The 111,687-nt window shown below is 40.1% G+C and overlaps 1 protein-coding gene across 14 annotated transcripts; it reads right to left on the reverse strand.

Moving 5' to 3' along the window:
* Window positions 1-3,641: 3,641 nt before the first annotated feature.
* Window positions 3,642-89,120, reverse strand: CDC42SE2 (CDC42 small effector 2). Of its 14 annotated transcripts, XM_082337467.1 has the most exons (9): window positions 88,727-89,120; window positions 87,790-87,847; window positions 73,442-73,514; window positions 54,843-54,927; window positions 39,824-39,864; window positions 37,852-38,172; window positions 10,679-10,780; window positions 6,044-6,161; window positions 3,642-5,601 (listed from the first exon to the last, which is right to left on the reverse strand). In XM_082337467.1, exons 6-8 carry the CDS (start codon window positions 37,903-37,905, stop codon window positions 6,063-6,065), a joined length of 255 nt encoding a protein of 84 aa, XP_082193593.1. In that variant the 5' UTR covers window positions 37,906-38,172; window positions 39,824-39,864; window positions 54,843-54,927; window positions 73,442-73,514; window positions 87,790-87,847; window positions 88,727-89,120; the 3' UTR covers window positions 3,642-5,601; window positions 6,044-6,062. The 14 variants fall into 14 exon arrangements, with proteins under 14 accessions (XP_082193593.1, XP_082193591.1, XP_082193595.1 ...); XM_082337465.1 differs by lacking the exon at window positions 54,843-54,927; XM_082337469.1 differs by lacking the exons at window positions 39,824-39,864; window positions 54,843-54,927 and adding an exon at window positions 46,108-46,210.
* Window positions 89,121-111,687: the final 22,567 nt, after the last annotated feature.

The raw sequence follows: 111,687 nt of genomic DNA on the forward strand, positions 1-111,687 counted from the left end.
CCAAAAGTGAAGCATCCACTTCACTTTAAAGAACTGATAAACCAAATGTAACACTCTATTTTCTGCTAATAGGCTCTGTTAGTATCTTGCGTCTAAAAACAGATCATCAAATTTTAAGAAAAAAAGATAAATTTGGCTGTAGACAATCCATGCCATGAAAAATTTCCAGAAATGCTTAGATAGCTATCTTATAACAAATGAATGCGCCTTTTGCATGATAGCTTAATCATTCATAAATGTGGTTATAACATTCTGCATCATATTTAAGTAAGCAAGCTTGGTATTCAGCAAATTATTGCCAACTGCACCAGCACTCTGTGTTTTCTGGGCTTAGTAGGAAACCTGCTTGAAGTCTGAACTCATCGTTTCTATTAGCCTGTGTGAAGGCAGAAAGTCACGTCCTGTGTAGTGGTGATAGATGGAATTAGCACTGATGGCAGAAATGAATCATATTGCCTGAGGCTGGCTGACTCTTGGTGATGATGTAGTTGACCATTTGGCAATATGTTCAACATGCTCTGCACCCCCAAACCAAACAGAATAACCTTGGCAAATCTGGTCAGCCCAACACATGGAAACAGAGCTCCCAAAAAAGTGGAAGTAGCTTTTCAGTAGATGTATTCACAGCCCCAGCTGTGGCTAAGCTTTGTCACTAGGCTGAATGTTCTGTGTTTTTTTTTTCTTAATTCAGAAAGCTTCGTGCTTTTCTAGAGCCAGGTTAAGCTGTCAGTGTTCCCCATAACAGATTATTTCTGATCCCATACCACTCACTCCCATGCTTACCCTGGATAAGCATTAAGAAACCGATCCAGCACGGATTGTGAGAGTAAGTAGATGGGACCAGTTCCAATCAGTTTTACTGGTATGCCTTTCAAGTGCTTCTATCAATCATTGGCAGAGCCAGGACATCATTTTCAGTAAGCTTTAATGTCACAGTCACTGTATATGGATCTACAGTTAGGACTACATCATTATTATTTGGGATGCTAAATACAATTAAATATTTGTCAGTTTATTTATTGAGTAGTGCATGTTTTTAAATGATTTATAGCTGATTTAATAATTTTAAGTTATGAGGTGCACATGTATGAACACTTTGCTTCATACCATGAATACAATGAAAGTAAATGGGTTTTCTTCTTCTGAAATACTGAAGAGCACATGCAATTCTTCTCCACTACATAAACTTCTAAAATATGCTCACCCAAATACCGTTTTAGTATCTGCCAATATTGCATAAGGTAGGACATCCATCAAGAGTGAGAAGGATGTTTTACTGTGTTTTGTCTGGTCACATGTTTTGTTGACTTTCAAGGAATCTAGCCAGAGCTATACATTCACAGTAATGATTCAATAAATATGGCTTGCACTTAGAGGGCGTTATTTGCTCAAGTTTACAATAACTTCCACTTATGGTGGCTTATGTCTATGCACAGAGATCACTCCTAATCACCTAACAAAAAACATCGAAACAACCATCTAAAATTTACTTATTGCTACTTTGATGCACAGTTTTGCCAGAAGGAAATGGTTAAATTTCCATTATGTCTCATTTTGGGGAATCTTGCTCAGTGCTTGGTAATTCCCTCACTCAGTATCTTTTAGCTTCCCAGTGGCACGTGTTGCATGTGCCATCAGTCTTGGGCAGGTGAACTTCTTCAGAAATAAGGTAGTACTATGCTGACTATCATTTTTACATCTTCTTACCGTTAGTAGAATAGTTTTATAGGAAAGTTGTAGCCTGTGGCTGGAATCAGAAGTTTTCATAAACTTGATGCAAAAGGAGTCTCAAACTCTCACCCCAAATAATGAGCCTGTAATGTCTTTTACTCTGAAAGTGTTTTGTGTCCTGATGTAGCTGTTTGTGCTCATGGAATTGCATTATACCACTAAATCTGCAATCTAGTCCAGATTTCATCATTCTATCATGTTAACTGTTTTTAAGGAATAAGAAAATGTTAAAGAGTAAATAGCGCATAATATAACAATATCCATAATTGTGCATAGTCTTCTGTGATGAGCTGTCATCATAAAAAAAAGGGATATGGAATAAGAAACAGGAATTTTACTGTTGAAATTCAAATAAATGCAATATTCCCAAGCTGCAAAATCCAGGATCACAATCACTGTGAAAACCTCACCAAAAGCATTTGATCTGTGGGAACGTGTACTACGCAGGCCTCTTCCATTAAACTGTTTTTACAAATATAAAAATCTAATAAACTTTCTTCGGTAAACCCTATACTGCTTCCTACTAGTTTCAGAAGGGGACATAGTACTTTTTTTATTTTTTTAAGGCATATGAAGAGAAAAAGTACAGTCAGTTCATGAAATCTTTTGAGTGGCATGCACAGAGATCTTCATAGAAGATGGAGATCAGGAAATACAATAAAAGTGCTGAAGAGCTATAGAATCCTTATGAAGCTCAAAAATCACTTTCCATTCTCTAAAAAGGGGCCCTATTCATATGCATACACACAAAATAGGAATAGCTTTAAAAATTAGACTTTGAAAATCAATATTGTATTTAACTGACTCTTCCCTCCCCGCTCCCCCTCACCCCCCAAAGGAGACAAGGAATACTGAAATTAGAATAATTGTGTTGTGATGAAACATGTATTGAACTTGGTAAGAATCTACCATTATGTAGACAGGGCAAGATTTCCTAACAACTTCCTTTTCTGGATCTAAAGGGCGGGGTTTTTTGGTATATCAAATCATGGCAAAGTACAGAGCTACTTGGGACCAAGACTACGTGCACTTCTCACTTAAGAATTTAAAAAGGCACAAAAGGGATGAATTGACTCAAACAACTGCTTTAGACAGCTAAACAGAGTAAAGACTAAGTGTAAACAGGCTGGCTCCTTCTTTAAGTGGTCAAAACCCTTTATAGATGGTTATATTAAAAGATCTGCTCAAGACACACCTTTGTAGACAGTACTAAGCTTCTAGAACCTCAACAATTAAATAAAAGAACCCTCTAGTTGATTGATGTCTCATGGCTTTATCTTGACCTTTCTTTCCCTTTACAACTATTTTTATTCCTCAACTGGCAATTTCAAGAACTGCCATGAGCTAAAGAATTCATTATCAGTCTTTAAAACAATTTAGCGTGAAGTTTAAAGTAGTAAATTTGTGCCTAAGGAATTAACTTTGAGAGTGTCAAATATAAAAATTAATTGAGCCAAATACAAAGTAGACTATTGTGCCTTGCAGTTACATTTAATGCAGATGTGTATATTACCATGATTAGTTGTACAATTAAGTCTTCTACTGCTCACCACAGTAATCTGCATCACAATCAAGAAAGTAACACACATACCAGTTGCAGTCAAAAGGAAAGAAATCCTGTATATGAAGGCTTCCAATGTATTTTTTAAAAAACCTTCCACTGAAGATCCATTGCAGAAGCCCCTGGTAGACATGCTAGATCAATGCAACAAAACTGCCAATAAAATTATGGTTTAATCCACTTGGCAACAAAAGGGTCAAGTGGCATGAAAAAAACCTCAAGCCTGCAAATTACTTATTGACACTAATGGGTTACTTTTCAGAGAATTTTCACCACAAATTTGTCCATAGGCTGCAAGTGTTTTTCTAATGCAAATGTAACTTATGAAAAAGAAAAAGGGTAGGCCACCAACTCAAAGAAAACATTTATTGAATCAAAGTCAATACTTTCCTTTTAATATCTACAAGCCAACACTGAACTGACTTTATTCAAGAATGAACACAATGTACAAAAAAAGTATGTCTGTTATAAAAATATGTCAAATTTTTTTTCCTGGCTATTGAGCTGAAAACATTTTGACAAGTGCAAGATAGGTTTGGCAAGCAAATTTAAACCACTATTACCAATGACAAAGTTCAAATAATTTTGTAATCATAGTATATTTAAGACTCATTGATAAAGTGGCCCTGGAAATGGTGACTCCTAAAATAAAATATATCACTGCACTGCCATGTGCTTATGCACCCAGACAATTGAATATCTTGATCTTCTGTCATCACGAATCAGTACCTTTATCAGTGAAGACTACCCAACCTAATTTGAACTATTCAACCAGGTAACTGACACCTACCACTGGAATACAACTTAGGGAAGGCAAACTACCTCCACGGCCCTGTATTTTGTGTGTTGTTTGCAAACTGAGAGAGAAGAATATGTAGGTTCATACATGTTTCAATCAACCTGACAGCTGTTGCAATGTGAAATCAGGGAAAGGATGGAAAAAGAATGAAAAATCATTTATGACAGCAATCTATATTTATGAACATATGCGTGTTTATGTATAAAAATGGATCTGACTAGGCTCAGTTATGTCTTATTTGTTTGGATGTTTTTGTTTGGTTTTTTTTTTCACATAAGAATTTAACTCAACCAGGACTCAGATCATTGACTTCTCTCAAACCACCAACAAGGAGGAAAAAAAAGGGACCATTTACAGAGATAATCTGAAAACAGTGCAATATTAAAATACAATTTCACAACGCGTGAAAGAAACATGCTTTGGAACCTGAGCAAAAGGCGTTTTACTGACTTCGTAAAAAGTCACCCTGTATGTTGTTTTCATTGGCATCTGTTCTGCCAGATTAGTATGTTGCTCTTAGCAACTTCCATGGCCCCTAAATATTTAGTACACAGAAACTGCCAACTACTTAGAGAGGTCTACTAAACTTTTCAGCTAATCTCGCAGGCAGTCTGACATGCTGCTACTGGAATTGACCATACAGCCTAAAATTAAGAAAAACTGTAAAGAAGCAGCCAAACATGATGCTTTTCTTTTTTAAATAGACTAAAGCGCTTCCACAACACTTAAGATACGGTACTACACTGGTTTACAGTCTCAAGGTCAGCTCTTTCAAAATAAATATACCGAACATTTACAACAAATGCCTCATGAATGCAAGCTCTCTCTTTATTATTTCAAGACCAGCTGGATAAAAACTAAAATAAAGACATAACTCTGAAGCAGCTAAGTTACAAGTCCTTTTTCAGAAACAGGCATGACTTGGTGCCACAGCAAAATCTTCCACCGGTCCGCAGTAAGCATTTTTATTTTTTCTTCTAGCACCAAGCAGGCCACCATACAAAGCAACCTCACAAAGCATGCGGTCATCTACTCTGCTGATTTTGTAGGAAATAATCATTTGTGCTTGCAGGTCCTAGACCTTTCAAAAATGGGTATGAACAATAGATGATTGAAGACGTTAATGGAAACTCATTCATTTCTAAATTACTTGAGTGGAGAAAAAATGTAAAGACTAAAAAGCAACAGAATGTTGCGCATTAGTATTTGTGAGGGATGAGGGAAGCTAAGGTTGGTGCTTTAATTTGCCTTAAAACAAACAAAAAGCTAAAACCAATCCTAAACAGCTCTATGTCCATGATACTGGTAGAGGCCAATGTGTGCATGCCACTGAAAGGCACAGTTGGACCAATCTGATAAATGGCATCATCAGAGCAGAACAGCAACTTTTCACTGAAGTAATCACAAAGGGTGAACAATGAGCCATCACTTCTCTCGTCATGAGCACAGAAAGCAGTCACCAAGGCAAAAGAGGGGACACAGGAAAGAAGATACAGGAACTCACATAAATCTGGAAGACAGAAAACACACGTTAAACTGAGTTTTGAACATTCTGAATGCCCACTTTCCTATTGTAACATTGCTATTCATTGATTTAACACCATACACGTTATGCTCAAATGGATGGAACTGTTGCAAAAATGGCACCCTAATCATATCACAAAATTCTTCTGAAATTTGGTATACAACTAATTTCACTTGCAAAGATTTGCCTTCAATATCATCTTAGGTATAAAACAGGCTTATGAACAGACTGATGCAGTCAGGACAATCTCCTGTTCATTGTGTAAGATATTAACGTGCTTACAGAATATTTAATTTTTTACTCACAAATGCGTTTTAAAATCGGGCATCATAAAGACACAGCTATTTGTAGGAAGCTACTTATGAATTAGTATGGATGTTCTTCCTACTACTTTAGTAGTGCCTGAAAAGAAAAGTGCAATACTTACTGGAAAAGTTTCCCCAACGTTATCCTGCCTTTGTATCTACAAGCTGCATCTGAACATTTGCAGACATGCCACCTCCATAGCCTCCCTTGGACTGCATTTGGTTCTGAATTGAGCTGACCTGGAGCCAGAAGGGAAAGGCGGGGCAGAGAAAACAAGAAAGGCAGTTAGTGAGCTATAGCATCTTCTTGCTTCCAATTTTATTTCTAGTTTAGGTTTGGTTTTCAAGTGCTCCTTTACCATTAAAGCTACATTGCTTTTGCATGAGGACATGTGCAGCGTAGGCTTGTTGGAATTTTCACTTCTGCAGGCAGCTCAGCAGGAGAGATCTAAGAATTGGTGCTGAGGCAGAAGTTTTTCCTCTCTCCCAAGGAAAACTGGCTGATTCAGGCTTTCACTGACCCGCTTGATTACTCAAAAAAAATTAATCAAATCTCTTACTGGTATCCAAGTCCACTCCATCTGACAAGCTATAATTTAACTTGTTATATGGAAAATGTTCTTTGCCAAGTATGATAAACCAGAGAAGCTGACACCATTACGTTAAAAAGTATCTGCACTGTATGGCTAACTTCAGAAAATTAAAAAAGGACTTTCTAAACCAAAAAGGAGCTTTTGGTTTGTGGAAGGTTTTTTATTTATCTATTTACGTAACAGCATACACTGCTTTCCTTAATTGCTACTATTCCTTTAAATGGCAGCGTATTTATTGTTTAAATCACACTCAATCTATCAACTTCCCTGGGAACAGCTTATTTGAAGGTATTTTTAGCCCGATGCAAATAAATACAAAAAGAACCCTGCCACACACAAAGACATGCACGTCCCTCTGTGGCTTTGATTGCCTTTATCAACAAAAAGGAAGGGAATCCATAGTTCTTTCCTGCTTGTGTTACATGAGTCAAAACAATCATCTCCAAGTGCCTGTGGGAAGACAACTCCAACCTTAAAGGTTTGGCCTTTTTCTCTCCACACCCCAGAGTGTGCGTAACAAGTACACAATGAGCACAAAATAACATACTCATTCAGGCTACAGCTTCTGAAATTGAACTTGCAGCAAAACCTATGCCTGCAGGGCACCACTTGCAATTATTACATGTGTGCTCCTTCACAGAGACCCCCAAGCATCACTAGAAAGCTGTATTAGAACAGCACTGGCAAAAGATTTCCAAGTAGCTTGCACAATATTTTCCCTGTCTGCAAAGACAAAAGAATTATATTCTTTTCCACAGCAAAGCAAAACACGTGTGCGCACACACAAAATGAATCATCACAACTCCTTATACACAGTTTCTCAAACCAATGTGGAAAAAAAGAACCTGTTTTAGCATCTCTGTCTTCAACAGCATGGCATTTTGCAGTGCTGTGCAAAAGATCTGAATTTTATGTCTTTAAGCAGCGCAATGTGAAACCATTTTCTACCTTGGCACTTTGCTCAAGTAAGTGATACAGCTGCAGCAAAGCAATGTTATATTCACATTTTTCTTCAGGGAAAAGTGTTCAGAGCCAATACCCTAGTAGGTCTGACATCAGAGACTACAAACTCCGTAAGGAAGTGTGGAGAAGTGCAACCACATTCATGGGGTGGTGTTTAAGAACTTTCACATTTCACCAAGCTGGTTATCTTCTTCACCAAGCATCTTCTGTTGCTCATTGGAACAAAAGGAGTTTGAATCTAATTTTTTTTTTTTTCCTCATAAAATACTTAATCTCCATGTAAATGTATTCACAAGAATGACTTGAGGATGGCATTAATTTTATTTGAATGAACCCCGCCTCTGTGAAAAAGAGCTAAAAAAACATCTCCAGGCCATGCCGCCTTCCAGCCTGACAACTTGCCTACATGACTTTAAAATTTTGGAGAACAGTAAATCAACACAAATTGCAAGGCTAAAGTGTAAATTTTTCACGAGTACTTCTTCTCAAGGTTAGAATAATTTCTCTGGTACTTGAGTCACACATACAGATGTTTGTGTTAGTGGGTAATGAAGTATCAGTCTAGAATGCAGAGGCTGTTACACCTAAAGCAAAGAGAATGCAGCAAATTAAACTTGACTGCATTAACAGTTCAGTGGCTATTTTGTATGTGAAAACTTATATAGGACACATCCAATGTTATAAATACTGAGCAAAAAGCAGGTCTAACAATTGTACACTTGTAAGGTGGTATTCCTTCTGAAGCATCCTCCTTTTGAGGCAGCCTGAGCTATAAGAACAAGCACCATGAAATGTAATTTTTTTTTTTCTTTCCCAAAGATGCCATTGCCTTCCTTTGATGATACATAACAGCAAGGTTTTTCTCTCTTATGTTTAATTTAGCTAGAGTAAGTGTTTAAAGATTTTGGAAGGGGAAGAGAATTGCACCAATTAAAGATCATACAATCTGTTGTGCTGCTTATCTACCTCATTAATTTCCTTCTTTCCTTTTCTTTCCCTCTCTTTTAGAATCAGGAAATAGCACAGATGGTCCTTGAGAAAGAAAACAAGGGAAAAATAAGAAAAGGATGGAACACATGAAGTCAAAGACTGAGGAATATGAAGCAGAATAAGAAAGTGAGAGGTTTCACCATGGAACATGAAGGTGAAATAAGAAAGAAAGTGATGGGAACGCGAAAGAAACAGTGCACAGAGGGGTCCTACTGTTTAAGCAGACCTTTGACAAAGGAGCAAGGTGCTCTACAGAGAAGGCAAACAAAAAAGCAGTCTTTCAGTAGTCAGAAAACTACTGTACTCAGAGTCATAAGGATATGTAATGAAGAACAATGCTGATGAAAAAAGGCACAGAGCAGATAGCGGATGAAGAACCAAATTTATATGGGAAAAGCTAATGAAATTGCAGGAGGTATTCCTAAGGTATTCGGAAGAGAGAAAGCAAAAGAAGGTTCATGAAGGAATATAATGTCCATACTATACAGGAAATTAAGCAGCAGAAAAACATATGGAGGTTAACACCGTAATCTTGGAATTTACACTGCGAAGAATGAACAAGGAGACTGGATGCAATATTACCACAGTAAGTCACCACAGAATAGGCACGAAAATAAGCAGTGTGAAAAAGCAGAAATTGGGGGGGGGGGGGGGGGGGGGGGGGGCGGGGGAGGATCCCCCCCCCCCCCCCCCCCCCCCCCCGCCCCAATCCTTTCTATCTGGGATCAGAAAAATCAGTCTGGCCACTGATGCAGCACATGATCCAAATGAAAAGAAGCGAGAGAAAGAGATAGCCAGTTATGAGCATTCAAAATGAAACAGTCGATGTAGAGAAACAACAATGATTACCCACTATCTTGAGATTAATTGGATATTATGCAAGGCAAAGGCAAGGGCAAGCAGGGGGAAAGTCTGAGGTGAAAGTGCAAAGCTTCAGGCAATCACCAGAAACCTCACATGAGGCTGCTCAGCTGTGAGAAAAAGGAAGGTTCTCACAGGAGGGACAACAAACCCTGCTCACTTTATCACTTTATTATTTCAATTTATAATAGCTTTAAAATAGTAATGTACTATATTGCATTAAATAAGTAATTAGCTTTAACTGAATTTTATCAAGTTGAAGCTGTGTTTGTCCATTTAACTTGCTTACAGATGTTTTAGTACAAGTCAATTCCAATCCATTATGTTGTTTCTGGGAAAATGTAGTATGTTGTCATGTCAGATTTTCTGGTTTTGCCCTTCCCCAATACGTACTGAGTTACAAAAGTTTTCATCTGATCTCAATAAGCTGTAAACAAGTTGAAGCTACAAATGACCTCACTTGCCTACTTTAAAACCATCTCTCTCCTTTACAGCTCTGCTCTCTATTCTGATACCTCTGACAGAACTCTTTCTTCTCCTTTGTCAAGAAGTATTTTTCACTATTTTCATCTCACAACATCTTTTTTTTTTTTCCTTTAAAGAGGATTATTAAGGTCAAGAAGTATTTTTCATCATTATCTACATATAACCCTTTTCTAGATTGCATATTACTGACCTTAAAAACAGATTGACATTTCACATAAATATGAAGCTGTACAAGAGAAATTTATCTTAGCCTCTGCTTTTGACTTTCAGAGAGATAAAAATATTTATTGCTCCTATCATTTACAGGGAGCCACAAATCCTTGCCTGTGACACTGTTGCTTGCTCTGGAAATAATTCACACTGCAAATAGGGCTACAGAGTATAGAAAAACCTCAACAAGGACACCCAAAAATATTTGTCTGCACCATAAACCAAGGTAAGTTAGGGTTTTACATGAACTATATTTCAAATAGCTTAAAGCATTTAAAGTGAAAAATCTAGTCAATTATAAGACACTTTAAAAAGTTTTCTCTAAAATACGTGAGTATATTTTCAAATATACCTCTATTTCATTTCATACATGCCATCAGAACAATTTTTTAAAAAGTATTCTACACACAACCTGTACAATTTATGCAGCTTCTACTATATATTGTCAATAAATATAAGAATTGTAAAAATTATATTCCATAATCTTGAATGCAAGTGTTTAGGACTTTGAATTAAGATGCTAGCAGGTTGTTCTTCTGTTTTATAGAGATTCTTTCTTATAGTTGAAAGACTTGTTGCTTCAGCCACAATATACATATACAGCGTTCCTGTATTCTGTCTAAGATGAAATATTCTTCATCCACTCATGCTTACCGAATTCATTCCACTGAATAGGTCTCCTGATCCTACATGAGCTGTGTGAACAAAGTTTGTTGGCTCGCCAATCATGCTTCGGTCAATCCGCCGTCGTCTTTTCTGAAAGGAAGGTAAAGAAACCATCTGAGAGTCATTGGAAAGGCAAAAACAATGGGCGTCACAAATGTAAAAGTTAACTGTCCATAGGATACTTCATACACTGTAAGATATTTTCATAAAGTCAAAAAGCAGAGTCCAGATTCCCAGGTTAGCCAAGACATTGGTAATACTGTCCTTTGTTTTCACTTGGAGAATCTATAGCAGATCAGCACTGGTACCACTCCTAACATTTAGGCCAACAAAACATTTGTAAATAACCTTACTACATTCCACGGTTTATTAAGCAATATTTGCAATGGTTCATACAGTTACTTCTGCCTATATTTGTATTTAAATGATGACATGACAGATCAAATTTGAGGTTTAGTAATTCGAAACAAGAATTAAGGATCAAAGAGCATTAGTAGTCTATGAAACTGCTAACTTATAGAATTTCTCATTTGCATGCCATGGGAACTTATGTCACTATTTGTAATATACTTCATGGCGATGTTCAGAACAATGCCTTGAGTTTGATCAGGGTTAGTCACAGACATATCTTTACTGAACCCCATATCCTCAGATAACTTCCAGTCTGTGTGGTTGTAGAGTATGCACTGGAGGGGTGCAGTGTGATAGTAAGGCAGGATGCCAGATTAGGGACTCAGATTCCTGTGCCGTGAGACAGAAAGCAAGAATTCCCTAACCTCCGTCTCCACTTTCTCAGAGTCACAGCTTTATTTCTTATTAATGTAATAACACGCAAATGAAAAATTGGAGGCAGTAAGGACTTCCTCTAATTCAAGCTGCTTTAGTTGCCTGCCTCTAGCTAAGCATTACATCTAAAGGAATAAAACAAGAAAACCCTATCCTCATTTCTTAGGGCAGAGTGAGGGAGCTTACACAGAGCAAACCATGCAGTGTGCAGTCACCATATGCCCATATCCTGTATTCGGGGGGGGGGGGGGGGGGGGAAGCCATGAAGCACAGTATGAATATCTCAATTTAACGTGTGTCATACAAAATACAGTGTAATAGCTAAGAAACTACATGAGCTCAATTAAAAGCTTCCCATCATCTTAAAGTCCACTCAGTCTCATTTTTAAAGGGATCTCCGTTTCTAATCTGCGATGAGATCGTAACACCACTCAGACTCGAGACACGAAGGTACATGCCTCACGAGTGGCCTAGCTGCTATTGAAACACAGCTACAGATTAAATCATTATGAATCAGAGCCCACAACTCTGAAAATACATCATGGTGTTTAGCCAGCAAGTATAAAACACATTTAATCCTTTCCTGTACCTTTCCCCTATTGCTAAAACCAGATTTCAGTAGGTTTCAGTACCGGACTGCATCATATTAATAGCTGGGGTGAGGAGAAACACATAAAACACTCCTATAGAAATAACAAAACAAAACAACCTGATCTATGCCAAAACTATTAGCGAATTCTCTAGTCCCAACAAATTTGACAAGATCAACCAAATAAAATAATCATAGCTATAAAAACATGTTCATGTAGTTTGAGGGCTGTCACACAGAAAATGTTTGTGGAAATTAACCAAGATGTCTCCATTCCAGTAACACATTAGTAGAGTTCATAGAGCCATAAGCAGCCACAACAGAACCTATTACCATGTCCCACCAATGCATTAATATTTCAATCTGGAAGTCAAGCTCACTTATACATACAACAAACAATTTCTTAAGTTATGCATGACATCAGCTAGTAAAGCATACGTGACTAACTTGGGGGGAGAGACCCCACACCAGGTTTATGCTTCCACTGGATGAGAACTGCTTAACTGATATGTTCAGGACAAGGAGCATCTCCACCAGGTGCGATGATTATTTTAAAGGCACATTCCTGTATTTACACAATATAGTACTGTAATATGCTGTGACTCTGACACAGAAAGAAGCTCTAGAGAGCTGTATGAAACACACTGCTCCAATTAAAACACTTAAAATTGTTCCAGGTCTGCAGTAGTTGTCCCTCTCCTCCTTTTAAAAAAAAAAACAAAAACCAACAGCCAGAGTCAGATTAATTTATATGCCTAAACAATACACCCGTGATTTCTTAAGTTTTGAAATGCAGGGTTTTGATGCAGAGAAAATGTAGACAATCTCAAAGCTTTTGGAATTTTTTGTGTATTTGTTTTGCAAATAACCAAATGCTTTCTTTGGGCAACTCAACTTACTTTCCTCCTTTACTTATTGCTAGGATCACGGGCATGCCAGTAACAGAATTAGAGCGCTGGATCTTGTGAACAACTGTAAATGATTCTCTGCCAATCATCAGCTAGTCAACCAGTAACCACTAGTTACAGTGAATCAGCCATCAAACCCTCTTTCTTATCTTAAGCCAGCTTCTTATCAGAGGTCATCAGCCAGTTACACCCCGGCATGTGCCTACTGATGTGATCTCCTTGAAGGAATCGAACAGTATTTAAATGCTCTGCTATATTAAGACCACAAAGTAGTCCACTCTGAAAGCAAATCAAATGTTTTTTTGCTGCAGGAGCACTCAGTTTACATTTACATTACTGTTTTAGCTTGGATCACAAGCATGCTTTTGAAGCAACTTTGCCAGTCCCCATTTACCATGTTTCAATTTTAATTTCAGAGTAATCTTGGAGTGTACAAATGAAACTTCTTTTGGGTGAAGCTGAACTGGAAGACTAGCTGACGCACTCTCATTGCTAATGGACACTGAGGCCAACGATTAGGTGAGCCAGTCTGCAGCAGACCACAAAAGACATCTAATGTGCATCATGGTTCCCCAACACCAACTGTTCTGCTCTATTACATAGCTGCGCCTACTAGGGTGTGCCATTTCTGTAGATGCCGCCTCAGCCAGAACCGAAATGACCAATTAGCATGGGTGAAGGGACATGGGGAGCACCGTAAAAAGTCACCTCTTTTCAAGGAACGTAACACAGAAGACAGGAGTACGGAAGCATGCCTGGAAAGGTTACAAAGCTTTTACAGAGGACACCTTAAACATCAGCTTTGTCAGGATTTTATTGTGAAGTTGTATTTTCTGAGGCCCTGTGCCTGCAAGAATACATGCAATACCATTTTTCTATAAACAATAAGAATTAACACACAGATTGAGTCTTCAGTAAATTTAGTATATTTAATTTGAAAGAAGCTGAGAAGCAGCACATTCATCTCTTAAGAAGAAATGATTTGTACAGTTACGCTCCTTTCCCTCTGGGTATCACTTGTGCCTTTCCATGCTTGTTCCTAGTGCAAGTCATGTGCCTGAGCTGACAGAGCCCAGTGAAAATTAATTCCCACGAGTCTTTACCCATGCCCCAAACTCTGCTTGATAACATACCATAAGTAATTAGCTTTAGAATATATATGCACCACCAACCATTGTAGTAGTCAGATCTGACTACAAAGGTGATCTAGAAAACAACCGCGTGTTTATGATGCTAGCGCAAAGGACTTCAACATACACATGCCTGAATATTTGTATCATCTAAAGGTTTGTTTTAAAGATGTATCGGACAGAACGCATGTATGTCCCAACTCTGGCAGCCTAAGTGCAGTGAGACCCTATGTCCTGTATCTGTGCTTATTGTGGATGTTTTCTTAGCAGGGGGGAAGTAGAAGAAAGCTCCTATTATGATTAGCTAACTTGTGTGTTATCTTTCTTGTTAGTTTGGGTCAAATTACTGAAACATTTGGTATCAACAGGCAAAAAAAGTTTAAAATCTGAATTGTAGTATTTGACTTCCTTTTCCCGCCCTTGCCTTGTCTTGAGGCACTTCCCCCTTTACTAAGGGGGGGAGGGATGGCAAGGAGCACGACAGAGGTGAGATGAGAGAAAAAAAGACCTGTAAAAGGTTCCTGGAAGTGGAATATGAAATGTCATCATTTAATGGCTTTACTCATTTTGTTCCCTTGACAAAAATCTGCAGAATTTGGATTGCCAAGCACACACCAGGTAATCTTTACACCACAAAAAGAATAAATAATCTTTAAACAGAAGTAGCAGAGATGCAGGTTTGTATGTTAAATGTTTGAGAGGAATGGAAGCAGTCTGAAGACCCATCTCAGAAGCTTTGCTTTAAACATATACTAGATGCAAGGAAACTGGATCACATTTCAGTTACCATAGTAATGAAGGAAAGAATTGCTGTCTCTTCTATTCTTAATCTGCAAGTGATGCTTTGCACCCACACAGGGTAGCATATCTTTCAAAGTATAAGATCAGAATTCAGAAAGTCACCAACAGTTGCATCATACAGAAACTATTTTAACCCTGCAAGTTTCTTGAAACTTTTGATAGTTTTAAACTTGTTTAAAAAAATTAAACTAATTATACCATGTATTCAACCTTCCCTTCAGCAAAGCCACAAGCATTTTACTGAAACACTGTTTTCACAGTTCAAAAAACCTACTTATTGCAAGAAATTAAAAACTGTAATTTCTTTCTTTAAACAAAGAATTGCTACTGATAGATCCAGAGGCATGTAAAATTTCCCTTTTCATTCCCCTCTATTTTTGACTTGCAGGGAAGAAGTGATCTTTTTTGACTATCTCCAAATTTTATCCAGAGGTTGGGCTGCACTTCTCTAGCTCAAGCCACTTCATAGTGACGGCAACACTTCTGAATGAGACAAGTTCTCTGTCTGTATACATACATATAAAAAAGGAAAAAGTTTTGGAAATTTTTCTCCTTTGCACTGTTATGCATCCCTCTCTGCCCTTCATGACAGGCCTTCATCAAAAAGAGAAAAAAGACAAGACATGCAGAGTTACGTCAAGGTCTCAAATATATCAGAAAATATTTGAGCTGTGTCACTTAGATCCTAGCAGGCCGATAATTATTTTTCTGGAAGCAGCTAAAAGCAGAAGTCACAAGTGAAGTCAAACAGAATATCATACAAAGGTATCCCAAAGTCAAGTACCAACCTACATATGCTGGGGTTCAAAAGCAAAGAGATCTCTTCTGTTTAGCTGGCAGAAAAGCATGGTCTGCTAAATCTACACCAGATTTTTGGAGACAGCTGCTAGACAGATATCCCAAATTCAAGTCTGAGTAGAACATTGGTGACACACAGCACTTCAAAGGACGCTGCAACACAAAAGCCTGTGTGGATTTGACCTGCAGAAGGCTCCATTTCAGCCCCAGTCAGCCCTCAAATGGAAGTGTCATTGTGGGTGCAGATGAGGAACGTGCTTCCTAAGCATAAAGCGGTGGAAACTGAAGAAATTCAGAGTGGATGATAAGTTATTGCCATATTGTGAACATGTAGAGTTTCTGGAAACAATGCTTCTTTATTAAAATTCCCGCATACGGCACTTTTCTTGTATCACCTAATATTTAATTTACCTCTGCTTTACACACAAGAAAAACTGCCAACTCTTTTCCCCACACAGCAATGCTCTTCACCCAGCTGTATGTTCTCATGGCTTTTTACATCTTAGGATCTCAGTCAAGTAAACTGTGAGAAACCAGGCAACAGAATACCCACTGCCCTCAGTGCAAGCCTACCATAGGGAACAAACTGAGCATGTCTACACTAGCAACAAATTAGTGGCAGTGGCAGACTGGAACTTTGCACCTCACCTTAAGAATAACAAATTTTAGTATTTAAGTCACAAATAGTAATACTTTGTTTTGATCATTCTTCTCTAAAACTAACATAGATACAGTTGCTTTTCTATTGAGGAGAACATTTTATTATTACTTATGCATATCATCAAGCTACCACAAGGCAAGGATAACACTTTCCTACTGCAAACTTTGTAACATTTACCAAAACGTTGTAAGTGCCATTTTTCATGACTGTGCTTCCATATATATATATAGTTTTGTCTTATTTTATATGCAGTAAAAATATATTACACATAATATAGTTACGCATCACATAACAATATATATTAATCTCATATACTGCATTTCAAGGCATTTTTCTGTCACTTCATATTTATCTGTGTTCCAAAAAACGTAGGGCACAGTAAACTAAATTAGAAAGAAAATAGCACGCTGATCTGATCTATCTAGTCTAATCTTGTGCAATATGTTTCCAACCAGATCCAAATCAATATGTAGTGATCCATACATAAAATGGCATGTGATGCACCGTCCTTTTTGACACAGTTTTGTCTTTCATTCTAACTAGCTGTAGAAGGGCAACTTTGGTTCAAATTTGCCATCATTTCTCCTTATTCCACAAGACTATCTCTATTATTTTTCATGACATGTTATTTTGGCTTCTCTGTTATTTCAATACAAAATTTGTAAGCTTGCCACAAAGACTCACATGCAGAAAATCTAAGAAGTGACATTTATTGAGGCATAATCCCTGTGCTTTATAATTTCCCTTTCTGAATAAAATTATGAGAAACATCTATTGTATTTTAACTTCAAAACTGCCTTGATACATAATCAGGAAAAAACAAAACAAAACACCATGCTTTGGCACCTCATCTGATGCAGAGTAAAAGCATCAACTTCCTGAGATTCGTTTTCCAGTCTTGTATTGGTCTCTCCTCTAATTTCAGACTATTTTTTAAAAAAATTAGTTCTTCAAAGGAACGTAGATTGTGTAAACCAAGGTATTTGTAATAGTCCACATTAGAGTGGGCTATCACAGCAGCATTTGAGGCTTCATTGGGCCCCACTCACCTGCCAGGATTACCTTTGAGTCAGCAATGCTTACTGCTGGCTTGCACGCTCAATAACCTAGCTAAGATAAAAAATAGTTTTTCCCTTTTCTTAAATGATTACTGTCATAAAACAAGCTTATCTCTCTTGGCAAGAAGTTAACTGAAGACCATTTAATTCCTCTCTGAAGCCTGGTTCAAGACTTAATAAATTTACTTGCTAACTCCCTACTGGGAAACTCTCCCTGGTGAACAGAGAAGTGAACAATCCATCTGGACACTATAAAGAGTTGCTTTGCAAAAGGAGTTTCTGTGGTCAGAGAATGACCACTTACATTTATGACCTCCAAGAATTTTGCTCTTTTCAAAGCAGAAAGATGACTGTGAATTCATAAACAATAGAAAGTTACACAGCTTTTAAACTGTCTCCACAACGTGAGGGTCAGTTTTTCAGACTGCTCGGTCACTGCTATCTCAGTCATTACAATGGCATCAAATACAGTAAGAAGCAATTCACTCTCTATGACAGCTCTTTGCAAGCTTGACTTTTAAATAACAGCAGGGTAATTTGAACATAATGAAGTATAATAACTTTTAACCACATCATCTAATCCTTTGCCACACTAAGACATCTAGAGTTAATACATCTTTCCATGCAAAAACAATCCAAATCCCAAACTCGCCTGAAATAAAATAAATCCCAGTAGAGCCACCACAACCGCTGTTCTTATGGTAGGTAGGACAAATGCAAACAAGGAATACACTCCTGGTTCTCCTCTGTACTTGCCTCGTGCATTTGTTGTCAGATTAGGAGCTAGTCTGCCCATATATCCAATACTGTATGGATGCACTGTCAAGACAATGATAGGTAAGTATGTGATTTGCCTTTTTTTTTTTTTTTTTTTTTTTTTTTAAAATAGGAACTATCAGATTTATATGGAGGCTCACAGCTATTGTATTTGACCTTCTTTCACAAATAACCCTCAAACAGCAACCCTTTTTTGGAGAACTTGTTACCATGAATTCTAGTGTTAATTTCAAGCTAAGCCAATGCAAAAAGCAAGCTCTTTTAATCTGTTAATTTACTCTCTGGGATCTTTGCCACCAATCAAGATAGGTGTTTCGTAACTTTTCCCTGAGGACAAAGTGATCTATTAAACTTTTCAATGATATAACTCTCTGTTGAAATAGAGCTGTTTGCTAGCTTTGTATTCAAGAACTCAGCTGAAACTTCAAAAGCAGTTCAGGCCAAAGATAAAACTAAAATAGAAATCTAAGGAAAGGATTTAATCAAAGACAAGATAGTCAACCATTTCAAGATGGGGGATTTGGATGGTTACATGAGCAACTGAAAGCGAAAAAACTCCCTTCATTTTACATTCCTTCTTTGATCTCTCCTACTTTTTACATGTGCTCTGAAAAGAGCACCAGCAGCAAAGGAGTCCCTGTCCTGTGCCCACCCAGCTCATCCTCCACACGCTAACACAGAGGAAGAGCTAGGTACTTGCTCAGAATAAGAAGTATCAGATCACCCTGTAGAGGTAGCTTTCTGTCCTCCCACGTACACACTGTTCTACTCCCAAAATAGTCTGATGTGCACAGGATGACTGACTATCTCCCAAGACAAGCTGTGCTCTGAGTGACATGTCTGGGTTGCCAATATTGACCCATCAAAATTACCTAAAAAGGTCTTACAGAGTGTCTTTCATCAAACCCTACATCAAGGGGCTGCAGGGGCAAGGGTGTCCCTTGTATTTGTTTTTGCACATTTTGTGTTTAACATGCATTTCTCCACACTTTCCTCCCTAATTAGGAACCTAGAGATTCATATTAAAAATGACAAAAAGCATGTACATGTATAAAGCTGGAATGCTAATGCAATCCCATCTCCAGCAACTAGATCATTATGTAGCAAATAGTACTGTGAAACCAATGGCTGGATGTATAGGATCATCATATAGCCAGTATGACATTTTTGAAGAAGAAAAGGCTGCACAGCTCCTAAACATTTCCATGAATATTGCAGTACTTTCCATTTTTTTCAGCTTTTTAAACCCATGTTCTTGCACTGCCAATTCCAACATTTATACTATCTGCAAGTACTATATGAAAGTTGATGAAATTAAAGAGATACCATCCACAGTAATGTTAAAATTTCAGTCAGGCACTAGCATATGTTTAAAGTTTTGACATCTAATTTAATTTTTGAACCATAAAGTGACACTGGCTATACTGAACTGCAGGAGACCACATACTCTCTGAAGAAGCAAGGATGAAGAACTAGATCTTTAAGTTTCAAATGCCTTATGTCAAGAGGTCTACCATACAGAAGAAATATAGAGAAGCACAACTAAGATAATACGCAAGGTAAATTAAAATGCTAGCCACTCCTTCCAAACCACCACATTTCAGTGACAGATTTTTCTAAAGCAGTAACGTGGTATTCAAGCTCAGTGTGACGATGCTCTGACCAGCACTGTGATCTTCATCAACTGTGAAACACCAATGCTGCTATCATTACTAACACATTTTTCTCAGTCCCTTACATGGGCAATTTCTAGCAGATTACTTAAAGAATCTTGATTGCTTATGGATTTTACAAACTATGGCTTCATCAGAACAGAAGCAGGAGGAAACCAGCACAGGTTTTCATGCCAGCTCCTAAGCAACAGAGATAAGTAGCAGGCCTCCAGCACACTCTGCTTTCATCAAGTTTTCCAAAAATCCAGGATGCTACCTGACTTCTCTAGCTAAAGAAGTTAGGAAATTGAGACAAAGGATTGAAAAGACTTAAGTTTTTAAATAGTGTAAGCTGTTATAATTAGCATCTAATAAATTGCTTATCAAATGTACACTGGATTTAGCCTTTAAGCAAAAATCACCTGACTGACTGTAATGACTGACTCAAGTCGCAAAAGAAGAATGAGCGAATCTGATCGCTTTCTGAACTCCCAAGCAAAGGAATTAGCAGTTCCGTTCGTATTTAGAAAAGACAAAAGGGAAAATAAGAGACTCTAAAATGGCAGAGAAGCTGACTTTATCAAATCTTCCAGCATGACTTTAAGAACAACTTCACATCAAATTAATCTATTTTGTAAATGAGTACCTCAAACTGGACTGCATATTGTTATCTCAAACAGCTCCCTTGCTTTTAGCAAATTCAGCACCTTTTTGAATCTTTTGAAGTGTACACTTTTTGATCTGTTTACACAATATTCCATTATATTATGATGGTGTTAGTCATCACATGACAAAACTGGCAATTGTAGCCTATGTTTTCTAAATAAACAGGAAAATTTGCCAGATGAGGTCAAATGACTCTGCAAGACAATAGGTCTTTTAAGAAATGTGTTTAGCTCACACATTAAAGGGAACTTGTTTCATTCCAGATGCTTAAACCACATAGTCACATAGTAAATCAGAATCCATTCCTTAGTAGAGCTAGTAAGTACTGTCCTTTTCAAAATAACAAATTAGCACAATTTTAAGACGACATTTACAACTTGTAGCTTGGCTGTCACATTATACCACAAACTAACTTCTCTTTCCAATAAGTTTATTTTCATTACTTTTGGTGATTAATGCCTCTTTAACATAATTTAAAAAACAAAACAGTCATCTAAGATAATAATACTGGTTTTTTACTATAGCAACTATACTTTAATGTCTTTAGACAGACTAGGCGGTAACAGGTAAATCATCAATGACAAGAACAGCAGGGTGTGATGAAAGGAACAAGTCTGGGGTACTGGCTTGGGGTATCTCAGCAAAAATCAGAACTTGGAATTTAACATATATTCTTTTCTTACAGTTGCCAAGCTGTGTAACTTCCAACATTTTAGGTGTTGCTTGGAACAAGCGCTTATTACTAGCTGCACAGCTGGAAACAAAGTTTATCACTGCACCTTTTGGAGTGAATCCAGAGCTGTGACACAGGTAAGGGACAAAAACTCTGCGGCACGTGGTATAGAAGGACAGACTGAAAGAGTGGGTGTGTTCACCCTTAGGAAAAGAAGAGACATCTGCTTGTGGTCTTAATGGTCTTCCACTACCTAGCAGGAGGATACAGAAGACAGACAGACTTGGAAGTGCACAGTGGTAGTATGAGAAGCCAGAACCTTAGCTTGCAACATAGACAATACTGATTAAATAAAAGAAAAAAAAAAAAATTGTTATGTAGGCAGTCAAACAGTGGACCAAGAACCCAATGAATCTGAACGTCCACCCTTGGAGGTCCCCAGAACACAACTGGACAGGGCCTGGCGAAAGCATGTCTCGTTGGTTCTGCTTTGAGTAGACGCAGTGCAATAGATGGCATCCAGAGGCCTCCTGTCACCTAGATTATTTTCCAAGTCTCTAACTTCAGCTGGTGATGAAGAGACAGAACGTAGAGCAGACTGGAATTGACTTTGCTGTAACACCGATGCAGTATATTCTCCCCAGTGATCAAAATCATAATGTTAAAAGACACACATTAAACAAATAATGTAAAGATACACCACAATACAAACTTTCTCGAAATTTCTAATAGCTTCTTAAAAAAAAGCAAATCCCAAAGTCCTGGTAACAACATGCTGCAACCTGCATCATGGTGAACTCTCCTTCCTTTCACTCGCTGACCTTTTCCAGCAAGAACACAGGAAATATTTGAAAGGTCATCTGGCATGACGAGAGCTGTAGTTCTCCAGGGGACCTGTGTCAGGATTACAACATGTAGACCCTCCTGCTCAGCCAAATGAATGCCACCCTCCCCAGCTACAACACAAACAAAAGCTTCGGGTGTCCTTAAGTACACTATGTATTGAAATTCTTTTTTAAGAAATTATATTTCATGCTCTCAAATCCTGTAGTAAGACTTCCTAGAGCCATCTGGCTAACAAACACATTTGTTATGTCCTGCATATGCATCTATATGGAAACATACATGTTGCATAAGATACATGACATACAAGCCTTCTGTACTTCTATGTACACTCTGTATAATCTTGTAAACCAGAATGATATGGACATACCAAACTCCATTACAGAAAAGTATAAGAACAAAAAGTAAACTGAAATATTACCTCTGAAGAGGTAATAGTCACTGCCAGATACAGGATCCTCAGTCACACCCACCATACAAAACTAATCACTTAAGTCTAACACTTTTTCTGGACCAGCTAGTTAAAACATCTACTGCTCTGAAGATAATAGCTCTAAACACATTGTCATATGTGCTCGCAAGCAGCAGTTTTGGTACTGCACATTGTGATTCACCTTCGAGTGACAACAAATCAGGGCACACATGGTACTTTCAGAAAACCTACACCATTCCCTTACTGGGAGAAGATGGATCTTCAGGAGTTACGGCGCTCATTTTTTTTTAGCAGTAGGATTCATGGGTGGAAGCTCTAGTACTTGTGCAATAGGCAAAAACAAAGCCACATTATTTAACAGTAATATCCTCAAGAGTCAACAAACATGGACACAGTTAATTAATCAATTTTTAAATACCCCTGTGAATGTCATCTTAGAAGCTTGACATTAGTTTGCCCAAATAGCAGCAGCTTCTTCTTTGTTTATATACATATGCAATGAACTACCTGAATATTAACATGGTTTTCTAGTGGTGTACTGTACTACATCCTTCTCAGTGAAGTTTTATCAAAAATGAATTTGCTCTGAATGAAGATACTTTTTTTTTTTTGTACAAATCCTTTTTTAAGGGAAGTAATCCCATTACAGTTTTGTGTGTGTCTGGTCCATGAGACACACTCGTGACTGCTGACTTTTCTGGCGATCTTCCCATTGGCATTTCCTTGCTAAGTTATTTGTCACTTGTGTGAACTCATCATTATCTCTGGGTTCTCCTTGCTGCTCCAAAGGCATCCTGACCAGTTACCTCATCAGCATATGAGTGCTGTTACATGGCCTTGGGTACCCTGTTTTGCAGTGGGGAGAAGCATTCATAAACATGGGATCACAAATTTGCTTCAGTGGCCATCCCACTTCTTACTCCTGTGAGGACTTCCGCAAAGCTCCCAAATTTGACTGTCAGCATTGGAAATCTGTTCATCCAGTTCATTTTAGGTAAGTCACTGGAACAAGTGCATCCCAAAATACGTTACGATGTAGTCTGTCTTTGCTTGCTCTTGAAACATCAAAGCAAAAAGGAGTTACAACCTACAAACGGGAAGCAGGAGCAGCCTCCCATTTTCTGCCCATACTATGAAAAACAGTCATGCATTTGAAAGATGATCCCACTAGTGGACATGGAAGTGGTGGCATTATACACAAAATAAAAATAAATAAAAAAAAAGACAATACAACAAGCATCCAAGACAATTTAGCAACAGATGGCCCAGTAGATATTTTAGGGGTGCTTAGATGCCAAGCCCACATGTAGCATAGCTAGAAGCATCTCTAGAAGAATACTCTACCAGGAACTCTTAAGAAATGTTCAAATCAACAGTTGCACTCAGACTTAAAATAGCTTTCTGCTCAGCTTTTGACATATTCAAAATAGTATCTGACACAGAGCAGCAACACAAAAGCCTGTGCCCAAAGTGTGGCAAATACCCCCAAAAGATGTAAGGGAAATTGTTCAGGAGCTAATTAACAAGTCCCAACAGAAGCACAGGGGCAAAGCAAGAGCAACATGGTGTGCCATTGCAAATCCGTAGGCTCAAAAGACAGACAATGAAGAAAAAAGGCCATTGTGAGGGAAAATTTCTAGTCAAGCATTGTTTTCCTACCTATTTCAGTTCAACAAGGAACATTAAAAAGGAAGTCCTTTCAAGGAGCGTTCTGCTTTTCCCTGGCAAAACAAAGGAATCCTTGCTGCCTTGTCCAACCTCCTAGCAAAAGGAAAACATCAGTTCCAAGCATGTACAGGCACTTTTGCATAGTCTAGCTGAGGCATGCCACAATTCCACAGGTCTTGAGCATAAACAACCAGTTAACTACTTAAATTTCATCCAGTCAGAAAGTGCACTATATTCATAATTTATTTGTCATATTCTACTCTTCTAAATACAGCCTCGTTGAAAAGAAGTATTCATGAGCAGTAGCAATAGCTCCTTATTCTTCCATTAGCTGCACTAAGACGACACGCAAATTTTGTTGATGACAGTCTCAGGTACATTCATTATTCAGAATTTACTGCCAGACCCAGGAGTAGGATCAACAACACACCACAGGATCATTTTTAGAGGCAGCATTGGCTGCCCATAATGTTCAGAAAAATATTTCTGCTTACTAATCCATTTCTGTCACAAGCCTATCCCTCCTTGTCTTGCAGGTCTTCTGCACTAAGTTATCTATGATGAATTTATTACTGTGAGAGCAGAATTCCTATTATTGTGTCTCCTACTTGCATACTTTTTCACACCATTCCTTCAGTCTAGTACTGGCAATTCTGAAGTTGGATCCACTGTAGAAACCTAGGAAATATAGTGGCCTTCTTAGTGTGTCAGATCTACTGGCCTTGCCAGAATAAGCCCGTATTTAGCAGCTTCTTAAGATACGAAGAATAGGAAAGCATGGTTCTGTAACAGTCAGCAGAACAGGAGAAGCTTTGGCATTGCGACACTGAGCACCATGGAGATCTCTCGGTCTCCTCCAGGTTCTCAAATTATTGGCAACTTTAGGGCAACGGCTTCCAGTTCCACAAGTGTAGTCAGCTTCTATCAAAAACAAGATATAGCCAACATCAACTGCTGGCTACAGATTTACAGTCACTGGCAGTTAAAAAAAAAGTCAGAATGAAGAGGAGAAAAAGCAATAAACATACAGAACAAAACCACATTTTCTAATGAGCTGCAGGCTGTGAATTTCTAAACTGGGTGCATAACAAGTGTAGATTATTTATAGTAAATATTTTTCCTTTTACGCTTCAGCAAATATGATACCTAAAAAGACAGGTACACAAATCCATCTTCCTAACAACTAGAGCTATGAACACAGAATCAAATAGCGATTGGTGGTAGGAAAATATCTATTGTTCCTAAATTAAAGAAAAAACCCAACAACTAAGCTAAAACACTACCACCACCACTCTATGTTTCATAGCCTGAGTGTCAAGTACCCTTTACCAACACACAGGTCTCCAGTGGACTCTGGCAGCTATGCCAATAAAACAAGTTGGTTTTGAGCAGCTGGCTCACCAGCATGACAACTGCCAAATTCCGATTGTATCAGATTATTTTAAGAGTTCCCTATGCCACAGTGTCATCAGGCTACACCACCAGAAACATGCTTCCATGATAAAGGCATAGAATTTGCAAGCAGTTAATTTTCTTCCCAGATTTCCTGTGTGGTTTCTATGCCTCAGCCTTGCTTCGCCATTTCACTGAGCTTCCCTGAAGTTCTGTGAAGATCCACGGACACAGGCATTAGAGTAGCCACCTATAACTGCTGTCCTGAAAAAACACTGCCACTTACGTGCTTCTCAACAGCTTCACAGTTTTACACTAAGGAGAGCTGCATACTACATCAAAATAATTTAGGACAAGAACAGATGCATCGACGTGAAAGGTCTCACTTTTAATAGGCAAAATCTGATTTGTCTACCATGGAACTGGTAGAACACCAGTTGCCACTTTATAGTTACCCTAAAGAGAGCTTCTCAGAGCCTCTTTAACCTTTCACTTCAGATGTCCGGAAATAGCACATGAGAAATATTATTGAAAATCAGAAAGCTGTGGTGGTCCTGCTATCCCTCTGGTGTTTGCTCCACACCCCTTCCTTCACTGCCTGCTGGAATAAACACATGCACAGGCACAGACAGCCAAAGAAATTTCATCCTTTCAGGTGACTGGCATTTACAGCCCACTGCATACTCACTTCTCAGGTGCCCTCCCTGCCTCTGCTCCCTGCTGTTCTCTATTACAGTAACTTTAACCTCTGACTGGGTCCCCTAAAGGTGTCTGTCAGCTTTGTCATTTGACTGCCACCCAGGCAGGAATTTTACCCAAACGCTGCTCTTTTTTCTTACTGGAAAGAACAACTGATTTACAAGTTACCTCAATATAGGATCCCAAAGGCTGCATAGCTACAAGACAAATAGAGCAGTATTAAGAAATCCTGCCACTTTAAGCTTCTGGCTATTCCCTCACCTTTCTTTGTCCTAAATCACGTCTAGCAGCCATGTTGAAGTCCCTTCTGAAGAAAGGAAATTGCTACAGCTTTTCAGAAGCTTAAAAAGTTTTTCTTCATAGAAACAACGTATACTTGGTTTATGCTCCAGCTGCTTTTATGCAAAGCCAAACTCTACAGCTTCAGAAATGACCCTAGTTCTCTCCATAACCTAATTCAAGACAATTTTAAACATGATTTCTTAAGCTTTAAAGTGTTAATTTTTACATACGATACTGAAAATGCAAATACATTTTAAGTACACTTTATGAATCTAATATTCTTTAAAACTCAAGGGCAAACAAATTTCTCCACTAAGAACAGGACAAAGGGGTTTTGTTTTCCAGCTGCAAAGCTAAAAAAAGTTAGAAAGCAGAAAGATGATGCATTATCAAGACACTCAACATGCCCTCTTTGGGATCACCAAGGAAAAAAACTGAGAAACCCAAAACTTTCTGCCCTTCTCAATTGTTTCCCTGCAGACTTCATTTTCAGACCTCTCTTCTGTGTTCCGAGATTGCATAGTTACAGTTCATTTTTGTTTAAGAAACTAAAAAAAGTAAACTTGCATAAAACACAGTCTAAAACTTAGGTGTGGCTGTTCATCTGGGGAACAGTAACAGCATGAACCATACCACCGTCAGTGCATCCTGCAGCATTTCTTATCTTGTGCATTGCAAACATAAGTGTCTGATATGCTTGGTCATAAAAAAATACATTCTCAGTGATATTCACCCCTGCAATGCCTGCAGAGCCAACATTGCTAAGAGCCTAAGTTGAATTCTATTCCTTCCTGGGCATGACCAAATTATTTACTAAATTCCAGTGAGCTGAAGCAAAGGGATTACTTGCAGAAAATTTACTGTACGAGTGTGGGAAAAAGATTCAGCTTGACTCTCTGAACCCAGAGTGAGTTTGTAGACCTGGCAACTGCAAGTTTTACTTATTTTCAAAAGTGGTTCCTTTTAAGAGTCAATCACTTGATGTGCATTTTAGTGACCAACAAACAACTATATGGTAAAACAGGTTTGAGTTGTATTTCAGAGCATGCTTCAAAGAGAAAGTTCTGTCTTTTTAGATAAAAAAAATACAAGGACATCAAAACCAAATAAAATCCTCCCATTCCCTTTACCATTTTTCTTTCCCTTTCACTAGGTAATAACGCGAGCTGACTAATTCTGGAACACTGAATTACATAAACTGTTATGTAACGTGAGGTACCATAGAGTACCTGATCACTTTTCCTATTATATAAAGTAGAGAGAGATCAGACTGATGTAAGCTCCTCTCTTCACTCTGACTAAAGAGAAATTTGTATTTACACTTGTGTCAAGAGAGAGTGAGCAAGAGACAAAGATACTGCAGAATGTCATTCTGGCGACATGAAGCATGCTACCAGCAGCGTACGAGGGACTAATTTTACTGTCTTCAAAGGATGATCAAGATGTACTCACATTTGCAAAATGTTACGGCAGATGCTACAAAGCAGTTATTTCACGCGAGTATTGCGCACTTCAGAAACTCCGCTTGTATTATAATTCTTTAGGTATGGAAAAACTGTTTACAATGAACATCAATTAAGCAGTTAAGTCTAAAAAAAGTAATATATATGTAATCTATAATTAACATAATCCATTTTAAAATCTAGCTAGAATATATTTTTGCCTTAACATTTAAGCTGTGCTGCCCTCAAAAAAAGGCATGATGCTTATACGCACACCCCATAAAAACCTACTACTAAACATCCAGGAGTTTTGTATTTTTTTGATATTTGGTAGTGCCTTTCCTCAGACGATCTCAGCACAGTTATGGGATCCCAGGCAAGCACTCTGGAAAAATACTCTGGCAGTTGCTCTTTGCTGTAATTAGATTATTTCCTACACTAACACACACACAAAATACAAAACGCCAAAATCCAACCCACCATCTAAAACATACTTCACAAGTCAGAGCAACCAGGAACTACAGTTTGTAATGTTTTTCTACATAGCAAAGCAATAAGTGTTGCAGCCTGCAGAAAACCCCATAACCTTCAGTTCTTTAACCACTAAATCAGCTAACACACATATCTACACATATCAGCCAGTTTCTTGCTAGATTTTAATCTAGGTGTGTACGTATTAAAATGTGTAAATTTCCTCTTGATTATCTGCTCTGTGTAGGAACATTACTCTCCTTTTATAATGGAAATGTTGGCATTTTATTCCTGACTTAAAAAGAGCAGCTGAATCTCACTGACCTGACATATGTGCGTATGTTTTATCTCTTTAGGGGTAGAGCCATACAAGGAGTCCTTGATTACATCCTTTCTAGTCTTCCAGCAGTCAGTTTAATCCACGCTGCTTTCACCATGGCCACTTTAATCACCTCTTCTCCCTCATACTCACTACTGGCAGCAGCCTGGTATTGGTTGCATAGTGTTAGAGATTTGCGCTGTACAAGTGCAGAGCAGCTTACTGAGAGGCTAATATCCACATGGCATAATGGGCTTAGAAATCTTTGACAGGTTTTAAAATAGTTTTTAAAAGCAGCAATTAAGTAGCCCCAGTTCTTCTCTCTCACATGTAAGTCCTGTTTCTTTATTCTCTGAAATACATACATTGCAGTTATTTTCTTTCCTCCCCCAAATCTTCCTTTCTTTCCATTACAAATTGAAGAGTCATTTCATTTTCAAAGCTTAATTCTGATGTTAAAAAAAGAAAATAGGCATTTGATATTTTTCCATGGAGAATAAAAGGCCCCGTAGGCTCTTTTGCCTGCTGTTCTGTAGATCAGCAAGCCTATTCTTGTGTTGGCATTTCTTCTTCCCTTTACAAGTTCAGCAATGCCAAGCTGCTACCACAAACACAAGCAATCCGGCGGGGGGGGGGGGGTGGGGGGTGGGGGGTGTGGGTGGGTGTGTGGGTGTGTGGGGGTGGGTGTTTGCATAACCTAGCAGATTTTTTTGAAATATGTGCCTAGCACGATTTATTGCCCTATTTTAACAGTAATCTACTATTTAACCATCATCCTAGAGCCTAGGAATTAAATGCTTTTTAAGTAACTGGAGTATGGCAAGCTGTATTTAAAGTAATATTTGTTCCAAACAGAGTTAAATAACATGTTGTCCTACATTAATTTTACTGAAGTCTTTCACGAAATCTACCTGAAGCGGATTTGGCTTGGAAGCCCCCTATGTTTAGAGGAACTCAATGAGTCATAAGATTCATGTCATTTTATAAGTAATACACTCCCTTGACACACAACTTCAGTTCCCAGCTGAACATAGCCAAGTGTGCTTTCTTTACATAATTCCTGATAGCATCGTTTTTTCAGTTCACAAAACTGATAAAGCACCTCAAAAGGCAAGTTTTATGCAAATATATATAATGAGGTAAAGATTTATAACTACAGTTTATGCAACTGTCTTTTTGAAAAACATCATGTGACATCACCTCTAAAATTCTATGATTCTGGTGTAATCTCCAATTAACGTCTATTCAATCTTGTTGACGTCTTTTCCTCCATTTTATTTGAATCCAATTCATTTTTCTCTACCTACCACATCATCCTGTATGCCCCAAACAATTCTTCTGTTCTTTCCTCATTTAAGGTCAGAGGCTCTGAAGCCACCGATGGACAATCATACAGCTCCTCAAGTAACCTGCCTGACATCTTCCAGCTGTAAAACAAGGAAACCAATGCTGACCTCTCAAATGAGTCAGGCCTGAGCCGCAAGAAAACTGAACTCAAAATCAGTGGCATAACTTGGGGGTTTCAGTGGAGGCAAGACTTTAACCTGTGCTTAAAGTAGTTTGAGGCCAGAATAAGGAGACTGACACAAATTTCCAGAGCTTTCACCTGTGCTCAGCTGTCACCACCGTCACTGCCCATCAGAAGTGGTTTTGTTTTTTAAGTAGAATTAAAGAGGTCACAGTTTCTTTTAACAAGTGAAACTACAAAGCTCTGTGCTGCAACACATCCCCCGAGAGATGGACGTAAAACAGAGGGAAGGCAGCGTCCGATAAGCAACCATATTTCCTGCTGTGCACTGTGATGAGATGAGCTCTGCACCTCCGCTCCAGAGGAGCGGCGCTCCAGCTGGCCAATACCACCATGCTAGGGCAGTAGAGCATGAAGTGCCACGCTATGCCAGCAAAGAAGTGCTGGTCTGGGCAAACTTAGAAGACAAATCACAATTTGGTCCCAATTTATTTCTCAATCTCCAGAGATAAGGCAGCCACATACCAACTTGAAACCATCTTGTGCAGGTTAGAAACACCTAAACCGTAAGGCAGACCTGCCAAAGATAAAGCAAAATTAAAATACTCTGATTTGAGAGTGTCCCACTACCAGAATATACAAACTATGAACTAAGTAGTCCTTTATGATAAACCATCAAGCAGAACACAAAGGGTAGTTACGTTCACACTGAGAAACAGTTATACCACAAGCAAAAGAAACAATAGTGAAGACCCTGTGCCTGCTGAAGACAGCATATTACAAACCCACACTATTTTCTGAGACAATGAACTGAATTTACATTACAAGAAGAGACATAATGTAGCTTAAAACTATTTAAAAAAAATTCCATGCGAGCCTCTCCCTTTTGATATCAGGTCACTCTCAGAGCACGACATGTCAACAAATCACTCAGTGTCACACGTTATTTGAGGGAGAAAACACAAAGAGAGATGGTATCTTTCCTCAGACAGAGTAAACTACAGCTCTCTTGAGGGTACACCCAAGTAGCTAAAAAAAAACCTCTAAAGTTATTTGAAAAACAAAAATAAAACCAATGGGTTCAGAGATGCATTACTTCCCTGAACCTGCATCAGAGTGCGGTTCACAGCTTCAGCTTTTCTACCCAGCCTCTACTCCTTCTCACTCCATGGCAGGATATTAACCCAGAATTACAGCAGTCAGCATTTTAGAGTGATCAGCTAAGCCACTCTGAAGATGAAAGTGAGAAAATCATTGCAAGTGATTGCATGTTAAAGTCTATGGCTTAACGGGTACCTTATAATTTGAGGATCTCTGAGAATACATGAAGAATAGCTATAATGGGAACTTTGATATCATGCATGTCTCACGCATAAGTAAGAGTCATGACAGGAACTGCAGAACCAAAGGTTTGAGGAACAGTCTGAAAAAGGAAAACTTTCATCATTGTGAACTGTTAATGTTGGGAATTAAAAATGTAAGTGCAGGCAGAGATCTTTAAAATAGCCATTTAAAAATGCATATTTTGCGAGTTGGTCTTAAGAATTATCTCCAACAGAATATCTCAGATCAATTACAGAAAAGTTACAATAAAAATACAGTAAGCTAGCAGCAGAGGAAGCTTCTACTCTCAATACTCCCTTTCACATCAAAAACAGTTAAAGGTAAGAGGCTGAACACTTAGCTTCAGGGCAACGACTGACTCTATTCACCAACACAAAGCGTACTTCCATACGGAGTCAGTGAAAGTCCACAGCTCTCAGACTATGTCCAAGTTACCTCTGCCTTTAGCTGTTGGCAAGTAGAAACACCCCTAAACCTACATGCTTGCCCGTCTACCCTGTTCTGACATGAAAAGCAGAACAGGGGAAAAAACAGTTGAACTGCCGAGCATTAAAATTAAGGCACACAAAAAATATCAGGGTTTTGCAGCTTCAGCTTCCATTAAAAAAAAAAAATTACAAAAATTGCATTGCATTTGTTAATTTCAGAAATGCTTCAGCACAGTCTCCAAGGGTGGCTGCAAAACTATCAACTTTTGCTAGGCAGTATCAAGTATTTCTTGTGACAGCTCCTTTTGTCAGTGACTTATACTGGGTTTTGCTCTTGAAGATGTCTTCTCATTGAAAAATTTGGAGATTTAAAAGAAACAAGTGATTCAAGGGCTCTAACGCTGGCGTCCAGATCAAAGATTACAATCTCCTTCCTCCCAACGTTTAAGCAGAAAGCCTGAGCTCCGCAGAGCCTGTAGATATTAAAAGCATACTACGTCCTTCTTTAAATATGTTGATAACGGCAAGACACATTCTCATCAAGAGAAAGCTGGCATAATGCTTGTTTCCACCCTCCCAAAGAGCTATTTTCCATCCCATCAACTAGTATTAAATTAAATAAATAGCATCAATACAGCTAACTAAGAGCTCCTAAAAAATTTCACAGCCATGATAAAGGATCACAAAATATTCAGTTCATTTTCATTTGGGTATGTATACATAAACACAAAATACTGCCTTTTTTGTTTTCTTTGTGAACTTCTTAATACTTGAAAATCACAACAGATATTTTAAGGCATGTAGGGGATAATTTAAAGGAAAAAAAAAAAAAATCTTAAAGCAGCTCCATCAGGCTGAAAGCAGCACAAACAGATCAGGTTTGAGAAATAAAAGCCAAGCATTTTGCTGCTTATTTAACTCTGCCCCCTTTGATAAGGTGTTCCCTCAGGCTACTTCTACAACAGCACTGAACAGGAAAAAGAAGGAATTTGAAACATCTGAACTGGCAGCTCAATATGTAACTCAGTATGACAACTCTGAAATCTGAGGGCTCTCTAGAGTTGTCACCTTTTACATTCGAGTCTTTCATAGGCTTACTGAATGTGGTAGGCTGATCAAATTTAATGAATAAGAGAGCCTGAGCTTTAGTCATTTCGAGCCAGAAGCTGCGCTTGCACAGCACAGCCAAACTGAACAGGGAGCCTGGCCCAGTACTTCTTCAGTAGCAAACACCTGATTTACTGTGCATGCCTGCTGAGGGTGATTTATTCTGCATGTTACGCATACTGAATGCTTCATTATCTTTATTGTGTTCAAGTTTTTAACAGTTGCATTGATAGATGTATCCTTAGCTGTATCTATGACTCCTTCTCTAGAAAAAAAGCTAGAACTAACAATATCCATCAGTGGTTAATTTTCTTAAGTAACCAGAGTCAAGATCATTTATGTCTTCTGTAGCATTCAGCATTCAGTTCAGTTGATAAATCGAGCAGTATGTGCAGGGTTTTTTCTGCCTGTATTTTAAGATGGGCCTTCCCACTTTACATACAGATCTGTCAATCCTCTTTCATACATCAAAAAAGACACAAAGGAAACTTCACTTTCTAAACCACTTTAAACATTTATGCCATTTATGGCATAGCATGCAGCAAAACTGTGATGGCCATTTGACAAAATACAAGATGGAAATCGTCTAAATGAGAGACAAGCAACAAACCAGAAACTAATTAACTAGAGAAGGAAGCTCAGAAGAAGGAGGAGAAGAGTACACTTTCTTCTTTTATAGCAGAGCAGTAATTTTACTGCAAGGTCAAAGGAAACTGAAGAGCTCAGCTGTACTAGGCGGTGGCCCAAACCAGGTGGGAGTGCACCAGATCATGAGCAAAGGCTTCTCAGACCAAAAATTAACTTTGAAAGTTAAAAATGGACAGAACATGAAAAAAAAAAAAAAGTGGAGGAAAATAACAGATTCCTGGTGTAGGCGACGAGCTCAGCCTAAGAAAGAAACAATGGACATGTTCTCTGAAAACCTGCAAGATAAAATGCTCTCTAAACTTCTGCTACCATGCAACGCATCTGGTAGTGGGGATTTGGCAGAGTTTACTGAAATGTAGCAGTGGATGGGACGACAGCACATAGGAAGCATGTGAAGAAAGACTTGTCTTCTCCCTGGGAAGTGCAAGATCAGCTTACAGAACCTATAAAGGGTATCAGTGGGAGCTGTAAGAAACCTGGTGCAGTCACAGAAAGTGCTACTCTTCTCAAAATAAAAAAAAAGGGTTGGATCAGATCATAAAAGACTGAATTCAGGCTATTTAAACAACCAAGAAAACCTGAATATAGTTATTAAGAGAAATTAGTTATTAAGAGAGAGTTATTAAGAGATTAATATCACCTCCTTGGTATCATGAAAACAGATGTGAAAGCAACTAGTTGCCTGAAGTCTTCATTGTGGTAAAATATATTACCAATCCACACCTGACAAGAGAAAACTAGAAGCTGATACAAGAACACCTTCCCTTGGCTTTTATTTGCATTCTACTGTGGTAAAGACCTCAGGCTATTAAGAAGCAAGACCTAAGCCACCACCAGGAACATGCTTCCTTCGACCGTATCACTATTTAGTTTTGTTTCTTTGCATACTCAATTTCTTCATTTATCACCCTATTTCAGAGAAGCATAGAGACCCATGTTCAAACACGTCCCTTCCATGATCTTACTATAAGTACTGTAGTCTTGGAAACACCAAGTGAAATATTTAGCAACCAAAGAAATATTAGAAGAGTGTAGAACACTGCTTTCCAAGACACCTATGTTTTATTTCACAGCAACACGGTGCATCCATTTAGCACTGACAAAAGACAAAAAGCTGTGCTGTGATACATTTCAATAAAAGATGATGGTAATATTTGAATACTGTCTTTTAATTAAGGAACCTCTTAAAGTGCCCTAATATATAACTGCAACATTGTTACTGTTCTGCTCTGGGGTATGCTATTAGGGAAGCAGTGGCAGTGAAATTAAGATAAGTAATGTGTTCTTATTGTCATAAAGTTTGCAAATCTTACCTAAAAAGACGTGGTTCAAAACCATGAAAATGCACTGGGAAGCACCAGTATGCAAGTCTGGAAGGCATACACAGTATTGGCAATAACCTAGAAAATGCTTTTGTGTACAGCCTGAGTAACAGTCTTCCATAAAACTGATTGAAAGGACTCAGTGCACGTACACGTTTTTCATTTTAAGTGCACCATAGCTGCAAAGAATAGAGATGCCGTACTGAAGATTCCTAATATAGTATGCTAGAATTTTGCCAGAAGAAAGCAACAGAGAGTTCCTGCATCCTGGATTTCAAGAGAGAAGGAAAACTCCTTAGCTTAATGGAAGCTATAAATATCACAGAAACATGCAACTATTAAAAGTGCCATTTTTTTTTTTTTTTCCCCTCTAGTGAAGAGGCTTAAAATTTATGTTGCTACCCATGACACTACAGGTGTCCCAGATACCAGCACCTGACAAAGATAATGAGAAAAAAAAAATCATGTTTCAGAGAATGTAAGTTTAAAAACAAAAGGAACATTTTAAGCATTCATCAGAACAAATTAAGTAACTTCCTGCTGTCAGGGTCTTCATTCTCAGAGGCTGGTGGTGGTTAGTGTTGCTAGAAGCCCACATTAGTCCTTCCACAGAAGGAGTGTGCTGAACATGTAATGGCTGAACATGAAAATGATGGCTGGGATGCTGTTAGTCAGGCCATGAAGTTGAGATGCAGGAGGCAAAATGAAAGAAGGCACATGAAAGAGTGAAACCAGGCAGATGAGGCATTTCTGAGAAACTGGACTAAACTGACAGATTGAATGCACGGTAGGGGACAGACACGTAGCTTTTATGCAAGTTTGTGTGTTTCACCTATCTTTTGACACAACAAGGCAATAAGTACCAGTTTTTTGGGACTAAAAACTATCATGTTTTTCAGCATGTAAGTCTCCCAAACATGCAATCACACAACACCTGCAGAAACACGGAAAAACTGCTGCCTTACCGATTGTCTGTTTTATCAACGTGCTCACACTGACAGTACATGCTTTGCTGCATGTCAGAGAGGAAAAACATTTGTGTACTTACTGAGATGTATATGTACCTGATTAAATACTCCACTTACTGCAACAGTGCACGGCAGAACAACAGCTATATAACACAACACAGCAAAATGAGTTGAGTTACTGCAGGGGAAGGACAACTAAGCACCTATTGTCAAGCATGCTAAGGAGGGCCCACAACTCTTTTTTTCTGAGATGCATCCTGAAGAATTTTGGCACTTCATTGCAAGCAAGGCTCCTGCAACATTTGAAAGGCAGATTTCAGGAACTAGGTCAATGCTCAGCAATTGGCTATTTCTATCTTAAACATAAGGATGGTTTTAATTTTCTAAGCAAATGCACACCACCAGATCAGCAGAAACATACAAAAATGGGTTGTTTCCCTTTTTTCCACTTCTGAAGTACATTCTCCACCCTTTCCATGAGTCACGACCCACAGATCACTACATGCTGTATTAACATACCGCTTATTTTTTGGGCAATAAATTAACTGTGTCTTAAAGTTTGAGTCAAGATTTTATAAGGACTGTGCCTCGGGATTCTTGTAAACAAACAGAACATGAAATTTTCTATCTCAAAGATTTGTAAGTCATACCTTATTTTTAATTGAAATATATGTTCCAGAAACTAGGCAAATAACTTTGGCTATATATGGATGCATCTAGCATATTAAAGGACTGTGTGGTATTAAAGCAACAGGAGAGGACTGCAGCTTCCCATGGTGGTATCTCAGAGTTTGTCCCCCACAACTCTACTTGACTACGAGTAAGATAAGGTTACATTCATTTGTTAGAAATGTTAATGGTCACACTTTAACATTTGCATTGCCACCCAGGGATCAGTTCCGCATTCAGGCTTTGTGCAATGACAATACCTAAGATTAGATTTTTTAAATTTTTTTTAATCCTTTGGCTTCCCTAAAGCCAAATATTATCATCTGAGCATATTAATGCGAGTTTACTCTATTGACTCTGGGATTCTCTTGTTCTCACTGTAATTCCAGCATATCCTTTAGTAGTAAATGGGCTTTCTTCCACGTATTTGCAAATCACTGTCCTTTCTATACATTCATTTAGCTTGATCTGCATGCCACATGATACAATGGTTTTTCTCACACTGCTAACCATATTTGTGGTTAATTCCACCTTCACGCAGGCAGACTTTCTCCCAGCAGCACTGGACTCAGGAACACACTCTAAAGGTAGTTAAGAGTATATGAAACCCAGGAATATTTCTGTACTTTGTCTTCCTTACATATGCTTTGAAATGTTCTTTTATCCAACTGTTCATCTAAAAATTAACAAAACAATTAAGGCTGAAATCCTCAATTAAATTAAGGTGGAGGAGGACTGGATTTCACTCTGGACTTTTTAACAGAATCATTTCCTTCCTTCATCATTGTCCAGTCACACCTGAAGGCAGGCCTTAAGCCATACAGAAGTCGGGACACTTACAGATCTCCACTCAAAAATGACTTATTTTAGAATGATAGTTCAGGTCCTCCTCACCCTTCCTTTTCCCACCTCTTCAATTCAAATAAAGGCTCTTTCCAAAGACTTTGGATAGATTTGATCTTAAGGACAAGAAAATACGTGTGACAACAGCTTAGAACAGACTTTTTTTCTCTGCACTAAGCCAGGATGTTAGCTAATTGCTTAATTCTCACTGAGCTTGGCCAAACAGCACTACTTTAAAAAGCCATTAGAAAACCAGAAAATGTGAATGATGTAGTTAATTATACAAAAACAAAGCAGTGCTAATATTCATACTTACAGGCTGAGGCTGTTCTGCAATACAGCAGTTGAAACACAACCAAAACTCACTCATTGTTTACAGTCTGAAGTGGGAACACAGATGAAAAGCAGGACAACCTCTGTAAATCTGCTTCCAGGTAGCAAGTTCTTTAAATAGATTTATTTATAATGGTTCCAATGTGAAAATCTTTCCTCTGTTGAGCTCTTCTCCAAAGACAAGTCAGTCCCAGGACAAACAACTTGAAGGCAAAAAGCTATTTTAGAGTCTTCTTTCAGAAGGTTGGTCCCAGCACCACAGAAATGTTACGTATGCTTCTTTGGTCCCTAGCGTTATGTGAACCTGAAAACAGAAGTACATTACATCAAAAAGAAATAATATACAGAATCTCGTGCTCCCAGGCAGCCACCCACACCAGTGATTTCTTGGCAATATCTTGAACCACAGACTGAAGTGACACTAGCAAACAAGTCATGTGCTTATTTCTACAGTGACTACCAAAAATGGCATATACCAGAAATCTGTATAAGGCTAACATTCCCGCTTTGGTTAGATGAAGTGGTATCAAGAATTGGTGTCCAGTCTTTTGGCAGCCATTTCTGTTTGATCTGTTTCTAACTTTCAAATGTCATTTTAGAAAGTGAGAATTGCCCATACACCCCTTTAAACTTCTTAGGGAATTGTGCCTATTGACATTTCATATTTCTCAGCGGAAAAGTTACCCAGTCCATTCACAGCGCAAAGTTTAAATAGTATTTAACCCCAACCCTGTTGCACAGCTGTCAAGCAAAGGCATGCTTTTCTAAGTGCTGAGGAAACAAATAAATACATTTCCGTATATGGAAAATTTGCAAAATGGCTGGACTTCGTCAACTCAAGGTATTTTCCTTCCACTCTCTGTACCCTCTTGCTTCACATACAGTTGGCTTCAAAACAGGACATTACTTGTATAGTTTGAAACTGTTTCCTTAAACCTCTAAACCTCCTCATGTGGAACAACTAAGGCTCCAGATTCCAACCATTCCTTTACTAAAATAATGTTTATTGGTTAATCTCCAACCCGCTTTCCTTCAGTAAGAGTGCAATAAAAATTCCTGTGAGACTTCACCCTGGTCATTTATCTTGCCATCTATAATAAACTTTACTTGCAGAGAAAGTGAGATGAGTATTCAGAAGTTTTTACATGCATACTCCTTAATAATTCTATATACGACTGCATCTTCATTCATAGAAATGTGTGCATAACTACACATCATTGTTTGCATGCAATTCCTCACAGTATGAAGTGGTTTGGAGACTCCATGGCATACATGGACTACACACATACATATATGTACATACACGCACATTCTGTGGCAAAGCGGTCCCACTTAGCTGCTGCCTTCATCAGTTCTCTACCTGCCAAGCACATAAGCAATGAGGTTGCTCATTTACTACGTAAATGCCAAGGTACTGTACTCTGCAGCTGCCACTAGCCAGGTACTTTCCAGGACTGTTGGCTACAACACACACATACAGAGAAATACAGTAGCGCCTTTCCCATACCAAGTCCAAAGCCTCTGGGAAGCTTTCCCACTTTTTACCTTCTAAGAGACTAACAGAGACTCTTCAAGAAATAAATGCACGCTGCAGTAACACCATCTAAATAGCAAGACCCCAGCAAAAGTACTTGTCTCTCCTAGCTTTGAAAAAGCTACTGGTAGCATTTAAATTAAGTTTATATGCCTGTTTGTGGCATTTCTTGCCTAAAGATCAAAATAGGAAGGGGGGGGAAGGGGGAAATGTTTTGCTAGCTTTTCCTATCAATAACACCATATACAGCAAAGCAATTTTATTAAGCAGAACACCTTGAGGGTAAGAAAAAACGTAAACAAAAACCAAAAACCAAGAAATCCTTCTATAGAACCTTTTTTCTCTCAGACACTTCAAAAAAAGGTCTTAATACAGTGCTAATATTACATATTTTCACTGCTTAAGAAGATTTTTTTCCTACCTCAAAGATGATCATCTAAATCCCATGTATGTGTCAAGAGGCTGCAAGAAAACATGGGAATTATCAACCAACAGTGTGAAATCCAAGAATAAAAATAAGCTTTAAAAGTGTCTAAGGAAGTTCTCACTTCATAATTCGGTAGCTTCACATAATTTTCTCAATTCTTCTCGTTAGTGAAATTTCGATCAACTTTAAATAATAAGAGTGGGACTAACGTAGAAAAGCTTGAGAAGAAAATACTGTTCTCTGCAGTCTCAGAATTTGCATGCTACACAATTCTTTTCTAAACTTGATTTGATATGTAACAAAATTGGAACTCAAACATGGTTAACTCCTGTTAAGCATGTAACAATTGACAATTTTAGTCCAGTAACTGTACAGCTTATCTCTCCTTAAAACTTGGTGTTTCTACTTCTGAGAAGATAGGCTCCAAGTTGTTCTGAAATGCAGCAATGCTCTCCCAATGCTAGCTGCTCAGATTATGAGAAATTGAGAAAGAAAGTACTCAAAGTTAGAGCATTTAAGACTATTAGACCAGAGCCGTAAACAGATATATTGCAGCGGGCTTCTCTTGCTGTGCAAGTGACCCAATATTCTGATTTGCATCTCCTGAAATTCTGACACTCATGTTATTGCTTCCTCACAATCTCTTTTTGATGAAGTTCAGATTTAACATATCAAATTCCTGTTCACACAGAAGGTTAGCTTCTATCCTGCTGTTACACCCGTGTACAGAAGATGCACGTGGAAAGGGCAGGGAAATTCCTGTGTTGATCCATCTCCTCATTTGCTCACTGACAGCTGGCCCGCTCCTCCAGCTCACTGCAGCGTTAAGCGCCACGTTGAGCCGAAGCCCTGGGAACAAACCCGACGGGCTTGTGCGTGCTCCTGAGAGCCTGGAAGGCTCTTCCTGGTGACAAAATACTCAAGGGTGCAGAAAACTTTCTCCACCCAGCCACCCTCAGCATGCAGGACTTGTGCCCTCCAGGACAGAGTTCTCTTTGAAACTGACTCCCCCATTAAATCAAAAGCTGATGAATGACAAAGTCGAGCTAGAGATCATGAATAATACTCTCTGATAACATGTTCACTCTTAAAAATGTATTTTATCTTCCATAGCCTGTATAGGGTCACATTTGGCTTTAATTTCATGGTTCTGCAACCAGTACCACACGGTTTTTAAATCTGTTGTCTTTAAATTAAAAAACAAAACAAAACAAAAAACCACCAGTGGTGGGAGGACATATCTGTAAGTCTGGAGAAAACTGACAGCAACTGCACCTCTTAAAACGCAAACAAAAACTTAGTAGTATTTGTTAGAGCACTGGTATTTTATACACCCTCACTCTGCTAAACAAATTAATTTTACAGTGGCCAAGTTAATGTAAAAGACCAGGTATAAATCTGCTGCATCAAAACGGAAAGAAAAAGCAATTAAACTGAAGGCAAAAAGGCATATTGGACTGCGATGTCAACACCAACACGTAAGACTTCTCTCATGCTGCTAGTTGCTTGTTTAAAGAACAAGAAAAATTCTGCTGTTCTTTTCCAAATTATTGGTTATAAAGAAAGTAAGAACAAAAAAAGCACCACACTGACCTACAGCTACCAGTCAGGTAACTATGTAGTATCAGCTCACTAGTAACCTCGTGAGAAAGTGTTCCTGCAAAGCCTGGACTGCACCCCAAACCTCGCTGCAATTAATGAGATCCCAAAACATGTGCAATGCTTCACAGCTAGTTCTCTGCTTCATCGTAGGGTCAAGCTTTTAACATGGCGCTGTTCGCGGGTGTTGCGGCATTTGTCTGTGTAGACTTGCCAGCTGAAGAGGACAACAGAGGTTGAAGAACACAGTTTGAGAAAACAGCTCCATCCCTCTTTGTTTTTGCTCTTACACAGTCTCTGGTGCTCAGAGTGGCAGAACACCGTACAGCTCATGTCGAAAACACAAGGCACTTATTCTGCCTGAACCGTAAGGTTAATCAGCGATGAATGGTGAAACACCTATTTGCTTTTTCCCATTTAAACTTTCCGAACTCTGAATGCAACTTACTTTAGAGTGTACAATTCACATAGCAAGAACCCACAGGACTATCACACTGAACAACTCTGTCACACTTTAAGGCTTTTATATCTTATGTATGACTTGAATTTCATCCCATTTATAGAAATTTTAAGTAGTATGAAGAAATGAAGATATTAAAAAGGATACATTGTTTACAATTCAAAGTGAAAACCACTAAGGTAATTTTCATTACTCCTAAGTTTATTCCACAGTAGCTGATCTAACGCAAAAACCGAAACTACTGCTTATTGTTAAGTACCAGTCATAAAGGCAGTAAGTGGGGGTGGAGCACATTCTCTTACAGTATCAGCAATTTTTCTTATTAAAGCAGTATTAACTTTTCTGTAGGAAATTAACGGAGCAGGAAAGGAGGAAGGGTGAAAAAAAGACATTAATCTCCCCTCCACGCTCTTCACGTTTTCTGGCAAAAAGCAGGCTACAGAGCATTTACCTTAGCTGATCCAAACAGGAATATGCTGCATGCTGTGGAGGGTCAGTTAGAATAAAGCTACTTATTAATTATATAGCTTAAGAACAGCCCGCTGTTTTTAAAAAACATCTATGAAGTTCCTTTTAAGGTGAACCCTCTATATCCTTTGACTGCGTACTGTTCGCTATGGCTTCAAGCAGGAAGTGCGGTAACAACGCTCTTTGACAATTACTTGAAACAAATAAAACCACAGGAAGAGAACGAAAATGACTGCAGGTGTTAACAGCTGAATTTAACTAGATTTTCTCCAAAACTCACACTACTATTTAAGGAGGGGGGGTGGGGAAAAAGTAAAAAAAAAAAAAAAAAAAAGTGAAACATGCACAGTCATGACTAAGTATGCCATGTCATGACATGACATAATGTACCATGACATGCACATGTATGCACACAGTTGTGACCACGACTACTACTAGTTTTTTAGTCTCAAGTACTTTATGAGAAAGAAATTCACAATTATTCTTAATATGGAAGTATCATTCCATAAAAACACTTTTTTTTTTTCCCCTTAAAGGCTCTGAACAGCTATCATTTGTTTCAATCCTGCGAGCTGTAAGTGGGAAATTATCATTTCAGAGAAGACTACTTTCATATTTTTCACTTTTAATCTCTATTGTAGCCATACTATTTCCTCTTGCTGTTTAGCAGATACAGTCAAGTGGCAGCAAGAAATGAGGGGGGAGGGGATTAAGGTGTGTGCAAACCACCAGAGAGGCTGCACTGGTGCACACTTCCACACACTTACAGCTGTAGCAATTGGAGGATGCTCTCCAGCTCTCAAAGAAAGTGAGAGGTGTTTACTCCATTGCCAGCCTCATTTTTTGACATAAAACAATCTGTACAAGAAACAATACAGGTTTTAAACAAACACTACCTATAGGGAAAGTTGCCTGCATGCATGAATTTTGTATCAGAAACTTTATCTCACCAGGGCAGCGCACTTGCAGGAGCACTCTTCCTCCCTTACCCCCCAGCAGAGCAGGCACTTCTGGGGACTTTGGCACTGCTTTTAATGCACCAATTATCTTTTGCACTTTCAGATCCTGAGAAACCTGAGCTGCAAGTAACCCTTGCCAGACAAAGGACAACATTCACCACCGACACAGGCTGAATGAGGCTGAAATCTCTTTTTCACTTCCTCATAACTTTCCCATATCTATTCTGCCCATCCCCCACCCTCCCAAGTGCTTTAGGGTTTAGTTTCAAGACATTGAAGAAGCTTCTTCAAAGTTTCAGTTAGACTTTCTTGTGTATTTTCAAACCCTGAATGCACAGGTCCTGACTCTGTAAAAAGGTGTTTTATTCATGTCTTTATGATACAGTTTTGAACGTTATGACTAAAGTTATTTATAAGATTTTATTATAGGGTTTTATTTTGGGATTATTGGTCATTTGGAGCCAGTTCTCCCCCCCCCCCCCCCCCCCCCCCACTGAAATGGTTTTCATTAGTGTATTTCCTTAAGCAACTTAGGAATAGGTTGTACTTAAATCAAGCTCAACACAAATTAATAGCCATAAATGACTCTGTATTATGAGAGTGCTTTGCTTCTGAATTAAAAGTTTCAAAGACTATTGAAAACGGTGGAATAGGAGGAAGGTACTCTTATGGCTTACTTAAAAGAGAAAGATGGGTTGTTATTTTTTAATTCTTCTTGCTAATAGAATGGAGTCTAGCTTTAGATCAATCTCATCTTTCACAGGAACCAAAACACCTCCAATTCTTGTTTGTGTTTGCAGTTTGTAGGAAGCCATCACAAGTTTCCCTGCAACCAGCGTACTCATTTGAGATCATACATGGGAAGGCAGCAAAAGATACAGGAAGGGAACCACAGCAAGTCCACAAGAAGAAATACTAGGCTTTTCACATGAGGTCACTGAGGGTGTGAGGGGGAGCTGTAAAGCAGGTGAAAGCAGGAAAGCACGCCATTCATTCAAGGAAAGAACAGCTCATGCAGTGTGACAGTATCCACACTGTTTGCGAGTGTCAGCTGGGAGCTTAGAGCAGAGAGCCTTTAAATATTTTTAAAACATCTCCAGAGTGTGAAGCTCAAACATTTGTTTTATCACTGACAAATGTCCTGCTCTTTTTTTTTTTTTTTTTACACCCCCCCATCTGTATTTGCCTGAGTTTTACTCTCTAGCCATTCTGTTAAATTTAATTATTTCAACTAAGTGGCCTGACCCTTGAAAGGTCCTTACTGCTTTGTGCACAAAACCAACAAATGAAACAGGCAGTATTACACTGGTCCTGTTAAAATTCCCTATATCCAGTCTGAAACATAAAAGCATAGTTTTTCAGGACCAAACCAAGTTCAACAGGCGAAGCTGTGTAAGTGACTGAGGAGTGCAAGTAACCTTTTTCCCCAGCTCTGACATTTCAGACCTTCCTGTGTCTTCACTTAATAATTGCTTTCAGTATACATGGGTTCAGTGCAGCTTTCTGAAACAGCTGACACATAGCTCATACTACTTCCCACACATACATGCAGACAGGAACCTACTTCTCTGAAAATCACAGCACAGAACATCTAATAGTTCTGCACTATCAAAATATAGAAAGACTAACAGAAAACTAATGCTCCGAATTTGTTTACTAAACAACAGGAAGACAAACCAAAGACAAATACATTTTGTCCTACCTAAGGCATAGTCTAGGCATAATATATTTTGCCCTACGTACAAAAATAGTCAGTTAAGAACAAATGAGAAGCCTTCAAGAATCCACTCCTATGGTTTAAGAAATCTGATTTCATATTGCCTGCCCATTCACATTAAAAAAATACATAAATCCTTATATAAATAGTCAAAGTTCTGATTGGTCAGTAACATTATCTTCTCAAGTGGCAAGCCCTATTGACGGTAACACAAAAGAACACTTTTCTCAGCTGGCCTCCTTGTTAATTCTAACAGGTAATACCAGTCAGAGAGAAAAAAAAATAAATAATGCAGACTAGTGGTCTAAGGCAGGCTCTGAACAGGGTACTACTTCCATAAAGAATGGAAAAAACAAACAAACAAACAAAACAAAACCAAAACGCCAAAAAACCCAAAACCTCCCTGAAGAGCCCTCTGTTATTACTTCGAAAGTAATGATGGGAAATGCTCAACATTGGCATCAAGGGAGTCCATCATTTTAACAACAGTATAGCATTAAAAGGAATGGAATAGTCCATGGGGAAAAAAATACCCTTGACAAACGATGTGGCAGACCATACAAGATATTCAAGGGACCCTTACCTGTTTTTTAGTATGACAATAGGTGAAAAGCATTATTCACAGCATCTATAATATTCCCTTTTCCACAGAAAACTAATACACCAAAGCACTTTCAAGGAAGGTTTATGATACAGGAAAGGAATAAGTAGGAACAGGGGAGAAAAGGCCATTAAAACTGTCAGGAGTTCACAGAGGCACACTCTCACCAGTACAGTAAGTGTTTCCTGTCAAAAAAATCAACATGGCACACCACTATTGCAGATTTTAACTTAGTACTGTAAGATAGACAGCCTTGCAGCAGAAGTCTGCCATTGTATCTAAAGATGCTTTGATGTACTTCAGTATACGATTGCTGCAACTTCCTCACATCCCACTCAAATGCAAAACAATTATGAGACCAACTACAGTAAGCAAAGCAGCATCACGTTTTGTGGCACTGGATAAGTTTACTCAGTCACCCAGCAGCACTAGCTAGGGTGCACATTTGCCTGTTTGAAAAGCCAGATGAATCACCTCTGTTCAAGCCTTCCTTGGCACAGGGTGATGAGATGTTTCAAAGGGGAAGAGTGCATCAGCTCAAGCAGCGTGCTTCTGCTTTAGCTTTCAGTTCCGTACCCTGCAAGCAACAAAACAGCAATAGCTTTCTGTTCAAAGTGCATCAGAACAGCATATTTTTCATCTGCTAGCATTTCAGGCCCTACCGTTTCTTTATATGTATTCTCTAGCCCTTTTATCATTTCTCTGTTATTAGCTGCTTTAGATGACTTGAACTCTGTGTGTGCACCTGCATGTATGCGCATGGGAGATTGCTTAAAAGAAACTTAAAAATTAAGACAAATCACATTTTCAAAGGTACTTGGATCACTCGAGAATAGAAATGGAACTTGGGACATTTGGAGTATGTACCTACAAAAGTTATAGGCAGAGACCTATTAGTTCATGTAGCCCATCTTCTCAGGTGTACCCGTTCCCAGGTAGCAGTGCAGTCTGTTGTACTTTTAGCACTCCCATTAATTCTCCTGAAAGACCACTCTGCAGCTTAATATAGACCACATCTGCTGGCTTCAACTTCTACCACCTTTAGTGATTGCTCATTTAAAAAGTACTGAGACAACAAGCACACATACGCAAGTCTAAATTAGGCTATGACTGGTCTGGAGTGGTGTCAGTTTTTCCTGACTAGATGCTTCAAAGCAGTATATTGAAATATTTGGTTTATTTGATAGGAAGTCCATCTTCAGACAGAAAATGGTGAAGTACAAGCAATACAGCTCAAGTTAGGCAGGAAAGGCAGGATGTTACTGGGCATATGGCAGAGCCAGGAAGCAGTTTTAGAACCAGTGAGAGGTGGGAAGTGCTAAATGAGCCTGCTAAGATTTCATTCTCAAGATAACCATGGGGAGCTGCACCAGCAGGCTGACAAAGCAAGTCTCCAAAAGAACACTCGAGCCAGAAATATGCTATGTGTGCCTTCAGACCAGAGCACGGGGAGGGGAGAAATCAGATAAATCGCCTGGCATTTTTCTCTTCTCACATCAAAAGCCAGAGACCTGCTAGCACAGTATTGTGTAACAGGCAGCACAAAGTGACACCCGGACAGGTGCGTCAGGTTTCATCTTCATCTAGCAGCATACAGCAAGACATGGTTCTCTTCCTCCGTCTCCAGACATTCCTTAAGTCACTTCAGGGAAAGGAAAATCTAAACCTAACTGTAGCAAAGAAGTTGGGTTCATGTATCATAATTTAAATATGCCATAATGCCGAAGTGTCCTAATTCTATAATCCTTAAACAATTGCAAAGAAAATAATGAATTGAAATACAACTACTAAGTAAGAAGTACACACAGAGAGATTGTAAACTTCCACAGCACAGATAACAACTCTTGTCCACTTCTACACACAACAAGCCTACCAAATACCACAACTGTGTGTGCAAGCACGTGTCCATATGAAGCCACACACACAACCTGTAATACAGTAACTGCAGCAATCACAAACTATTTCATTCCTATGGCTAAGGCTATCATGCTATATACAGCAAGTATGAAAATAACTCAGCCAAGGTGGCCAAGAAGGCCAATGGCATCCTGGCTTGTATCAGGAATAGTGCGGCCAGCAGGACCAGGGAGGTGATAGTGCCCCTGTACTCAGCACTGGTGAGGCCACACCTCGAGTGCTGTGTTCAGTTTTGGGCCCCTCACTACAAGGAGGACATCGAGGTTCTGGAGCGTGTCCAGAGAAGGGCAACGAAGCTGGTGAAGGGTCTGGAGCACAAGTCTTATGAGGAGCGGCTGAGGGGACTGGGGTTGTTTAGTCTGGAGAAGAGGAGGCTGAGGGGAGACCTTATTGCTCTCTACAACCACCTGAAAGGAGGTTGTAGTGAGGTGGGGGTCGGTCTCTTCTCCCAAGTAACAAGTGATAGAAGAGGAAATGGCCTCAAGTTGCACTATGGGAGGTTTAGATTGGATAGCAGGAAAAATTTCTTCCCCAAAAGGGTAGTCAGGCACTGGACCAGGCTGCCTAGCTTGTTTGAGTCCCCATCCCTGGAGGTATTTAAAGGACGTGCAGATGTGGAGCTCAGGGACATGGTTTAGTGGTGGACTTGGCAGTGTTAGGTTAACAGTTGGACTTGATGATCTTATATGTCTTTTCCAACCTAAAAGATTCTATGATTCTTTGATAACCAGAAAGCTAACAAGCTTTTACCTCTACAAACCTCAGACAGCTACTCTGTATCGAGGAGAAAAACTGCACACTGAAAAAAGTTTTAGGGTCAGCTGGTAAAGAAAAATTTCATATATTAGAGTTGCAGTCAGTATGAAATGACATTTTGCATGTCAACAGCACCTTATTCTTTTCTGAAAGGAACACTTATTTTTCAAAACACAATAAGGTTTAGGGAAGGGAGAAAAAATGGAAAAAAACTCTTCAGAATATGCTTTTAGCCCTACAGCTGTTCACAATGAGCCATTACATGTGCACACATAGACATAGCTCATTAGCAGCAATAACACCAGTACCTATACAGGGTTGTTTCACAGTGGAAATCATGTAATTCAGTATCCTATTTTGGGATCACCTTCAGACTGCAGCTTCATTCAGATGCTGCATGCTAATTAAGAGGAATTAATTATTGCTCTTTCCTTCTCCCTCCCCCAAGTTGCGAATCACTGCAAATGATCCTTAATATTCAGTTGAATTTGAGTATTTACTCTTTGGAAGAACTACTTGACCACAGAGTCAAGTAGTCTATGCCTATGTCCGTTGCAAAACACCGATAAAATGTTTATCTCGACAATCAAAGGCAAGAGCATGAAAAATGTAACTGCAAACAAAATCTTGAAAATACTCACTCATTTTCATTTTGTGATAGATATTAATTTTTTGGTTGGAAGTGCAGATCAAGTTTTTTGTTTGGCAAGTCTGTGACAGATGCACCCACTCTGAGTGAACAGTGCTTTGGTTCAGGCATCACCAACATGGAGGTCTGACTGAAGTCAGCCCCGCTGTATAAACCATGAGAACTGTGCTGGGCTGTATCTTCACAGGGACTAAGGAATCTAGGCCATGTCTTATCAGGAGCTAAAGTACCAGCCTGAGCTGGGACTAGACAGAAATAAAACTGCTACAGCTGCACGCCTACACATACACCAAAGCAGGATTTGACAAGTCAATCACTTTATGCTATAAATATCTGTAGTCCCCCCAAGCCCATTGAACTCTCCTGTATGGCAGCAGGCTGCACGGCAGTGATCTCCCCCTTGAGCAGGGACACCTCTCAAGGTTACTTCTCAAGCCTGAGAGACCCCTTACCCAGCATCTGGTAAACGACATTTTACATTAGGCCTAAAAGTATCATAGAATCATAGAGTATCCTGAGTTGGAAGAGACCCATAAGGATCATTGAGTCCAACTCCCTGCTCCTCGCAGGACTACCTAAAACAAAACCATATGACTAAGACCATCATCCAGATGCTCCTTGAACTCTGACGGGCTTGGTGCCATGACCACTTCCCTGGGGAGCCTGTTCCAGTGACCCACCACCCTCTCAGTGAAGAGCCTTTTCCTGATGTCCAATCTGAACTTCTCCTGACACAGCTTCATTCCATTTCCTTGTGTCCTATCGCTGGTCACCAGAGAGCGGAGATCAGCGCCTCCCCCTCCGCTGCCCCCCTTGAAGTTGTAGACTGCCATGAGGTCACCCCTCAGCCCTCTCCTCTCCAAGAGGAACAAACCAAGTGACCTCAGCTGCTCCTCATAAATCTTGCCTTCAAGATCTTTCACCATCTTGGTTGCCCTCTTCCGGACACACTCTAGTAGTTTGATGTCTTTCTTGTATTGAGGCGCCCACAGCTGCACACAGTACTCAAGGTGGGGCCGCACCAGTGTAGTGTAGAGTGGGACAATCACCTCCCTCAGCTGGCTGGCTATGCTGTGCTTGATGCACCCCAGGACACGGTTGGCCCTTTTGGCTGCCAGGGCACACTGTTGACTCACATTCAACTTGACATCAACCCAAACCCCCAGATCTTTCTGTGGGGCTGCTCTCCAGTCTCTTGTCCCCCAATTTGCATGTATAACCAGGATTACCTCATCCCAGGCGGAGAATCCGGCACTTGCTGTTGTTAAATTTCCTACGGTTGGTGATTGCCCAACTCTCTAGTCTATCCTGATCTCTCTGTAAGGTCTCTCTACCCTCAAGGGAGTCCACAGCTCCTCCTAATTTAGTATCGCTGGGAAACTTAATGTACATTTGACTCCTGTGTCCAGATAATTTACAAAAACATTGAAGAGCACTGGCCCTAAAATTGAGCCCTGGGGAACCCCACTGGTGACTGGCTGCCAGCCTGATGTAACCCCATTTACTAGAACTCTTTGAGCCCGACCCATCAGCCAATTTTTCACCCAACGTATTATGGACATGCCTAGCTGTGTGCTGGACATTTTTTCCAGAAGGATACTGTGAGAGGCAGTATCAAAAGGTTTGCTAAAATGCAAAAAACCCACATCTGCCGGCTTCCCATGGTCAGCTAGATGGGTGACCTTGTCATAAAAGAAAATTAAGTTCATTAAGCAGGACTTTCACCTCATAAACCTGTGCTGGCTATGACCAATGACTGCATTGTCTCTCAAGCGTTTTTCAGTAACTCCCAGAATAACCTTCTCCATGATTTTACCAGGCACTGAAGTGAGACGGACAGGCCTGTAATTACCAGGGTCTTCCTTCTTACCCTTCTTGAAAATTGGGTTAAATCACTGCTTAATTACCATTCAGTTATTGCTTAACTGATTACCATTTAATTTTCAATCATCAATTTTCATTTGATCATCATTTAATCATTAATAAAATCCTTTCAGTTAATCCCATATTGATGACTTCTCTTAATAATTCACCCGCACCACATCTTTTTATGCATTAGCAACGTGAACAACTTTACCAAATAAAGTTTAATTATAAGTTAAAGTTTAAGAAATCGGGTAGAGAGACATGCAATTTTAAAACCGAAAGACACTATGCCATAACATATGTGGAAAAATAGCCAAGCATACATATAGTCAGCTTAAAATAAAAATACATGGTGCACAACACAAATCTCCAACGCTGAAATGCCATTCAATGGAGACACCAGAATTACTGACCCAGTTAAGAAACAAAGTCCTGTACAAAAAAGGGAGTTTCAAAATGTTCCAGAAACATTTCAACAAAGTACATATTCTCAGCAGAACAGTTACTGCTGTTCTGAAATCTGAGCGCACAGGAAGCGAAATTGTCTCCTCAGAAATGACCTGCCTATCTTGCCAAGAAACACTGAACTGTGTTCCCTATGCACCCACAAAAAGTTCCAAGGCCACTACTGCTAAAAATGCCTATTTGGAAAATGCCCTGCAGGTCATACCTTAGTGGTGGTTAAGTCACCTGGAGTTTTACTGCCAATGTAAAACCACTGTAAATCTCAAATAGTTTGGCTTTCCTATGAAATGCCCATGTATACAGCAGCATGTGGCTTACCTACATTGATAGGTATCCATGAGTGGACAAACCTAGAATAAAGGTGCGTCAAGGCTAAGAGTTATTTTTCTCATGAGTTTTAAAATAAGCTGTTCATACCTGTAAATGCTAAACAGGTTCACTGCAGTGCCCCAAACTGAAAGCTACTGACAAAACCATAACCAACTGGCAATGCTTGTCTGCTAAATATGAAAGAAACTTTATGTATCTTGATTCTTAGTCAGTGGCTCACTATAAGGAAGTAGATAGGCAATGTGAAGAGTGTACTCTCACACCACAGGATGATACTATTTGAACTCCACATTGAACTTCTAGTTATTATTCAAAATTGTATTCTCACACAATAGACAGAAAATACCTGCATAGCACGTAGTTAGAAATTTTACTTTCATACATCCTCTTAAAAAACAAGCATATCACAGATAGGATATGATTTTCTGGATGCAAATTCAGCCTGCCAACAATTTAAAGAACTTTCATTAATACACTGCAGAGATTGTCCTATGTCACAAACTATCCAATCTTATCCAAGAGCCTACTAACAGAATATGTTGAAAAATGCATCACAACATAAACAACTGCTCTTGTAAATTCTGAGTTTTGATGTTTTTTTTAAAGAAAGGAAAAAACCCCTCAATTTCTAAAAACGTGAAAAAACCACTCCTGTGGAATGAATTGTGATAAAGACAGCCATTTCTCAAACTAAAGACCTTTCTGTTCTTTATGATGCAAAGGAAATATTTTCTATGTATTACACTAATACGCAAGAAAGGACTGAGACAGTACACCTGGCCACTTCTGCTTTGCTCCTCAGGACACAGCCAGCCAAACTTTTAAGAATACATATGGATTCAGCAGATGGTCTCTTGCCCACCCTCAAGATATCCACTTTCTCAGTTGTGTCTATTTCAGCATTAGTTTGAGAGTTTTCTGTGAAATAGAAGTGTTTGGTTTAAGACTTGGGCTACGTGACAGCAGGGGACAATAACCAGATGAGCAGGTGAATTGGCAAGATCTGGAGCAGCTTCTTGGCCAAGGGCACAGGAGGGAGGGTGGCAGCAGCCACCAGGCATCCAGCTTGCTGCAGGCAGACCAGCCTTCCCCAGGGAGCAAGCCCTGGGTCAGGGACCCCCACTCAGCTTCCCAGCCCCCAGGTATGGCCTCACTTGTGTTAGGCACATCTGCAAGGACCCTCCAGTGCAGATAGCTGACAAATTTTTAAAAAGCTAGAGGAGAGAATAGATGGAGACTTAGATTACTAAGGTGTCCTTTTTCTCCCCAGTTAAAAAAAAACAAAAAACAAAACCAAAAAAACCCCTGATTCACCTGCACCACATTTACTCATTTATTCTGACTGGAAAAGTGCTTCAGCCAGTTGGCTTTGACCTACTCATGGCTTGGCTGTTAATTCTCTTCTTTAAAAACGCTGCTTTTTATTTGTTCTTAAGCGTATTTTGCACCCTTCCTATTCTTTTCCCAATACATTCTAGACTAAGTTCATGTCACACAATAAAAATTACATTCACTAGAGGCACAACTACCACATGACATTTGCAAAGCAGAGTCATGCCAGCTATTCAATACGACCAAGTTGAAAATTAATCAGAACCGTATTTTTAACTCCTAAAAGCACAAGCATAGGAAAAAAAGAAAAAAAAAGTACACCAAAAGACATTAAGAATCATACAAAAGGGGACTAACGTTCAGGTTCTGATCTCAATCCAACTAGTGGATCGGAAAGAGAAGGTACATGCTTCCACTGACATTTCCTCCCAAAAATCTCAGTGCTGCAGCTTTAATACACTGTAAATGATTTTGCTTTACACTTGAGAATGCTGTAGCATGAAAAATAAGCCATTCTAAAGCAAAGAGCTCACACAGTTGTAAGTCTGCTGTGTTTCTATCCAGAGCAATAACGAAGATGTAAATAGCATGACAGTTTTTGCTCAATTTAGCTTCTCAGTCACTGGTTTAATTGTTAACCTTCTTGTTGGTAGAAAATGTTTTTTTTGCACACTAGAACTCAACTCACAGGAGAGCTATCTGCTTCTCAATTTAATGCAGTGTGAAAAACAGTACTTTCCATCACACTACCAGGTGTTCAGAAACAGACACTGTGAACGCACAGTCAACCGCAGTGCTTGTGCTATCTGGAGTCTAAATTAGGCTCTGATTTCATTAAACAAAAAATTAACAAGCTGTCCAGCTCTTCTTATCAGGCTTGGTTCCCACAAAAGACTGGGGAGCTCTATCCTGGATTAGCAAGTAGCTACCACAATAGCACAAGACCTTCCCAAAAAATCCTACCCCCCCCCAACAAATCTCCAAAACAACCACACCACAATCCTCCCCATCCCCAAATGAGGGTATTTTGTTCTTTAGCTCAAAGCCAGACAGCATTTGCTGCTTACTTCCTATTAGCTTTCAGTTACAGTTATGTTGCTACACTATGGCTTATTCGTTTGAAAGTCTCTTATCTATGAATTACATTAAGAACAAACTACCTTATTAACAAAGAAATCAGAAAACCCGTTCTGGAAAGAAAAAAAAAGCAACAAAGAACACACTGCATATGAAATTAGATTTGCCATTTGTCACATACGCTAGGTCTACAGAAGAGGTCGGTGCTCAGTTGTCCAAGATGTGTTTTAATGCATAATCATTGCGCTGCACTTAATCCACTTCCCATGTGGCCACCTCAGGAGGTGCCCAGCGTGGCTGTATGTCAGGCATCTGACTTTCACAAGCAGAGTAGTGACACCCATGCCAGACAAGATTTTTGAGCAGAGTACGGAAAGTCAGTCTGGACTAGCTACTGCAGCTTCCACGTATACACATGACCCAGACTCACCTAACCTCAGAGCATAGCCCCTCACCAAATGTGGCCCCCCTGCCTCTCATGTGCTCTCTACCTCACCCCCTGCATGGGCACCTGTGTGGAAAAGGGACTGATTTGTGCACGGTTGATAGTTGGGCATCGAGACCTTGCTCTAACTTTGTTTTAAGATACAGCCAACAATGGAGTGTATTGCTATCTTGCATGAAGGTATCAAAGCTGCATCATGACAAAACTAAAATAACTATTTCTGGGTTATTGTAACAACAATAACAAAAAATATCTGGACTTAAAGGATCTGTTTTTTCTCCTTATTCTAGGAACTTCATGCATGAAATGCATTTATGGGTACAGTGCTATTATAAAACATTTACTTATTTCTCAATAACTAGTACATATTACCTCAAGAGAAGCTCAGAGCACACAGCCAACTCAGACAGTTCTGTATGATGCTTCTGTTGCAATTTCACAGAAAGCTTCTGTTGCCCTGAGAGGAAAGAGAGGTGCCTACACTGAACACAGACATGAATTTCTCATTTAGTTGATGCCAGCTAGAAAACGCCCTATTAAGTCAATATTTTTAATCACCGACAGCAATTAAGACACCAGTGCAGTGTTTTCACCAATGAATGAATAATCAAAGTTAAATTACAAAGAATAAACATGAGATCAACTAATCTAGCCTATTTATTAAACGTGGCAGTTTTTTATTTGCATGGTCACACTTTCGGATGATAGATGGAAGCATAAAACACCTTTAATTAGAAAAAAATTATTATGCCCAAAAGCACAAATGGCATTGTTGACATAACTGGGTAATTACACTTTTGAAGATAGGTTTGCAAATCAGCACTTCTGTACTCTGACACCCAGCTTCCAGATCCCCTTCCCACTCTAACACAAACATAACCAATTTAACCCAAGTTAAATGAGTATATAGCTTAATATAAGGGGGGAAAAAGGAAGGCAATTATCAAAAAAACATTTCCCAGGTTTTTTTCTAAACTGTAGAACTGTCTCAGTAGGCAAGTGGTGGAAGTTCCAGCACATGAGTCATTCAGCACTAAACTGGACCGAGCATCAGTTAAAAAAAAAAAAACAAAAGAAAACCCCACACATGAACAGTCACATCTTGGCAAATAAATTAACAGATGAATGAGCAGATCTTTTCCATTCCATTTTTCTTAATGATTCTGTGGGAAAGAAATCAAATGTACCAAAGTGTCTTTCACGTACCAAAAAAATGAAATTGCTTCAGTAACCATTTAAAGACTGGGCAAAAACTTTGAGAACCAGTATCAAGCAGGTAAAAGAACTACAACTTTTTTTCCTGAACTTAATGTATTCCCAGCATTCTAACCCAGGCACAACTCTTCATCTTAGGCCACAGTGACTCTGTTGATATAATTTGTGAAGTCAATTTCATGACATGATTGTCATGGCAAAGGCTGGTAATTACTGAATTACGGTAAAAAAAAAAAAATGTGCACATATAAAGATGTTTTAGTATAATCCATTATCGTGAATCGTATTGCTAACTATTTAAAAGGAATTAGTTTAATTGCTAAAAAAAGAAGACACAATTAGGATGCTCATATCAGGCATACGCTTTGCCATGAGCACTCTCACTCAGTCTCCTGACCTCTCCACTTTACCTATGTGGGAAACAGAGGCATAACAACAATACTATTTTATAACTCAATAGCCAAGGACATTCTTACTCAACTTAGTTCTAAGCACATGCATTTCCACCAATTTATGGATTTCAGTGTATGTCTTCTTGCAGAGCTAGGACATTGGAATTGCTCTGTGATGCAAAAGACAGAGGGCAACCCTTCACCCTGCAGAACTGGCCAACAAATGTTTATTAGTTTTTAGAATTCTGTATGTTAATCTTCTACATTTTCATGAGCAGACATTGAAAAGAACTAGATAAAAATATGGTATCACATAAAGCAACAGGTATGTTTCTCAGCAGAACTTTTTTCTGAACTCTGCTCACAGAACTCTGAAGTTGCCATAAATGGACTGCCTTGCAAATAAACCCTGAATATACACTGCTGATTAATCTGTGATGAATTTTACAAAACCTCTACACATCTGTCTTGATATCTGCTTTCACTGCATTCTAGCAATATAACTAAGGGGGGGAAAAAAACCCTGAAGTTTGAAAGTTTGTTGTGTAAACAAATGCCAGCTAAACCAAAGAAAGCCTGCTTTAGAACTTCTAGATACAAGCAGAAACGGTGATAAATGGACTGGTGGTTCTTCTGGTCTGAAGAGGCCTCTACAACGTTGTTATCCAATATTCTACTCCAGAGACATTAATGCCATAATTGAATGAAAACTAAGACATTTAACCTCTGTTTTCTGATTTTTTTTAAAATAGGTATTCAAATGTCACTTGAAGAAAACAAATTATGGGGAATCCATTAGTACCCTCAGAAAGTTATGCTGATGATTAAGCAAGCTAAGTCTTAGAAGTACGTCCCTTTGTTTCTGTGTAATTCAGAGTTATACAAAAACCTTATCATCCCTCCTCCTTAACTTTTTTCTTCCTTTCTCAAACAACATTTTGTCAACCTCCTCGCTTTCCATAAGGCACGAAACAGGAAGCAAGCATCTGGAAGGTGTGCATGTGGGGGGAAATCACACATCACTTGCCTTTTACTATTATTTTCATTATCTATGACATTCCAAGTAAAGACATACAATATATTGTTTTCTTTTAAAATAATCAAGGTTTTGTAGAAATTTTCCCTACTTCACTATCTACCTTGACATTTTTGCCATGCATGTATTCCATTTGTTTTTTTTAAAAAAAAAAAAAAAAAAAGTTTATTGGTCTTGTCTATGTATCTGGCTTCCATAGGACAATCTACCTGGTACAGCTCAAATCTTAAAGGAATAAAGATACTGGCGTGATGGAGGAATCGGAAATTTAGGAAAAGTGAACTCCAAACTAGTAAACATTTTCCTCCTTAACCCTTCCCTCAAGGTACTTGCACTATTATTCTGCTGTTAAGGCTGAAACTGCTATTAGCTAGTTTTATGCACCTTTCATCTTTCTGCCAGTACTTCAAACAAACAAAGCAATCACCCTCAAGGTGCATCAGGCTGCCAGATACTCAGCCCCTAGTGTTTCTCCTCTTTGTGCTGCCTCTGTTCTCCCTGCAGTACTGCACTGCGAAGCAACCATGTCGAATCCTGGGGACAGTGGGGATAGGAGCCAAACGTTAGAAAACAAAATAGAAAGAACAAGCCAAGTGACCCTTTTACGCTGAGTCCACCCCTTCCATACAGTGAAGGTGAAAAACAGCCCTTCAAAGTGATTTGAACTAGGTGCTTCTTGCTACCGAGTCCTTTTACACTTACGTTCCCAGAAGTTTTGTTGCAAGAAGAGGCCTGCGCTTCCTGCTCCTGCACTGTGCTGTCCAGGTCTCCACACTAGCCCAGCACGGTCTTCAGACATTGCCCCTACTTACTTCTTGCTTTCTCATCCCTTCCTCAAGAATATCTATACTTCTCTCCTCCATGCACACACGGTGAGGAAAAAAGATTCACTAAATATTGCATTTTGTAATAGCCATAATAGTATCTACTTACAGTAGATGTTAGCAGCATGAAATAAAATCTTAACACTGTAAGACAAACAGCAATGAATTTACATTCTTTTTCCCATTGTGGGCACTTCAATTCCACTGTCATGTTACCAAACAGTATTTGCTTATCCACACCGAATGAACACTTTCCAATACCAAGATCTAGCTCTGGAGAATTTGTCTGGGAGGGAGGAAAGAGAAAGGGAAGAAATGACACTATTTACAAGAAAACACATTCGAAAACAGTATCAGCAATTGTGGTATGGATGAGAGGCATACTGTCTCCAAGCAATCTCTCTTACATTATTTCAGTTAGTTACCTGCTTGCAAACAGCTAAGGAAGGGAAACAAAACACACACACACACAAACTGCCCTGGTCTTTCCAACCTTCTGACCTAAACAAAGCCCCTAATGGAAGCCTGAAAAATAAACAGTGTTTTGCCCAGGGTATTTTTCATGCCAAAACAATCGCTAGACATACAGTACTTCTGCTGATAAATTTGAAAGGTCCTGAATAACAAATACGAAGTATAATACTTGTGCTTCCTTGCTATGAAAAGAATGCTGCTGCTGCACAGAGTAAGAATCTCTATAAATATAAGCATGAAGATTCAAATGTTTCTCACATCAACTCAAAACCATTTGCCCACTTGAAACAGGGAAACACAAGTTCCTTTACTCAAGATCAACTACGGAAGTTTTCCAGACAGCCAACGCAACAGGCAATCTTTTTGTAACACACATAACAAAGCCATAAGGAAAATGGCAGCAGCAACCATTGCAGCTCTTCATATCAGGAAGGACTGTCAGGTTCCTCCAAGACCTCTTTTGTAAACTATGCTGATGAAGACTGCAGAACAAGCCACAGACAGTGAAGTGAATTACAAGGCTTAGCTCATGATGGATTTAACATCAGATGCTTCCAAGTTCAAGCTTGAAAAAAAATGCTTTGCCAACACCACCTACTCTGTTGTCCACCATCTGTTGTCTTATTCTACTCTTTTGACAGGTAAACTTACTTAAATCAGAGTTATTTCTCCTGGCGAATATCTAGTTCCCTAGACCACAAGGCAAATATGTATTAGCTATTCAGAAGGATCATTCTGGCTCCAAGCGTTGTTATGGAGAAACATGACAGACCATTAAAATTTCCTAACACACAAATCCACTACCTTTTCTGGTACTGCCAGGGTCAGGAAAGAACTATGGATACTAGTACATGCTTCCCTTTAAATGAAGCTATACTTGTGTTTTAAACACAGTGGAACTTTGTCCTATGCCAGAATCACAGCAATTTGGAGATACAAAGCACTAAGTAGCACAACAGCTTCATTTTCTCTCAAGAACTGCTGTGGCAGATGACCAAGAAACAGGAATTAAACAGACGAGTTTTGGAAAGATAATAATAGCCCAAACTAGCGCACTGCCTTTTACAGAAGAGGTAAAATGGCAGATTTTTTGATTTTGAGAAAAGATGCACTTTTTTTTTAGTTCTATGGAGACTTTTGCCCCTTTCCCCAGTTACCTTGACCTTGTAAGAAGTTTTGCAGCCACTTTTGAAGAAGAGATTGTAATAGCTTTGGAGTATATGCAATTGCTAAATATCTTCATACTGACCTTTACAGACTTTGTGGTGAGGATTCTTTCTGCACACTACAGAACTGCTGGCAAACTCCATTATCACCAAACATTTAAGCTGTAAAATTCAGTAGAATCCTCTCTGTTCAAGGGAAAAGAAAGAAAGGTCTTTTCTGCCTTCATATTTCCCTCAGTTCTGTTTGGTTTTGTTTGGGTTTTTTTTGGTAAATTATTTAATAACATCGTATTTCATTTCTATAGTCCTTTCCAGTGAAAGGTCTGGAGATGAGTCACTAGGGTTTTGCTGGAGGGTACAATCAAGTCTGCGTGTAGAACTGACTTAAGTAAATCAACTCAAATGAAAAGCAAACAGCAATTACTTTGACTAAATCGTCAAGCAGTTGGAAGGTGACAATTCAGTTTACCATACCACGTTGCCCAATTTTGAATAAGATCCTATCTCCTCCAATGCCACACAACTGTTTGGTTTTTCTTTTCTGTGTGAGGGTGGGGGACATTTTCCTTGAATCTGCTGACAAAGATATCCTGTGTGTATTTGGAAACAAAAAAACTAAAGCCACACACCAATTCCTTTGCTTGGGATAACAATTTTTATCTAGAAGTTAAGATTAAGGTGTAAGAAGTATGCATTTAGATAACAGTTAGAGCTGTTCTTTAACATGTTTTTCCATTATGGTTGCTCTTCCTCAAACAAAAGAAAGGGCTGTTAAAGGGGGTGTCAAACTCTTTAAATTTGTAACTTTACTTTCACTAGCAACTTCTGCAAAGAGCACAAGACACAGTAGCTAAATCTAGCATTTAAGTACAGCCTTAAATCCTATCCCAGCCCAAAACATTCCCCTCATTTTTCCTACCCCCCACAAAAATACAGAGAATTCTATAATTTGAGACTCAAGGTGTCTCCAAATATTTTACAGGTGCCAGACCTTTCCCTTTGCGCTTCACAGCAAGTCAACAAATATACCTAGTGAGGGAACGTGTTCTTCCTAGCTTTCATCTTCAGTCCTCTTTCATTGCTCAGGCTGAATACAGAACAAGCGGGGAAGAGGCAAAAGAAAAAAAGGAAAGCCAAGAAATGAGTAACTCCCATCTACAACAAAGCTCCGGTAAATCTTGCTTGAACAGGTTAAGATGATGATCTTCTAGCTTTCCATCCAGCTCCTGTGCAGGGCATTATTGCCTGTGTAGCAGAGTCAGCAGAAGGGAACTTACTCCTGACTTGCGGTTGCCCCAGGTCTGCGCGTTGGCCTGATCAGAGAACATCCAGGAGTCATCCCATCTGCTGCTGTGTTTGCTCTGGGCTCTGAATTACCATCAGCTTGTAGCACAGGTGTTCGAGACTGCACATAGGAGGTACGAAAGTGGAAGAAAGAAAAAATCTGTGCCTATCTTGCCAAAAAAAATGGCTACTGCATTTGTCAAAATACTGGAAAACAGAACTTTCCATGTCACCATTCTTTGTTACAGTAACTAGGTGAGCATGATGCAGTAACAGCACCTTCACTGGCAAGTTGCACTTGCTTCCTAAGTGAATTTGGTTTCCCCTTTTTCTCCCCAAGAAGAAGGGGCGATAGCTCACATGTGAGGTTCAGCATGAAGGCCAGATATGGCTGCAACCCCTTCACGCAGGATAATCAGTCACTTCCCCAAAGCCCTCTTTGTCTGCCGCTCAGCCACAGATCATTTGGTTTAAGGTATTCATTATTCAGTCTCTCCCTCAAACAAACGCCCCCTCTCTCCCAGACGTGCAGCCAGAACTGTGGCTGGTGAATCACTATCCACAGCTGGGTAATTAATGAAGCCTATTGTATTCACATCAGTAGAGTTATCCCAATTCATTCACAGGACTTCCCATGCAAATAGACTGGATTGCCACATCTTACAAATGAAATGTTTAACATTAATTTCTCTAGAAAACATCTGTCACAACAAGCATAACACTTTAGAAGCACCAACACAAATCTTGCTAATAGTCCCGTAAATACATATATATATATACAAATATATATACAAACACTTTTTTTTTTTTTTTTTTTTACAATAAATTAGGTTCTCAAACCACTGCTTCTTAAGGATTTCGCGCACCTATACTACAAAAATCAGCTTGAACTGAATTCCTTTACGCTCTTTAACTGGTGAAAATGAATTGTGCGCTGTATCAAACAGCACTGTGAATTCTCCAGGAAACACACTATCAGGCTAAAACTCTAGAATCACCAAAAAAAAAAAAAAACCAAAACCAAACAAAAACCAAAAACCCCAAGGATTTTTACTACTTGTTATGAGAACAAACTTACAGTGTTATGTTCAATATGAGAAACTCCTAAAGCCCAAACCAAGATACAGTTACAAGTAACAAAGACACTGGCAAGTCTCAAGTCATCGATTTATCTATGTATTAAAAGGCACACAGATAGATTTCAGTCTAAGGGTTAAAACCGAAAAAAAGAAAAAAATCCCTAGGAAGAATAACAGGCACACAGGTTCTTCTAAATACTAGGCTACTGGTTTAATTTGCTCATCTTCAAATGCGGCCATCCTCCACTGGGAAGCTGCCCTCATTCTTTTCTCCAGGCCCTTGTTGCTAGGGTTGCAGCTGCAGGGCCCATTCCTGCTGAAGCGCATGTCTTTGGAGGGGGGCACAAAGGCTTTCATTATCTGCTCCTCCAAGCAGGCAGAGCACTGCCAGAATAGAGCATTCCCCCTTCTCCCCCCACCAGAAAGCAGGCAGGCAACCCCTGCCACTCCTCCATCGTGACCATTTACAGATGGAGAGCTGCAGAAGGCATCCCCTGCCCTCGCTGGGCCGCCTGCCACCACCACAGGTTGCTCCCCCCCAGGGAAGGGTCTTCAGATGCTGCTCATTTATGATTCAGTCATCTCTACTCACGGCTTGATGAGAAGTTCACACTGCAGTTCGCCTCAAGAACTACTGAGATGATATTTGTTTTTTTAAAACCAGTAAGAACAGCCTCCTGATATTTCTAGTCTTCCAGAAAGAGTTGTGTTTAGAAGTCCAGGCCTTCTCTGGGACATACAGATTGAAGACACAAAACAGAAAAGGACACAACAACCAAATCGGCACACCATGCTGTGGTCTAAAGCACTGCTCATTCACACTGAACTATCTTCCCAGGCCTTAATTTAAATCTTTATTGGCATTAACACCTGGATTCATTCTATGAACACGTTAACACAGTTGTGCCACTTGCAAAGGGGAAAGGGATTTGGGCATGTTTCCATTTGGAAAATTTAGCAAAATAAATAAATAAATTAAAAAAAAAAAAAAATTCAAAATAATTAAAAACTAGTTGTTTCTTCGACTAGTTTTAGTACCATCTTCCTTCTAAATGCCAGTATATTGTCAGCAATTTCCTATAAAGAAGTTGTTTAGCACTTCCAGTGTCAGAGGAGAGAAAACAGGCAAAAATAATTGGTTTTCACTTTGGACTCTTGCTCAGGGCAAAAAATTCATTGTTGAACAGCAGAAAATGAATAGAGAAGAGAAAGAAATTAACTCTCCATGAGATCCCCAAGTATCAACACATAACAACTCATAATACATTTTTTGAGGGTATGTGCAAATAAGTAGTCTACAATAGAAACTGAGAAGATTTATTTTACGGGAAGCACCCAAAGTGATCATTAGTTTTACATTAAGAAGCATATGCAGAGAGTACACAGGGTGCAAAAGCATTCTCACATAGGTTGTCAGAGTATTACACAACAAGAGGTAGAAAGGAAATCACAGTTTTTCTAGACCTTTAGTTAAGGTCAGACTAGTTTTTCACTTAATGTTATCATATCAGCAGTCCTGTACCTGAAAGCCTGTCTCTTTAGCACCAGTGGAGGAAACACATGGGATTTGTGCCAGCTCTGAGGAACCCAAGTCTCCGCAGAAGGCGACAGGAATTGCAGCATTCGCTGCCCATAAGATTACCAAAGCATCCTGGCAAGGTTATGCACTTACCGCACTCCTAAAGAGTCAGTGTATGACAACTTCCAGATACAGTCTGGAACTAAAAGGCTGCTACCTGTCCCATGATCTGACACCTGTGGTCTAACACTGGAAGGACCATAGACAGAAGTATGGTGTTTTAACTCTGTGTTGACAAAGGACATATGCAAACAGTCTGGTCTACTTCCTGGTAACCTTGTGAGAAACAGGTTTGATCTTCCCTAATGTGTTTCCTCTTGGTACTTCTGCTGAGGTCTTTGAGCCCCACGTGATTATTTCTGAACGGGCACAAAGGAAGGCAGAGATGAACAAGTCTCATTTCTGCATGGGAATGTCTTTAAAGGCTCACATTTTGAGAAAAGCAACATATTTACAGTTACCTGCCTCAGTTCTGTGTAAAGCATTTAATAACTGGGGGAAGGGAGGAGAACAACACAGGATCTCTTTACTTAAAACTCCTGACTGAAGAATTCAACTGGTATTATTCAAGGACCATGACTCAAATACTTCTAGTGCAACAGAAAGTTAATTGTTCTTCTAATCCAGAATTTGTGATGCCTTAACCTACAATTGTGGATTTTTTTCTATGTGAATATCTCATAAATATTTAAAGTAGGAATACAACAAGATCAAAAAAGGTACATATACCACGCTCACTTGTAATACTATGTATTTTAATACTTGATTCCACCTGCTCTTTTTTCTAGCCTGATCTCATACCTCTCTCTCTGTCCCCTGTTGTATAGCTCTGTAACTGGGATGGTAGAACAACTGGTAGAAAGAACTTCAATTTCTGTGTTAAAGATACACATTTGCTAGAGCCCAAGGAAAAAAAACCAAACCAACACATGTATTTCACATTAGGCAGCAAACAAGCCAGAAGCAACTAGAAGAATAAAGAGGGGTAAGAGTCAGAGGAGCGGCAGAATAACACACAGTGGTGCTGAAATAACTGCAATTCTTGAACACACAACACAGTGAATAATGCCGGTATTTGTCAAAACAGAGTGAATCTGCTTTTTACGTCACTAGTACACCCATTTTTGAACATTTGAAATTAACTAGTATGTGTGTATATTATATTTTTATATATATAGATAGATATCTCAAGCATTCCAACTGCTTTAGTGAGATGTGCACAAAGCTATCACCCTCAACTTGAGACTGAGACTTCAAAACAAATGCTGATTTAACTTGCTTTATAATATACTGATATCCTAGACAGCTGCAAAATTTAGACAGCACTGGTAACACCAGTAATAATAGTCAGTGCGTACTGGTCATCAACTTTCACTCATTAATTCTGTACTGGTACTTTGATGGGAAAAGAGACAAAGTGCTTGGGATTTTTGGAGAAGTTCTCAAAACAGTAGTCTAGAATACTTTCTTCCACTTCTTGATGAATATCCTATTTTAGTGCATTTTCAATATTATAGTATCTCAAACATGAAGTACTTTCTAAAATGTACAAATACTAATAGCAGGACACCAAAATAGTGAAAAGCCTTTCAGAAGCTTTTCTGGGAAGTTACTGTTCTCAATTCATGAAGTGGCGGGCATTTCTTACTTTTGTAACTGCTTGTTATTAATAACTGTGTTATTGACCATGTCCTCAGAATATAATCGGTGTCTGTAAAACAAGCTATTATTTCTGGATATATCTGAATGTATCTTCCTTCTAGAGGATTCTCAGCTATCTGAAAAGAGCAGTGAAACAAACAAAAAACCACTTCCACACTTGAGTTCACCCTGAACTACCAAATTAGTAATAGCTGCAGCGCTGCTCTACCGTAGAAGCTTCCGGTAAGTAAACGCTACGTGACTTTGTTAAACATATATGGAAATGAAAGTATATCAGTCCCTAGAGACTGGAACAATCACATGCTTTTGTTACAGTTTGTTTTGGGACATATAAGAAATTCAGACTTTTCTGCAACAAAGCTTCACATCTGGGAGTTTGATGCCTATTTACAAGGGGTTACTAGCCACAGCAATGCAATATCTCAGGTTAACATCCAAGAGCCTCCACTACTACATTAGTAACACATACCAAGCCCCTCGTCCTTAAAGGGCATTACAATCAGTTTTTGCAGAGCTAGCAACATTTTTCCAATGCTTTTAAAAGAGAAGTAGTTACAGTTTTCTCGCGTACCACCCCACGAAGGACTTCATAATGTAATGTTATCCAGCAGCCTTCAAATTCTGGGTCCATCTAACAGCATCACCACAGCAGTAACCACCACTGCAGTTACTCTGAGACGCAAGCAGCTGAAAGGAACAGGAAGAGACGGAAAGGTAACAGGAAAGGTTATAGTGTTACACTGGGGGAAGGGGAGAGGGAGGGGAGAAGCAAGGCAGAGCAGAGCAAAAGAAACTAGACTCATGAAACAGGCCTGAAGTTTACATACAATATAAGAGAACTGGGTGCAAGATTTATTTGTTTTTAAATAAATAAAAAATTGAAAAAAAAGGGGGGGGGGGGAAGTAAAAGCACTTGTAATGATACCACAACAGATAACCCACTGCACTAAGAAGCTTTGCTGAAATATACCTAAATACCCAGAGGCAAAGACAGTGCAAGAGATATTGAGGAGGTAGATAGAGAGCAGAAGAAAACAGGTACAGAAACAAAGGCACCATTGTATTTTTAAGAGAGCACTTGTTGACAAAATAATTTTATAGATGAGCTTATCTGAAGGTAAATAATGAAATTTTGACAGTAAATCATATTTTTCTTCTGTGGCAACTCTGTTAACAGTGAGAAACTTCAGTGATCTTCCATGAGTTTGTTTTCCCTAGAACAGATAAATCAAGTAATAACATCTGTGTACAAACTACTCTGGGATCTGCACTTTAATATCAGCTGGGACTACAGAGATTCATGTCACAGTGTGGCTTTTCATTTCCTTCTAAAGTCACAGTCCATTAAAAGGCAGAAAACATTCAGTACAGCAGCACCCCAGTCTCTTGTGGCATCTCAAGTTAGAAGCATCTCAAAACACAACTGGAAAGTTAGGTAGCTAGATTTTCCGAAATGCCAAGTGCCCAGCAGTTTCCACTCAAAGCCTGCCAGATTTTTGAGAATCAGGTGCTACCCAACTACAGATTTGGCCTGCTGTTTTACAAACCAAACAATTCCTCTGGCACCCCTGCCCCCAGTAATTAATTACAATGCTTCTCCATGCCTCCACTCCCTCTTCTGCATAAGGAAATTAACATCTTTTCATATACGTGTATAGCAAATAAACTACCACCCATGCATTCCTCTTTAAGAGAGGGTTTTTCACGTTTCCACCTCACCATAGTGAAAGCATCTTCCTCAACAGTACTGGCACTAACTTGAAAAGACTATTCTTAAAAAGGGGACTAGGCTGGCATTACCATCCTCATTTTTTAATTCACTCATATTAACTATAAAAGCATATAAAACCCCCAGTGAAGCCACTGCAACTCCCCCAACATTATCTTCCTGCCTCAGTCAATTCAAAAGCAGCATTCCTGTTCTGCCAGTCAATGGGATTTAAGGAAGTTACGGCTTGAGGCCACTCTCCTCGTTCTTCAAACACCTGCACCAACGAGTCAATGAGCTCAGGATGTGCAAATGCAGTTCAGCCTCCGAACCTGATTCATACTTAAGGCTGGTTGACCCAACTTGACTGACAGAGTAACTGTTGACAAATACTTGGAATGAAGTCCAACAAACCAGCCTCAAAAGAATGGTCGCTCATGCATAATCCAGCCAGAGAGAGACATGGATCTATTATGCAACAGGAATAATGGAAATATTGGCCCACTTACCCTTCCTCCCCAAGTTACTCAGTAACAGGTAACATTCCTGGTAGGACTAATAACTGGGAATCAAGAAAGACTAGAACGATTTAAAGACTGATATACGTTTCCATACAGAGAAAGAAAGACAAGATGCGCTTCTTCTGAATTGCCTCAGTCAAAAGAAGAAATCAGATTCTTGAAAAATGCTGTGGCTACTAGCTCATGCTTAAGGAGGCAGAAGCAGCAAGAAATTACTTCACTCATTGTATTTTAAAACGAAAATGACATTGCAGAATGGTGTCTTGTGACAAACCTAATATGATTTGAATGAAGCATATTCCAAGAAACTACATCAGTCTTTCCTAGACACAGGGTAGCATCCAAACGGCTCAACCAAACTGCAACAATTTCAGACATGAGTAAACATGCAGACTAGGTGTCTGTGCAACTACAAAAAGGAAGCAAGAAGTCTGTGAAATCTGCGAGTCCAAAACCGAATGTTAGTAAAACTTTCCAGACAGTATTTTGAATCTATGTGCCAAAGTCCTGAATAAATGCTTACTGGAACACATCCCTCCTTCAAGGGACATAGTTTAAAGTGCTTTTCCTATTAAGGGAGTACCCAGTAAGCTGTACATGTTAAAAAATAAAGCTAGAAGACAATCCATTCTATGTCCTTCAGTGTGCTGTAGCAACTGTTGGTCCAAAAGAAGACAGACATCAGAGTGGAAGAGTATTTTCTGTGGCAAAGATGAACCTGAAAGTTAAATTGGGCCATTAGTAAAAGTCTGTTCATTAGTTCCTCTTTCCTTCTTGATACTAGGTCATTAATATAGGAGAGGACATTATCCTTTTCCTTCTTTTGAAGAAAATGGACAGTTGCCATAGTTAGAAGTTCCACCCAGAATTCAAGAACAAGGTTTAGATATGGTAAGGGAAACAGATCTCCTCCACTTCTGTTCATTTCGGCATCCAGCCTGCTGTAAAGATCAGATTCTTAGACTTCATATGAGCCCTTTTCTGCCTCTGAGCTACCCAACTTACTAGATTTTAAGTATCTCAAAGTATTTCATGCTGTAGAATAGGGTTCCTTAATTATTTGATACCTATAGCGATCTAATTTGACAATAAAATGCATGCATATTGTCTGGTAGCTTTTCTGAATGGATAGGCATTGCACATGGGAGGGTAACTACAAATCTGATGTACAGCAAACAAGACAGTAAGCACTAAACAATTTGTGACAAGGACCATTAACACTCAGCCTGGGCTCTCCCAGGAAACAGGACACCAGCATTCAAGCAGTCCGAGGACATTTGTCCATGGCATTCTCACTGCAGACAGCACTTTGTCCTCAGTGTTACACACCACATGGGTTTGGGGCATTTTCTGTGGAGACATGATTATTCATGGTGGTAAAAGCCAGAATTACACTCTCAGAGCTTCTTAGGCTTTGTGCCTTAATTACAAAATGGCAGTTTTTCCTGCATAAAATCACCTATAAAAACAAAAAGATGATTGCAAAGTACAGTGTGTGTAAAAGGGCAGGAAGCACATACAGGTTTATCAGGATGCCATATTTCACACTGTACGTAAGCTTAGCCAATTTAAGGAAAAGACTACACCATACGACTGTACTTCCAGAAAGAAAAAAAAAAAAAAAAATCTTCTAGAACAGAACTTCCCAATCTGTTAGAGATACTTTAAATATCATTATAAAGTACATTCTATAGCTAGTTAGAAGTCTAAATATAAAACCTCAAAACCGAAAGATCTCTCAGGGTGTATATTCACTACTTCAAACTACAGTAACTGAACATCATGTAAATGTGCTTCCTAGCATCACTTCTTTGGGGGCCTTGTCCTTTCCTTTCCCATTACACTGCAGGATGGCTTACCCACAAAGGGGGACAAGCCAGTTTAAATGTGTAATTTAGACATCAACAAATATTCCTGACACACCTTCCTACCCTACTTTTTGTTTACTATTCTCTTCATACACACAGGTGTAATGAAAGTTGGCTCCCATGACAGTTTTCTTATTGACCATCTTTGATTCCTAGCTTTCTTCTGTTTCATGGTTTCCATTGGGCCAAAGCTTCAGTGACTTTGTTCCTCATGTTCCACTTTACTGTGAAAAGTGACAGCAAAAGTGGCACTGTGGACTTCTGCATTAATATAATTCAATTGGATCACCTGTGTCCTACTTCAAAACGCAAACAAAATGTTTCAGGGAAAAAAAAACAAAACTGTTTTTGAAGACCTATGTAATAAGCTGAATCAGTCACACAATCCAGCTGCACCTCAGTGATTTGACCCAAGTTTAACAATGAAGGAAGTGGAGGACAGTGAGATACAAACACGGTTGGTGCAAGAGACAGCAGTAATGAGAGTATTTATACAAACAGGTATCTGAGATGGAGTAACAAAAGAGCACAGTTTTGCACCTGTGTTACTTCAGAGTTATTCTACAGGATTAATGCAATGATCAGAACTTGGGAGTTGCAGGTAGAAGTTAAGCTAAACTGAAAAACAAGTCCTTCATTAAACAAAACGTTAAAATCCAGCATCTTACGTGAATTTTTTTCCTTTGCCCTTGAAGTGAACAGCACATACAAATTTCAATTAAATAAGTGAACTAAAGCTTCTCTTTTTGCCATTGCTCCAACTTCATCAATCAATCAATTATTAAATTGAAAATTACTCATACAGAACTGATGAAAGTGCAGTGGATGAAGTCTAAACACTTACTTAGACAGGCAACTAAAATCCATTAAAATCTTACTCAGAAAAGATGGCCCACAAACGAAATTTGAAAACCATATACTACAAAAGAAAGGTAATAGAAAAGCCATATTTCAGATTTTGAAGCTATGCAGGCTTTTCTGTTTTCACGAACACAACACATGAATAGTCTGCTAGAATTTTAGGCTAGGACTTCTGGCTACAAGAGTATACTGCAGAAGTGTTGCAGAAGCTTTTAGTACTAGACATGAATGGAGTAAGGGTTTCTTTGACAAACTCAAGTCATTTACTGGTGTAAAAGCATTTATCTGAAATTCACTACCATTTTGACACTACCTCCAGAAGGGAGAAAAAGATATTTTCCCCACCTTTTCCCCACGCCAGTATGCTACACCTTCAGCGAATTAAGTGATAAGTAGAAATACTGTAATGGAGAAGTTAAGGAAAACACATTTTTATCTTTTTTTCAGATTGTTCTGGGTTTGCTCCAAGCAGTTGAAAAGTTTCAGAGTCTCATGAGACCAGATGAGGAATATACTAACTAGGATGAAGAGCCACAAGCCTTAATGCCTTCTCCTTCACATGACTGGAAGTACATCTACCCACCACGTGGTCAAAGTCATGCGACAAGAAACATGGGCTATGTGAATGAAGATGCATGTCCAGCCACACAATTGCAGAGGGACAGGGGAGGGAAAAGTAGAAGGGTTCTAGGTAAAAAGGCAGCAGGGAATGGCCCTGGTGCACTGTCCTGCATCGCTGTCTTACAGACTGTCAGTTTGAACCTTGAAACACATAAGATAAATGAAGAAAAATATTAGGACCTCAAGTGTGGTTTTTTTAGGCTGGAATAGACAAACCTTAAGATGTTTATGGAGATTTTACACTCATCAATTTCATAGCTGCCAGCGAGGCAAGTCAGGAAGGCTGTACTTCCTGACCTGTGATTGAAGCTTCCTGCAGACACTCCTGGGGCATGTACAGAAAGGGCAGCAAACAGGTTGGGAACACCCATAGCACTTCGCTTGTTTCTGGCACAAGAACGGAATACATGTACTTTCACACTGCGGAGTTCTCTTTGCTCCCTGCCTCCCCCTGCTCCCGAGGGGATCACCACTGACTGATGCCAGTGCTCCAGGAGACGTCCTGTCTCTTCCCCACTTGATCTTCCTGCATCAGCTCTCCCCCAGGCCTGTGCCCTCCTCCTGCTGCCTGCAGTACAGCCCTTATTCTCCTCCAGGAGTAAATACTCCTCCTCTTTTCCTCTCAGTCTTCTTGTTCAAACAGACATCACCATCTTTTACCTGCCCTTATCACCCCTACGTCTGCTACCCAACTGCCTGCCTTCTCTTCTCCCCCTTCCATCCACCTCCACAGGGTGGGTTTTTTTGGTTTGGAGGTTTTATGGGGTTGATTTTTTTTTTTTAATTTATTTTAAAATTACTTGATTGGGCTACCATTTCCTTCTTCTCTCTCCCTGCTCCTGACAGAGTCTCAAAGACAGAGATTCCCCATCCCCGCACCCCATTCTCCTTCTGCAATGAAATGTGTTTTCACAGCGTGGGTATATGAATGTCTGGGGACGCTCCTGAGGTATAGCAGCAAGAAGCAGGCCAGAGGAGGAACCGCAGGGCCAGCAGGGGAGGCTACAGCTCCTGCTCCCACTTCGGGATGCCACTTACACTTCCAGTTTCACATGCTAGTAATAAAACCACCTCCTTGTCACACACTTCTCCAGGGTAAATTCATGTGCAGACTCTTCCTTCCCCAGGCTCTCTGGCAGAAAGATTTTACAAGTAATAGTGAAATTAGAGCTGAAAAAACAGGTGTGTTCATAGAAAGGAAGTGCACCACATGAAGGATAAGCCCAAACATGTCTGGTATCGTCAGTCATACCGAAAACACTTCAGAGTTGTCAAAGGAACATGAGGGAAGGGAGAGAGAAAGAAGGAAACAGAAAATGCAGTGTTAGCCATTTCCCAGTATTTAAAAGAAATTCAGCATACTTTAAGTATTTTTAGGATACAGCATCAAGTTTGCCTGCTACTTGAATTACATACTTCATGAATGGTGCTCAGAAGCACAAAGAATGTAGTAAATATCTTTCTAATTTACCTTATAGTACCTGAGAAATGAAATACTGTTTTGCAGGCTTTGCTCTCAATGCAGAGAACTGTGCAATGTGTTCCACAAGTTACATCTCTTTCTGAGGAAGCAACACGTGTAAGAGATTTTTATGCACATTTCCTAAATTACTGTTACCTAACAGAATCCTTCTCCACAGTTCATTTGGATTTTTAGACAGTAAAATATGAAACAGTAAAGGAAAACATTACAGTAGAATCTACAAGCTTCTAAAATTAAAGCTGCTGTACAGAACTGAGCTCATAAGAAACCAGCAGTAGTTTCAGGGTTTAACTGTTCCGTCAGTACTCATGTAATCCACAGAAATTAGCCCTACATAAATGCGCTGCAATCATATCACTTACTAAAGTCAAATAGTAATAGATCTGTCCCAGAATTTTGCCAGAGGCTAATTCAGCTGATTAAAAACACTGGCCATCATCTACATTATTTACCACCACACCAAAGCACGTGTACTAGATGGGAATTAGCAAGTAGTCAAGCTGGATGGGTCCTTCAAAGCTGAGCAAACCAGGATAAGCAGTAGTATACGATATTAAATTGCAAGTTAAATTATTAAAGCCATGAAAGGTATCACATGAAGAACATCAAAGGAGTTTTGTCATGTTATTGAAGAATCAGGTATTGAAGATCTATTTAGAAGCCTTACTTTGAACAAAGGAATAGGAATGTGAAATTGACATAAAGTAATTAGCAAATCCATCGAGAATATACTTTGGTAAGAAAATTAGGGAAAGGAAAATTAGGGAGGGAAATCTAGATGAAGTATATGTGGCATGTATACATACCATGAATACCAGAGTCTGTTGGGGCAACAAGACAATTTAATGCTGTCAAAAATAATTCGTTAAATTAATTGAGGGTCACAAAATATCTGGACCTCCTGTCAAAGTTAGTCTGAATTAGATATGAATATTAATCAATCTGTTTTTATTATGAGCACAAAGGACACATGCATATCATAATTCTGCTGGACTTCTTATCAGGGGCTCATCTCCAGGGAGGCACTTGAAATGCCGCTTAGAATTCGTGAGAAGAGCCATGAAACCAGATCCAATCTACTTAAGGTTAAAATCTCTGTCATGCTTTGATGGCTTCAGTACCACAATGAATATTCATAGATCTGTCAGACGTTCCCCTCAACATTTAAAGCAAAAAGTAAACTGACAGTATTGCCTACCTGAATTTCACAACTTCAGTTACTCTTGTCCTTTCTTGAAGCAGCAAGTTATTCACTGAAGAGATCCCCAATTCTAGACAGCAAGGAAGGAAGGAAAAAAATGGCATAACTATCTATTACAGTTTCTAATGCAAATTATTTATAATGGAGAGCAATGTAACTCCATGTTAATAGGAAGAAAAGAAATGGCCACCAAGAGGGAGAGTCAGGAGTTTCTCCAACTCTTCTCCTTTGCAGAACGGCTGAGCTACTGCCATTTGTGAATGAATTCAAGGATTAGAGGCTACCTTGTTCACTGCAGTGTTAGAACAACCTTCACTCACTTGTGCACCCTCAGGTGCTCTTTCGTCTTACCCTAATATGTTTACACACTGTTTAAAAAAAATATATACACATACACACACACAAATTATATATATATGTATGACAATTGAAGTACATAAGGAGCATGGGTTCAGAAGCAGTAACTACTTAGTTTTGGCTGCTCCCTTTGCTAGGGTCAAACCTTAATATTAGCAGCGGCTGGTAGAAAGGCCTTAAACCAGATGTATATTCCAACATTTTTGTGTGCAAGATTAGTTAGATAACGCTTCTTACTGATCAGCCACTGGCAATATCAGGTAGTTCACAAAATAACTGGTTTGTACTAAGTGCCCAATAAAAAAATGTGTAACTTGGCAGCTAAGTCTCATGACATGTGTGAGGTTTAGCAAACAAGTTTGTTATTGAATTATTGTCCATGACATCTGCTACCAAGTTCAGCAGTTCTCAGTAAAAGGAAGGATGGATTACAAGTACTGCAGGCAGTAACAGAAAGGAAACACATTCGTAAGAGCTGGCTCTGAGCAACAAGAAGAATCATTGCTCTAGAATCTGCCATTGAAGTAGCAGCGGATTATTTACTGGTGTTAAACCTGGGTTCAGAAAAAAGCCCCCAACAAATCAGAACACCCCTGTATTCAGAGAGCATCCACCTGTAATGACAAACTGTTTTCACAGCATTCATAATCAGAAATGGGCTTCCAAACAGACAGAAGCTGTGAGGAAAGCTGAAAACACCAAACAATCCAGTTCACTCTTCAAAGGTTCATATAAAATAAGGTAAAAGTAGTAGTAAATTAAATTTTATGCATCTCCTATGTTAGGTAGATTTTATTTAAGAAAAACCCCAAAACCTGTCTTCTACAGTAGAGCTCCCTGGTGTTTTATCTTTCACACTACATGGCAAGATGTTTGCTTGCCAACTTTCACTGGTGGATTGTTCGTCATATTCCAGCCCTTCTTTGCTCACAAAGTAGGGAACCGAGTCTTCTGTTTTTTCTCAGACTGACATAAGCCAGATTTAAAAAGCAAAATTAAGGGTTTTTTTTGTCTTTACCCTGTAGTTTTCAAAAGAGACTGTCAGAAAATTTATGGAGTAGAAACAAAGAGCCCAGGCAAATGAGAGCAGGTAAAATAGACTATAAACAAAGAAAAATGGGAAATCAAGAGAAAAACGCTGGGGAGGAAAAGAGGGAAGGGGGAAACTTGTCTGGACAGCGTTATGTGTCAGAGACAGAAAGCTTTGATCACCTTGTTTATTAGTATAGAAATCTGGGTGGTCAAAAAAGAAAGACTTCACAATAGAGGATTACTAAGAGGAACAGTATTAGGAATTGGCTATAACTGCCTTCGTGAAAATAACATTTGATGATTGCACAGCCCTGACAGTGACACAAGGAGACTCTGTGGAAAGAATGAGATTTGAGTCTGCTTCCTTTGGCTAAGGAGTCAGACAACAGCTTTTTACTCTTTGTTTATCTTTCGTTACCTCAGAATAATGCAGAGGAGACAAAAGTAAACTTTAATTGACAGAACAATAAGCTTGACAAGACTATATAAAAGGTGTAGAGTTACCGGATGACGGGCTACAGAACTACAGTCCCAAAGATGGGACATCTATTTGGAGCAAAGCAGGAGGCTATCAACATAGTGGCAGAGGCACACAGGGAAAACACTTCAAAATCCTAATGCTTGGGCTCCACATGAACTACATTCAGAATAACTGTAAGTAGAGTTCTGATGATTTTTCTTTCCCCTAGTAAAATAACCATATCACAATAAGCTGTTTCTCAGACAAAACAGCTGAGCAACCAGCTTATGACACTGCACTGGTTGCCTAACAAGTTCAATAAGAAAACAAAATCCTTAAAGATAGCATGGCAGACATGCATTTTTAGAGTAGATGCCAGTTTTGAAACTGCATTGTCACTGAAAGTTAGCTACCTTCTAGTTAAAGACTCTGTGGACAATATCTGATATATAGATAGGAGAACCAACTAATTTAACTGTAGTTAAACATGGACCTCCTCACTCAAATGCAACGCAACTGAAATCAAAGTGGAGAAAGATTCGTATTAGTAAATTTTACTGAGAGAAAACTGAGACAATTCTGCATTATGAGATGTTAGCACAGAGTACACATTAATAGCACACATGACATCCTAAAAACGTGTAAAGACAACAATTCTGTATAAGCCATTTCAATATGTAGCAATATTTATACAAATGAAGTAACGGTATATAGAAGAATATCTATACAACTTCTAAGCCAAACATCTTCCTCCACCCCTCTCCTTAAAGAAAAATAGACTAAGTAGAAAATAAATGAATTACACTTTCCTAAACCGTAGCATTAGAAATCTAGGGCCATGCTGTAAGAGCAGCAGGGCAGAACAGTGAAAGCCATCCTTGTACAATAACATTTTAAAGTCAGTCACAAATGAGATCTGGACCAGTAGTTGTAAGTCATCGTGTCACAGCTATTTAGAGTCCCAGATGAATGAAGCCTGAAGACTAAACCCACGTCCTAATGGATGATTTAATTCACAAAACCACTTCTATAAATGGTAGACTTCTGGCTTGAAAGGCTATTAAATGAACTGGCATAGAGTACCAGCCAGCAGAGTGGAAGGAACGGTTGTTTGCAGGTACTGCCAAGGCACACTACTAATCAAGCTGTAACCACTTTCTGTGAAGTCTGGACAGCCTATTGCAGACTTGCCCACATCACTCATTCATTAAGAATGTCAGTTATAAATAGCAATTGCCTAAGTGTTAGCATTTGCATGAGAATTTGAAGCTTTATTCTTGTCTGAAGCCTTGTTTTCAGAGCTAACAATTTCAGTATACTTCCTGTATTTCTAAATAATAATAAAATTATTGATTTACCCAGTTATAAGAAATTGCTAATGTTGCAACATTAGCAGGTGATGTCATCATTATCCTGACAATATCTGCTCAGATGACTTCCTGTTTTATTTAGTCCATCACAGCTTAAAAGTCATATTAGCCTTTTTGAAAAGTTCAGTATAAAACCTGCGTATGAAAACAAAGATGACGAAGTACAAATCAATATGATAAATGACATACAGATTACCTTAGAAAGCTGAAACATATCTATTAATATAGTGCTTCTACTGAAGAGATATACACTCTTTTAGAGAACCTAAACATCAAAGAAGTCTATTTTGATGGGGCAGCTACAAAAGTGTCATAAGCATTAACAGACTTCAGAAAATTACTGTTATTACTAAATGTATCAAATCCAAAGAGAAAAATCATTAGTGCAGTCCCATACCATTTTCTAAGTTGTTTTCTGATTACACAGAACAGGTTGAAATTTGATAAAGAACTTCAAGACACTATATATGTAAAGTGTAAGCTTTAAAAATACATTTATGTCTTAAGGAAAAGTGTTTTCTAAGCTAAAGAGGCCATGAGTTTACGATAGATGAAGAGTTAAATAACCTGCAATCATACAGTTCTTTCCACTGAAAAAAAAAATTCCAGACATTGAACTGCAGCAGTTTAACCAGTTTATCCATAAAATAATAATCTAAACTTTATATTGGATTTTGTTATCTTTATTAGAACATCTGACTTTTCCATCCTTTTGCAAGCTATTAAAAACAGGAATGGAAAAAATACCGAGAATTAGTTTTGCACCTGCTAAGTAATTTTCATATCTCTATAGACATATACAGTATATACACACAGATTTACAATCATCCTTCCATTCCAGTCAACGGCAAAGTCACAAACATACAGAAAATTACAGATAGACAGTTGAGCATATTTTATCATTTCATTATGAAGCTTGTAACTGGTACACCAATTCATTTAACAGAGCCATAATGAATGTGAATGGAGTTAAATGTCAATGAGTTCAGAGCTGTGCATATTTGGAAGCAAAAGAGCCATAAGGTACGTAACATTAAATTTAAGTTGAGGCACAAAGAATCATGAAAGCACATTTTAGTTTCTCCCATTCCTATCAGAGGGATATAAGTTTCAAAATTAGAGTCCTTTAGAGGACAATGTATAGACAGAGTTTACATTTAAACATGTTTGAAGGAGGAAGACCTCTCTATTCACCAACTTAGCCTAGAAGAGGACTTGGGACAGCAGCGTACTTGAACTTATCTCTGAATACCTTTTCCTCACCTCAAACATTGGTTTTGAGAGATCCTTAGAAGACAGCAACATTAAGACAGTTCAATATTTTATAATGTTTACATTTACCTCCCTTGGCCTCCAGAAATCTCCCCAAGGAAAAAAAAAAAAAAAACCAAATAATCCACTTGGAAACTACTAGGAGTCAGACATATAGGAGGCTGACCTCCACGTCATGTTTATCTGTGCTGGGATCATGTTTTCCTATTTCTTCTCTATTCTAATGAAATTCTTTGGCTCATCAGTGACACAGGTGTGTCTACTTGGATGATGAACGGACAACACTGTATGAACACACTAAGGAGAAGACTGAAAGATACCTGGGGTCAGATGCTGGGAGCGCAGAAATTTAGCTATGCAAGGCATGAAATCTTGTATTTCATTCCAATTAGACACATTGGGTTTTTAGTACGGAGAAACTCAGTATTTATTACAATGTTTGAGAGGCTAAGCCTTTCATAAAGAGAAGGAAAAAGTGTCTGTGCACTAATACTTCTTTCTCAGATTATTTTACTACCATACAACCTAAATTTAGCAGTGATCTCTTTCACTGTTATGTAAAGCTTTTCCTTTTTCATAAGGAAACGGCTGAATGAAGCTAATACCATCAGGGGTTTTGGTGGGAGGAAGGTGCATTTAATAGTATGCTCTTCAGAAGCTGGTACTGTGTTGTCATACCTGCCAACTTAGACTCTGAGAACCTGACATGAATAACTTAACTGATTCATCAGATAAAGGATGTCATTTACTTAAATTCTTGCCTCAAAATCTACTATGAATAATCCCTTAGCTGTCTGCTTTAAATCACACAGGTGACAGTCCACCTGTGTGCTACTACACATCCTGTAGTAACAGAAGCAGACAGGTGGAGGTAATCAACAGAACAAAAACCCACCCAAAACTACAACAGATCATTGTTTGAAGTCCTATGGACCTTAAAGTTTTGTCTTTGAAAGAACTAGAGAGAGAGATACCTTGTTAGTGGACATTAAACATCTCCTTCTTCAACAAGCAAAGAAAGGACCTAGCAAGTCACCAGCTATACAAAGAGCTCCACCGCCTACAGAGTGGAGTTCAGCCTTCACAAAAACAGCCTTGAAAAACCACAACTTGTTTTCCTAAGGCAAAGACTTTCAAAGTCATCACTTCCCACACTTACACTCTCAAATACCATAGTAATAAGCATTATTACTACGACAGACTGCATGTAACAAGTGAATAGCATTGTAAAAACAAAATACACCAAGTGATGTAAAGGCACACACGGATGGCTCAGACCTACAGCTGACTGTGTAAGTTCAGGACAGTCTGACTGAGCGTTCGTGTCATGCCAGGCTAATTACTCCGCTCTTCAGGTGGGACAGTCAGCTCTCGTGAGCCTCCCCTGACTCGCCTGAACTCTGATGCAGAGAGAACATTTCAACTCCGCATCCCTCTTGGCATATAAACCCTTGCTATACGGTTTATCTATGCAATGAAAGAGTGAAGCAGCCCATTCCCTCAGGCCATCTAACACAAAAGCCATTATAACTTGGCCTGCATTTTGAACCAGTATCAATGCCTCTGTAATTCTCAATAGCATTGGGCCAGTATTTTTAAATGAGTAAATTACTGCAACTCATTAAAATTTGAGACAATCAATATAGTAATGTGGAAAATAAATCACCCTTCATCCAAGTCTCCCATTTTTTTCAGTTTATTTAGACTACAGTAGTAAAGAGCCAAGAAATGTCCTGTCCCCCCCACAAAGCAATAGACAGTCTTCCTATAAATTCATAGGAATTTGTAAGTTTATCTGTCATCAGCACTGACTGAATGAGGGTAATTATTAAGCACCAGCTTCAGCACTCTAAAACTTTTTTTTTTTTTTTTTTACTTTAAACTAGCATTGACTACACTTCCGAAATAATTCCATGTCTAAGGCAACAACTGCATGTACAGAAGCATCCAGACAGGTTTACCCAAAACCAAGAACCTTAAACATTCACAATGACTTGGCAGAAATCACCAGGACATGAGCTGTCATCAGTAGTAACTGTCCTTGGTATGTAGCTCCTGTTGTAAACCACTGACTTTTAAGTCTATCCGTAAGTTCTTAGAGAGGCAACAAAAAAGTTTTGAAGTTTCTTCACTAGATTACAAGATTCTTACATGCCATTTCCTGAACAGAAAGAAGACTCACCGGTTACCCACATATATGATTATTTCAATGGATTAGTTTCAGAATCACAAAAAAAAAACTCATTAAAAATCAGACTATACGCAGTACTAGCTGCATCATATTACTTTGTTTTTAATTAAGCAAAGAACATATCTACATCAAAGAACAAGCAGTGCTAGTGGCACTGAGCACATGCAATATTAACAGATTCTGTTAATGCAGATCCTGACTTTAGCCTTCCTCCCACACACACACACACACATTACCATGGCGATTTGCAAAATTTGCTGCCTGGGATTTTGGAACAGTGCAGTATTTGAAATGCCCTCAGCATCTTTGAATACATGCAAACACAAATTAAGTTACATTTAAAGAGACAATAAGCCACAAATAGTTTGATAAAGCTGTCTTTACAGAAGAACACTGACAAAAATATCTTAATATGACCTCAACCAGTAGAAACAAAGCAACAAAGCTTTCACACTATGCTTTCTGTCCCTGAAAGAAAGGGAACCAAGTTTAAGGATTTGAGAAAAGAAATAGCATACATTCAGCATAAAAAGCATAATCTAGAATCACCCATTATTTCTGTCAACATTGGAGTAGCTATCTGCGAAAGTATCACTTTCAGAGCAACATATTTTCTTTAAAGGAATTCTTAATTTATATACCATTCCACTAAACTACACACTTTTTTGGACTGTAACAGGTCTATGCCTGTTGTGAGTTTCCCACAAGTGGGATCACTCTTGACACAGTTTCCTTTTGTTTATTATAGTTTTCAACAGAAATAAAAAAAAATCGTCTTAAGAAATGAGGATTATCTTACTGTGAATACATACATATCGTGACAACACAGAGGGCACAGGACTGGAAGCAAAAGCGACTATTCTTGGTTCTTTGTGCCCCAAAACAAACAAGAGGTTAAACAAACAAATCCACCACAACCTCGGTATCTCTATTATCCTGCATATACAGTGATAATGTCTCATACTTTAGTTTGTCAGCACCTTGGGATACAACTAACACAATTATGATTCTAATGAAGAAATACAAGGGACAAGACTTCACCATAACTGCTACCTGCAGGTGATGATGAATATTACCCTTGCAAATGCATTCTTGCAGAGATGCAGTTGACTTTCTTCACAGTCACAATTGTAATGGATTTAGGATCTCAATGAAACATTCACCACTAACTTTATCATAGCCAGGGTTTAGCTTGAAACACTTAAAAGTGAAAGGTGTCCCTCAACACTCCTACCGACTTCCCAGGAAAGGCCTGCGCTAAGTGGAAGCACCACTTAACAACCATGCATAGGTGAAGAAGAGGGACCAGTGCAGGGATTTACAGGCTCTTCTTTAGAGCCCTATCAGGAAGCCTGGCAACAGTGGACCCTGGGGGATGGTCCACGTGGAAAAACTGCATTAGAGTCAATCGTATGTTTCACAATAGAGTGGCTGTATTGACATACTGCCCCTTCAAATTCACCTCTATACAGTCTTAAATCCAGCTAACGTTTTTCAAGAGCATCACAAGGCTTTACCCGTTACAGGACAGCTTCACAGAAAACAAGTTACAATTATGTCAAAAAACAGAGCTGGACACACCTAGATTTATCTTTCAGAATAAGTCACTATTTCAACATTGAAATAAAAACACTTGATTAAGCAGCAAACCCTGACTGTACCAGTGACATGATCAGTAACATACTCCCACTGTGAGCAGATCACTAAACATTTGTGCAAGATGAATTTCTGATAGGACCAAAAAAAAGGAAAATAAAGGAATACACCAGAGCTACTGACTTAGCCTTCCATTAGCTCCCCCCATATGCTTTATTCCCCCCCATATGCTTGATGACAATAAAAAAAAAAAAAAATCTGATGAGCAAGGAGTGCATGAAATATCAAAACTAAAGCAATTATTTGAAGACCACTCCCTGCTCCCTCCTCCCTTCCCTTAAAAATTAGAGGTTATTTAAAACAGGTATTTCTAAACTTTTCTTCCAGTCCACCATAGATTGACTTCTTGGATACATCACCACCAAACAAAAACCAAGTAAACTCCTACTTCTAAAATACTTACATATACTTTTGGCTGGAGAAAACAGTTTCTATCTTATCTTGAAATCTGTTTATACAGTTGAGGTGAACAGGTCTACTCTTAACTTCAAACTACTTTCTTACATCAATTTTAATTTCTTTGTATTACCTCAAGGCAGAACAAACCTTATAAAACTCAGCTTATTAGAAAAGGACTTCAGTATGGAAAATCGGGGCAAGATACCATTCACTTGAAGGCTTAAGAGGGGAAATAGGTAGTTGAGCTCAAATGAAAAATTGTCCTCAGGAAGCTTTAAAGGAGTAGGTGGAATTCCTTTAGCAACTGGTGTTTGATGAGAATAGCTGCATCACGTGGAGCCAATTAAAAGAGATGTTATCCGTCAGCACAAGAGTCATTGAACATGAGCCATAAGATAAAAGCAACCACTAAATGTAACAGAGCTTTCTGCATGTAATATTTCAATACTTACTAGTATGACTGTTTGATGAGGAAGCCAGCTGTAATTTATGAAAGTTCTGGTTTCGCACAAGATTTAAAGAGTCGGTCTCCAAATCCAGTGGGGGAGTCCAAGAAAGATTACAAAAGATCCCCTTCCAAAAAGAAAGTGGGGGAAAAGTATATCAAGCCCATACAAAGATAAGCCTGTACTTTAGGACAGGAAAGGCACTAAATTTAAGACAGAAATCACCAACTTCATTCAAAAGACAGACACACTTTTTTTTCAATGAGGACAATTGGCATTTTGACCGAGTGACAAGACACTTTGTATTCTGTGGAAAGAAAGTTTTCCTAAGAAAACATTTCTGAACTCTGTGTAATAACTGATAAAGTTCAAGGCATGTACAGTCAGAAAAAAAATGTTGAGTTGTACAGTAATTTGTAAAAAAGCACAAGACACCAAAATACCCAGCGAACAATGACGCAGTCTGTAATCAGTTATTTGGTTCATGCATTGTTTTGCCCTTGTACTGTGATTTATATACTGATAAAACACATAGCTCTCTGTTTTAGCCTAAATGGTTAGAGATACCTACAGTATTTTATCTCTGCTTGTCTAAAGTGCAACTGTAAGTACTGTAACTGTTTTGCTGTGAAAAATTACTGAATCGGAGTGGTCATCACCATGTGTAATCTTCTCCCAGCATTCGGAGACCCTTGTTTAGATGAAAGTTTCTCCTTTACTATGCTGAAGATTAATTGCAATTTCTGCTCCAGCACCTCTCCTCCAATGCAGGAGCAATGGAGGCAATGGCTGATACAATGCAAACAAACCTCATCAAGGGCCATGACACTTCCGCTACAATTTACATATGGTGGGGAGAGGATTCAAACTCTGCCTGGTGAAGGACAGAGCTGACAGTTTTCTAATAACCACAGTATCAGATCAAGTGCTCAGGTAACTGCAACCCAATGGACCTTTGACATTACTAGATGTTGGCCTATACCGTGATCCATACTTTCAACACCATCCAAATAAGCAAGTCATCCACTGAACACAACCCACAGAGATCAATTTCAGTTGTTTGTTGAATAAACCTTAACCATAACTTGGAAGCAAGCTGAACAGCAGTTCCTAGCTCTTTGGGCAGCGCAACTGTCAGCAGCTTGCTTTCTCCCAGGTACCACTCCGATGCACTACTGCGCATGCAGAGGGAAGATATCAGCTCTCCCTCTGACATCTCATGACAAATAATACCAACCTGATTGGACAGAGAGCTAGCTAAATCAGAGGAGGAAGTTAATATAGCATAGTCATGTTTCCAGGAAGCATGCAAAACCTGCTGATGATGGCACTGACACCTTATGTCTTCCTCCTTGCACCTCCCTCCTAAGCCCTTCTGTTAACGTGACACTGACAAAGAAGGTGGAAGAGTGCTCTGAAGTAGGTCTGCGCTCCCTTAACTGTGCCTTCATGACAGGCAAGAGAGCTCCTCTTCTTCTTGGAGTCGAGGAGAAGTGATCAAGAGACACTCCTGTTCCTCTTGGGACAATAATTACCTTTGGACCAGTAGCTTCATCTCACACATCCACTTCTAACCACACACAAAACACTGAATCAGAAAGAGACCAAAGTGGTCCTTAGGCAGAGGTGCCCAGCTATGTAACAGGCGCTGAGAACAGACTCTCTGGTGGGACAGTCACCAGCCTAACTTTCCTACATTCTCTTTGTTAATAGCAGCCAGCTTTCTCACTGCTAAAACTTCCTCTTCAATCTGCTCTTTACGTGAAGCCCACGCTTCAACATCTTCAGTGCAGCTGTTTACTTTCATTTCAGGTTGCTTGTTCCTTGAGCTTGTCATTATTTCTTGACATCATCACTAGTCATGCCGTAAAACAAGAGACACTAATCATGCAAGACAGACATGCTTCATCAAAATATCCTGAAACCTTTAAGTGACTGTGACTACTCAAAAGTCTCTCTTCAGATTTACTGACGTTTTTAAAACAAAAAGGAATCCAACTCACCCATCTCAGGATCGGCACCCTTCAGAGAAGAATTCCTCCTTTCCCTCCCCCCTTTATTTTCCTCCCAGGCTGGCTACAGGAAGGAACATCATGTCCCTGCTTTTCTAATGCATCTCTATCTAGCCTATTCAAAAAATTTGTTCTTCAGGAAAAAAAAAAAAAAAAATCATTTAGTTGTGCAGTCATCATCACGTACACTTAGCTTCAGTACTTTTAACGCAACAGTAATACAGCAGCTATAATATTAAAAAAACTCCTTCATGTTAACCCTGCTGAGTATACTTTAAGAGCTGATAAAATTGCATTAGAAGACAGGCATATATGTAGCAGCTACATCTATGGAGTAAACAGCAGCCAATTCCTTACAATCCTTCAGCATATATAAGAAAGCATTTCTCTGACTTTTAAGGTATCAAAACAACGACCAACACCCTCACAACACCCTCAGTTCTTTTAAAACTCAGTTATGTACTTTACAGGCCAATATTAAGATTAGGAGACACAAGAAGACTAATATTAAACAGGCAGGGTAGTAGCAAACACGTTTTAATGAACACGACACAGCAAGGTACAACAAGGGCCCACGAAGGGCCACGCTAGTCTTCACCCATTTTCTCTATCTGAGCACACAGAGAGCCGTACAGCGAGAAGGAGATACCCAGTGGTAAGGCGGTGACCAAAGATAACTGGGTCATTCAGACACATGTTTATGTAAGGCGTCAGTCTTTAATATTAGCTAGAACCCTATCTAGTAAAAACATGTGTTGCAGTAATGAATTTGATGATAAATTGCTATTCAGTTCCTGGACTCCTGTTGTCAAGTGTAATCAAGAGTTGCAACCAAGTTACTCAAAGCTAATTTGAATAGTCAAAGTATCACTCAAAAGTAAGTGAAAGTTAGTCACATTTTAATTCTATACAAGTACTCGGTGACACTGACCAGAACCCAGTGGGTTTCCGCACACAGAGCTAACACGAATCATGACAGAGTCTGCAAAACAGACTGGCAAGAGATTTTCTTTAGCAATATGGTATGCTAAGCTTACATATAATTTGCCACTCCACAACAAGCTAAGTTCATCAAAAATGAAACAAACGAAAAACAGACCTGCAAGAGAAGTACTACCAGGAAGTACTTTTTTTTTTGTTTTACGTTATTGAGTAATTTAATTCCACATTATGCTTCATGCCGAAAGGTTGGTCTATAAATCACATTAAGCAAAGCAGATGTCTCAACACTATTCTTAATAGTTTGAAAAAAATGCTTGAACTCCAAGAAACTGCCACCTCAGTCACACACCACAGAATGAAGAGTTCTCCTTGTAACTCATATGTCAATACTTTAAAGAAAAAGTATTTTTCTAATAGTGTATTGTAATGCTAGCAAGAAATCCTAACTGAAGAGACAAAAAAAGAAACCCCTTCACACCCCACCTTTGAGGGTCAAAAGGTCTGGCACAAGTATCTGAAGGATTTGTGCAAGTTTGCTCTAAAAGGCTTGCTCAAGTTACCAGGTATCACACGGACTCCTCCCCAGTGGACAATGAATTATAGCAGCAACTGCTGATGAACATTATTTTACCACCACCAACCATTGCTCCTTCTAGGAATGTAAGAGAGTGTCTGTTACACTTCTTGTTGGGGAAGAAACATGAAATGAGACATTTAACACTTCTTGTTTACTGTAATGCCTCCATAGGACATGATCATATTTCTTGACGTTACTCTAGGGTTAATGTTTTATCACTGCAATGAAAGCTCTGGTACCTAGGTAAAAAAAAGTCACAGTGAAATATTTAGAAAGCCACTTGGAACACATACTCAATTTGTCTTCTCCCCTTTCTGCTTCTAAATCAACTCAACTTATTTTTTGGACAGCAGAAACTATTATGGGATGTTCAAAACATTTCTAACTGTCTTTTCCCTATCGTGACAAGCCACCATGTCCACAAGGCTTCCCACAGACCACCACATTGCAAGCCACCACAGAACGTCTGACACCCTTGTAAGGTCAGAATTACTAGCAAGCTTCTAAACAATATATTTTGTCTGGTTACATGACAGCATAAGTAAATGGTCAATTATTCATCGAAACAGCCTTAAAATCAAAGATAATGTATGGCACAGCTGTAACATTTCTGGGCAAGCTACACCTAACAACAGTTTCAGAGTTCTTCATTCCTCTGGTGTACAAATGCATTATAATGTTTTATAGACTGTACACGGCAATTTCTGATCTATACAACTTTGGTCTAGTTATACAGAAGCTTCACGAGGAAGTTTCTTGAACACAGATTAACCCTCTGCTGTGGAAAGGATACCAGCCTTTCCTCAAAGCAGAAAGCATGTAGAGAGTATTACCCACAAAATAATTTCAGATATCCGGACAGCTACATACAGATTCTAGTTTCTCACCCAAGCTAATGGGAGAAATTAAAGAGAGCAGTGATGCAACCGTTGACACACAATTAAATTTATGTACATACTAAAATTTATACAGTGAATTCTCTCATTGCTTATTTGAGCTGCTACTTAGTTCATTAGTGGTTGTAATCATTTCTTGATCACTTTCTACAATTTCATCTACAATAGGCCCTTTCACCCTTCAAAAAAAAAAATTATTACAATAGAAATTTAGTATTTTATTACATGTTTCAAAACTCCATCTATATTTCAACAACGTAAAAAACAATTTGCAGAAACATCTCTGTACCTTCACTGAGCTATTATTATTCAGATCACCTAAGCAAATTAATTGACTAAACATTCCTTATAAGTGAGGAAAAAGCACCATCTAATCTCAATTACTTCAGTTATACATAAGGAAACATACTAGTATTCCACTTATAGGTGTTTCCTATACATTGATTTAAGCTTAAAATGTCACTGTCAGCCCTTCAGGATTAGATAAGACCCATCACCAAAAAAATACCTAAAAAAAGAGCTTAAGGCAACCCCTCCCCCCAGGCTTTACAGATTTTCTTTACTTTTCTATTTTTTAACCTGTTACCATAGTCCAGGAGGCATCTATTTGCAATGGGCGTGGGAAAAGTCTGCTTAAGGTTTCACCTAAATTACTTCTGAAGTTTTTGTCGCACAAACGTGAAATAATTACTCCATCCATCCACCCAAGTTCAAAAACAAAATCAGAAGACTTACAGTTTAATGCATATCCAACTTCAGAGTTAAAAGTTGCAGGACCTTACGTTCTCCTGGCCTATGAAAGCAAGATTTATAATTTTGGTAAGAGCAGAAGGCGACACACACTGAATAACTGCCTGAAAACCAAAGGCTTGACCCAGAAGACAGGCGCCACATTTCAAACCACCGCCTTAAATACGGCTTCAGCTCTCGGGATGCAGAACAAAGTCGCAGCGGTTACCGCCCCCCCCCTCCCGCCCCCGGCCGCTGTGCGGGGCTCCCCACGCCGGCCAGGGACACGGGTGGCCGCGGCCCGGGGGGAGGGAGGCACCGGCATCCCCGGCACGCCACCACGCCCGGTGCCCGCCACAGGCCGGGCCCAGGCCCGCTGCTCCCGCCGCCCGCCCACCTGCCGGCAGCAGCACCTGCCCTCCGCCGCACGCTGCCCCGAGGAGGGGCGGACGGACAAAAAAAACCCAAAAAACCAAAAAAGCCCCTATTCATCTTTTTTTTATCGCCCACCAGAAAAATCTGTTGGTTGCTCCTTTTTGTCCCAGTGTCAGGCGGGATCACCGCTCAGCACCACTCGCCGCGACGGCGGCACTGCCCAGCCCTGCTGCCCGCTCCCGCGGCGGCGGGGCCGGAGGCTCCCCCCCACAACGCCCCGCCCGGCCCGGCCCCGGTCCCCGCCGCCCCCGGGCACCTCGCTCGCCACTGCCCGGCCGCGGGGCTGCCGCTGCGGGAAACACCGCCGGCCTCGGGCGAAGGCGGCGGCGGAGCGGCAGCCCCCGACTCCCCCCGCCCCCGCCGGCAGCAGCCCGAGCCTCTGCGCCCCCGCGGGGAAGGCAGCGGCCGCGGCGCAGCGCGGCCCGCCGGCAGGTACCTGCCCCGCGGGCGCGCCGGGGAAGAGGGGCGGCGAGAGCGGGGATCCCCGCACCCTGCCCCCGCCACTCACCGCTGCCCACGGCGGCGCCCGCTCCTTTGTCTGCCCGCCGCGCCCCGGCACCTCCGTCCCCCGCTGCCGGGCGCTCCGCGCCCCCTCCCCGCCGCGCTGGGGGCGGAGGAGGACGCAGACGAGATCGGCGGAGGAGGCCGCTGCCGCCCGGCGGTCACATGCAGCGGGCGGGCGCGGCCCGGCGCAGGCCCCCTCCCGCGCTCCCGGCCGGCGGGGTGCGAGGCGAGGTAGCGGGGTGAAGATGGCGACCTCGGCGGCGCGGGGAGGGGGATCCCCAGGCCGGCCCGCTCCTCTCCGCGCTGCCGGCTGGGCTGGGCGCGCCGGGGAGGGGAGGGGACAAAGGAGGCCGGGCGGCGGAGAGGCCGGCTGCCGCTGCCCGTCAGCGCCGCTGCCCGTCAGCCCCGCCGCTCTACCGACCGCTCCTCCTCCGCCGCCGCGCTTTCAAACCGCCGCCAGCGGCCGGCGCCGCAGCGCCCTCTGTCCGCTCCCACCGCTCCCGTGAGGGAGCCGCCGCGCCCGGGCGGGGCGGAGCGGGGCGGGGCGGGGCAGGCCAGGCCGCGGAGCCGCCGCGGGCCTCGCTGCGCACCCCAGTGGGACATCGCGCCCCGGCCCTGCCTGTCCGGGGTCACCGCGCCTCCTCGGGGGGCTGTTCCTGCCGTGGCTGCGGGGGGGGATAGCGCGCCCCGGGGCAGTCAGCGCACATGGCCGACTGCTGGTTAGCCGGCTGTCCGAAATTTTGTGGTGGCATCTCCCCCCGGTGACGCCTTGGTGCTCTCCTGCTGCCGTCCTCCCCCATCTCACCTGTGCGCCGCTTGTCCTGGCTTTGCACATCATCCGTGGCTCAGCCGCGCGGGTTAAAATGGAAGATGTGGCACTGCGAGCGCGTTGCCCGTGAGCTGAATTTGGACGGTATCACAGGGGAAGAGAGCGGAGAGACCGGTTCTGGAGCGGAAAATTTCCTGGTCTATACCTGAATCTGCAAACTCTTATAAAACAGTCTGAAAAGGATATAAAGCGTATAAAAAAAATCATTCAAAAACTTTCAGTCTCTGTTTTTCATCTGTATGAATCACTGACATTTACACTTACTAACAATATAGTATATTTCTTGTCTTTAATAAGACCTGCATCAACTGACAATGTCGTTGGTTTTTATTATTTTTCCAGACTTTTTTTTTTTTTTTTTCACGATTTTTGACATTTTTTGTGCCCGCTGAGGTACCAGGTGTGACTATATCTAACTCGCCTTCAGAAGGACACCGCGTGAGGGGTGTCTGCGTCGGGCATGCCCAGCCGCTGCCGTCCCCTGGCACGGACAGGGGCACGGAAAACCCGCGCCAGCCCAGCGCCCTGCCGATGGTGTTTCAGCTGCGCGTGTTTAGATGATGAAGGCCCTTATCTGATGCCTGCAAAGAACAGCTGCGATGGTTGCTTCCATTCTGCTTAGGCTTCTCATTACTCTTAATGGACTTCACAAGAATCCTGTGATGTAGAGAAAGTAGTGTTATCCCCACTTTCAAGATGAGAAGTTGCAGCATAAAGAGGCAGTATAGCTTGCCTCAGGTCATGCATATACTATGTGGTAAAACCAGAAACTTAATCCAGAGTTTGGGTGCAGATCCAGTCAGTCTCACCACAAGTTCATTTTCTTTCTCAAGCTCTGCGTCTCAGGACTCTGCTCCTGAAAAATTTTTAGGAGAAGGAGCAAAGCAATATTGAGGAGAACACACTAACAGAAATTCTGTTGAGCTTATGCAAAAATAGTGTAGTTAAATGGAGGTGTTGCAAGGAGGCGTATTTACACAGAAAACTTGTGCAGAAACATTATCCTGGTTTGTTAAGTGTACAAACCAAGAAGGGGAACACCATGCAACATGTCGCTTCAATATTGTGCATTTAAGACAGGTGATGTGAGTAAGATCTCCCGGCTTTTATTGGCAAAAATTCATGCAGGAGCAGGTGAATCACAGGAACATCACAGGAATCTTGGGCCAAAGCTGCTAACACATTTAACGATTCCCATGAAGGGCTGTCCACATTAGGAATCTGAATCTGAATTCTCTCAGTGCCAGGAGGCACACAAGGCGCTAACATCGTTCTTCCACTTCGATCGGTCTTCGGCTGCGTGCCGTGCCGCTCTCAACCTCCACCATCCGACGCCAGGTCGTTTTTGGACGACCCCGCTTTCTTCTTCCCTCTGGAGTCCACCTAATGGCCACAGCGCAGTCTTCTGTTGTTTTTTTCAGGACATGACCGATCCAGTTCCATTTCCTCCTCCTCACTTTGTTGTCCACATTAGGAGTACCACTGTATTCTCAAGAGTTGTGGCATTTTCATCAGACCCTGTGGTAGCACACAGTTTGAACTGTTCCCCACAGCAATTCCTCTCCAGGAACAAAGATGTGTGAAGTGCGTGCATCCACAGTCCTCTGTGTTAGGTGGTTCTGGTACATCCTTGGAGTTTCGGGCATCTCCCCTGCCGCGGGTCTCAACGGATACTAGAGTGCCCAAAGGCACGTTATGTAGCCCAGAAGCATAAACCTGTAGGAAGCCAACCTCTCCAAACCAGGTCCAGCAGGAGAGTCAGGAGATTTGTCCACGTTGTGAAAGCACGTGCCAAATACTTGTCAGGAGACAGTCATGTGCCAGGCTGCTTCTGGCAGCAATGGTACATATTCAGCTGCCACAGTTACTAACAAAGTACCAGTCGTGTTGTGTGTGAGAACAAACTCTGTATAGAGACAGCCATGCTTGCAAATAAACTCAATTCAGCCTTCAATAGATTGAAGCGAGTTGGACAAATGTGCTCTGACCAACAATTTGTACTCTGCTTTATTGCAGTTAGTTCCTTGAAAGCACAGTCGCGCTGTCCTTACCACTTTCCAAGTATCTCTCTTGTGTCCCTCTAAATACTGACCATTCTCCTGATTTCTTTCCCCAGTGACAGTCTTGTCCATATTACTGACTACTTTTACTAATTACTTCTTCCATATCCAAAGTTAGGCAAGAACTTTATCTTTCAAAAACCTTTTCCTCTCCTGCTGTCCTCAGGGCCTTATGCTGAAGCATGAAAAAATGGTCAGGCAGAAAAAAACTCAATATTTATACGGACCTTTGATGATAAATTACATTCTTCTCACCCTCTGGGCCAGAGCGCTTGCTAGTTAGCATACCAAACACAACAAATAGAAATCCATCACTGCTGCCTTTGATGACGTCTGTGAAAAAAGATTGCTTTTTAAAAGGGAAAAATTTATAATTCCAAATTTAACAATGCATTGTTCCCTTTTTTAAATGAACAATAAAATGAACACATTAGCTGTGACTAAACAGTAGCATGTGGGTATAACACTCATAAACACCGTGGGATTCCTCTGTTTCTAGTGTAGCCATATACACGTCAGTGAAGGTGTGGACCAGCAATTACAAGTGGTTAAGGTAGCTGTTCAGTGAGCTGCAGTTAGCTGACCATACCTGCATTCCTTACCTGTGGCAACTGTGTACCTTCGTGACGGCAGCTTAGGCAAATATGTTTTGTTTTGCAGTTGCCACAGGCAAGGAACCAGGAGTACGGTCCGTTAATGTGTCTCAGCTAACAAGAGGCGACGTGTTAACGCTCTGCTCGTTCAGTTGGTTGCAAGGGTCTGTCCATGGCCAGTGCTGAAGGTGAGTCCAGTCATAACCACCAGCTTTAAGGGGAGCTTGGCCCAACGAGGGGGGGACGAAGAAAGGCTAGCTTCTTACTTGTCATCTTCTCTGCTAAAAGGGGAAGCTACTGGGGATATTCACCTTCCAGTGTTTTCTCTAAATGGTTCTTCCCTGTGAACGAGTCCGGGTAAGGGAAAAACTTGCTTTTTCCAGAAGAGGCAGAAGTTTCACCTGGAAGTCCCAGCAAACTCTCTGAATCTGCATGCGTTTTGGATACAAGACCATCTACACGGCCTGATAACTGTCCACGTGGAACCCGATGCACCATGCCTGCTCCGTTACAATTTTAGAGGTAGAACATGTCTTTTTTCTGAATTAGATCCAGAGACGTGAAACACAAGCTGAGGCGCTCTTTCACCAAGAAGCGTGAGGCAGATTTACCACTCACCAAGGAAGTGTGGGAAGAATGGAAAAGAACGTGTGTCCTCTTGACTCAGTCACTTCTCACTCAACATGTAAAGACCTGAACTTGGCAAAGTAGCTTGGAGCTTTCCTGCATAATGAAAAGAAGATCTTTGAACAAAAGAAGCTCACCAAGTGAAAATCCAGAGGGATTTTCTCAGATAATAGTACTGTTTCTATCAGAAAGGAACTTTACTAAATAGCTGCAGTGATACAGTTGCTGCAGTGATGCAGTTTCTTCATCGTGAGCCTGCACTGAGATCTCTGTATGACACCTTCATTCATTGTCCTTTTTTCTGACAGAAATACAACCCCAAAACAATAGTGTTTTTTACACTTGCAAGAACCAGGGCTCATCATTAGGTTTCTAATGTATTTTCTGTAACTTCCCTTAGTTTTCATTCTGTGCATGTACATGGCTTTGGAAAGTCGTAATTATTTAACATGCATCTCTGTTTCCTTTCTCACCCTCTGGCTGTCTGGTCTGTTTAGGTTGCATATTTCTGTTATGTTTGTGCTATGTTTGCACATTGCCCGGTATTAAGCAATTCCCAATTTGTTTGGCTTCTCTACTTGCTATTGTGATACAAATAATAAATAATTCTACACTTTTAGAATTCATTATTATTTCAGAAGCTCTAGGGATTAACTTTGCTTTCCTGTTTATGAAAATATAGTTTTATTGGTTTTACCAGAGATCGCAGACATTCCATTACGCACTGTAAAAAGCAGGCTTTGCGTTTTACAGGCGTTGCAACATGCTACTGTGAAACTGGGTAGAATGGTCCTGGAATGGGAGGAAACCCCCTGGAATCCTCTGTGATGTCTAGTTTTTCTCACCATTGCTGTTAGTATTCCTAGGTGCCTTGCTAATGGCACAGAGAGTTTTACAGACTTATCTCATTAGTGCTGCTGGCTAGGTTCAAGTATTTTCCTAGGAAGCTTTTACTCATCTGGGAAGAAGTCCTCTGTAGTCAACAGGAGCTGTGGGTAAGTGACTTATTAGGTCTCCGAAACATTTACAATTATCCTTCCTAGCATCCAGCCAGCACTTTGAAAGCTGACATTGCTCCCTTGTTTTTGTTAATTTTCTTCTTCTTTTTCTTTTTGATTTTTTAATTGCCACTTCCATTGAAGTTTTGTACTCACTGTTTTTTGAATGCGACCATACCAGCCCTGTTCTAAACTGCAAACAAGGTGGACTCACATTCTCACTGCTATTAACCTGCCTGTCCCTGCAGCAGAACCAGCTCAATTTAACTGAGGAATGGTGACAAGATGGCAATTCTTCATCTGGTAACAATATAAATCCTCATTGCTTTTTCTTACTTTAAGCTGGTCAAACCAATTTCACGCCCTCCCCCCCCCCCCCCCCGAAAAAAAAAAAAGGGAACACGAAAAGGAAACCAGCATTCCTAATACTTGCAGAATAATTCTATTTCTGACTTTAAAAAAAAATATAATAGGATGCTGTATCCAGTATCAGGGGTATTTTGTGCTTCTAAGGAGAATTCTGTCCTCTCCGTGAAACATTCTCTTGGTTCCTAAACACAGAGAAGTACCCCAATCTGATGCTGACCTTAGAACTTGAATGACTTGGTGGAAGACATGCCACTGTCTTCAGTGAGACCAGTTTTTTACCTTGTATGCTCAGCTTCCTAACACAGTGCTTTGTGTGTCTGCGTCTTTTTTCTTTATACCAGGAGCTCTCATATTCAGTTCCACCTTACAAATTTCAGTGCATCTTTTCCACTGCTTCGCCACCCCCCTGCCCCCGCCACACTGTACAGTGTTTACTGTAGCTAGTTTAATATCATTATTTAATTTTAAGCAAGTGAACAGAATCTTACTCAGCTGATGAACAGGTAGTACTAAAAGCCCGCTTGCAGCAGTATTTGGCCGTGCCATCAGCCACTCCATTACGATGCCTTCCTTGTTTATGTAACTTGGCAGTAAGTTGCATCCACTCATATATTGTTGGTATTTTTGATCTCTTGCCAACCTTCTAGATTAATTTGGAATTGCTTTCAGTCCTAGGCCACCAAAGATTGACGACGCTTGTTTTGAACAGGACATTCATATTCATGAGAAAAAAACAACCGCCCTCAGCATCTGAACAGTGACTGTATGCCCTGAAGCATATGGTCTTTGAACTTGCAACTGGGATTTCAGACAGTATTATCATTAAGTACCGGTGTTTATTTTGTGTGCGTAGTACCGGTCAAAAGAGGTGGGGCTCACAACAGAACTAGATGATGTGCTAGGAAAAACAAAACGTGCCGAGCTTTTCCTAGAACAGGAATCCCACTGACTGCTAGCAGAGTTGGGAGAATTTCAGAAAACTCTCAGGTCAAGGCAGAGGCAGGATATATATGAAGTTGCCTCAAAAATTAAACTCCAATGCTAGCCACACCACAGAAAATGTGTATGTGAGGTTACACATTTTTTTTAATCATCAGTGGGGGAGGCCATCAGCCTCACTGATTCATTCTTGGGGAAGGTGCAGTTTTGCACATCCAGCTGCACCACCAGACAGAGAGAGTTTGCCACAACAGGGCATGGGTGTCTGCACAGGGCTGGGCCCAAACACCTGCCTTTTGTTATCCCTGAATGGAACAAACCCACTGATGTAGCAAATAATGTTGGCAGTGGGGTACAAGTCACGTGGATGTTACCCATAGTATTTGGTGTGAGAATGTTTTCCTGAATTGTAAATGGATGCTAACATCCATTTTGAATGCTAGTCTCAGATTTGGAAAGGGAAGTGAAAATTTGATCTGTGCCAAAACTACAAAAGAAAAAGGACAAAAGTATGCATATAGGTTGAAATATGACTAAGATGCACTAACAGTAAGAGAATAGTATGAAGTTCCATGAATGCTGGAACCCATAAATTCTAGTTTCTTAGGGTTTCTATCCTGTGACTGATTCCCTGGTGTCTCGTAAAAAGTCAAATGACCGAAGTTTTTCTTGCAGTGGAGACATTCTCAAAGTCTCTACTGTGTGATTTCTCCACAGTCTAATAAAGGGAAATTACATTCTGTAGTTCTTCATCTCCTGGGCAGGGTTTCTCTATCTCTTGGGCTACCTCTTTTAAATGAAACTTGTAGGGACTTAAAAATCTGGGACTTTACCTTTTTATGAGAAACACACAGACATACACAGCATGCACAACTTGAACTAAGGTAAGAAAAACCTTATGCAGATACAAAAAAAGAGAAACTCTAGCACAAAACTGAAAAAGAGAGCGAAAAATAACAGGAAAATAGCTTTAGAGAAATCTCAGAATTTCACGTTTATGTATTTGGGAGAACTGGCCTTGAAAATGGGACTATCCAATTACCCAATTGACATGATGAAAATCATAGCTGCCAGAGGCAGCCAGAATACATTTTTTTCCAGCTTTATGCCTTTAGCAATATATGGTGGCAGTAAGTTCTGCCAGCTAATCACACTGTAAATCCAAATATTCTCTGAAACTCTATTTCCTCTCTGTCTTGAGTGACTGCCTTTTCTCCCCTATGGCACGAAATTGAGAAAGCAGCATTTAAACAACCATTTTCTTTCCCTTTACTAGTCTATATTTAATCTTAATTTATTTCAGTTTCTCATGAAACCATGTGAAACATGGGAAGCTTTCCTCAGATGTAACTATTGAGCTCTCTGTAGCAAGATTGCTGTGTAACATATCAGAGCCTTGGGATATCTAACCTGAATTAAATACAATCCTGGTATATCCAAAGACAAAAGTAAATATACATATATTTCTACAATAAGGGGATTTAATGCCTTGAAAATTGTGCTGAAAAAAAAAAAAAAGTTCACCTGTATGAATTAATTGATAAGTTGCAAACCAAAAGATTATCAAGTATGGCTTTCTGAGAAGTATCAGAAGTGGGTTTCAGAGGTATGAGCCCTCAGTCAAAGTAGCTTGTTGCTGTGCGTTCAGTGTTTTACCTGGCAGCCAGCAGCAGGAGCAGTGCCGAAGGTTGGTACTGGTGTAATGAGGGTGAGATGGCCAAAGCTTCCTTCCCGTTGCAGTGGCATTTGTATCAGGCCTCCACCCAGCGAGGACCTTGGATGGTCTTATTATGATAACCAACATTTTGAATGGCACTGAACGTAGTTTTAACTAAGGTTTATTGCTCTATGTTGTATTTCACGTATTCCTGGTACGTCGTTTTTTGTGGGACAGCCATGGTAGCACAGCAGGAGGCAATTGCAGTGCAGAGAAACATCTTCCCTTGCAACCATTCAGAGAAATCTTGGGTCCTTCAGAATTCACCACTTTCACCCAAGTCTTACCTCCACATGTTATGGAACTGTTTAAAGGAAATATTTGAGGTGAAAGTTATAGAACAACCACACTAATTCATACAAGTAAGTTTCTGTGAAAAATTACAGGAATGCACACCTGATTTTCCCCTGTAAACAGAAGCGTTCAGCTGCTGCTAATTGGCATACCCATGTCCTGCAATTCTAGTAGAGTTTGGTGGATTCTGAGTAATTACAAAGAAAAAGCACGCACTGCATGATAAAACTGGGTGGACAAACTTGAAAACAATCTAGGCTTTAAATGGATGCTAAATGTAATTCAGGTTCCAAATTAGGAGTCAGATCTTGGAGATGCTCCAGATATTGAACTCCCACTGAAATTTGCAGCAACTTCAGCAACATCTCTTATTAAAAAGCAATAGGACTTTTCTTGTACCTGAGCAGATGTCAGCTATTCATTCCAGAACAGTTCATTCTGTAAGTAAATCACACTAGTGTAAGTACTATTCATAGGCAAAGCAAGTATGCTACGCGACCAGGTTCAGGAGTTTGACAGGCTACCCCTTGCTAAATAATATAACTGTTACTTTTCTAACATTCCAAAAATCATCCAAGCAAAATGTTGATGAATTATTTTCCACTTTGAAAATCCCTGAAAAAGAGACTGATTACAGTGTGCATAAATAATAATAATAAAAAAGTTACAGTGAAAACGTGGAGGATAGCAGCAGAAAACAACTATATAAAATGTCGCACCCATTTATATATTTAGGAAAACATTCCAAGGATTTCTATGCTGAGTACGTCACCCAAACACTAAAGGGTCTTTTCCTCAAACAACCCACAGCTGAGCTGTACGTGGCAATGATACCTAAATAGGACTGTGCCCTGGAGGATATAAGGATGTATAATTTTGAAAAGTCAGTATGTACTTTGGTGCTTTGTGTCCACCATGTGATCGCTTCCCTTTTGGTGTCTGTATTTTTAGCCCTGTTGGCCCAAATACACATTTGGAAGCAGGTTAACCACCGCTTGTTTCCCTGAGACCATACGCAGCCTACCTGTGTGACAAAACCAGAACCAGCTGAGACATCCTGGTTGTTAACACACTGCATTGCCCTAGCCAGGGAGGAAGGAATTCAAAACAGGGAGTAACATCAGTGTGTCACACAGGCCATTGTTACGGGCTTTATTTCGGTAGCTTTATTGGGTAGAAGAGGGCCTGTAGGACACCAAAAGCAAGTGACTTGCTTTGGTGTGTGGAGGGCTGGGAATGACATTTTGCTTTGTGACTCCCCCAAATGTTTACAGTTTTGTCACCATCGTGTTATATATAGTAGTTCTATTTTGAGGCCCTGTCGCTAAGGCACTTCAGGCACTGATAGCCAGATCTGGGCTTAAACCAAAATCTTGCTGGAAAATAGCTAGCACAATTTACCCACGCAATGTGGGATCACGTTTAAAAAGCATTTAAATCCACTCAAGCACTAAGCTTTTGTTTAAAGGTATTTTTTAACCTACACGTTGCCAGTGCTAGGGCAACTTCAGTAATGTTGAGAACAAGTGGGAACAGCAGCAAAGACGTGCAGCTGGCAACCAATGCTGCGCAAACCAGTTCCACACAGCCGTCAGAGCTTTCCCTGTAATGTTGCACCAGCAGATTCCCACCACTCAGGAATGGCTGGAAATTTTTGATAAAAAACTTCTGGTAGCCTCTAGCAAAGTTTACAGACTGGTATTTTAAGACACTTTATCTATAAGATATTTGTAGCGGCAAACTGGGTTTAATATGTAGGCATATGTCAACAGGGGTTTAAACAAAACAATGTACTAACTCATTGGGTCATAGGGCAGATCTGGAGTGGTCTTCCAGGTTTTTTTCCCAACCCATTCTAGATTTGGGAAAAAATGAGATTTCCTGGAAAGTAAAACTCTTTACCTGTCTCCCATGACACCTCCTCAAGAATGCAGAGGTACTTATGATGACATAATGTGACAAAAAAAAAAACAAACACACAAGGATGTATCCTAGAGGCCTATTTCTGTTCCCAGTGAAATCAGTTTAAAAATTCCCACTGACTTCAATGGAAGCTGGATTAAGCTTTGTTCATTTTAGAGGAACTTTAGTAGGAGAATAAATGTCTGCCTGGGGCAAGAGGAGAATGAGGGACTTCCAAAGTATCAAATTAGAGACATGGGGCTCATGTTCCATTTATTATGCCCAGACAATCTAGTGTGGGAACGGAACAATTAAATATGCTCTGGTCTTCCTTTACAAATTTCCCACTACTACTTCTCTCAAATGAGACTTAAAAAGAACACACACATGCAAAAAAACCCCAAACCCTCCTCCTGAAGCTATAAAATTCCTCTCTCCTTCCCCAAAACTCCCTCTGTATCAAAGAGTTCTTCCACACACACAAATTTATAACCCAGGAACAGGCCAGATTCTGTTTCAGAAAGTGTCTCAGCTTTGCTGAGAACTTCATATTTACCTGCCACCATCAATTACATGCATTTCACCATATTATTAATTGGGTCATGATTGTCTTTCCAGTGTCTCAATCTAGGAGTACACACTTATGCCAGGATAGAGTTGGGATACAGCCAGGGATACCGTACCTGCCTCTTGTTCCTGGCTGTACCTTGCTTGTCATACAGAGCTAACCAGGATTAGCAGCCTGTTGGGGACTTGCAATGTGCTCCAGCAGGTCCTATGTTCAGCATCTTGGTGGACCAGAACATGGGACGTGCCACAGAGCACACTTACCCCACAGTGAAGACACAGCCTATTTGTCCCACACCAATGTTAGAAAATCTCACAACTGTCAAATTTCAGTTCAAACTTTATAACTACTGATATGTATGTGCCTGAATAAGATACCAGTTTCTCTGGCTTTTCTGTCCACTTGGAGTTCACCCACATATATGACCGCTGCATATACAATTTTTACAAGCACAACAAACTGAATCTACAGAAATGGGAAATGGCTATGTATTCATTCATTTCCCAAGGTGGTCAACTGCTTTGAAAGCAGGGAGCAGGAGCAGGGTGAAAATGTAATGGAAGCTCAGGATATTAAATATGATTACTGTTAGTTTTGTTGTTTACAGTTTGCCTTGGGCCAGCATCCAAAAGCCCCACTATGTCATATTTAAAACCAAAACAAGAAAGTTCTCACATATATAGAAATAGATTCTGCCTTGAGGGGCTCACAGTCAAGATGAAGAACAAGGTGGAGCAAGTAAAAGTAAGAAACAGTCATGAAGGAGGAGTTAAGGATGGTTAAATGACCAGTTGGGTGGCCTTGGTACCACTCTGACACTTCCAGGCTACCCACTGAAAGACAAATCCTTCTCCCCAGGTTTTTATCAAAATGTTGTATATGTTAATATCTGTTTCAACCCAATTTGACACTGAAAAAAATGCCTTTGCTGGTGCTCAGTTCATGCAGAACTATAATCCAAAGGAACAAAAAAGAAATAAAATTTGGCCACAGGCATGTGTTCCAGCAGGTTCTTCTTTCCAATTGTCTCTTTTGCTTATAATCATTTTCTTTTAAAGTACTGAGGATTCAGGAATTTCCAATTAGTTCACACCTGCATTTGTGTTCTAAAACCTCCAAAATGTGTGTAGTGTAGACACTGGGTCCTCTGCACTGACTGCTTTGCTCTGCTGCACTACTGCCGCTGCACCATGCTACTTGCTCATGTAGAAACTGTCTTTCTGAACTATTTCAGGTTTAGAGTAAGCACATCATGCAGCAGACTGTAGCAATCCATGGACAAAACTTGGCTGGAGTGTGTTAGGCTTTCTGTCTCTTCTAAGCAGCCCTGACATACTGTGTACCCTATTATAATGCCCAAGTATGGATTTACATACGTAACTTTCTCATCAAAGTTTGAAACTGACTTCTAATCTGGCTCAGAACTCAGGACCGTTGGCTTCCCAACCTATACGCAGGACATCTTACAATCCCACCCTGCACATAGGATATTTATTTATTTTCTATTTTACTCGTTTGAAAAAGATAACTGCTGGATCCTCATTTGGCAATACAGAAAAGAAAACTGCATTCCTATATACTTGTTTAAGTTTCAGATAAACCTATTGTGACACAGAGACCTCAAAATGTAGAAGTGCCCTAGAAATTAACTTAGGCCATCTGTATTCACTGGTGTACAACAAAACACGTAAATTGAACAGCTGGGCATAGAACATTTCACTTCCATATTGTTCAAAAATGAGACTGTCGGACCTTGGCCATTCGAGGACTGTTTGACTGTTGTATTCTCTCCAGAGAATTAATAAATATTTACATCAAATACACGTGCTTGCATGCATGGTTGACACAGAGAGCGAACCAGTTCCATGAGGCTCCAACAACTGTAAACTCCTGTGAGGGCATAAAAAACGGAGAAGTGCTTTACAAACAGAGTCACTGGTGCGTACTAGCAAGAGCAGATGTGCAAATAACAGTGTATAAACTAATCATGAAAATAACTTTTGAAAACTGTCTATAACAGGGCAAGTGGTTCATTAAAAACATCCCCATTGTTTTTTCTTATTCCCTTTTATATCAGTGGTTCTGCTGTAATTCATTTTGTATTCTTGAGTCATTGCCAATGGTGCTATCTGGAGAGAAACAACTGAAGCAACTTTAGAGATTGCTGTCTTTATATGGCCACAAGATGCTAGTACTGCAAGGCTGCTAATTCTGCAAGCTGACTTTCTCTCATTTCATGCTTCTATTACTCCAGCTAACTATTGCAGAAAATGTTGTGCATAGCTCTAGAATTTCTCCTCAGGCTGGCAGCAAGGTGCTGCAGAAAGCTGTGTTCTTAGCTGCTGCTTCTCTTGCATATCTTTCCTCATTTTCTCTTCACTCTGCTGTCAATGAAGTGGGTTTGAAATCACAAACAGTTATAGACCTCCTGCAGCAATGCAGAAGTGAAAGGAAGAGAGCTACTGACAGGGATGAGTGAAAGTACCTGTGGAAGAAGGGGACCCTTCTTCAGTCTCCTTTTCCAGCAAGAAAATAATCTCCTTGGCTTGTGCTTTTGACTGGGCTAGACTGAATGAACGTCCGTTCTTTGACAATGCAAAGGGTCCCTTTTTTGCCACAAAAAGGGAATAAGAAACACGCTCCCTAACGCACTTGAAATACACGTTGTGGTGGACAGACAAAATGCGCTCCAAGTGTTCCCCTGCGATTCAGGCCTGCAAATAAACTCAGGAAGACAGTATAGCAGGTTGCTTATGTTTGGATCTCAGGAGGCTTCTGCAGGATTTAGCTTTCCTTTTTAATTTTTCCCTGAAAATATCATTGCAATGACTCTAATACATTATTGAGGCCTTAGCCCTTCACACACATGTCAAACTTCACACAGACAAGTTGCCTCATTCATTTAGCATGTTTGAAAATGCAAAGCTACTCTTACCTGACACTGCCTGTCACAGTGCTCTACCTTGTGCTGCTTGCCCTCACCAAGTGCCTGTTCTGCAGGGCGTGCAGGTAGCCCAGCAGTTAAACCCTGCCTACATGACTTGGCAGTCAGCCTCCAGAGCTGCAGTTTCATCAAACATGTGACCTGCGGATATCTCTAGAATGGCAATCTGCCTCACAATTAAAAAATACAGATTCTTCTTCTTTATCCCCTTGTATGGGAACAGTTCGATTGCCTTCAGTGAGACTGTTCACAAAGTTGCATGTAGATTGAAGTCCTGCTGTGCATGGAGAAGAAAATATGAAATGCTGATACTGCTCTATGTTGTTTCACTTCTCTCTCTGATAGAAGAATTCAGATGTAGAGTTTAGGTTTTTATTGTTAAAAGCTTCAGTGTGAGAAGAAAGTTAAGTGTGGAGAGAAGTAGCATTCATTCAATTCAGAGTTAAACTGGTGAACATGAGAGGAGGCTCAGGGCATTGCATGTGTTTTAAGTCTTAAAATGTCTTGTTACTAGCCAGAAACTTTTATTATGCAAAGAAATACTTTTCCTGCCTCATGTAATCTGACGTAGTTTATTGAAAGTCTAAGTTTAACAAAACTATTTTTATTTTCAGGAAGTCATAGTTTATATGGTTTAAAACATGAATGCATGGAAGACAGCCCCGGGGAAACTAAGCCCATATCTGGAAATGCAGCAGAGGATCCCTTGTGTCACTTTCCAATTTAACAAAGTTTGTTTGCCGAAGTCAGAACTCCCAACAGTCATGCTCCCAAGTTACTGAACATTGTACTCCTCTCAGCAGTAAACGTCTTCCTCTATTTTATTAGTGATTTTAAACTTATTCTCATAACTGACCATTTCTTATAGTTCTCCTTTCCTGTAACTGGAATTAAGTATCTTTATTATACAAAAAAGCAGACGTGAATAATGAGATGCCTTCCAAAGAAAGTGTCACTTAGATCAAGGTCATGAGACTCAGTCGTCTTGAACTACGCTCTCAGCTCTGCCACCTCCTTCCTCTAAGACCTTCGATAAACCTCTCAACCTCTCTGCATCCCTTTCTACACCTGTAACATGAGAATGGCAATACTTTCCAAGGTCAGTGATGAACATTTTACAAAGTACCTTTGCAACTCATGAGGACAGAATGTCTTGCAAGAGCCGGGTGTTACTGCCCAGGCCTCGATGAACTCCGCACAGTAGAATCACAGAATCATAGAATCGTTAAGGTTGGAAAGGACCTCTGAGATCATCGAGTCCAACCGTTAACCTAACTGCCTGGTCCATGTCTAAACCGTGTCCCTGTTGTATGAGGGATGGACACAGCCCTGGTCTGACCTGAGGGATTATGCAGCTGGCTGGCCATGACTGCTTTGCATGTTGTTACTAGTGGAGGCCTACAGTCACTTTACTGCAGAACTTGCTTTGTAGGTTTGTAGATCTGAAAGTTATTTAAAAGATAATTTTGTTAGCAGATGTCATATACTAACCTGGCAGAGAATAGTTTAAAACCCCAAAGTAAAAATATAAGCAATTTTTTTTTTTTTTTTCAGGGATTTCATCTATTAAAATTGTCCTAGGCTCATTTTTTTGGTGCATCTTGAAAATGAACATCATTTTTAGGATATATGCAATTTGACTCTGGATTTGAAGATTTTCTGGACTTGAGAAACACACGGAGGGTTTGGGGAAAGTTTAGGATTAACAGTGGAAACTGATGCTGAGAAGAGGCACTTGTCACTCTGCCAATCTCCCCTGTCCCTCTGGCTTCCTTGACACACTCTTCTTTTCTTTCCCTTTCCCTCCCCAATCTCTTTCCCAAGAGCCATCCAACTGACGTTTCAGTTCCTGTGCTTCTGCTAAAGCACTGCCAGTCTTCCTGACACTAGCAGAGAATGGGTTTCAGTTGTTTATGTGTTGTATTATACCACTGTGCTGTAACACTAAGGGGGTAACAGCAGGTTGAATAAAGTATCCTTTATTTTAAATTTCACCAATTTTTAAAAATAAAAGATCAATGTTGATTTACATCAGGGCTATTTTATGAGAAGGTGTCAGGAAAGGCAGATAGTTCCTTAGAGGTCCAGTGAAAGACAGAAAGCCACCTACCTGAAAAGAACAGACTAACCTTGGTACTTTTTTGTTCCCATTTCTCACTTATGTAGTCCCGTCCTGAGAGCTTACTAATGATGGCCTTTGTGATCCCCACTCCGTAGCACAAAGCTCATCCCAAGTGCTGAAGAGAAAGCTGAGGGTACAAACACCATTCCACTACTAAGTTAAGTTAGACATCAAAAATGCAGGGGATACAACATTCAGTAGTGCAATGGCTTTGTCCTTCTGTGGAGATGCCCCTAGTCTTTTCTCAAGTGACAACAGCTGGAACATTTCCATCATACAATATAGGTCTTATTTAGTTACCTTACAGTAGGGAAGGGAGGTAAGTAAGGAAAAGAAAAAGAATCACATATCAGTCACCAGAATCATCTATTTCATTTTTATCATCCATTTAAATTTTATTTTATTGGTATTTATTACCATCAACTTCTATATATGGAGGCTGCTGTTAGTTCCTTTAATGGGCTTATTTCACTCCTCTGCCCACATATGTCCTTTGCATCAAGCATGCCTTCCTGGGAATATTGATTATGAATCAGTTTACTTTTGACAACTATTCCGAGTACAGCTTTTAGAAGACCATGAAATCCCTTCTTTCCCAAGGTGTTTTAGGCACAAAGAAAAGCTAATAATATAAAACAATGTTTTCTACAAGCTCAGCTATAGTGAACAAAAAGAAACTGCTTCATACTATAACCAAAGCAGAAACAGAGTTATTTTTGTCCAATGGTGTTCACTTTACCACAGGGTAAGCAAATAAATCTTTATGCGATAGATGTCTATAATAACTCTCTGGGACCAGGCAGGCAGAGGTCACAGAGCAAGACACCAGCCCCACAAAAATAGGTGCTAAGATAATTTTAAATGGAGGTGTAGGCTATGAGGGCTGCTGGGAGGGGGTAGATCTAATGTTTGTTTATTTTCCCTTATTTATTTTCCCTCAATAATGAGGATTTAACTCTGTCTGTAGCTGTAGCAGTTTAGCTAAAATTTCCATAAAGACTACTAGTACCTTCAGAGGACTTGAAGCCAGCCTGCAAATGTCCGCAGCTGTAGCTGAAAGAAAAAAAGAAGGATTCAATTAATAAGAGTCACCTCCAATTCACTTAGGAAATGCAGAGGCATACATTGTACCTGTGGCTTCTTAAGACTTCTGCATCCCAAAAGAGAGATTCCTCTTGAGAAATGTCATGAGCTGTTTTTGCCAGGAGCTCAGTTATCCCCCCACGAGACAGGAGCAGCACTGAGCTGAACCAAGGGGGGATCCTAAGTGAGGGTATGGTTTCAGTGTCACCCTGAGCGGATCTTAGGCCATGTTGCTATTAACAGGGCCAGTCCTGCTCCTCCTGTGACATCCAGCTTCGCAAGCTTGCCATGCATTTGCTGGTTGTAGTGATCCCTCAGCCGTAAGACATGTCAGCCCTCTGATCTTACTGAAAGCCAATATTTCTTTCTTGAAGGCATAGTTTTCAACCAGATCAACAAGCTGATCTGACTTGCCAAACTATTCCTAGTTCCGAGAGGGAAGAGGTAGCAAGAACACGTACCTGGGAGCAAGGCATAACCACCCTTTCCAGTGGCAACTCCCATCTCAGAGCAGCTTAACCCAACAACATTATGCTGAAAAAGTGACTTGAACACATGCTTTGCTCTGCTAAAGCCACCTGGTTTTATGTCTTCAGTGTTCCCTTGGGTAACTTCCATTAGCATTACGTTTGTCAAAATGTATTTTTGTCAAACACAGCCTGATAGCGTCAGCACCTGGTTAAGCCAACTTCAAACACAACCATTACACTTAGATGAGAAACCTGCATGTGGCAGCAGGAAGCCCGTGGGTCTGTCCTCATGCTGCAGCGAGAGCACTAGCTCTACACAGCTGAGGTAAGGGCTAGCTTGTGCTGTGGAGCAAGAAGCCCATGGAGACACGGTTCAGACCCTGAGTTGCGCTCCACACTCACCAGTGCAGCCACACAGCGTCAGAACTTCAAGATCTATTATTTTGTGATCAGCTCCTCTAAGTCTCACCTGATGGCTCAAGACATTCAAGAATATATGAATATGCAAGGACACACACAGCATGTACCATAATCTAGGTGTTGTATTAACAACATAACCATAACTTTCAGAGCTTCTTCTAGGACAAGCTAAATGCAAACATGCTGTGCTTTTTCCTTATGTCTATGTTGTAGAAGTGTACAACATCAAACAGCAAACCTGACAACTATTAAAGTGATTTATAAACTTCCAGCATGAAATTTTTCATATAATCATTGCTATCCTGTTGTGGGCACCAGAAAATTCTCCCCAACTTTATTCTGGATAGTGCATGTCTGCCAAATGGTTATTGCTCAGAAAGTGTTTTCCATGTGAAATATTTATTTTGTAGCACAGTGAGGATGTATGTAATTCACCAGAGAATTGTAGTACTGCACTATATCTCACTGAATCAACTTTAATGAGTCATTTCTAACAAAAATTCCTGCTGTGAGAAGCAGAAAAAATAGAGCAGTATTGGGTCCCCACAGATGTATTCTTCAGCTCCCAGATTTCCTATTCCAGATATAAAGCCCTAAAAATACTACTGCTTCACTGTAAGAAAACTTTGAAAGTAACCTTATCAAGCCTAATATACGACAAGATGATAATACCGCTGTAATCAAGACTTTTAATGTATATGATATGTTTGTGAGTGCATATACACACATGCAAATCACATACATAGGTACCAGTCTCCTCATATAATGGAGGAAGGTACTAAAACTGGGGATTACAGGAGGAATAAGACAAGGTACAGTTCTTTGTACAGAAATGGACAAAAATAACAGGGGCATGACCTCAAGCACTGAAGCCTAGTGAGAAGCATGAGCAGGACACTTCTCCCCCAACGTTATTGTTACATCCATCTCAGATACACACTGTGAAAAAGGACTTGACCTCCACAACATTACCGCAAGTCCCAGACCCTTGCCTTTCCTCCAGGACTTTCATCTAGGTCTTAGATCTGCTGACGTGTCAGGGGAAGGCCAAGAAAAGAGGCAAAGGCAGGCGTTTTCTTCTCACCAAACTAGCGGAAAAACCCACGTCATTTCATGCAGCCTCCTCTTTGTGGGCAAATTCATTTAAAGATGAGAGATGAGAACTGCCTCTGCCGACACATCTCTACATCAGCTGTGCAGAGCAGGCCATCCAGGTGCATGAGCAGGTCCTGGAGTGCATACTGAAAAACAGGGGTTTTAAACAGGTACACTAACCCCTGTCTCCCTGAGGGCCAAGCTCTTGATTCCTCTAATAAAGAGGAGATACTTCCTCCTAAGGAAGGTCTATAATGACACCATAACCATTTTCTTTCTCCTAGTCTGCTTTCACAGGTCTGCTTGTGTCCAGCTGTAAGCAGGTGCTATTCTGCTTCTTTGGCTACTCGTTTTGTATATGCTGTTTCAGTTTAAGAGTGTCCTCTCGTGTATTGTGGTTTTGTGCTGATCATTCATATGCACTTCTTCCGTGGACCTACTCCCACCCCATCCCACCCCTTTGCCCTGACATTGTGCAGGGTATTCTGGCGAACAACAGTGCAATCTCTTGTTATTCTGTACAGCCACTGCATTAACTGCACACTCATCGCGCTGCTGCTTGTGTGCTGTGGATGCAAATGCACTCCCATCACTGCTAAGTTTTATAGTGGTCTCGTTCCTGCAGCTAAATGCAGAAGACAAAAGAGAGACATAGTCACTCTGAAATGCATGCAGCTGTGGTGTCACCCAGACAGCACAACCTGACTGTGGCTCTCTGTCTAGCAATCCTGCTTCCTCTGCCTTTGGGAACTATAACCTGCTCTAGTCCTTTCTGCTGATAGAGTCTATTTTTTACCCTCAGCTGCCATTCATGCATGGGCCATTAATGCGCTGTGGATACACAGCCAACATTCATCCCCCTACTTAGCCAGACATCTGGCAGCTCAGTGGCATCTGACCTCTCCTTCATTCTGGACCAGGCAGCGTGGGCAGGTTTCATTACACTCCCCGCTGCCCCCATGCTGCCACACAGATGGACCCTCCAGACCCTGATGCGGATGCCTTGCTCCCGCCTCAGCTCCAGACGTGTTCTTCAGACAGTATATGCAAAAGAGTCAACAGCTAATTTCAAGAAGGGAGGAAAGGAGGGGAGTTATTACTATGAAAACAATTTTGTGCTTGCAGGGAAAATACTTTGGATATAAGAACTTCAAAGTAGGGCAAGAGTGATAAGAAACAGATCTCAATCAGAGATTGATTTCCTGTTTTCTATTCAAAACAGTCCTATGTCACAACCAGTGCAATATTTCTATCCTAGCATGGCCAGAGAGATTTTATCCTAAACACTTACTCACTGCTATAAGCAGAATACGAAGAAATAACAACACACACAATAATTTTTCTGTAAAAGATTTTAAGACCTGCTCTCTTTCTGCTGTTCTGGTAACCAAGCTGTGAGTATAAATTCCCACAATCTACTACCATGATCACTGAAGCTTCTTTCCCTTTGGCTCCCCACTGCCACTTAATCTATAAAGCAGATCTTAAAACTGTTCTCCTTAGCTATAAACCTGATCTTGTTCACCCTTTTCATTACATTTAGCTCAAGGCTGGTGTTCGGACCTCCCAGTCAAGTGTGAGCCAGCTCCCCTCCAGGAATTCAGCCTCTGCTGCACCTCACCCTCCATGCTGCTGGGCTGTGACCCTCACGTCATGGTTGTGTCTTCCTGCAGCTGCCCTCGGTCTCTTTCTGACCGTCTCTGGGTTTTTTCTTCATGAAAATCTCTCCTTAGTTCCTGTTTCTGTTTCATACCTCAACCTCTGTTTATGCGTGTCTGTTAACAAAATACACATACATGTCCTAAAATAAAACTCTTCTGGTGTTAGGCTGATCAGCTAGGTCAAGTTTTTCTTGTACTCAGCTCCATGTCTCCCTTTGTTGCGTTATGTTTTAAACTAATTTATAATCTCTTCTTTGCGTTTTAAGGCCTCCTCCCCATGGCATTTGCTTTTACTACTGTTACGAATGATAAATAATTGTAATCGTTATTAATTTATACAGCAGCTTTTGGCTTTGCAAAGTTTGGTCTGAACCACTAAAGTAATCTTTATGGAGACTATGAAGAAGCAGTCAAATATCACTGAGTAATGAAATGCAACAGACTAACATTTTTTGAGATCTTAAACAGTTTCTTGTTACTTTCTTTGTCCATTTAATAACTGTAGATCTACCCTCAACACTTGGCCTACCAAACTGAGATTAGGATAAAAATCCTCCTTTGAAGTACCCAATTTAACTAGTTTTGCAACTGTGACATGCATAAAGACTAACAGCCACACACTTTCTTTTGCTTAATTTATTGGTATTGACATTCAAAGTACAATACAGTCAACCCCTTTGGCAGTTTGCCTCCAGCACAAAAATCCTGAAAATAAAAAAAAAAAAAAAAAAAAAAAAAAAGAGCCATGTTCCCTTCCCTAAAATAGTTTCTAGCCTGGAGTACTGTTCCTATCAGGAAGGAATAATGAAGAAGTCTTCAGGGAAATGACTGCACCTAGTCCTCAGCCTGTATGCTGGCTTCAAAATGCAAACATAATAATCTGCATGGTAATACAGCATTTGCAACTTAAAACCAATACTTGCCAACACCTAATGCAACAGCAGGGACAAATCTGGACTTCCTGAATTGCATGTGGCTTGCAAACAGTCCAGCTATGGGCAGTACCTGCTGCTGATATATTGTGCAATGCGAGGGAGCTGCATGGGCCCAGAGGCTGTTGGATCATGCCAAATTCCTTGGCAAAAGGAGAAAAGAAACAAGGAAGAGTTTCTGTGGTCAGTATCATCACGCAATCCTCTTTTCCTAACTGATCCTCAGGTTGCTGCACTCATCTGGCTTAACTGACAAAGAAAATCCAAGCAGGAAGCTCTTACGCCACTGAAGGGAATTACAAAACCGCTGTGGACTTCCAAGGGTCTGGAGGGAGCCGTGGAGAAGCCTATTGATCTTTTCAGAAATCCTCTGCAATTTTGCCTTACCCAGCTTTTCATCTTGGGGCGATGTCTGTCTCCCACGAACCCCCTGTCATCTCCCATGCCTTCCCCAGTACCTCTCTCCTCTGCTCATGCGCAGACACTGAGAACTCCCATGCAGAGGGCTGGTCATTGCTAACCACCCCTGTTTAACAGGGCTGGGACCGGCCCGCAGCCCCCTTGCCTCTACTGTGCTCTCATGACCAAGGTGCTAGATGATGTTGGCAGGATCTAGTCCTGCCTGTTTGATTATGGGAGCAGCTATCAAGGCAGCAGCAATATTTGGGATATTGAAACTGTGACTAGTGTGGGGGCTGAGGATGACTGTGAAGGAGGTTAGGGCACTGAAAAGTGCAGCACTGCCAATTCCTGCACAACACGCTCCTAAATGCCAGTAATAGCAGCTGTGGGCTGAGTGCAGGCACAACTAGCCCTCCCCGCTCCCATGCCATGCACTTCTCCGAGCAGTGCCCCAGGGACTGCCCCGCTCCCAGGACCCTTCCTCACCCAGTTTCATCCATGGGACAGGAGATCGGGCTCCTTAAGGTCTGCTGGAAATTGGCCAGAATACTGTCTGCCATTTGGAGCTCTGAGAAAGTAATTCTAAAATATGGAATCAGGTATTTAATTAGAATGCCAAGGATCAATTCTCCATTCATATCTCCAGTTTTCCTGTCTTTCCTGGAAGGACACATTATTACATACAATAAGTGAGCCTAGAGCACAGATGAAAGCCATAAAACACCTGTGTGTTGGTGTTTGTGTTTGATGTGTTTGTGCTCCTCTAAGGTTATCTGAGGATGTTCAGGTACACGGATGGAAAACTAGAATACTTTATTATGTCAAATGTACTGTTCAAACACATTGTTCAAATTATTCCTTAAGTCAGGTAGAATCTGTTAAAGCATTAATGTACCATATGTAAAGGCATAAAGATGAGCATTACAAACCAAGGAAGTTA

The sequence above is a fragment of the Platalea leucorodia genome, assembly GCF_965183815.1.
Source record: "Platalea leucorodia genome assembly, chromosome: Z".
Taxonomy (NCBI): Eukaryota; Metazoa; Chordata; class Aves; order Pelecaniformes; family Threskiornithidae; genus Platalea; species Platalea leucorodia.

Excerpts from the sequence above, each read along its gene's own strand:
- CDC42SE2 (XM_082337464.1), bottom strand. The coding sequence starts at position 37,905 with ATGAGTGAGTTTTGGTTGTGTTTCAACTGCTGTATTGCAGAACAGCCT. Across the intron at positions 10,781-37,851 it reads TTGCAGAACAGCCTCAGCCT|AAAAGACGACGGCGGATTGA; the intron begins GTAAGTATGAAT and ends CCTTCCTTTCAG. Across the intron at positions 6,162-10,678 it reads TATTCAGTGGAATGAATTCG|GTCAGCTCAATTCAGAACCA; the intron begins GTAAGCATGAGT and ends TTCTGGCTCCAG.